General features: G+C 32.8%; 3 protein-coding genes, 2 long non-coding RNA genes and 1 pseudogene across 49 annotated transcripts; 2 read left to right on the plus strand and 4 right to left on the minus strand.

The window, feature by feature from the left end:
* Positions 1-8,934: 8,934 nt before the first annotated feature.
* Positions 8,935-13,153, minus strand: LOC126721417 (uncharacterized). The gene is made up of 7 exons (XM_050424448.1): positions 12,796-13,153; positions 11,571-12,630; positions 11,396-11,510; positions 10,269-11,285; positions 9,677-9,803; positions 9,208-9,497; positions 8,935-9,117 (listed from the first exon to the last, which is right to left on the minus strand). The coding sequence occupies exons 1-7, from the start codon at positions 13,151-13,153 to the stop codon at positions 8,935-8,937; spliced, it is 3,150 nt and encodes a 1,049-aa protein (XP_050280405.1).
* A 9,825-nt stretch (positions 13,154-22,978) lies between these two features.
* LOC126720620 (uncharacterized) lies at positions 22,979-28,950 on the plus strand. 5 transcript variants are annotated; one of them, XR_007653545.1, is made up of 8 exons: positions 22,979-23,169; positions 23,462-23,554; positions 24,789-24,881; positions 24,963-25,089; positions 25,517-25,577; positions 27,750-27,817; positions 28,019-28,096; positions 28,247-28,950. It is a non-coding gene; the product is annotated as an uncharacterized LOC126720620 (long non-coding RNA). The 5 variants fall into 5 exon arrangements; XR_007653542.1 differs by lacking the exon at positions 27,750-27,817 and having other exon boundaries at positions 22,980-23,169; XR_007653543.1 differs by lacking the exon at positions 24,963-25,089 and having other exon boundaries at positions 22,980-23,169.
* A 26,541-nt stretch (positions 28,951-55,491) lies between these two features.
* LOC126720608 (receptor-like protein Cf-9) lies at positions 55,492-107,455 on the plus strand. 40 transcript variants are annotated; one of them, XM_050423222.1, is made up of 17 exons: positions 55,500-58,426; positions 59,343-59,444; positions 59,538-59,709; positions 60,071-60,306; positions 61,676-61,761; positions 61,853-61,949; positions 62,559-62,718; positions 62,826-63,212; positions 64,632-64,719; positions 64,812-64,984; positions 66,073-66,400; positions 66,554-66,631; positions 66,847-66,905; positions 67,212-67,299; positions 68,893-68,969; positions 69,121-69,236; positions 69,957-70,357. In XM_050423222.1, exon 1 carries the CDS (start codon positions 55,561-55,563, stop codon positions 58,363-58,365), a length of 2,805 nt encoding a protein of 934 aa, XP_050279179.1. In that variant the 5' UTR covers positions 55,500-55,560; the 3' UTR covers positions 58,366-58,426; positions 59,343-59,444; positions 59,538-59,709; positions 60,071-60,306; positions 61,676-61,761; positions 61,853-61,949; positions 62,559-62,718; positions 62,826-63,212; positions 64,632-64,719; positions 64,812-64,984; positions 66,073-66,400; positions 66,554-66,631; positions 66,847-66,905; positions 67,212-67,299; positions 68,893-68,969; positions 69,121-69,236; positions 69,957-70,357. The 40 variants fall into 40 exon arrangements, with proteins under 40 accessions (XP_050279205.1, XP_050279181.1, XP_050279183.1 ...); XM_050423220.1 differs by having other exon boundaries at positions 66,073-66,631; positions 66,847-66,909; XM_050423218.1 differs by having other exon boundaries at positions 66,073-66,631.
* On the minus strand, positions 86,059-89,414 carry LOC126721418 (wall-associated receptor kinase 2-like; annotated as a pseudogene).
* LOC126720624 (uncharacterized) lies at positions 92,632-96,711 on the minus strand. Its single transcript, XR_007653551.1, has 2 exons — positions 96,379-96,711; positions 92,632-92,792 (listed from the first exon to the last, which is right to left on the minus strand). It is a non-coding gene; the product is annotated as an uncharacterized LOC126720624 (long non-coding RNA).
* A 4,680-nt stretch (positions 107,456-112,135) lies between the features above and the next one.
* On the minus strand, positions 112,136-114,492 carry LOC126720617 (embryogenesis-associated protein EMB8-like). 2 transcript variants are annotated; one of them, XM_050423306.1, is made up of 2 exons: positions 114,047-114,492; positions 112,136-112,835 (listed from the first exon to the last, which is right to left on the minus strand). In XM_050423306.1, exons 1-2 carry the CDS (start codon positions 114,242-114,244, stop codon positions 112,659-112,661), a joined length of 375 nt encoding a protein of 124 aa, XP_050279263.1. In that variant the 5' UTR covers positions 114,245-114,492; the 3' UTR covers positions 112,136-112,658. The 2 variants fall into 2 exon arrangements, with proteins under 2 accessions (XP_050279263.1, XP_050279264.1); XM_050423307.1 differs by having other exon boundaries at positions 112,136-112,824; positions 114,047-114,489.
* Between the last annotated feature and the right edge of the window lie 29,687 nt (positions 114,493-144,179).

Genomic DNA, 144,179 nt, shown 5'->3' on the forward strand with positions numbered 1-144,179 from the left:
CTTGTATGCCTAAGGCCCTCCATGTCTCTGGGGAAGAGAAGAGGTTGCTCTAAAGCCTCGGCGAGGAAGGTGGTGTGCCCCCTTTGGGACTCCCAAATCGTGGCATCCCAAGGAATGGGAGCACCCCCCAACTCTAGCCGAAGAGCCCATGTGCGCGACCCTCGGCACGCTTCAGCACCAATCTCTTCCCTCCTCTCCACAGAGGGAGACCGTTTGTCCCTAACATTCTTGGGCTGTTTCGCCCCTTTTAGAGGAATAATCTCCCCCTCCTCCCCTTCCTATGCCTTTCTTTTTCTTTTTCTTTTCTTTTTTTTTTTAAACGAGGACAAGGGAGCAGTCCCTCTGCGGTCACATGGGGAGGAAGAGAGGGAAGATTATGAGGAACTTGGGTTTTGAGGACTTCTTTTGAAGTTGACCCCTTATTCCGGTTGGCCAACAACCCTTTAAGCTGGACCTTTGCTTCAAGTCCATACCTTCTTCTTCCTCCGAGTTGGTATCAACTCGAGCAACTATCAACCCCTGAGAATGAGCAGCAGAAAACCTATCCAAATTGGCCTCAGAGTCCAAGAGCTCTACCAGCCTTTTTGGCACTTCGCCTTCCTCCTCAAGGTGAAATAGGTCGATCTTGGCCTCAAGAGATAAATGTGTGGAGGCTGTCTCCTCTCTCGGAGTGACTACCTCTTGAGGGGTGCGTTGAATGGGCAACTCAATGGGTGGGAGGTCTCTCCGAGCCAAAAACCCCGACTTAGAGACGTCTATGTGGTTCAGCCTAGAGTCACCAGCCCTTATTGCCTAGCCTGTGTCCTGGAATTGGCGAGACAGAGGCTTGTAATCTTGGATTAAATGAGAAGCTCTTAACTATCCATCTTCGCTTGTAAATATCTCAGATCTTAGCAACTTGTTGAGACCTGGTACGTTGACCAAACTAAGTCTCAGAGCGACGTGATTTTTATCTACAAAAAGTATCCGAGGAGGAAATTACGGTTAGATGAGACTATAATCCAAGAAGATGAAATGTTAAGGTAGAGTTTTAAAAAAAAATTGTTAAAAAAATTGAGAATGCTAAAATCCTCTGCCAAAGGGGCTAATCCTACGGTACCCCACCTGGCTCTCCTGCCCGAGTTAGGCAGTAAAGACCGTCGTTCCACTCCCCGGAGACAATTAGGTAGTCATCCTTCATGCCCTTGTTAGATTTAGGGAGGCACGATATTAGTCTGACGATGTTGGACCGGGACTTGAGATAGTATCTCGTGCCGACAAGCTTGTGGCACTCTTACATATGAACTACATCATGCCACGTGAGCCTCAAGCCCATCTGCTCGTTGAGAGCATCTAAGCAACCCAAGACTCTAAATAGGTTAGAGGTGCACTAATGGGGAGTCAGTCTGTGGTTAATCAGGTAATCCGGTTATCTTACCCATAGGAAGCGTCATCCCTCCCTCTATGAAAGCGATCATAGGAATGACGACTTCACCCACTTCTCTATTGGTAAGAATTTGGTCTACAGGGCTACTCCCTATGGGATATGGTATTTGGCCCTAAAACCCTCCATACAGGCCGAAGAGTCCACTAAGTGCTTGAACTTACCCATCTAAACAGACGTAGATGACACAAAGGAAGTTTTCTAAAGAAGGAAGAGGGCCAAGGAGGTTGGCCGAGGAGAAAAAGAATGTTTAAAGAGACAGATACTTATGAAAGCAAGTGAGTGTATTTAACCCTGAACCTTTAGAAAAGTCTCTTGGAAATTTTTCAAGGAAATGAATTAGGGAGACTTAGGAGTGTAGGGAGCTTTGAGAGTTGGAGTGCTTGAGATCTCTGGAGAACTTGAAGATTCATAAAGTAAAGGGAAAATGATTTCCCTCGAGGCCTTATATGGAGGGTGGAAATGAATGAAAGTAATCCCGTTCAAAATTCCTAGAAAAATATCAACCGTTGGAACTGCGCGTCACTGTTGGATGTTAGGGACAAAATGGCGCCTGGAGCAATTAATGATGCTTCGCGAGCTTCGAAACGTCAGTAACAATTATGAGGCATGTAAAACGGCACTCTCACACGTGTGAATCAAGGAATCAGTTGGTATTAACCCTTAAAAATCAAAACCCTATTTTTCTCCTCGAATGAGAGGGAAAAAATTGAGTTTTTAGGGGCTATTGTAGGGTTAAGGGCCTAAAGTATATATTGGGTCTTGGGCCTGGTCCGAGGAGAAATAAATAGCTATGGGTAATTCCAGTCTAAAGCCTCATAAGTAGGGAATGAGTGGAAGGTGGTTCAAGGAGGAACATCTCCTTGGATAAACTGGGAACAGCTCCAGTATGTATCCTGATAATTAAGGTGACCTTCCAAGAAGCTCTAGTGACAGAGACGTACATCATAAACGTACCAGGGTGATAAGAACTCAAAAATATCTAAGGGAAGGTGTTACCACCGCATTAAATGCACTACAACTACTCTTCTAGCTGTATTTATGTGGAGAGACCCCTGAACAGTGCTGCCTTAGCAATCACAACTCACAGAAAGCCAAAGAGGGTGTTTGAGGGGACAGGTACTCAAATAAAGGCTCAAATGATCAACAAGTGTAGGATCAAGATGGTCCAGAGGGAGCTATATAATGTAAGAGACCTCCTATGAGGAAAGGATAAGAAAAGTAGAGAAAGAATACTGTAGCAATCAAAATTATACTTGTACCCAACTATTATTGATTTGTATGACAATATACCTCCTTGGATAGTGAATTCATTCAGCTTTATTTTCTTTGTTCTTACTTGATCATCTTTTAAATTCATACTAGCCGTTGTCAAATTCATTAGCGCCTAGTTTTTTGATCCACTCTCTACAAATTTATTATACTGGGCTCATTGGGCCAATATTCCATACATCTTGAGCTTGGGTTGCAAATCATATCCCTACACCTCTCTTTCTAATAAAGTATAGTGTCTAACATGACTTGGTGAAAGAACAAAAGATATATTAAAAATTATAGGATGCCTTAACCAATCATATATATATATATAGAGAGAGAGAGAGAATTTAATTGTAAATTTAATATTAAATAATATCGTTATAAATAAATAATTTTGTTGAATTTTTTCTATCATTGTAAGCATACTAATTTTTTTTTAATAATAAAATATTTGAGGAAAGAGAAACAAATGACATAAAAATAAAACTGACCCAAAAACTTGATTGCTACACTCTCAATCTAGTATGAATAACAGAGGGACCTGGATAACATAATATCTACGCATTATCTTTGCAACTCCGCAATCAGTATCAAACAATTCTTATACAGTCCAAAATTCCACAACTACAACTTTCCAAAGTCTTTGCAAGGTCCAAACAATGACCAAAAACTGGAGAAGCATTAACTGGAAATCTAACCTATACCACATGTTTTCAATGGCTTTTAGTAAAATAATTGTATTTTATTTTCTCCCACAGAAATTGATGACAAATATCTTTCATTATGCCTTATAGTAAGAATAGTTGTATTTTGTTTTTTGGCATACAAATTGACAGATATCTTTCATTTAACCAGCGTGCATTTCACCTAGTCTTTGTCTAACCAGCATGAGCTCGTCTAATTCAACGTCCCCTCTCAAACGAATGGGGAAAAGGAGATTCTAAAGGCTATGTTTCTAACTATCATATTCCAGCTCAACTACAAAACGGTAATGTTTTGGTTCAATGAGGATTCATTTAAGTTGAGTGACGTTGTTTGATAAGTCTGTTAACCTTATTTTGATCTTGCTTGTCTTCCTCCCAAAGCTTCAGCTTCCAAGTACCATTTGTAATTAAATGTATTATGTTAAAATGAATTTTATTGATTATTACACAGGAAAAATGAGTACATCTAATCATAAATTATTATTTTTAATTAATTTGAGCAAAAAGAAAGGGACAACATAAAACTTATTCGGATAACATGATTGCTACATGTTTGATTGGTTGTCACATGTTTTGTCTATAACTTTGCAAGTTGCATCAAACAATTCTAATATAGTCCAAAATTTCAAAACTATAGCGATCAAAGAAAAATATTCCAAGACTTGAATTTTCAAAGTCTTTTGAAGTTCCAAAGAATGATCAAAGACTTTGTTAAAACGCTAACTGGATTTAAGTTTTCTAACGGTATTACCTAAAAAAAAAAAAAAACTTTCGATGGTGTCACACATTGTCAAAGTTGAAGGAATTTGGTGTATCAATCACTTAAAAAATGAATGATATCATTTTCTTTCAAAAAACTTTTAGGAGATAAAGCAACTAATTAAACTTTTCTTAGTTGTTACCCGTAAGCCAACTCCCCCTAATTAGTTGTTATTAATAGAAGAAGGTTGTCCATTATATAACAAACAGTAATAACTTAAGGGTATTTATGAAAGAAAATTATTTGCACTCTAACCAAAATTATCAAAAGATGGTCAAATAAATTAAAACAATACTAATTATCTCTTCATAGTATTTATCAAATAACAAGAAATATGAGTTTTACATAATGAAAATAAAAAATAAAAAACAAAAACAAAAGATTTGAGCACTGTAGAGGTCCCCTCCTTGCTTTCTTCCCCACATCAGAGATGTACAGAGTAGGCAACGAGCATATGCCTCATGGTTTGATGCATTGAACAATTTTGTTACGGTCTAAAACAAGATTATATGCTGACCAAGGGCTTTATAGTTGAATTGACATTTCTCCATGTACAATGTACTTCGCTGCATATTATAATTTTCTCTAGAGTGTGTATATATATATAAAAAGATGAAGTACTAAGTATAAAGTATAAAAGGAAACAAAACATATTTATCAATATAAATGCCATCCTATTTGAAAGTAGCTCTTGTAATTTAGCATGAAACAAAATAAAAGTGACAACAATTAAATTTTTGTCAATAGCTGATCTAGATTTGACTTACTAAAAAGGCTTTAGAAATGTTTCATTAGCCAGGGATGAGAATGCAACTGGAATACACAAGAATTTTATTGGTATATATAATTTCCTTAGTAAAATGAATGGAAAATATCTTCAAAATTGAATCTGACGTTATGTTTTTTGAATACTCTCAAAAGAATGTAAGTTTATAGCTATAATAAATCAGACGTCGATTATGAAATTTTTTTTTCATAACAAAAGGAAAGAAAGAAAAAAAAGAAAAAGAAATGTTCATCTATTATTATTCTATTTTAGTTTTTATTAATCTATGAATCTGCATCAAAGAATTCTGCCATATAGTCCACAGTATATGCTAGTTCCTTCCATCTAGTTCTTCCTTAAGTTCACTAAAATAATGTCATTTTGGAATATGAAAAAAAAAAATTAAACTAGTGGCAAGATTGGATGCTATTGGGAAGACTAAATTGAAAACATATTTAAAGTTAAAGACTGAAATGAAAGAAAGGAAAAACTTAAATGATTAATTTGAAAATAAGTTTAAGTTGGAGGATGTAATTTGGAGCTTAAACTTGAATAAATATGTGTTATATAAAAATATTTTTTTTCTTGAATTTTCTTGATCATTGCATGGGATACTAAAGATTAGATAACCAGATATGTAATTATAGTCAATTTTATTTTTATTTTTTAATTTATTTGAGGAAAAAGTAATGGATGACATAAAACTAATCATGATAACATGATTGCTACAAGTTTGATTATTGTCTTTACATCAAACAATTTTTATATAGTCCAAAATTTCAAGACTATAGCTTTCCAAGTCTTTGAAAGCTTCAACAATGACCAAAGACTTGGTGAGACGTTAACAAGATTAAAGTCTTCTAATGGTGTTACTCGTTTTCATGGTTGAAGGGATTTGGTATATTAATGACTTAAAAAAGTTGTGATTATTTTTTTCCAAACATACAAATTTTAAGAGACGATTCTCAAAAAAAAAAAAAAAAAAAAAGAGATAAAACTACTAATTAAACGTTTCTTAAATGTTAATTTGGAAGATTCCTAAATCCCACCACCCCCAGAACAAAAAACATGTATTTATAAATAATTAGAAATTAGAAGTGAGCAATGATTAGAAATTCCAAAACCCTCTGATCCTGAGTTCTTGACTGCCTTTTTTTACTTTTTCTTTTGGCATGTGCCCAAATTACAATGATTTAATTAATTAAATATAATTTTGCCAAGAGGATGTCTTTGTCTTATTTGCTGCTGGGTCCTTGAGAATGTGCTAAATGTCTAGCATTATTGTCATAAGTTAATTATTTCCATACACTGACGGTCCTAAAGAGGCAGAGACAAAACTAAAAAGTATGAGCGAATTGAAATCAATAGTTGATATAATTATAATTATTATTAATAAACAGTAGAGAGTCTTCTCAAAAAAATAAATAAATAATGAACAATAGGTAGGATTATTATGATAAACAGCAGGTAGATATAGTTATTATTTTTATAACAATTCTATAGTCCAAAAACTCCAGTGTACTGTGCGCTACTGAATAGAGTGACCCACAACCACAAGACCATAATTTTAGCCCACAATAGCTTAAAGATATAAATGTAATAGTGTGACCCACAAGACCTTTAATTTTCCAAGTCATTGGCCCAACCCATAAAATAAGCTAACACGACACGAGGGTTTAATTGTCTTGCCATCTCAATTCCTATCTCTTCCTAAAACACCTATATATATATATATATATATATATTCTCATATCTCAAAATGGAGAGAGTATTTGTAATTTTGTATTACAGCCAAGTCGGCTACTCTTACTCATTTGCTTCCTTTTTCTTTCTCTCTCTTCTTTTTCATTTAATTCATCAACGTCTTTGTGTCATTCCCACCTATAAAGTTGTTATTTATAACTATTTTGTGTTGACTTTAATTCTATGCCAAATTTTATTGTAATTTTGTTCAATCTTATGTACCCAGTATTTTATGTGGGATTTCATTGTATGGGTTGTGTGTGAGAAAGAGTGTGAAGACTCAAGACAACATTGAAGATCAAAGGAGTTTTCGCAAGTAGCTCGCAAGAAGACTTCCTACGAAGTGATGCCATGTGCACAGCACATGACTGGAATGCGTCATGACAACTGGTTTTCGTGAATATTTCATAGGTAAAGCCTTCCCCCGAGATACCCGCGAAACATTTTGTTTTGCTATTTTGGCATATCTGCTCCACTATGTCTTCACCCACACTATATATACCATCATTACCCACATATTGAAAGTAGTGCTTTTCAGAAAGAAAGCCCTAGCCATAATCCTTGAGAGTTAGAGATTGTTATACCCACAATCCTTTATACAATCTTGTGTGGTTTTCCTCAACTCCTACCTCTCCATATCCAAATCCTTGAGAGATTGATAGCCCAAACACTTATCACACTCATCTTGAGTGTAAAATGAGATTTTGGTGCTACTGGGAAGCATTGGAAGAAGCCATTTGTTTGGTGGATGCAATTGGACTGAATTATGTGATCCAAAAAGCTAGAGAAGATAAGGCTTTGTCAAGTCAGTTGGTAGCAGGAGCTTGGAGGGCTCAAGTACATGGGGTAGATTAGGCTTGGAGGGTCTTTTGTTATTTGTGTACTCCAACTTATTTTATAGTGGATCGATTTACCGCTTGGAAGGCGGCAAAGTAGTTTTTCACCAAGTTCTTTGGTTTCCTCTTCAATAACACATCGTGGTGTTATCTTGTGTTTGCATCCTTCTTCCCTACTCTTTTAGCTTTCATTTATTGTTGATATTTGATGACTATGGCTTAGAGTAGTTATATTGTTTGTTCACTCGCATTTACTCTATCCCGCACTTAGTTTAAGGTAGAGTAAAATCAACCGAGCCGTAATTTTTAATTTGGGGGTCTAAACAACTCTTGTGTTTTCACACACATTCGAGCTTTTAATTGGTATCAGAGCGAGTGCACTTGCTGTGGTTTCATTACCTAAGTGTGATCCTAGACCCTTTTTGAGATGGATCGATCTCAATCGCTTAATTCATACTTTGATGGGAGTATTATGCATTTTGGAAAGTCCATATGAGGGCATTTCTATGTTCTATTGATGATAGTGCTTGGGACGCTGTTGAGATAGGATGGACTAGGCAGGAGGCCGCCAAATCCACATGGGATAAGGCAGCCTTTGCAGCAGCTAACGCCAATAGCAAGGCTTTAAATGCTATTTTCTGTGGTGTTTCTCCTGACGAATTTCACAGGATCTCTCATGTTACAATTGCCAAAGAGGCATGGCAAATCTTGGAGACTACCTATGAAGGCATAAAAAAGGTGAAGGACACCAAGTTGCAAATGCTTACCACACACTTCGAGGATTTGAAGATGAGTGAAGATGTTAAGAACTGAATTACGAAAAGAAGGAATGGAAGAAACAGAGAAATGGGAAGAAGAAATATGGGTCACTTCGAGGGGACCACCTCCAACAGAGTAAGAAGAAGAAAGGAAAAGTAAAGAGTCAGAACAAAAAAGAATAGTATTGAGTAATTCCAAGCCCTCTTCATTATTCCCAAAATTGGCCTTGTATACAATTACAACACTAACCAACTCAATAACTACCGATTGTAACTATATTGTAACTATCTAACAGTTTCCTAACTAACTGACACTAACAACTCACTCAACTGCACATGCCTCTGTTTAGCACCACTGCACACACGCCTCATCATAACAGTAGGCATAGCTCATCACACTGTTAGGCACCTCCCACACACACCAGCTACGGAGCCAGCTATTGGCATATCAAACACACTATTAGCATAACACTACACAGCCAGCACAACACTACACAGCCAGCACACCTAATCCAACAACCCAACATCTTAACAACTCCTCCCTCCTTAAAACAACTTGCCCACAAGATTAGGGAATTGCTGTTGAAGGATAAGCAAATCCTCCCAAGTAGCATCATCTGCATTTTCTCCTTGCCACTGAATCAGGCGTTGAGTTATAAGCCTATTTATAAGCTTGTGGGACCTGGTTTATAGAACAACAACTGGTTCAGGTGCAAGAATGCCATTAGAGTTCACTAATGGAAGCAAGGCAACAGCCACATGATTGTGTCCAAGCTTAGCCTTCAAGCAAGAGACATGGAATACTGGATGTATGGCAACATTAGATGGTAAGTCCAGCCTATAAGCAACCTCTCCAATTTTCTCCAACACCTGGTAAGGACCAAAGAACCTAGGGGAGAGCTTATGAGAAGCTCTGTGAGCCACTGATTATTGCTTGTAAGGCTGTAGCCTTAAGTAAACCCAGTCACCAACATTGAAAGCTCTCTCAGATCTGTAAAGGTCACTTTGTTGCTTCATACGAGCTTGGGCATCTACCAAGTTTTGTCTGAGTAGGGTTAAGATCTGCTGCCTGGATTGAAGGAGAGAATCCACAGGTGCCACTTGAGTTGTTCCAGGAATGTAATCCATCAAACGAGGAGGGGGAAATCCATACACAGCCTCATATGGAGTTATTTTTGTAGTTGAATGATAATTGGTGTTAAACCAATACTTAGCTAAGTAAAGCCACTCCGACCACTCAGTAAGCCTATCTGCAGAAAAAGATCTCAAGTATTGCTCTAGGCATTTATTCACTACTTCTGTTTGGCTATCAGTTTGTGGATGATATGCTGAGGACATGGCAAGTTCACCCCTTGTAATTTAAATAGCTCAGTCCAAAATTTAGCAGTGAACACTGGGTCCCTATAAGAAACAATGGAGGTTGGCATACCATGCAATTTAAGGAAATTTTGAGCAAACAAGCCAGCCACCTTAGCAGCAGAAAAAGGATGAGACAATCCAATGAAATGGACATATTTAGTAAGCCTATCCACAATCACCATTATTGTATCCAACCTCTAAGAAATAGGTAAGCCACTCACAAAATCCATACTAACAGCAGTCCAAGGCTTATGAGGAATGGGAAGAGGCTGTAACAACCCAGCTGGCTTACAAGTTCATACTTCATTTGCTGACAAACCCCACACTCTCTGATATGGAGCTTCAAGTCTGATTTCATCCCCACCTAAAAAAAATTCTTGTTTTAATCTATGAAAGGATTTGAGAAAGCCAGAATGGCCACCCAAAGGACTGTCATAGACCAAGTGAATCACCTTGGACTTCAAACTGCTCTGTGGATCTAAATAAACCCTCCCTTTGTACAAAATCAACCTATTGTGCAAAGAAAAGAACTTAAGGCAGGTTGAACCAGATTGTAGCTGTTGTAGCAGCTGCTGCATCACAGGGGAGGACTGATAGGTAGCCTTCAACTCTTTAATCTAGGAAGGGCTGGGAAAAGAAATTAGACACAAACATGGAGAGACCATAGTAGAGTTAGAAACAGCTGAATCCTCACACCTCCTAGACAAGGCATCAACTACCTTGTTCTCACACCCTTGCTTATACTCCACCACAACCAAATACCCTAGCAATTTAGTTATCCATTTTTGTTGGGTAGGAGTAGCAATTCTCTGCTCTAGGATGTATTTCAAACTTTGTTGGTCAGTTTTTATAATGAAGGGCCTGCTTAAGAGATAACGTCTCCATTTATGTACTGCTGTGACTAGTGCCAAAAATTCTTTTTCATAGGTAGACAATTGTAGTGCTTTGCCCTTAAGAACTTGACTATGAAAAGCAATTGACCTATGATTTCGCATCAAAATAGCCCCTAAATCACTACCTGATGCATCACACTCAATAATGAAAGTTTGATTAAAATCAGGTAGAGCTAGGACAAGAGGTTTACTTACAGTTGCTTTGAATTGGTTAAAAGTTGTTTCAGCTTCAACAGACCAATTAAAGGCATTCTTTCTAAGCAAAGCAGTCAAGGGAGCTGCAATCTGTCTATAGTTCTTGATAAATTTCCTATAATATCCAGTCAAGCCCAAAAACCCCTTCAAAGCCTTGACAGAAGTAGGAATTGGCCAAGCCTCCATTGCTGCAATCTTCCTTGGATCTGTGCTCACGCCCTGGCCAAATATGATATGCCTAAGATATTCCACTTCTGAGCACCCAAATGCATATCTACTCTTCTTAGCATACAACTGATATTGCGGCAACAACTCCAAAACTGATCTAAGATGCTGAAGGTGAAGCTCCAAGATAGGACTGAAAACAAGAATATCATCAAAGAATACTAGCACAAACCTTCTCAAATAAGGCCTAAAAACATCATTCATAAGGGACTGAAAGGTAGATGGGGCATTAGTTAAACCAAATGACATAACCAAGAACTCATAATGCCTATCACGGGTCCTAAGGCAGTCTTCGAAATATCCTCCTCCCTCATACGAATTTGATGGTACCCTGATCTCAGATCCAACTTGGAAAAAATGGTAGCACTAGCAAGCTCATCCAATAACTCATCAATTACAGGTATGGGGAAATTATCCTTGATGGTAGCTTAATTCAAAGCCCTATAGTCAATGCATATCCTCCAAGATCCATCTACCTTCTTTACCAACAAAACTGGAGAAGAGAATGGACTGTGGCTAGGCCTAATAAAACCAGCTTCCAACAAGTCAGCAATGATCTTCTCAATTTCAGTTTTTTGAAAGTGTGGGTACCTATAAGGCCTTTGACAGATTGGAGTAGTACCATCCTTTAAAAGGATTTGGTGTTAATGCCCTCTAGAAGGAGGCAATCCAGTAGGTGTACCAGAACCCAAAGAAACTATCTGCAAAAGAATTCCCTTACTGACAGGCTTCCTAAAGAAGTGATCACCTTCTTGGAGAGTGGAATTAGTAGGATGCAACCCAAACAATGTAACAGGTCTGCCAAGATGCATGAATTGCATTGACAATGCCAAAAAATCCCACTCTATCATACCTAAAGATCTTAGCCATTGAGTCCCTAAGACCAACTCACAGTCTCCTAAGGGTAAAACATTCAAATCCAAAAAGAAGACATGACCTTGCATAACCACCTTAACATCTACACAAACACCCTTAGTCTTGATTGTTTCCCCATTAGCCACCTTAACCTCAAATGAAACAGTAGGGTCTAATTGTAGTTGTAATTTGGAAAGAATGGCAGCATCAAAAAAATCATGAGTGCTGCCAGTGTCAATCAAAATGACAACCCAATGACCATTAATTGTGCCCCTAATTCTCATGGTAACAAGTGAAGGACTACCTAGAAGGGCATATAGTGTAATCTTTGGTTCAAGCACATTATGTTCAGACTCCACAGATGCAAGATGAGGCACATCAAAATTATAAGCCAATGCACTATCACCCTCATTAAGCTCTACCAATTGTACACTAGAGCTAGGCCCTTGAAAGGGACAAAGACCTTCCAACAGAAAGAGTTTAGCAGACTTACAATGGTATCCAGGTTGAAATTTCTCATCACAATTAAAGCAGAGTCTTTTCTTCCTTCTCTCTTCCATCTGTGCTAGTGATAACTTCTGTAGAGGCAACTTGAACTTGGAATCCAGCCTAATCTCCAGTCTTAGTCCAAGAATTGAAGGCTTAGTCACTTCTTGTGAAGATGATTTTAGAAATTTCTTGCTACTCATCACATATTCCTCTTGAATCTTAGCCAAACCAAAAGCCTCATTGAGAGTTTTTGGATTAAGCATTTTTACAGGCAATCTAATTTCATCTCTAAGGCCATTGAGAAAACAGCTCAATTTGTGACTTTCAGACAAATCCCTAATTCTGTTTGAGAGGGCTTCAAATTGGCCTTTGTAATTAATCACATTACTGGTCTATCTCAACTTTGTCAAAGCCTTCATAGGATCTTCAGAGGTAGACGAACCAAACTTGATTAACAAGGCCTACACAAAACTCTCCCAAGCCATAAATACCCCTGATGCTTCATAATCTTGGAATCATACTAGAGCCTCACCATCCATATGAAAAGAAGCTATCAGAAGCCTCTCACTCAGTGGGGTGTGATAGAAATTGAAGTACTGATTAGCCTTGTATACCCAAGTTACTGGATCATCTCCTTTGAATCTTGGAAATTCAAGTCTCACACTTTTAGCCAAACTTTGTAATGGCAGAGACATAGCTTGGGATGATGGTGTACTAGGAGATGATGGTTGTTGTCTCTTATCTTCAGCCTCTGTTAACTTCTGCAATGCAACATTGATGGCATTCAACTGCTGCGTGATTTCTTGAAGAGAATGGGCATGGTGGTCTGTGATAGTACGTAAGGATGCAATGGATTCATTGATGTAGGTTGTAGATCGAGTTTCAGCCATGGTCGCAGGAAAGAGGGCTCTGATACCAATTGTTAAGAACTGAATTACAAAAAGAAGGAATGGAAGAAACAGAGAAATGGGAAGAAGAAATATGGGTCACTTCGAGGGGACCACCTCTAATAGAGTAAGAAGAAGAAAGGAAAAGTAAAGAGTCAGAACAGAAAGAATAGTATTGAGTAATTCCAAGCCCTCTTCATTATTCCCAAAATTGGCCTTATATACAATTACAACACTAACCAGCTCAGTAACTACCAATTGTAACTATATTGTAACTATCTGTAACTATCTAACAATTTCCTAACTAACACTAATAACTCACTCAACTACACATGCCTCTGTCTAGCACCACTGCACACACGCCTCATCATCACAGTAGGCACAGCTCATCACACTATTAGGAACCTCCCACATACACCAGCTACGGAGCCAGTTGTTGGCACATCAAACACACTATTAGCACAACATTGCACAGCCAGCACACCTAAGCCAACATACCCAGCATCTTAACAGAAGACAGGTCATTCAACTCATTTTATGGGAAGCTAAATGAAGTGGTGATTGGTAAATTCAACTTGGGAGAAAAGACGGAGGACTCCAAGATTGTGTGGAAGATTCTATGATCATTGTTGGAGAGCTTCTGTGCAAAGGTCACTATCATCGAAGAGAGCAAAGACCTTGACGAGATTAAAATTCAAGAACTCATCGGCTCTCTTCAAACCTACGAGCTATCTCTACCATCTTAAAGGAAGAGCAAATCTCTTGCTCTCAAGACAATCAATGAGAGATTGGAAGCTCAAGACTCCTCAGATGAGGATGAGGTTGAAAAGGATGTGGCGTACCTTGCTAAGAACTTCCGTAAGTTTTTAAAGTTCAAGAGAGATGGGAAGTCTTTTGAGAAGGGAAAATTTTCGAATTTCAAGAAGGACAAGAAAGACTTCAAGAAGAAGGATTCAAAAGATTCCTCATTATCTCAAATGGTCACGTGCTTTGAGTGCAAAGGGCAGGGGTATATGAAGAAAGAATGCCCCACCTATTTGAAAGCAAAGTGTAAAGTTTTTGCAACTACCCTTAGTGACTCAGATGGTTCCAATTCTGATTCAGAAGAAAGTTGTGATGGAGAAGGAAATTACTCCGCATTTATGGCCATTGCACCTGTGGACTCATTGGGAAGATTTGAGCCTTCTAATGGAAAAACTCGGTGAGCACACCAAAGTAGAGTTTATGGGAATTGGGGAAGAATCCGATGATGAAGATGAAGGAACCAAGGGATTGCAAGAATCCTATAATTCTCTTCTTGAGAAGACCGGAGAGTATGCTAGAGTGGCTAAGGCAGCCATCAGAAAAATGAAGAAAGCTGAACAAGACTACAAGAACATACTCGTGAGGTAAAAAGAAACAAAGTGTGAAGTTGAGGCACTAAATGAAGAACTAACCAAAGCCTACTCCAAGATCAAGTTTCTTGAGCTTGAAGTGATTCAAGCTAATGCTAAAGTGGAGTGGGTTGCCTCCAAGAAGCTTGATGAAGTGCTTGCTCATCAAAAGCCTTTTTATGACAAAAGCGACTTAGGATATACCGAAGAGAATAGTTCAAGTGCCAATGTGTCCAAGGAGATGAAGTTTATTAAGGCTAAGGAACTAATGGTAGCAACTCCAAGTATTGAGAATGTGAAGGTGGAGAAGAAGTCAAATGGAACTGCTCTAAAGGTCTTGACAAAGCATCAAAATCCACTTATGGCCAAACCTAAGGCAAAAGGAAAGTCTCTCCCAAAGTCTCAAAGAGGTCCTCAAGTTCAACATTTTTGCCACCATTGCAGAGTCTCAAAGGCTATGAGGACAACGAAATGGGAATTGGAACGCCAAGCAATCAAAAGGGCGAGAAGCTGATTCTGGTTTTGGTGATGTGATGTAGATAATAGATACCATCACTTCTTGTTTAGCAAGCTTCAACCAAAGGTTTGAGAATCACAACTCCAGTATCCAATCCTCTAGGGATATCAACCCAAACACACGTGCCGTATGGGTGAAGAAGGGTACACATACATAAGCATTTGACTATGTCCATGCATCAATTCTTCCTATATGTTGTGACTTTGGTTAGTTGTTTGCTTTTTTTTTTTTTTTCATTTTAGTATGTTTCTTTTCAAGGTTGTTTTGCGCTTGTTTTTTCTGATCTTACTTTTCATATTCTGTTTTTTAGTGTGTTTGAAAAATTCAAAAACCCATAAAAATTGAAAAATCTCCAAAAAGTTTGATCACTTGTTGTAAGGTTGAATTTATTCAATCATGTGTTGGCTTTATTCTGTGCCAAATTTGCTTGTAATTTAGCAATTAGATACCCTATATTTAGGTGGGAATTATGTAAAGGTAATGTGTGAGAGAGTATGAAAAAAACTCAAGATGTGTGCAATTCAAAGGAGTCTCGCGACTGGCTCGCAATTGGCTCGCGACTAGCAAGTCGCCAGAATGGTACACATGTGAAGCATGTAGGGGGAGCTGAAAGGTCACGCCAGTTGGAGCACTACAGGACAAAACTTCCAGTCTAGCCAGGCAATTAGCTCGCGACTCAAACTCGCGACTCGTTCCAGTCGCGAGGTTGAGTCGCCAGAATGCCCTATTTGGTTGAAACATGACTTTTCACATACCTCATACACACCGCTATAAATACCCTTATTCCCACGAAATGTAAAGAGCTTCTAGAGAGAATTTTGAGAGAGAAACCCTAGAGAAAAACAAGATTGACTTATCCATAATCTTCATCCTTTGATTCTCCAAATTCCTCTACTCTCACCTTCTCCATTGACATATCCTTGAGAGGTACATTTAGCCAAATACTTATCTCACCATACCCATATCAATGAGGAGGTATTTTGGTGTTTGGGAAGCAGTTTAGAAAGGACCAATTCATTTGGTTGATGCAATGGGCTATTGCGGGATCCGGTAAGCTAGAGAAGACAAGGTTCGGCGTAACCTAGGGCTTAGGTGCACTGGGTAGATTAGGCTTGGAGGGTCTTCTGCTATTCATGTATCCCAACTTTATTCTCTAGTGGATTATTGACCGCTTGGAAGGCGGCGGAGAGGTTTTTCGCTGAGTACTTCGGTTTCCTCTTCGATAACACATCGCTGTATTATCTTTGTGTTTGCATCTCTCTTCCCTTACTCTTTACCTTTTAATTACTGCTGTGGTTGTGATTAATTTTGGTTTGGAGTGTTTTACCAATTTGGATTTAGCTTATATTCATCTTTCCGCACATATATTGTTTGTGTATAAGCTTGTGTTGGTAATTTTTAATTTGGGGGTCTAAACGTTCATTGGTGTTTTATAGACTAATTGAACTTTCACTTGTGTTGTGTATTTCACATATGAGTTTGGCCTAGTACCTTTGTACTAATGGCGTAGTACATTTACGAGCTTAGCTTGTCTTATATGCATATCTATCTTTGTAGGAAAATTCTTGACATCTATGTGTGATTGCTGTAAATCGATCTTCAAGCTTGTCATAAATGATTAGTCAATAGTCTTGATGGTTTTGATACATGCATTGACTTGTGCTTATATATCTTCCCACACCTTTATATTTTGGCTTTATAGCTCAGCCAATGTCAAATCTCGAAAAGAGATAATGAGTTGCAAAAGTTATCACACATACTAGTATTTGACTAGGAAAAAAGGAAAGTGACTTGTATTGAAATGTAGGTGCCTGAAAGCCAAAGGCTTACTCACAAAGTTGAAATATCCAAAAATTTCAGGCATTGATCTCAAAATGAGACGTATTGTTCCTAAATGATCAAAAGTTACAAGTTGAAAAAAGCCAAAAGTAAAGCTTCCAAGATATGTGCTCTCCCAATGGAACAGATCCTCTCCATTTTATGTTCTGAAGCAAATTATTATGGGGCTTTTCAAGGACACTCATTAGCATTTACTAACTTATCAAAGGAGGAAAAGAGATTATGACCTCCTTACCACTTACCAGAGCACTTTGAAGATTTCTTATTATCTTTTCTAGAAAAATTAGGCCTTTCTTTTTCCTCTTTTCTGTGCAGGAGCTTTCTTTTTTAAAATCTTTCTTAAAATGAAAGGTTTACGAAGTAAACATCACACTTCAACCAAATAAAATAAATAAATAAATATTTAAATCCCAAGATATGAAGAAACTTTTGCAAAGATCAATACACTTATGTTTGTTATAGAAATTCACCTGTTAAAACTCTTGAAGATCAATGTTCTTTTCAAATTCAATAATATTTTGAGCATTAAATAGGTTAAGCTCATTATGAATTTGGTAAGTTGCTGTGCACTTGAGCACAAATCGCTGTAGGCAAAGACAACAAGCATGTGGGAAAAAAAAAAAAACTTTGTTACATGACCACAAACATGGAAAAATGAAGGAAAGGATAACGTGGTTTTCAAATCCACTAGTTTCATGTCTAAATTTTATTTTGAGAATGTTTAATGTCTAACTTACTAATAACAAAACACACACAAAAGATGGAAAAGGCATAAAGGATGTTTTACCAAAAATGAACAAAAGAATGATTAGTTTGATTAATCACATGAAAATTTAAAATAGGTGGATAAGGCATATCTTTCCTCTCCGTAGAGTAGTAAACTTTAGCTAAAAGAAACTAAGAGCTGGGTTTATATATGCAAATTCAAAAAGGCATTCCCAAACGTGGCATGAATCCCAACAAAACTACTACAGGTAAGATGTAACAGAGTTCTTTCTTTTAGATTGAGCTGATTTGAAATGTGGACATTTATGACAATTCAGCATCTCCTTCAACATCTCCTGATAGCCTGCAACTTAACACAATCAGAATCAAGTCACTCCATAAACCGTTATTATGAGAAATCTTCAAGACAGGTTCATTAGAAAATGAACTTCAAAGTTTGTAATGTTGACTACTAGCAAGCCATGCATCAAACTCCTGAGCCTCTAACCTTTTTTCCCTCAACTTTTGAAGCATCCTTTCGGATACACACATTGGTGCTTGCCTGGTGCTATAACCAATGTCAGCTTATTATGCCCTTCACACCTTATGTCTTGCATCACAAAATGAAAGATAGCCAGGATTATATACGAAGAAAAAAAAGACATAAGTCTAAACAAAGTAGGAGCACCAAGAATTGAACAAGCTGCTATTTGTTGAAGAAGAAGACCAGCAACAGAGGTATCAGGAAAACGACACCGTAAGAGATAACACCTGCTGTCAATAACACGTGTGATCACTTACTCAAACGGTGCGTTTATCAAACTTGAGAATTCATAATGCTGTCAAACGGTGCGTTGCATCTCCAGTAGCAAGGCAACGGTTAAATGGATTGAAAATCAGTTATGGCACGTGTAGAGAGCAGTTATGCCACGAACTTAATTAGAGCATCTGCGCGGGAATTTCTGTTGAAGCTATTAGAATCTTCTAGAGATTATTTATGTGTAAATCCTGTGTATAGGCTACCTTCGCGATTTGACCAATGAGAATTAGAGAACTATTATTAACTAGGGTTGTATGATATATTTTTCATAGTTAGGAGGACTTGGAGACTAAAACTACAACTTTGTTGGAGAGAACTAGCTTTTATTATTATTATTATTATTTTATAATCCATAGTTACACTAAGGAATGAAGAATTTGTACCCTAGACTTTTCAATCATTTGAAATATTAAGAAATGATAGTTGAGTTACAAGACATTTTTGACTTGTAAAGAACTTAATGGAGTGAAGCACATAATATATGAAGAACCAATAAGAAAAAACAATTTCATATATAAGTATATTTTTGTACTCATAGAAAAGTTTCCTTATTGTAATTATTTGTAATCAGTCTATTAATATTTGTGAAGTATTTTTTAATGAAACAATACATATAATAATCCACTAGGATTTAGGGCCAACCCAAATTATTGGGATTAAGGCTTTATTAATTGTTGTTGTACGTATAATACTCCACTAAACTCACTCAATTAACAACAACTTCCTCATAGAACTTTTTAATGAACCCAGCATCAAAGCAAGAAGAACAATTAGTCAATTGGGATCACCTTCTCTCTTTGTCTTTACTATTTTGGCTTTTTATTATTCATTTTTCAGTAAAGTACGCTAAGAATTGTTGAACTTTTATGATCTTGTAGTAAGACTCCTTTAACTTTTTTTTTTTTTTTTGCCCAATTTAGTACATAAATCTTGATACTGTAGTAAATAGATCCCTTCTCTCAAGTTCTCAACTGTCCATCTATTTCACCTCTTTCTTTTTTTTCTTTTTTTCTTTTTTTCGTCCAAGTTATTAATAAATCAAATGATGGAAGGGGTCCATTTGCTGCACATTAAGGCCCGTTTAGTACAAGATTTCTAATAACATTGTTGTTGTTTTGTGGAGATACGTGTGAATAAAAAAGTGTGTGAAAATACGTGTAATGTTGTTTAAACACTGAAAACTGTAGATTGAACAACAGTACCAAACACCTCCTAGGTGATTCAGTGCAAAAAATGTTAAAATAAATGAAAAATGGAAAGAAGGTTCCATCTATTATTCTACTACAGTCTGCAATTACACAAAAGTTTTGGAGGTCATAGTTCATTTTATCCCTTTTTTTTTTCTCCTCCTATTTGTGTGAGTGCTTGGGAGAGGTCTTAGCTCACAAACAGGGTAAGTTCGCCCCCCCCCCCCCCCCCACCCCCCTCCCCAAATATTTGAATTAGTCCAATGATACTATTAAAAAAAATAATTGGTCTAATAGTTATAAAGACATAACTTTCTTATTCTTAATTTTATTTTTTATTGTAAAATATGCTCTTATATTTGTTAAATATTTGATAAAGTTTGGCACCAAACATGTTTAAATCTATCTTTTTCAACCCATTATATGGTGATTAAAAAGTTATTGACTCATTAAAAAAATATTGTCATTAAAACTACACATGAAATGTCTTTTTAGTTATCACATAATAGGTTAGAGCAAAATAACTTCAAATATGTTTGGAGATTAACTTATTCCTCTAAGTTTTGAATTATTCATGTTTATTAAAATTTCATTAGTTCAATTGAAAGATTTTTTACTTACTTTAGCATAAAATTTGATAATTTGTATTGAAAATGAAAATTTTAAAGATTTCACTATGAAAATGGTAAAAATGAATTTATTTTATGAAAGATTACCATCAAACATAATTTTGATAGAAAATATTGAGCTCTTTTTTTTTTTTTTTTTTTTTTTTTTGTTGGGTATGAGTTCATATATAACTTATCAAATTAAAAAGTGTGTGTATATATGTGAGTGTATAATAAAAAAATGTGTGTGTGTGTGTGTGTGTGTGAGAGGTTGTCTTGATAAATATATTAATATCACAACTTAGCCCCCCACCCCCCCCCCAAAACAAAAATTTATGGCTCCACCTCTGTTGGGCCCACTATTAACATCATTTTTTTCATTTACCAATAATCACGTGTCACATTAATAGTTTGTAATTTTTTTTTTTTGTAAAAAAGTATGTATCTCTAGCATTTTCCTTGTTGAAAAGGGTTTGGTAGTTTTTGCCCACGGTTCCACCCACATGGGAAGAGGAGAAAGTTCCTAGAAGAATATGAATTAGGTTTCTTCAAATAATAGTTGGTCAATTATTTGGGATTGAAAGATTACCCATTGTTATGTATTGAGAATTTGTTGTTTTGTGGGCGTGAGAGAGTTATTGGGTGTACTCGGGCTTTAGGATTGTGAGTTTGTGTTTGTGAGAGGTTTTGTTTATGTTGGTGAGGCTTTGTGAGTATTTTCATGTGAGTTGTGAGTATTAATTAATGTCGTTCTAATTCATATCATTGGTAGTGAATATTTTAATTAGTGTTGCCCGTGAATGTAGGTATCACAATAATTGATATTAGAGATTTTGTTGTTGAACAATATGTGTGCTATTTCTTTTCTCAAAAAAAAAAAAAAAGTGTGCTATTTGAAAATTATTTAATTTATGAAAAAAAAAAATGTAATTAGTGATATTTCCTTGGAAATCAGTAGGCTGATGAGTCCCGGATGCTGATGATCTTTGGGCTTGAACCTGAAATAGGATATTGAGTCAGAGGGGACCGGCCAAAAGTCCTCCGATGATGAAGTTAGTAAACTTGAAATTCTCTGTAAAAGGAAGTGTTTTCTCAAGTAAAAAATGTCTGAATGAATCACCTTTCGGTAGAAAAAACCTTATATAGTACCTGTCAAAGGTAGTTATCTTCCCAATCGTTGTAAGGTTCGAAAGATTCACATATAACTTCCATAACTAACAAGGAAGTCATACCTTTTGGGGTTTGTCCTTGAAAACCGTTCATTGAGTGAGGAATTTGTAGCCTTGACAGGAAAACGAGTCCAAGTATGTTTAAGACGTCGTAATCTCGTCCAACCAATTTTCTGGATGGACGAGATTATTCTGGATGAATAACCTGCATGCCTTCCTTGATCTTCTTAGGACGAGCCATATGGACGAGATTGGGAGTTGCGCATTTTATAACACCATCAATTAGTATAAGATTTTTTTTTGAGAAAGTAATTAATATAAGATTTAGTTATTATAAGAAAGAATAATTGTAACTAATGTTACATACTCTTAAAATATGAGGTTTTTAAAAAAAAAAAAAAAACTCTCTTTTTATTATGATACATTCCATATCAATCATAGTGGATATTTTGGTTGGTGTTCCTCATGGATGTATGCTAGAAATCAACCAACCACATTAAATATTGTTGTCTCTTGGGAATGTTTTATTTTTCTTGTTCAAATGAATGCGCTTCCACTAACCCCAAATTACAGTATCTATATTTATATCTAAATCTAAATCAATATAATAAGAGAGGTGCTACGTCCACAACATTTTCACAACAAATCATAGGTGGTTAGTTGTTATTTGTTCTAATTTAAACCTACCACTGAAATTACTTTTCTACCCCACCAATAACAACTTGTCACATAGAATTTGTTGTGAAAATATTATGAAAATGTTGTGAACTTAACATTTCTCATACATAATAATATAAAAGCGAAATGTCATGCTTTTCGTTTACTAATTCACTTAACTATACAAATTTATCTTGTGATTACTTTTGAAAACACTGAAAACACGTGTCTTTTCATTTTGTGGATTAAGCATTTGTTTGGTTTGATGGAAGAGGAAGGAAAAAAAAAAAGGATTGACTTTCCTTTGTTTGGTTAGAAAAGAAAACAAAAAGAAGGAAGAATGGGAGGGAAAAATGCTTTTGTAGAATCCATTATTTTTTTCCCTTAAAATTATCCTTATACCCTCAAAAGGTCTTGTCAATTTTTGTGAAATGACATTTATACCTCACATCTTTCCTTTGTGTTTCTCTTCATATCCAAACACACTAGAGGAAATACTTTCTTTCCCCCACTTTTTTAATGATCATATTTTTCATGCTTGCATTATTTTTCATTTATCAAATCTATATTAGTCTTGAAATTTATCAAATCTATGTAATTTGAAATGAATTTATGCATTAAATTTTTCACAACTTATTATGTTTAGATTACCATTATTATTATTGTTATTTAATAATTAAATAACTTATAATTAATTAATTAATTAATTATCTCTTTCTATTTTTTCTCAAAAAAAGAAACCTATCTAATATTAAATACCATATCACATGATTACATTCCAAAAAAAATAAAAAAACCAAGGGATTAACTCAATTTTATTTCAACCTACTAATTTTAAAGTCCACACATTTTCACACCCAATTGATTACTCAACTTCAACCGTTCTTTTTATCAAAAACAATAAAAAAAAAAAAATTGAGACACGTTATTCTATTTACTTACTTCACAGTTACACATTTGTCACATCAGAGAAAATAGAAGAGAGAGAGAGAGAGGGAGAAGGAACGCAGCAGAGAGATAGAGAGAGGGAGAAGGCCGGTGGAGATCAAGTCAAGAGAGCTACTGTAGCCACTCCAAAAAAAATTTGGAAAAATCTGAGGGCCTATACCACCGTCAGACCAGTTTTCCTCCGAAAACATTACCGGTAATTTTTTAATTTTGTTTTATAAATTTTGCCCCTTGAATGTGATTTAGGGTTATGTTTGGGAGTGTTTTTCTTTTGAACGATCAGCATAGTCTGATGGGTTTGGAGCCTGTGGTGGGTTTTTTCAATTTCAATCAAAACTCTGTCTTCTAACTATATCCTGTGGTGGGTTTTTCTTTATTTATTTATAATGTTAAGATAGTTTTAAATTTGTGGTTGAAATTTGGTTTTTATTTATTTATTTTTATCTTGGGTCTCATACTATTTTTCTCATTGTTCAATCAAAATGCAGAATTTCAGTTTCAGGGTCATCAAAGCTGTTAGCTAATATTCTGTACTCATGGGTCTATCTATTGGGAACTTAATTGCTAGATGGGATGAAATGGTAAGTGCTTTTTTCTGAATCATCATCATTTTGGGTTGCTTTGAATTAACTTATTCTATAGGTGTTCTTTTGGTGTTGCATGACATATGCTTGATGAAATTCCTATTAAATTTGATGTGAGATCTTTTCACTCAACCTTTTTCCCCCCTTATGTTGTGATAAATCTGAGTAGCTATACTATGGTTGTAAAAAATTAATTTTTTAATGGAAATTATTAATTTGGTTATAGCAGAAAATTTTCTGATAATATTTATTTAAATCTAAAATTACATGTTCTTTTGGTGTTGCATGATATATGTTCAATGAAATTCCTTTTAAATTTGATATATGATCATAAATCTGAGTAGTTATACTATGGCTATTTAAAATCAAATTCTTATCATATGGAGATTAACCCAAATACTCAAAAGAAAGCCAATTCTAAGCAGAACAGAAGAAGAAGAAGTCTAAGCCAAAACTACTTGACTCTCCTCTATTCCCCCCTCCTTCTCCCTCCATCCAAACTTAAGAAAGAAAATCTCAACCAGAAATGAAAAACTACCTTAATAAAATAAAATAAAAGAGAGAGAGAGAGAGAGAGAGAGAGAGAGAGAGAGAGAGAGACAACAGTAATTTATGAGTTATTCTGGTTATATTCTTGCAAGCAAAAAAATGTGGTTAGGAGATGTAGTTTTGATTGATTTATTGAAATACGAAATAGAGAGCAATGCCCCCAATAATTGAAATTGTCAAATTCTGGTGATACTTGCACAATTAGTCTTCAATATGAACGAACTGATTGACATATTCTTGATGACTTAAATTAGTATATAATTTCATAATTATAGTCTATAGAGCATGATTCTTCCTTTACATAAGACATATATAAATTATTTTGTGATTGTAGACAACTTAACTACTTGTATGACTCCATGAACTGACTAGTATGTTATTTTCTTTGATATACAACAAATTTTGTGTGCGTGTATTGTTTATAGGTTTAATTTTCTTTCTTGCTTTCTTTGCACTGCCTACTCATTTTTAATTTTTTTTTCCTTGCTTGTTGTGTCTAATTTTGCTTATTGTTGACTTCTTCAAAGAGCAGTATTTACCAAGAAAATAAAGAAAAAAAGAGAAAGGGAGAATGAGGCTGTGGGTCATAAGCTTCAGCCACATCCATTAGAATTTGAAGTTGATTTATGCTTAAATGTTTTTTAGAACAAATAGCACTAAGTTATGTTTGAATTATTTTCAGGGACTTCCAATCTATCCAATTTTGGGGATGTTTGGAGCAGACAGATTTGATGCTATTCTTCTTCCAAGCTAGATGAGTGATCAATAATAATAGGTAGGCTTTTTATTTCTTTAATTTTTATTTTTTAATTTATTGTTGTGACTTGATGAGATTGTTCTGCCTTTTTGTAAATAGTTAGCCATTTGCTCTAACCTCTAAATTTGGAATGATGTCTGGGGCTATATAATGGTTGTTGGAGCATCAAAGCCAACTATAGTGGCTGGTGTAGATAGGTTTTCCAGTATGAAAAAGTAGAATATTGGTGAGTTTTAATTAATTTCAATTTATTTATAATGCATAAATTTTGTGCTACACATTCTCGAGCTTATGAAGTGTTGGGTAGTGCTTATGAACTATTAGTTAAGTGTTAGCTAATAGCTAGAAATTTGCTAAGTAACTCACACTTGGACTATATTGTTTAGTTTAGTCATTAGTGTTAAAATCAAATTCGCCATAAAACTTTGTGTTAAGGGTTCTAAATACTGTGCTAGGGTGTATTTAGCATATTTCAGTTTCAACTTAATCACTAAATCTCTCCTCAAATGATCTTAGGTGTAAATGGCTGGAGGAATTTAGTTTTGGTTTTTGGGGGGTCTCAACTAACAAGATTTGTTCATTTATAATTTTTTTTTTCCTGCTATGAATAATTACATTTTTTTTTTTTTTTTTTGCTGGTAAAATGTACATAGGTTTGACTTGCCTGCACAAACCATCACCCTAGATTTTGAGAAAGATCTGCATTTACTGAAGGTGTGGTGAACTCTATTTTTGTCCATGTAATTTGTTTATGTGGCATTGCTTTTCAATTATACTCAAATTATTCTCTATGTAACATTTTAATTGCTTCAAATTTGTTTCATTTTTGTGAATTTTCTTATTATTTCAATTTTCAAACTTATGTGGTTAGGGAATATGCCATTACGCAACTTGGGTCACAGTCATGCAGCAATGGAACTAGGGAAATATTTAAATGCCTGTCTCTTTGTAATTAAAATTATAGCTTAAAGTTTAATTAGATCTTACGCTTCTACTTAAGAGATTGTTTGGATTTAGATAATTCACAATCTAGAAAATTATAAATGAAGTAGAACGTAGGGTATTTCCTATTAATGCATTTGATATATTCAATAATGTATGTGTAGCCATCAGCCTTTGGTTGGATCCATGTTGAGCATTCGAAAATTATTTCCTGTGTATGGAATGTAAAAAGCTTTTACTTACCAAAAAATAATGTTTGTGTATAATTTGACTCTAAGTGGGTAGAATAACAAACTGAAACTGAAAGCCGGTTGATTTTCCACGAACTGGAATTGATATACAACAGTATGGCACTAGTAATTGTTTTTCCACCAATGACTTTGACTGGGTTGCTGATTCATGCCTTTCTGTAACTTTTAGGCAACATTCTTGGTGAGAGGGGTTTACCCTACACTCTAAAAATATGATTTTCCAGGGATATAAGTGATATCTTTTAGTCATATACTGCCAACTACGTTTCTTGTAAAATGGCATCGGCATGGTCAAGTGTAAAACTTGGGCTGGACTTGAAGTAATCATGATGGTAGTATCTTGGAATCTTTGATTTGTTGCTCTATCTAGGATGTTTATAGATTCAATTTCAAAAAGATGATTCAGAAACTCAACTTCACTCAAAAAGCTTTGTTTGCATTATATTACTTGAATGCACATGATTCTATTTTCTTACATGAAATTCACATCAAGAATTGATTGAACATATCTTAATTTAAGATGTGCTTTTCAATTATGATGTGCTCTTACTTTGACCAAAGTGAGCGTTATCTTATGATAACATGTTCCATATATAAGATTAGACTTTGATGGGAATCAATTAAGGTCAAGTCATCAATGACTTGAACGCATCCAAAGTACTTCAGCAGGAGAAAAGCCTAAGAATGACAGTATACATGAATAGTATCCATCCATTAATAATAAGATGTTTTGGTTGGAGGAAAATCCTCCATGGACGACCAAGTGGATGGACGACCAAATTTTACTTGGTAAATCCTACAAGAAATTCTCCAAAGGTTCCACATAATCAGACCACGACACAATGCTCCTAAAACGTGGAGGGAACTCCTCAGATTCCGCTCCACAAATCCCATTTTCTCCATTAACCGCCCACATCACCTATGATGGTGGTGGATCCAAACAAGTAGACCCACTTCTAACTCTCTATAAACGGGGCAAGTCCCATCCACCCAAGGTAAGTTCGGCAATTGAGAGTTTCCCATCCTTGTGTTCTAGAGAGAAAACTGACTTAACCATCGGAGGGTCCTTGGCCGGGTAACACCGGTCACCCTTGACATTCTTTTCTTTCTTTTTAGGTCCTAAAGCCATTACCATAGCCCAAAGCATTCTAGCCTACTGTTTTCTTTGCATTCATCAGACTTAATTCATCTTAGGATTTCTTTGGAGTTGAATAAGTTTGACTCAAACAATCTCCCATTTACTCTTGAATTATGCTAGAGCTCATTTAGATTTTTAGTCATTTTATATCTATCTAAATAATGTAAAGTTATACAATACTTTTTGAGCAATGCTCTCTCCTCTCACATGAATGACAAGACCTACCATGAATTTAATTAGTGAGACTTATTGTTATGTGAGGGGAAGAAACATGGCTCTTGTGAAGCTTATTGTGAAGCTTCATTTTGTTTTTTTGTTTTTGTTTTTTTGGGATTTGGATTTGGATTTTGAGGGTTGGGGGGGATAAGTTGTTGTGAAGCTTGGATATACATGTAGTGGTTTATGGCTTTATCAAGTTAATAGGACACTTTATTGACTCTGATGGTTCATTTGCTTGCTAGGAGTTTAGATTCTGTAACTTAATTATATTCTAAATTCTTTTAAAAGAAAGCTCCATCTTGATTTCTGAATTTCTTCTTGTGTTCATGATTACAGTTGAGAATTGCCCTTGATTTGTAGAGGCACTACAAGAAGGGAGATTCAAAATCCAAAACTTTGCCCATGTATGGGATAAGTTGTTGTGAAGCTTGGATATGCATGTAGTGGTTTATGGCTTTATAAAGTTAATAGGACACTTTTTATTGACTTTGATGGTCCATCTGCTTGCTAGGAGTTTAGATTCTGTAACTTAATTATATTCTAAATTCTTTTAGAAGAAAGTTCCATCTTGATTTCTGAATTTCTTCCTGTGTTCATGATTATAGTTGAGAAGTGCCATTGATCTGTAGAGGCACTACAAGAAGGGTGATTCAAAATCCAAAACTTTGCCCATGTATATGCAGGTAAGTCTATTTGTAATTTCTAGAATAATAGTATAGTATGTGATATCTTGGAGCTGTAAGTGGGACTCTTGCTTATTCTCCTTTGGGTGGTATACATTTTGTTATTTAGGCTTGGCTAATTCATACACCTTTTGGTCTTTTGACATTTAGACCAGGATGGTGATAGAGTCAGCATCAGACTTCTTCACAGGTAGACTAACAAAGAAGGGGAGAAAGGGAACAATTGCATCTGAGGTGTTATCTGATCCCTTCCCTTGCTGACTACAGGTGAGATATGCAACTCTATTGAAAACCATATGACCATATCATGACATGATGTGTTGAGTTCAAAGGGTGAAAGGAATGTGGTGTTGCCATTTGTAAAAATATGTTATTTTGCCTATATATAATGGTTGATTAAGATGAATTCAGCAAAGGGAGATCTAAATTCTATATGAGCTTGCTTATCTTAGTTGTAGCCTTCAAATGGACTTACAAAAAAAAAAAAAAATTCAGACAGACATAATTTGTGAAGAAAATGTGAAGCATGGTCATCATATATAACACAGTAATAAAAACTTGAGAGAGCATATAGCATTAGATTTTGTTTGGGGGGGAGGGGGGGTGGGCACCAGAAAGTTGACCTTGTTATTTTTTCTTTGTATTTCTGGAAATTATTTCCCACAGAAACTTCCATCTTCACTCACCCCCACATATTAAAAATTTGGAGTCCTCTATTGTGCAGCTTAACATTTCCATTGCTACAGTGAATGATCTGATAAACTGTGATACTCTTACCAAGTGACATGAGAAACAGAATCCTCTCAGCTGATTTATGATTCATAGCTATATTCACATGTGCTGTTTCTCTTTGATGTGTGCTCCTTCCCATAGTTTTCATTATAGAATTGATTGTGATTGTTGTGATGATAAATGCATACTCCAGGAAATAATAGTTATTGAATGAGTAAAGTAAACTTACAGACAAAAGGCTGCACGTACGAGAAGAAAATAAATTATTAAGTTTTATTGAATGAAACAGTATGCTTTGAGGTATAGAAGGGAAAAATGATAGAAGAGCTTAACGAAAGACAAAAAAGTTTAGGGGAGAAAACTTTTTGAAATGTTCTGTACCTAATGGATCTGTCTGGATGGATCCTGAGAAGCCTTTCAGACAAATTTATTAAGCCAAGAACATTCAAGTCCTGCATCAAACTGCTGAGTCACTGTACCACAGATATCAAAGTAGTAACAGAGCATAATGAAACCCATTAGATTCTATCAAGATTTTCAAAAAGAGTTGAGAAGATAAAAACATATACAAGCAAACAAACCAAATCTCCACTTCACTTGCTCTCCAAGCAGTCAAAATCGTTTAAAAAGACTAAGAAGATACACCAGGTTAGGCATAATACTGAAGAAATTAAAATACATCACAGAACGAAAAGCATATATAAACCACAAATTTGTATTAGATTTCTCTATCTGCACTATCCTTATTTTTCAAAGGAAGTAAATTACTTTCAAATGATAATGAATATTAAAATTTAGTTTCCTTGATAAAACATTATATAATTTTCTGTTGAATGGCATGGAAAAATCAGAGCAACTGACCCAATTACTAAAATGACAATCCTTCTAATGTGTCTTTCATACATAAAGGCGCATGCACCTTCTTCCAGATTATTTTATCCTATAAATCTTCCTCTATTTTAATCTCTATGTACAGTAAGAAGAAGAAAAAAATTCTATCCCAATGTGTCCCATATGGATTCATTCATCTACATATGGGGATTGCAGTTGCAGAGGAATGTTTCTTAGAGTACTGAAACAGCTACAGTTGGGTTTTAGCTGATTCTTCTTGCGTCTTCTGCTTATATTTCTTCAACTTATTCTTCTTCATCCGTGAACTTGCCTTTAATTCTATCGGTTTTGTCTATTTGGAGGTAGGAATAGAGGGAAATTGAATAACATAGACAGTGAACGTAGAAGTAGAAATTGGGAAACTAAACTGACTGGATTAACTAGGCCAATCCCAGTGGGTTGAGCGAGTCACAAGTTTTTTTCCCTTCTGTGTAATACCTTAAAATTATTTAACAACATCAAATTAATTATTTTCCATATGTAATTTGCTATCAAGTTTTTATTTTTTTTATTTTTTATTTTATAATAATAATAATAATAATATAATAATAATTATTATTATTATTATCATTATTGTTATAAAATGAATGGAATTTCAATTTATTCGGTCCACTTTATGATAATTGCTCTTATCGTTAGGTTAAAACACCAATCAATTTTTAGTATAAGCGGGTTCAAATTTCAAATATCTAATTCAACAACAAAATCATAAGTACAAAGATGGGAATTGAATCCCACTATTGAGACAAAAGTCTTGTAGCATAACTGGTACTATCTTGTGGTGTTTTTTTATAGAATTATACATGGTTCAAATTCCTCATTTTCCTTTATAACTACCAAATTATCACGAAAAAAAAAAAATCATACTCTTTAGTTATAAGATAAAAAATGAAAAGATGTGGATCTTTCCCTCAAGATAACACATAGGAGCCAATTTAACAATATTATGGGTCACAAAAATCCAAAAAGTGGGACCTATTGGGCAAATTAGCACTCCACTAGTTGAACCAAAATTTTGATTCATATGCTCTAACTGCTAATTGAACGGCACTGGAGCTCCAATTTTTTGTGTTTTGGATATAATTTTCTCTTTCTTTTTTTATTTATTTATTTATTAATTTTTGTGGGAGATAAAAATGTGATTATACTACCAATTGCACAACTTTTGAGCACTAAAAATTAGGAAAACGCATCTCTCAAGTCTCAACTTAGTATTCGAATTAAAAGTTCTCTGGATTATCATTGGTTGTAGGCTAAAAACCTCTAAAGCTTAGGTTACCAACCCTTTCACAGCGTACACAAACCACTCTATGTCTGTATTTATCATTGTTATTAAATCTGTTCCGTTCCGGCCGGAATGGCTGGAAAATTTTGTATTGGGATGAAATCTGGAACAATAATGCCACTTATTCCACCTCGGGTCCAATTCTGGACAGTTTCGAGTCATTCTGATCGTTCCGGTAAATTTCGGCCGGTATCAGTTTTTAGTGAAAAAAAAAAAAAAAAAAACCTTAAACTAACAAACCCATCAACACAGCATATTTCCACCTAGCATTGATCGCCTGAAGAAGTTCAAATCAGATCTGCTACGGAGCTACCAAATGATTTGAAAAAAAAAAAAAAGGAAGAAGAAGAGAATAGAAATTTAGAGCCATTGTGGAGGAAGCTCAAGTTTTAGCTGCATTTAAAACTTTCTTCTTCAATGCTACACTTAAACTTCTGTTCTGGCCTCTGGGCCTCTGAAACTTTCCAAGAAGTTGTAACTGATGGGAATTTGAAATGAAGAAGAATAAGAGTGGAGGAGAAAGTCATTGCACGTGGGTGATGGTGGGGTTAGGTGAAAAGGGGACTTCCTAGAAGCTTCCTTGAATATAAATATCCATCAATGTTTGTTTATTTACAAAAATACCCAAATTTGAATTTTAAAATAATCAATCTAATTAATTTATTATTATGGCAGCATTTCTTTTAAAACACTATGGCTGTGTTTGTTTCATGTAAAATATTTTCTGGAAAATACTTATTTTCCGGAAATGCTATTTTCAGGAAAGGAAAATATTTTTAAGTGTTTGGTTACATTTCAGAAAATGTTGTGAAAAATATTTTCTGGTGTTTAGTTGTATTGTTGAAAATACTATAGAAAACACATTTTCTATTTATTGCTCACATTTTCTCACATTTTCTCAGCTGCCAAACAAATATATAATTTCATTCCTCAATCCAGAAACACAAATAAAACCCAGAAAAAAAATTCATAATTCGGTCAAATTGAGAGAAGAAGGAAGAGAGAGAGGCGACTGGGTTCGATGAGAGGCGAGATCGCGCGCGGAGGCGAAGGTGAGATCGCGCGGTGTAGTGCTGCGATCGCGATCGGCGCGAAGGCGAGATCGCGATCAGGGACGATGAATCTGGGTCGAGGACGATCGGTTTTGGGGTGCGACGAGAACGATCGGTTTTGGGTGGATCGGTGTTGGGGTGCAACGATCTCACCGGTGGTTTGATCGGCGCGATGAGGGTCGACGAACGAGCTCGGTCTTGGGTTTTCTAGGTTCGTCAGAGTCGGTTTCTAGGTTCGGTCTCTTCTTCCTCTCTCTCTCTCTCTCTCTCTCTCTCTCTCTCTCTGCGCGTGGGCCTCTCACTCAACTCTCTCTCTGTTTTCCGAAAAATGACATTTGAAGGTAAAATAAAAACGGAAATCAATTTACACCCAAACACAAGTCAATTGTAAAGCATTTCCAGAAAATGCATTTTTCATGCGCAACCAAACACCTGTAAATACGGAAAAACATTTCCGGAAGTGATTTTCACCCAAAACAAATACAGTCTATATTACATTCATTAAATGATATTACATTTATAAAGTTTGGCTTAAGAATAACATTGAGTAATAACTTTTTTTTTTATTATTAATTACTAATAAATATATATATATACATATATATATAAAGTATTGATTCCGAAACAGTCTAAAACGGTACGTCGAAATAGGCCGGTATCGAAATATTTCATTCCATTCCAATAGACAAACTGGAACGGGCACCAAAACGGTATTCATAACATTGATATTTATAGGAATCATTCATAGACACCAACCTAAGTAGTTTTAGGATTTATTACATCCATCAATACCATCATTACTGCGAAGATTAATGATAATTTCCTTTTTTCTAAGAAAGTATTGGGCCTAACAACTTTTTGGAGTTTTAACTAGTGTGAGAGATTATGTTAATTTGAACAAATTAAAACTCAAGGGTTTTTTTTTTTTTTTTTTTTTTAAAGATAATGCAACAATACACAAAACATACTGTATAAGGTTTGGATTAACTTTTTTTTTTTTTTTTTTTAGGGATTAGTTTGGATTAACTTAGGTTAACTTTTTTTTTTTTTTTTGAGGGATTAGTTTGGATTAACTTAGGTTTGATTTTCTCTAAATAAATTTTAATTAAATTAAGTATATCCTTTTCTATAAATTATCTAATTTATTTATTGAATAAAACTCATTAAATATACTCTAAATTACAAATTACACTCAAATTTTGCATTGTTCTGAACTCTAAGTGATTTTTTTTTTTCACTTTTTTTGTTTTAATTTTTTTTATTGGAGACCTTTAATATTCATTCATTTTCAGTTTAGCTCTCCCATTGGATCCAGCTCATAGAATTCACTAAAACAACATTGTTTAATAAAGTGAAAAATCTAAAACTTATGGTGAGATTGGACAAAATTGACAGAATGACTAAATGATACTAGATTGCAGTTGAAAGACTAAAATGGGGGGAAATGAAATTTGATTGTCTAATTTAAAAATATATTAAAGTTATGTATTTTGTAGTTTAAACTTGAATAAATATGTATAAAAACAACTTTTATTGATTTTTCTTGATTATTGCAAAGGATCATTGCACGTAGATCTAAACTTATAAATTAGTCTCTCTTTTTGTTTTCTAATTTATTTTGAGGAAAAATAAATAGATGACATAAAATCCACCTAGACTACATGATTTCTACATATTCATTTTGTCATGGTTTAACAAAGGGACCTAGATAACATTATTGTTACATGTTTAATGACCACACGATTATTGTTACATGTTTAATGACCACACGTTTAGTTTGCAATTTTGCCATTTGCATCATAAAAATTTATATAGTCCAAAATTCTAAGACTAACTTTCCAAGTCTTCGAAGCTTTGAACAATGACAAGACTTGGTGAAATGATTGACACTTGTTGAACGAAAAATATGTTAAAAATTATAGGATGTCTTAACCGTTTTTTTGAATAAAATATATATATTTATATTTAGAGAGAGAGAGAGAGAGAAAGAGAGAGAGAGAGAGAGAGAGAGAGAGAATTTAGTTGTAAATTTAATCTTAAATAATATCGTTATAAATAAATAATTTTTGTTGAACTTTCTCGATCATTGTAAGCATACCAATTTTTTTATAATAAAATATTTGAGGAAAGAGAAACAAATGACATTAAAGTAAAACTGATCCAAAAACTTCATTGCTACACATTCAATTTAGCATGAATAATAGAGGGACCCAAATAACATTATATCTACACATTATCTCCACAACTCCGCAATCAGTATCAAACAATTTTTATACAGTCCAAAATTCCAAGACTATAACTTTCCAAAGTCTTTGCGAGTTCCAAACAATAACGAAAAACTTGTGAAGTATTAATTGGAAATCTAACCTATACCACATGTTCAATCTAGCATGAATAATAGAGGGACCCAAATAACATAATATCTATACATTATCTCCACGACTCTACAATTAGTATCAAACAATTCTTATATAGTCCAAAATTCCAAGACTATGACTTTCCAAAGTCTTTGCAAGTTCCAAACTATGACCAAAAACTTGTGAAATATTAACTGGAAATCTAACCTATACCACAGATTCAATCTAGCATGAATTAAAGAGAGACCCGAATAACATAATAACTACACGTTATGTCCGCAATTAGTATCAAACAATTCTTATACAGTCCAAAATTCCACAACTACAACTTTCCAAAGTCTTTGCGAGTTCCAAACAATGACCAAAAACTTGTGAAGCATTAACCGGAAAATCTAACCTATACCACATGTTTTCGATGGCTTTTCGTAAGAATAATTGTATTTTATTTTCTTCCACACAAATTGATGGCAAATATCTTTCATTATGCCTTATAGTAAGAATAGTTGTATATTGTTTTCTGGTAGACAAATTGCTGACAGATATCTTTCATTCAACCCGCGTGCATTTCACCAAGTCTTTGGGATCTTTGTCTATTAATCAGCATGAGCTTTCATGGTTGAATGAATTTGTGGGATATCAAAAGAGTAGTGCTATTTTTTTCTCCAATACACACATTCATGAAAGTTTGAGTCGAAAGTAACAAACAAGAAACTGAAGCTAAACAACAATATATAAAATTTAACACATTTATTTGAGATGTTGTAATAGTATTTTATTTCGTTATCTATCCAAAAGAAAAAAATAACTATAAGGCTACATAGTACATATAATATTTTTTTTTCTTGACTATATTAAGAAAGTTTTAAATATTTTCAAAAAGAAAAATTAAGTTTGAATATATATATATATATATATACTTATCAAAAAAAAAAAAAAATATATATATATATATATATATTAGTTTTGTAGCGTGACTTGTAGCTCAGAGAAGACAACCCATGACAACTTGTAGCTTATAAAATTGTTGCGCAACTCATGATTATCATATAATGGATCAAACCACTTGTAAGTTGTAACAAAGGCTGAAAGTTCAAATAGTGTAAAAACACCCTTGAACGTTTAGACTCCCAATTTACAAATTAACCAATTCAAGTTTTATGTCAAACAACAAGTGTGCGGAAAATGAACAAAAACTATAAAACAGAATTGGTAAACAATCTAAGCCAATTAAAAATCACAACCCACAGCAAATAATAAAGGTAAAGATAAAAGGGAAGGAAGATGCAAACACAAGGACAACATGCGATGTGTTATCGAAGAGGAAACCGAAGTTCTCGGCGTAAAACCTCTCCACCGCCCTCCAAGCGGTAAATAATCCACTAGAAAATATAGTTGGGATACATTGATAGCAATAGACCCTCCAAGCCTAATCTACCCAGTGTACCTAAGCCCTTCAAGTTTCTTGCTCCAACGAGGTTGCGCCGAACCTATTTCTTTTCTAGCTTCCCGGATTCCGCTACTTGACCATAGCATCAACCAATGTAAATTGGTTTCTTCCTAACTGCTTCCCAGAACACCAAACAGCCCTCTCACAGTAATGGATATGGTGAGAAAAATATTTTGGTAAAATGTCTCTCAAGGATTTGACAATGGAGAGGAAGAGAGTTGAGGAATATAAAGAGACCCTTATGTAAAGATTGTAAATGAATCAATCTTGTTTTACTCTAGGGTTTCTCTTTCAAAATTCTCTCTGGAAGCTCTCATTCTTTTATGGGTATAAGGGGTATTTATATTGGGGTGAGAAAAGAATGTGAAACGTTAGGTTTATCAAAACAGGGGTGGCTCGCGGCTTGACTGAGTCGCGAGATCCAGCCACGCGATAACAGAATGGCCAGTTGTCCTATTTTGTCCTGTAGTGCTCCAGTTAGCATGACGGTTCAACTTCTGGCATGCTTGGCACGTGTGCTGCTTCTGGCAGCTTGCAGCCGCGAGTCACCCGCGAGATCTAGCCGCGAGACTCTGTTTTCTTGTACACTCTTGAGCATTCAACACTCTATTCCACTCACTACCTTTACAACAAACCCACCTAAATACAGGGTTACTAATTATTGATATACAAGCAAATTTGGCACGGAATAAAGCCAACAAAATAATTGATTATTTTCAACCTTACAAAGGCTATGTCTCTAACAGTCATTCCAGCTCAGCAACAAAGCGGTACAATATAGTTAATGTAAACAGTAATATTTTGGTTCAATGAGGATTCATTTAAATTGAGTGACATCATTTTGATAAGTATTAGGCTAAATTACAAATTACACTCAAATTTTGCATTTTTCTTAACTCAGTGATTTTTTTTTTCACTTTTTTTTTTGTTTTAATTTTTTTTATTTGAGTCCTTTAATTTTCATTCATTTTCAATTTAGCTCTCCCATTGGATCCACCTCATAGAATTCACTAAAACAACAACGTTTTATAAAGTGAAAAATCTAAAACTTATAGTGAGATTGGACAATTTTGATAGAATGACTAAATTAACACTAGATTACAGTTGAAAGACTAAAATGGGGGGGAAATTAAATTTAAATATCTAATTTGAAAATATATTAAAGTTATGTATTTTGTAGTTTAAACTTGAATAAATATGTATAAAAAAATCTTCTATTGATTTTTCTTGATTATTGCAAAGGATCATTGCTTGTAGATTTGAACTTATAAATTAGTCTCGCCTTTTTCTAATTTATTTTGAGGAAAAATAAATAGATGACAAAAAATGGACTTTTTTTTATCTTTTTTTTTTTGAAAGGATGACATAAAGCGGACCTAGACTACATGATTTCTACATATTCATTAGGGCTTGGTTTAACAAGGGGATCTAGATAACATTATTGTTACATGTTCAAAGACCTCATGTTTAGTTTGCAATTCTGCTGTTTCCATCATAAAAATTTTATATAGTCCAAAATTCTAAGACTACAACTTTCCAAGTCTTCGGAAGTTTTGAACAATGACAAGACTTGGTGAAAATGATTGACGCTTGTTGAATGAAAGGTATGTTAAAAATTATAGGATGACTTAACCAATTAAAAATATATATATATATATATATTTATTTATTTATATTTAGAGAGAGAGAGAGAGAGAGAGAGAGAGAGAGAGAGAGAGAATTTAATTGTAAATTTAATCTTAAATAATATCATTATAAATAAATAATTTTTGTTGAACTCTCGATCATTGTAAGCATACCAATTTTTTTTAATAATAAAATATTTGAGGAAAGAGAAACAAATGAAATAAAAGTAAAACTGACCCAAAAACTTGATTGTTACACGTTCAATCAAGCATGAATAATAGAGGGACCTGGATAACATAATATCTACACATTATCTCCACAACTCCACAATCAGTATCAAATAGTTCTTATACAATCCAAAATTCCAAGACTATAACTTTCCAAAGTCTTTGCGAGTTTCAAACAATGACCAAAAACTTGTGAAGTATTAATTAGAAATCTAACCTATACCACACATTCAATCTAGCATGAATAATAGAGGGACGATAACATAATATCTACACATTATCTCCACAACTCTGCAATCAATATCAAACAATTCTTATATAGTCCAAAATTCCAAGACTATAACTTTCCAAAGTCTTTGCGAGTTCCAAACAATGACCAAAAACTTGTGAAGTATTAACTAGGAAATCTAACCTATACTACACGTTCAATATAGCCTGAATTAAAGAGGGACCCGAATAACATAATAACTACACGTTATGTCCGCTACTCCGCAATTAGTATCAAACAATTCTTATACAGTCCAAAAGTCCACGACTACAACTTTCCAAAGTCTTTGCGTGTTCCAAACAATGACCAAAAACTTGTGAAGCATTGACCGGAAATCTAACCTATACCACATGTTTTCAATGGCTTTTGGTAAGAATAATTGTATTTTATTTTCTTCCATTCAAATTGGTGGCAAATATCTTTCATTATGCCTTATAGTAAGAATAGTTGTATATTGTTTTCTAGCAGACAAATTGCTGATAGATATCTTTCATTCAACCAGCGTGCATTTCACCAAGTCTTTGGGATCTTTGTTTATTAACCAGCATGAGCTTTCATGGTTGAATGAATTTGTGGGATATCAAAAGAGTAGTGCTATTTTTTTCTCCAATACACACATTCATGAAAGATTGAGTCAAAAGCAACAAACAAGAAACTAAAGCTAAACAACAATATATAAAATTTGACACATTTTTTTGAGAAGTTGCATTAGTATTTTATTTCTTTATCTAAAAAAGAAAAGAAAAGAATAACTATAAGGCTACGTAGTACATATAAAATTTTTTCTTCTTGACTATATTAAGGGTTTGTTTGGATACCATTTATTTTGCTGAAAACTTATTGTTAAAAACACTGTAGCAAAATAATTTTTAATTTATGAATAGTGCAGTGGGACCCAGTATTTACCTAGAAATCTGCATTTAACGTGTTTGGCTGGGTTGTGAACAGTACCGTGGAACCTAGTCAAAAATGCAAAACGCAACTTCATTCCTAGGCAAATGCACGCTAAGAGAGTTTTAAATATTTTTTTTTTTTAAAGTTTGAATATATATATATATATATATATATATATGTCTTATTTAAAGGTCGGAAGAGGATTAGGATGACCTCTGAACACAAAGTAGTGTAATTGATAGAAGAATAGAAAGAGGAGATTAGAAAAAAGAGATTCTAATGGCTATGTTTCTAATGGTCATATTCCAGCTCAGCTACAAAACGGTACCGTATAGTTAATGTAAACAGTAATGTTTTGTTTCAATGAGGATTCACTTAAGTTGAGTGACTTCGTTTTGATAATTTTGTTAACTAAAGCTGGACGACACCAGTTATTTTGCTTGTCTTCCTCTCAGAGCTTCAGCTTCTTAGTACCGTTTGTAATTAAATGTATTATGTAAAAATGAATTTGCTTGATTATTACATGGAAAAATAAGTATATGTAATCATAAATCATTTTTATTAATTAATTTGAGCAAAAAGAAAGGATGACATAAAACTTATTCGGATAACATGATTGCTACATGTTTAATTACTTGCCACATGTTTTGTCTATAACTTTGCAAGTTGCATTAAAAAATTCTAATATAGTCCAAAATTCCAAGACTATAGTGATCAAAGAAAAAGAATTCCAAGACTTGAATTTTTAAATTCTTTCGAAGTTCCAAAGAAAGATCAAAGACTTGTTAAAACGCAAACAGGATTTAAGTTTTCTAATGGTATTTCCCTAAAAAAAGAAAAAAAAAAAGACTTTCGATGGTGTCACACATCTTCAAAGTTGAAGGAGTCTAGCGTATCAATGACATAAAAAATGAATGATATCATTTTCTTTCATAAAATTTTTAAGAGATAAAGCTACTAATTAAACTTTTCTTAGTTGTTACCCCTAAGTGAACTCCCCCCAATTAGTTGTTATTAAAATATTAAATATGGATGTATACATATTTAGAAAAAGGTTCTCCATTATATAACAAATAGTGATAACTTGAGGGTATTTATGAAAGAAAATTATTTGGACTTTGACTAAAGTTATCAAAAGATGATTAAAAAGATTAAAACAATACTAATTTATCTCTTCATAGTATTTATCAAATAACAAGAAATATGAGTTTTACATAATGAAGAAAACAAAAAACAAAAAACAAAAAACAAAAAACAAAAAGAAAAAGAAAAAGAAAAAAGATTTTAAGCATCATAGGGGTCCCCTCCTTGCTTTCTTCCCCACATTAGAGATGCATAGAGTAGGCAATGAGCATATGCCTCATGGTTGCATGCATCTAAGATTATATGTTAACCAAGGGTTTTATAGCTAAATTGACATCTCTTCATGTAAAATGTGTAATTATTTATATATATATATATATATATATATATGGAGTATTAAGTATATAGGGAAACAAAATTTTTTTATCAATATAAATGCCATCCTATTTGAAAGTAGGTCTTTTGATTTAGCATGAAGCAAAATAAAAGTGATAGCAATTAAATTTTTGTCAATAATTGATCTAGATTCGACTTACTAAAAAGGCTTAAGAAATGTGTCATTGATAAGGGATGAGAATGCAATTGGAATACACAAGAATTTTATTGGCATATATAAAATTTCCTTAGCAAAAGGAATGTAAAATATCTTCAAAATTGAATCTGACGTTCTGTTTTTTGGATACTCTCAAAAGAATGTAAGTTTACTGCTATAATAAATCAAATAGTTATGAAATTTTTTCCATAACAAAAAGAAAAAAAGAAAAGAAAAGAAATGTTCATCTGTTATTATTTTATTTTATCTTTTATTTAAAGTATTTTAAATTAAATCAAATTGTAAATAGTTGGTCATTAATTAAATCCCCCTACTTTTTCCCCCAAAAAGAAATCGAGTATGATGTAGACTTTACCATTATATGCATGAATTGGAATTTTACAACACAAAATTAGAGCTGAGTAATGATATCATAACACGTCACATACTCCGTAAAACAAGTGAAGAAGTGTTGTTCATTAAAACTCGATAGATAGCTCGACAGATTTATCTATCAAGGTCTCGACTGCTGCTCGACAGATACAGTATCTATTAAGATCTACGAAATCAGAATTTCCAGATTTGATTTTCGACTTATGCTTCTGTATTTGTATAGGGTTTCTTTTCTCACAACCCTAGACATATATAAAGCTTATTTTAGAGGTTGTCACACATGAGAATACAAGGAGAACACATGCAAAAAGTGACTGAGTGCTTTATTCTCTTTGAAAGAAGTTACTACGTCTTTGTGCCTTAGGGTTTTGTAACTAAGTGCTTCTTGATCTTCATTGTTGACGAAGTGAAGAACTTTGCAGCCAACAATCTTCTTTAAGTTGATAAGTTAGTCACGTATTGGGAGCCGTGCATCTTTGGTTAGTCACGTACTAGGATCTGTGCATAAGGGTGGTGTTCATGTATTGAAGAGTTCAAAGGTTCTAAAGCGATAGAAGGTTTCTACTGTAAGTTTATCTACGGTGATTGTAGAGTCTAAGAACAAATGTTTTGTACTAGATCTAAAACTTCTCTTTACTATAGTGAATTGTTTTTCGAGAAGATTTCCCCCTAGGTTTTTAACTATGAAACTAGTTTGTTTTATTGGTTTTCTAGGTCATCATATTTTGTCTTACTTACTTTTCCGCTGTGTATGATATTGACATGATATTGATGTTAGTTTATTTTAACAAGGTTTATTCATAATAAATCTAATTAACAACTTAGATTTAAAACTTGTTAATTCTATCAACCGGGGTTTAAATTTCCCAACAATATATATATATATACACACACATATATATTTTTAGGTAGTCAAATAAAAATGAGAGTTGTGCAGCCCAAACTTTTTTTTTTTTTTTTTTTGTTGTAGTGGAGGAAGAATGAGATTAGTGTTAGTTTCCTTCCTTCAAAGAAAGTATTGTGTTTGGCTCACCATAGATTTCTTATTAAAAATCTAATTCGACACTTACCAAGATAATTAAAGCGATGTCTCCTAGTTCAATCTAGCATGAATCTTTAGCGAATGGTTATATTGTCCAAGTCTAAATTGGACCATGATGCCATTACTTTCCAAGTCTAAATTGAATTTCTAAACGCTAACAAAGACTTATTCAATGTAATTAAGATCAAAGTCTTCTAACAAAACCACATGTTTTGAAGTCTTTTGGATAATTTGATAGTTATAACAAAGGAGGGAGGATTTGAATCATAGAGAAACTAGGAGGTGTCAACTAATTGAGCTTCAAAAATCTTGGCATAGGTTTTGAAGTATATTCCCCCGTAACACAGGTTTTCAAGTTTGAATGAATTTAGAGAATTAATAACTTGATAAGACTGGTTATATATCACTATACAATTATATACTTCAAAAGCCATGCTAGTCGATAGTGGGACCATGTGGCCATTACTTTCCAAGTCTAAATTTATATTATGAACACTAACCAAAGACCCATTGCAACATTATTAGGATTAGAGTCTTCTAATAGTACCACACGTTTTGAAGTTTGTTTTTTTTAATTCGATGGTTATAACAGAGGATGGAAGATTGGAATCCTTAATGTCTCCATTGATAGTTATATCTAATTAGAATACACTTTTTTTCAAATAAAGCAACTTAACAGTAAATAAATTTTAATTTAGGTTTGAATAAATTTCCTTAATCAAATTTTAATTATTAAGTATACTCTACTCTAAAAGGTGTCTAATTGACTTATTCTTTATTAATACTTATTAAACAAAGGCTAAATTACAAATTACATCTCTAACTTAAACTTGTTTTTAATTCGGTTCTTTAAGTTTTACTCTTTTTCATTTCATTCTTTTAACTTTCATTTGTTTTCATTGTATTCCTTCCATCCAATCCATATTGGACGATATTAAGCTAATGTAAAGATTGGACAATATTGACGGAATGATTAAACAAAAAACATATTTAAGTTAAAGATTGAAAAAACAAATGAAACTTGAATGAATAATTTGAAAATAAGTTAAAGTTGGAGGACCTAATTTGCAGTTTAAACTTTTATATAAATATGTTTTATATAAAAATAATTTTTTTTAATCATTACATAAGATGTTGATGAGTAGATAACTAGATATGTAATTATAGTCCATTTTTATTTTTATTTTATTTGAGGAAAAAGTAATGGATGGTGTAAAATTGACCCAAATATCGTGATTGCTACACATTTGATGATTACTATGCATTTAAGGTCCGTTTGGTTAGGTGTTTTGGGAGTTTAAAAGAACATTTTAAAAATAAAAAAACCAAAACGCTATTTTGCAACCACTACTCCTCACAGTTTTTATACAAACGCTCATTTTAAATTCAAAACACTGTTTTCTAACAGTTTATACAAACACACTCTTAGTCTGCAATTATGCAATCTGCATCAAACAATTATTATGTAATCCAAAATTTTAAGATTACGACTTTTCAAGTTTTTGAAAGTTCCAAACAATGACCAAAAGACTTTGGAAGTTTTGAACAATGACCAAAGATTTGGTGAGATGTTAACAACATTAAAGTCTTCTAATGGTGTCACTCGTTTTCATGATTAAAGGTTTCTAGCATATCTATGACATAAAAAGAGTCGCGATTATTTTCCCCCCACACAAATTTAAAGAGATAAAACTACTAAGTAAACTTTTCATACCTGTTATTTTGGAAGACTATCTTCCCCATAAGTCAACTCCCCCTATGTATCAATTGCTGCATACAGGGTTATGTGGTAGAAAAAAGAAAGTAAAAAGTGTTTAAGGGTCCACCTGAATACATATGTTAGTAAAATCCAAATGAGATTAGTCTCTTATAGTGGCAGTTTTGGATATGCCACCCAAAAAAAAGAGTTGTTGTTGAGATTAGTGTTTGTTTCCTCCCTTCAAAGAAATTATTGTGTTTGGCTCACCATATATATCTTATTAAAACACTAATTTGAAACATACCAAGATAATTAAAACAATTTCTTCTAGTTCATTCTAGCATTAATCTTTAGCAAATTGTTATATAGTCCAAAAGTCATGCAAGCTAGTAGCTAGACCATGATTCCATTACTTTCCAAGTCTAAAGAGAACTTTTGAACACTAACCAAAGATTCATTCAATGTAATTAGGATTAAAGTCTTCTAATAGAAACACATGTTTTGAAATATTTTGGATAAGTCAATAGTTATAACAAAGGAGGGAGGCTTTGAATCATGGAGACACTAAGAGGTGTCAACTAACTGAGCTACAAAAATCTTGGCATAGATTTTGAAGTATATTCTCCCATAACATGGGTTTTCAAGTTTGAATGAATTTAGAAAATTATTAACTTGAAAAGAGTAGTTGTATATCATCAAAAAATTATATAGCTCAAAAGTCACGCTAGTCGATTGTGGGACCAAGTGGCCATTACTTTCCAAGTATAAATATATTTTACGAACACTAACCAAAGACTCATTGCAACAATATTAGAATTAAAGTCTTCTCTAATGGTACCACATGTTTTGAAGTTTTTTTTGGTTTTTTGTTTTTAATTCAATAGTTATAACGAAAGAGGAAAGATTGGGATCCTTGATTTTTCCAATGATAGTTATATCTAATTAGAATACACTATCTTTTCAAATAAAGCAACCTAACAGTAAATAAATTTCAATTTATGTTTGATTAAATTTCCTTGAACAAATTTTAATTAATATATATTCTACTCTAAAAAGTCTCTAATTTACAAATTACGCCTCTAACTTTATTATTTATTTTGGTGACAAGATTAAAGACTTCTAATTAATGGTGTCACTCATTTTCATGATTAAAGGTATTTGGCATATCAATGATTTAAAAAGAGTCACGACTATTTTTAGCCACAAATTTTAGGAGATAAAGCTACTAATTAAACTTTTCTTATCTGTTATTTTGGAAGACTCTGTCTTCCCCATAAGTCCATTGCCCCCATTAGCTTTTTAAAATATTACAAAATGTATGTACACATATTTTGGAAGGCTCATGCAGTTGCTTAACCCTAGTAAAAAAGTTCAAGTAGAGATAGGCTATATGTTAGATGAGTTTTCAATGGACGTCGTTGCCTTCAGATTTATTTTTCTTTTATTTTGAGAACTCGTGAAGGCTTTAAATGTGACTAATAGTTAATTTTGGTTCTTCCATTAGCTACGGAGATGATAGGCAAATTAAATGAAATGAACATAAGGAGGAAGCTGCAAAGAAAATCTAACTAAAGAGTTCCTTTAGCTCCAAAATGTTAAGATTAAATCTAAAGAATTTTTCTTTCGCTAAAATTTTAAACCCTAAATATGTTTGTGATTTTAATTTTTGTAAAGTTTTAGCTTTTTTTTATCATATTTTTCAAAGACTTCCACGTGGCAATTTATTTGACATAAAAATAATATTTTAATATCACCATTAACTATGTCAGCATTTTTTATCCAACACTTAATGATAATCACCATTTTGACACAATACCAAAATGTTAGAGACCAAATTAACAAACAACCTAAAGGATAGAGGCCAACTATATATAGTTTAACCTTTTTTATATTAATAAATAACTTATATTTATATTTAAAAAATTAAAGTAAATTAAATGTAAATATGATTTTATCTATAATTTTTTTCTTCCTCTTATTTGCTAGATAAATAAATTAAATTACATTTGTGTGTTATTTGAACATTATTATTTATTTTAGGAAAAACATGTAATTCTTCTAACATTTAATTATTATAAGAAAGAAAAACCGTAGCCAATATTAATATACTTTTTTAAAAAATTATTCTTTTATTATGATACAATATAACAAATCTATTTTCATAAAAAAAAAAATTCAAATCTAAATTTTGACTCTATTTTGTGCTTATCTTGCCCCCTCTTTTTTGGATAATAAACCATGCCCAAGATTAAATTTAAGTGATAGTATCAATATTCCTAATTTTAGGATAAATTAGAAAACTCTATGACAAAAATAGGGGTCCCATCTCCCATGGATAAAAAATAAAGGAACGTTAGCACTTGACCAATGACTTGCTAGTGTATTTACCAAAAACAAAAAGGACATGCTAGTGTGAAACAAAAAAATAATAATAATAATTCAATAGCGTAATATTAAGAAATTCACTATGCATAATAAATAATATACATGTCTCTTTTGGTATATATTTTTTTGTTGAGACTACCATTACTTTTCTCTTTTACTCCAATGACAAATTTGGACTCTAAAGGCATGAGTTTGTATGTGTTCACAACTTGAACTTCAGCCCTCCTCTCTCTCTCTCTCTCTCTCTCTCTCATGCACATATATACACACAATTTTAGTAAAAAAAAAAATTGGTGCGTATTTGATGGAGTTGGAGCTCGAAACTAAAGTCTTTAACCAAGGTTCCGAAATGCATTTAAACTCAACAAAGAATGTGGGGAAAAAATTAGTGATATTAAGAAATTCTGCAATGAAAGAGAAAGGGATGATATGATATTATGGAATAAAGGAGACAGATGCGTGATAGCAACAAATACTTTGGAAGTTTTGAACAATGACCAAAGACTTGGTGAGACGTTAATAACATTAAAGTCTTCTAATGCTATCACCCATTTTCAAGATTAAAGGTTTCTGGCATATCTATGACATAAACAGAGCCGCGATTATTTTCTCCCACACAAACTTAAAGAGATAAAGCTACTAATTAAACTTTTCTTACCTGTTATTTTGGAAGACTATCTTCTCCATAAGTCCACTCCCCCCAATAACTTATTAAGGGAAAGGTTTTCCTCCTACTTGTATGTATCAATTGCTGCATACAGAGTTATGTGGTAGAAAAAAGAAAGTAATAAGTGTTTAAGGATCCACTTGAGTACACATGTTAGTAAAATCCAAATGAGATTAGTCTCCTATAGCGGCAGTTTTGGATACAGCGTAAAAATAAATGAAAAAACGCAGCTTAAACCTAGTTTTTTTATTTTTTAGTTTTTAATTTTTTTAGTGGAAGAACAATGACATTAGTGTTAGTTTCCTCCCTTCAAAGAAAGTATTGTCTTTGGCTCACCATATATATCTTATTAAAACACTAATTTGAAGCTTACCAAGATAATTAACACAATTTCTCCTAGTTCAATCTAGTATGAATCTTTAGCAAATAGTTATATAGTCCAAAAGTCATGCTAGCTGGTAGCTGGACCATGATGCCATTACTTTCCAAGTCTAAATCTAAACACTAACCAAAGATTCATTCAATGTAATTAGGATTAGAGTCTTCCCCCATAACATGGGTTTTCAAGTTTGAATGAATTTGGAAAATTAGTGACTTGAAAAGAGTAGTAGTATATTATTAAACAATTATATAGCTCAAAAGTCACCCTAGTCGATAGTGGGACCATGTGGCCATTACTTTCCAAGTATAAATAGATTTTATGAACACTAACCAAAGACTCATTGCAACATTATTAGGATTAAAACTTCGCTAATGGTACCACACGTTTTTTTTTTTTTCATTCGATAGTTATAATGGAAGAGAGAAGATTGGAATTCTTGATTTTTCCATTGATAGTTATATCTAATTAGAATACACTATCTTTTCAAATAAAGCAATCTAACAGTAATAAATTTTAATTTTTGTTTGATTAAATTTCCTTGAAAAAAATTTAATTAATATGTATATTCTACTCTAAAAAGTCTCTAATTGACTTTTGATTTGTTAATACTAGTTAAAAAAAATTCTAAATTACAAATTACACCTCTAAATTTGACTTGTTTTTAATTCGTTTCTTTAAGTTTCACTCTTTTTCATTTCATTGCTCTAACTTTTATTTGTTTTCATTGAATTCCTTCCATCCAATCCATATTGAACGATATTAAACTAATAGCAACATTGGACAATTATGATGGAATGACTAAGTTGATAACTATTTAAGTTAAAGATTGAAAAAAAAAATATATATCTATATATATATATATATATGAAACTTAAATGACTAATTTGAAAATAAGTTAAAGTTGGAGGATGTAATTTGGAGTTTAAACTTAAATAAATATGTTTATATAAAAAAAAAAAAAAAATTCATGATCATTACATGGGATGTGGATGAGTAGATAACTAGATATGTAATTATAGTCCATTTTATTTCTATTTTATTTGCGAAGAAGTAATGGATGACATAAAACTGACCCGGATATCATGATGGCTATAAATTTGATAATTGCCATACACTTAGGGTATGTTTGGATAGAACTTATTTTGCTGAAACTGAAAACTGAAAACTGAAAACACTGTAGCAAAATAATTTTTAAATGTGTGAATAGTACTGTGTGACTCATTTTTAATGAAAAAATTGATAAAAAATGAAATTTGTGGGTCCGTGAACAGTGCATATGTGCACTGTTCATTGCAGAATGTCAACTTTTGCGGTTACTGTTCATTGAACAGTAACCCAATACTCAAAACGCGTGAAAACAAAAAAAAAAAAAAAAAAAAGAAAAAAAAAGAAAAAAAAAAGGAGCAAAACGCAGCTTGGAAACGCAGAAGCTGAATACAAACACACACTTAGTCTGCAATTATGCAATCTGCACCAAACAATTATTATATAGTCCAAAATTTTAAGATTATAACTTTCCATGTTTTTGAAAGTTTCAAACAATGACCAACAGACTTTGGAAGTTTTGAACAATGACCAAAGACTTGGTGAGACATTAATAACATTAAAGTCTTTTAATGGTATCACTCATTTTCATGATTAAAGGTTTCTTGCATATCTATGACATAAAAAGAGCCGCAATTATTTTCTCCCACACAAGCTCAAAGAGATAAAACTACTAATTAAACTTTTCTTACTTGTTATTTTGGAGGACTATCTTCCCCATAGGTCCACTCCCCACAATAACTTATGAAGGGAAAGGTTTTCCTCCATGCTTGTATGTGTCAATTGCTGCATACAGGGTTATGTGGTAGAAAAAAGAAAGTGATAAGTGTTTAAGGATCCACTTGAGTACATATGTTAGTAAAATCCAAATAAGATTAGTCTCCTATAGCGATGGTTTTGGATACGCTGCAAAATAAATAAAAAATGCAGCTTAAACCTAGTTTTTATTTTTTTTAGTGGAAGAAGAATGAGATTAGTGTTAGTTTCCTCCCTTCAAAGAAAGTATTGTCTTTGGCTCACCATATATATCTTATTAAAACACTAATTTGAAACTTACCATGATAATTAACACGATTTCTCCTAGTTCAATCTAGTATGAATCTTTAGCAAATAGTTATATAGTCCAAAAGTCATGCTAGCTAGTAGCTAGACCATGATGCCATTACTGTCCAAGTCTAAATTGAATTTTTGAACACTAACCAAAGATTCATTCAATGTAATTAGGATGAAAATCTTCTAATAGAACCACATGTTTTGAAGTCTTTTGGATAGTCAGATAGTTATAACAAAGGAGGGAGGCATTGAACCATAGAGACAGTAGGAGGTGTCAACTAACTAAGCTACAAAATTTTGGCACAGGTTTTGAAGTATATTCCGCCGTAACACAGGTTTTCAAGTTTGAATGAATTTAGAAAATCAATGACTTGAAAAGAGTAGTTGTATATTAGCAAACAATTATATAGCTCAAAAGTCACACTAGTTGATAGTGGGACCATGTGGCCATTACTTTCCAAATATAAACATGTTTTACGAACACTAACCAAAGACTCATTGCAACATTATTAGGATTAAAGTCTTCGTTAATAGTACCACACGTCTTGAATTTTTTTTTTTTTTTTCATTCGATAGTTATAACAAAAGTGGAAAGATTAGAATCCTTGATTTTTCCATTGATAGTTATATCTAATTAGAATACACTATCTTTTCAAATAAAGCAATCTAACAATAAATAAATTTTAATTTATGTTTGATTAATTTTCCTTGAACAAATTTTAATTAATATGTATATTCTACTCTAAAAAGTCTTTAATTGACTTTTGATATATTAATAATTATTAAAAAAAGTCTAAATTACAAATTACACCTTTAACTTTGAATTGTTTTTAATTTGGTTCTTTAAGTTTCACTATTTTTCATTTCATTCCTTTAACTTTCATTTGTTTTCATTGTATTCCTTCCATCCAATCCATATTGGACAATATTAAACTAAGCAGGATTGGACAATATTGACGGAATGACTTAATTGGTAACATATTTAAGTTAAAGATTGAAAAAAAATATATATGAAACTTAAATGACTAATTTGAAAATAAGTTAAAGTTGGACGATGTAATTTGGAGTTTAAACTTAAACAAATATGTTTTATATAAATAAGTAAATAAAATTCCTGATCATTACATGGGATGTGGATGAGTAGATAACTAGATATGTAATTATAGTCTATTTTTATTTTTATTTTATTTGAGGAAAAAGTAATGGATGACGTAAAATTGACCTGGATATCATGATTGCTACACATTTGATAATTGCCATACACTTAGTCTACAATTATGCAATCTGCACTAATAAATTATTATATAGTCCAAAATTTTAAGATTATAACTTTCCAAATCTTTGAAAGTTACAAACAATGACCAAAAGACTTTGGAAGTTTTGAACAATGACCGAAGACTTGGTAAGATGTTAACAAGCTTAAAGACTTCTAATTAATGGTGTCACTCGTTCTCATGATTAAAGGTATTTGGCATATCAACGACTTAAAAGAGTCACGATTATTTTCCGCCACACAAATTTTAGGAGATAAAACTACTAATTAAACTTTTCTTATCTGTTATTTTGGAAGACTCTGTCTTCCCCATAAGTCCATTCCCCCCATTAACTTTTTAAAATATTACAAAATGTATGTACACATATTTTGGAAGGCTCATGCAGTTGCTTAACTCTAGTAAAAAAGTTCAAGTAGAGATAGGCTATATGTTAGATGAGTTTTTAATGGACGTCGTTGCATTTAGATTTATTTTTCTTTTATTTTGAGAACTCATGAAGGCTTTAGGTGTGACTAATAGTTGATTTTGGTTCTTCCATTAGCTACGGAGATGATAGGCAAATTAAATGAAATGAACATAAGGAGGAAGCTACAAAGAAAATCTAACCGAAGAGTTCCTTTAGCTCCAAAATGTTAAGATTAAATCTAAAAAAATTTTCTTTCGCTAAAATTTTAAACCCTAAATATGTTTGTGATTTTAATTTTCATAAAGTTTTAGTTTTTTTTTTTAATTATATTTTTCAAAAATTTCTACATGGCAACTTATTTGAAATAAAAATAATATTTTAATATCACCGTTAACTATGTCAGCATTTTTTATCCAACACTTAATGATAATCACCATTTTGATACAATACCAAAATGTTAAGAGACCAAATTAACAAACAACCTAAAGGATAGAGGCCAACTATATATAGTTTACCCTTTTTTATATTAATAACTAACTTATATTTATATCTAAAAAACTAAATTAAATGAAAATATGATTTTATCTATAATTTTTTTCTTCCTCTTATTTGTTACATAAATAAATTGAATTACATTTGTGTGTTATTTGAACATTATTATTTATTTTAGGAAAAACATGTAATTCTTATAACATTTAATTATTATAAGAAAGAAAAACCATAGCCAATATTAATATACTTTTTTTAAAAATTATTCTTATATTATGATACAATATACAAATCTAATTTCATAAAAAAAATTAAAAATACAAATCTATATTTTGACTCTATATATTTTGTGCTTATCTTGCCCCCTCTTTTTTGGATAATAAACCATGCCCATGATTAAATTTAAGTGATAGTATCAATATTCCTAATTTTAGGATAAATTAGAAAACTGTATGACAAAAATAGGGGTCCTGTCTCCCATGGATAAAAAATAAAGGAACGTTAGCACTTGACCAATGACTTGCTAGTGTATTTACCAAAAACAAAAAGGACATGCTAGTGTGAAACCAAAAAAAAAAAAAAGTGTGAAACAAAATAATAATAATAATAATTCAATAGCGTAATATTAAGAAATTCACTATGCGTAATAAATAATATACATGTCTCTTGTAGTAAATACTTTTGGTATATATTTTTTCGTTGAGACTACCAATACTTTTCTTTTTTACTCCAATGACAAATTTGGACTCTGAAGGCATGAGTTTGTATGTGTTCACAACTTGAGCTTCAACCCTCCTCTCTCTCCCTCTCTCTCTCTCTCTCTCTCTCTCTCTCATGCACATATATACACACAATTTTAGTAAAAAAAAAATTGGTGAGTATTTGATTGAGTTGGAGCTCGAAACTAAAGTCTTTAACCAAGGTTCTGAAATGCTTGTAAAATTAGCGCCTAAGGAGGTGGAGTTAAATGATGGTGAAAAAGATGTTGGTGATGAGGGGTTGTTGGCTTTAGACTCAACAAAGAATGTGGGGAAAAAATTAGTGATATTAAGAAATTCTGCAATGAAAGAGAAAGTGATGATATGATTTTATGGAATAAAGGAGAAAGATGCATGATAGCAACAAATACTTTGGAAGTTTTGAACAATGACCAAAGACTTGGTGAGACGTTAATAACATTAAAACCTTCTAATGGTATCACTCATTTTCATGATTAAAGGTTTTTGGCATATCTATGACATAAAAAGAGCCGCGATTATTTTCTCCTACACAAACTTAAAGAGATAAAGCTACTAATTAAACTTTTCTTACCTATTATTTTGTAAGACTATCTTCCCCATAAGTCCACTCCCCCCAATAACTTATTAAGGGAAAGGTTTTCCTCCATACTTGTATGTATCAATTGCTGTATACAGAGTTATGTGGTAGAAAAAAGAAAGAAATAAGTGTTTAAGGATCCACTTGAGTACGTATGTTATTAAAATCCAAATGAGATTAGTCTCCTATAGCGGCGGTTTTGGATACGGTGCAAAATAAATAAAAAACGCAGCCTAAACCTAGTTTTTTTTTTTTTTTTTTAGTAGAAGAAGAATGACATTAGTGTTAGTTTCCTCCCTTCAAAGAAAGTATTGTCTTTGGCTCACCATATATATCTTATTAAAACACTAATTTGAAACTTACCAAGATAACTAACACAATTTCTCCTAGTTCAATCTAGTATGAATCTTTAGCAAATAGTTATATGGTCCAAAACTCATGCTAGCTAGTAGCTGGACCATGATGCCATTACTTTCCAAGTCTAAATAGAATTGCTGAACACTAACCAAAGATTCATTCAATGTAATTAGGATTAAAGTCTTCCCCCGTAACACGGGTTTTCAAGTTTGAATGAATTTGGAAAATCAGTGACTTGGAAAGAGTAGTAGTATATTATTAAACAATTATATAGCTCAAAAGTCACGCTAGTCGATAGTGGGACCATGTGGCCATTACTTTCCAAGTATATATATATATATATATATATATATTTTACGAACACTAATCAATGACTCATTGCAACATTATTAGGATTAAGGTCTTCACTAATAGTACCACTTGTCTTGAAGGTGGTTGTTGTTGTTGTTGTTTTTTTTTTTTTTTCATTTGATAGTTATAACAGAAGTGGGAAGATTGGAATTCTTGATTTTTCCATTGATAGTTAAATCTAATTAGAATACACTATCTTTTCAAATAAAGCAATCTAACGGTAATAAATTTTAATTTATGTTTGATTAAATTTCCTTGAACAAATTTTAATTAATATGTATATTCTACTCTAAAAAGTCTCTAATTGACTTTTGATTTGTTAATACTAATTTTTTTTTTAAAAAAAGTCTAAATTACAAATTACACCTCTAAATTTGACTTGTTTTTAATTCGTTTCTTTAAGTTTCACTCTTTTTCATTTCATTCCTCTAAGTTTTATTTCTTTTCATTGAATTCCTTCCATCCAATCCATATTGGACGATATTAAACTAATAGCAAGATTGGACAATTATGATGGAATGACTCAGTTGATAACTTATTTAAGTTATAGATTGAAAAAAATATATATGAAACTTAAATGACTAATTTGAAAATAAGTTAAGAGTTGGAGAATGTAATTTGGAGTTTAAACTTAAATAAATATGTTTTATATATTAAAAAAAAAAAAACATGATCATTACATGGGATGTGGATGAGTAGATAACTAGATATGTAATTATAGTCCATTTTATTTCTATTTTATTTGACGAAAAAGTAATGGATGATGTAAAACTGACCTGGATATCATGATTGCTATACATTTGATAATTGCCATACACTTAGTCTACAATTATGCAATCTACACCAAACAATTATTATATAGTCCAAAATTTTAAGATTATAACTTTCCATATTTCTGAAAGTTTCAAACAATGACCAAAAGACTTTGGAAGTTTTGAATAATGACCAAAGACTTGGTGAGACGTTAACAAGATTAAAGTCTTCTAATGGTGTCACTCATTTTCATGAGTTAAAGGTATCTAACAAATCAATGACTTAAAAACAGCCGCAATTATTTTCTCTCTCACAAAATTTTAAGAAATAAAGTTACTAATTAAACTTTTCTTACCTGTTATTTAGGAAGACTATGTCTTCCCCATAAATCCACCCCCCCAATAACTTATTAAAATATAACAAATGTGTGTATACATATTTAGAAAAAGCTTGTCCATATTATGAAAGATCAATCCAAACAATCATGCATTATATTGCTTAAGTTGCATTGATTACATTCTTGTTACCAGTTTAATTATCAATTTTTTTGCAATACATTTTATTACTCTAGACAAAAATGCAGTACAATTTATAGTATCTTTAAAATTTTAGTAATAAGGGAATCAAAGATTTAGAAATAGAAATAACATTAGGTATATAAGAAAAAAAAAAACAATTCTACTTAATGAAAATAGGAAAGATGATTGTTGGCTATGCCATTGTATGCATGAAATACAATACCAAATTGGATCCTCTAGACCTTATCACTTTATGTTCAACTTTTACTAAGAATTTTTTTTTTTTTTTTGGCTGAGATTATTAAGAAATTTTCTGCTTTTACAATGATCTTGGATACAATATTCCTAAGGGTGTTTTTTCATAAGTGCTTCCACTCTACTAAAGTAAACTTCCCTTTAAACCAATGGCTTGAGTACTGGCTTTTTTTATTTGTGCATTTGGCATGTGCCTAGATTACATTGATTTAATTAATCTTTATGCCCAGAGGATGCCTTTGACTTATTTGCTGGGTCCTTGACAATGTGCTAAATGTGTAGCATAAATGTCATAATAAGTTAATTATTTCCATAAACTGGTGATCCTAAATAGGCAAAGACAAAACTTATAATAAAAGATAAAAAAATATATATACGTAATATATATTAATAAAAATCTATCCACTAGAGGTATCAGAATGAGTAAATTGAAATATAAAGTAGATAGGATTATTATTATACTTGATTATATATAGGGAGTTTTTTATATATACCTAACCCGGATAACCTGATTTTTGAGTTTCAAAGCTAGTTAATAGAGTGAGCCACATAATCCTTTCCTGGTTATGGTCCCTTCTGATAATCGTGGCGGCCTATAAATATAGATGCATGTATCTATGACACCTCAATTCCAAAACACCCAAAATATATTATCCTTCTTATTTCTCTCAAAGCCTGAGCAAACATGGTACTCTTCTTTCTCATTTTCTTCCTCTTCCTTTCTCTACCTAATTCATCTCTCTCTTCTTTTTCTTTTAATTCATCTACGCCTCTTTGCCTTTCCGACCAAAGCTCTGCTTTGCTCCATTTCAGAAACTCTTTTTCTATCGGTGTTTCTCGTTGTGACGATTATTATTATCCGAAGAAGAATTCGTGGAAAATGGGTACAGATTGTTGTGGGTGGGATGGGGTCACCTGTGATACGATGACTGGTCATGTTATTGGTGTCGACCTCAGTTGCAGTCGGCTTTATGGTCCCATCCATCCCAATAGCACCCTTTTCTCTCTTCGCCATCTCCAGAGGCTCAACCTTGCTTACAACGATTTCCATGGCTCCACAATTTCATCTAAATTTGGTGGCTTTGCAAACATGACGCATCTCAACCTCACTGGCTACTCCGTGGCGGGCTCCTCCGTTTCTATCCCCTACATTACTGGCTTCTCCGTTCCTGGTTCCTCCTTTGCTGGTAATGTCCCTTCCGAAATCTCCCACTTATCCAAACTGGTTTCACTTGATCTCTCTTCGAATATTGACATGAGAATAGAAACGCCTAATTTGAAAAGTCTTATTCAAAACCTAACCCATCTAACTGAACTTGTTTTATATGGGATTGATATGTCTTCTGTTTCAACTAATTGTCTCACGAATTTGTCGTCTTCTTTAACATCTCTTCGTCTTAGTCATTGCCAATTGAAAGGGAAATTTCCAGAAAATATATTCCACCTTCCAAACCTCCAGATACTCCGTGTAGGTTACAACTACAATCTCACCGGTTCCCTTCCAACATATAACTGGAGTACTCCTCTCAAGTCCTTGTCTCTATCTGAAACCGAATTCCCAATTGACTTACCTAATTTAATCAGCAATCTCAAGTCCTTAAAACAGTTGTCTGTTGGTGGATGCAATTTCATAGGTTCATCGTATCCAACATTTCTTTCAAATCTCACACAGATAACTTATTTGGGCCTTTCATATAGTAACTTTGGTGGTCAGTGTCCATGGTCCCTCCTAAACATTACAGGACTTACTTACTTGGATCTCTCATACAACAATTTCATAGGCCAACTGCCGGACTTCTCTTCAAATAATTCATCTAATAGTCAACTAGTCAACAAGATTCCTTCCAATCTAGAATCTCTTTTATTATCTGGTAACTTATTGAATGGGACAATACCATCTTGGGTGTATACAATACCATCTTTGCTTTACTTACATCTTGATCATAACCAATTCACTGGGCATATTGGTGAATTCCAGCATAAATCATTAGTTTCTCTAAATGTTTCCTTCAATAATTTTAGTGGCAATGTGGAGTCAAAAATATTCTCAAAGCTCAAAAGTCTTCAATCTCTTGATATGTCAAATAATCCTCACCTATCACTACACTCCTTCACATCCGCCACCAATATTTTGTCCAAAATTCACTCATTAAAATTGTCTTCTTCCAACATAACCGAAATTCCACAGTTTTTACGAACTGCAGAATATATAGAATACTTAGACCTTTCCAACAACCATATCAAAGGCAATATTCCATCCTGGGTAATGGAGCTGGGGAAGGATTCATTGTTTTGCTTTTCACTCTCAAGGAATAATTTAACTGGACACATCCCTTCCTTGATTTGCAATCTCAGTTCCCTCAAATTCCTTGATTTCTCTTATAATCACTTGAATAACATGATTCCTCCATGTTTGGGAAAGTTAAGTGATAATCTCAATGACTTGAATTTACAAAGGAACAATCTTAATGGCACTGTCCCAGCAACATTTGCAAAGGGATGTCAATTGAGAAGTCTGAAACTCAATGGCAACCAATTGGAAGGGGCATTGCCACAATCATTGGTCCATTGTAGAAAGTTGGAAGTTCTGGATTTTGGTAACAACAAGATTAGTGGAACCTTTCCTTGTTGGTTGGAAAGTCTTTCAGAGTTGTGCGTTCTTGTCTTGCGATCAAACAACTTTCATGGTGCCATAGGCAATCCCAAGACCAAATTCCCGTTCCCTAATTTGCGAATCATAGACCTCTCTCACAACAAGTTCCATGGTCTTTTGCCAACAAAATTTTTCATGTATTTAAAAGCCATGATGAATGTGAGTGTAGACAAAGGTGAATTGAAATATATGGGTGATTATTATTATCAAGATTCTGTGACAGTGGTGATGAAAGGGCTTTCCATTGAATTGGTAAAAATCCAAAGTCTATTCACAACCATTGATTTTTCCAACAATAATTTCAAAGGAGAAATTCCAAAGGCAATTGTAGAGCTTCGGTCACTGAAGGGGCTTAATTTTTCACACAATAATCTTTCAGGTCATGTACCTCCATCGTTGGGAAATTTAACCAATCTTGAATGGCTAGATCTCTCCTCAAACAAGCTCACAGGTGAAATTCCTATACAATTGGCAGATCTGACAATGCTAGCATTTTTAAACCTATCAGAAAATTATCTTTTTGGACATATACCCCAAGGTAAACAATTCAATACCTTTATGAATGATTCTTACTATGGGAACCTTGGGTTATGTGGATTTCCAATGACAAAAGCTTGTGGCAATGATGAGGGACAACAACCATCGCCATCATCAACCATTCAAGAAGATGATTTCGAATTTGAAAATGGGTTTCATTGGAAAGTTGTATTGTTGGGGTATGGCTGTGGATTCATGTTTGGATTGGGTTTGGGTTATCTTGTGTTCTCAAGTGGAAAACCGAAATGGCTAGTGAATATTGTTTATGGAGGAAGACATAACAAGTTACAAAGATCCTAGGAGAATGCTCGTGGACGAACTCATTGAAGAAGAATTTAGTGGATACAAATACTGATTCTAGGTATATTTTTATATACTAGTATATTTGAAAATATCTATTTCATAATTTTTTGCTTCCTTAAAACTGTGTCTTTATATTGGTAAGAAGATTCTTCATTTTAAATTTCCTTTATGCTAGTTTGGAATGGTTGTACTTGTGTTAATGTGAGGCTTATTACTAGTGTTACTAGGTGCATAAGCTTCTATGCTTCCTTTAAAAAAAAAAAAAAGCTTTTATATTTAAGGTATAGCCATACCAGAGAGTACATAGGCTACTACCATGTAACCACCACATTTTAATGCTTTATTTATGTCAGACTTCATTTAATGACCCTACTTTATGCTCTAGTGTGAGAAGAAATTTTTCTACTCCATTGCAATTCTAACTAGATCTTGTGGTCAGGGTAAATTTTTTTTTTTTTTAATGGGTAACTTCACTGCTTAGTTGCAGCTTCAAATAATCAGGTTATATTCTATTGCATATTTCAATTATTATTACATCCTTATAATATTACCTTCGTTTTACAGATTAAAAATCTTGTTGGTTGGATTTCATGAAGAGTGGTTATTTATTTATTTATTGAAGAGCGGTGTTAATTACCCTAGTGCTACCTAGGATGCTTGGAGGAGTAGACTAATTTCCTCTATATTTTCAATTAGATAAGATTCTAAAGTACATATTGATTGTGGGGAAAGCTTAGAAACTTAATGAATTGAATATATGTTCCTAGTGATTTTTGCTATTTTGGTTTCCACAAATTGATACATACACCTTTACTAGTTGTTTTCGGGAACTTTTTGGTTATGGTTATTCAGGTCTAAAATTTCAAAAAATTAAAAAAAAAAAATTGAAATACTTTTCTTATTCCAAATTTAGTTAAACTAACAATAAGAACAGCTCTTAGTAATTCTTTTTGTTGGAGTGCCCTGATGTGTAGGCTGGTGGCCCTTTCTATCTCTCTAACAGGATGGAGGGACAGCATTCATTCATAGTTTAGATCACTGGCCGACATTCCATGACCACGTGATGATAAAAAATTGTATGTTTTGATTTTTGGCGTTGTAATTTCCTTCCATTTATTTTTAGGTACTAATTTGTTGGTCTTAATTTTTTGTGTGCTTTTCTTGATCAGCGTTGTGGTGCTTCGATCCTTTTTGATGACAACAATTGTAATAAAAACCATTTCAGACCTTGAGGGTTTCAATAAAATTGATTTCATCAAGGAGGAGCTTGAAAAGGCTTGTCCAGGGGTAGTTTCATACGTTGATATTGTTTCTATTGCCACAAGAGATGGCATTATGTTGGTCTGTTCTTGATCCTTAATCTTCCTATCCTCTCTCTCTTTAAAGATATTTTTGTTAACATCTAGAGTCCTTTAGCAACACTTTAAGGTTTCGGATTTGATGATTGTTTCTGGACAATGATTCTTGAATGAAACTTTGGTAAAATGTAAGAAACAGACTTTAAAAGAGTTGGTACCTCTTTACATTTTTTTATGTCGAGAGGAGTCTATAAAGTACATATTAGTTGTGAAGAAAGTTTAGAAAGTTAATGAATTGAGAATATGTTCCTAGTGATTTTTGCTGTTTTGGTTTCCACAAATTGTTAGTCACCTTTAATTAGCCAACTACTTGTTTCAAGCATTTTTTAATTATGGTTTTTCAGGTCTAAAATTTCAAAAAATTCAAAAAAAAAAAGGAAGAAGAAGAAAGAAAGAAAAGAGAAATACTTTTCTTATTCCAAATTCTGTTAAACTGACTGTAAAGAACAACTCTTGGAAAGTTTGATGATGTGCTTGGGCCCAGATGCCACTGTTTGCCTTGGGTTTTGGGACAGTAGTTAGCTGGCCACCTCATTGTGCGTGCAGCAGCTGGATGTTTGATGTGAAACAAAGACAAAAGGTTTGTTGCATATTTGTTTTTCCTTGATTTCTCATATCTTTTTCTTCTTAGGAATTCAACTGGAACATGCTTGTAATCTATTGTATTATTTGATAGCCGCATAGTATCATTGGGTCTTAGAGGGGTTTATTTTTTTTGAATTAGTAATTGTGTGAAAAAAAGTTTCATATACTTTGGATATTATATGGGAAGACAAAGGCAACATTTTAAATTTGCATTTTACAATAATTTTTCTGTTTTGTAGCAATCAGAGAGAGTAAAACAATCAATTTGTCTCAGTATAAATGTCTTTACTTCTTTTCTTGGTTTGAAGCATGGGAAGCCAAAACTGATTGGACAGAATTAATATTATACAGATTGCAAGAAATGTTTGTTTGAAGATATGTTTTGCTTTATTGTTGTCAAGTCATGAGTGATTGCAGAATTTATCTAGAACTTTTTATTTATTATTTTTTTTTTCAGTTAAAAGCAGTAAAGCATGAATATATTAGGCTAAGCACTATTCTTTTGTTTTAAATTATTTTATATGCTGAAAAGCATGATTCTTCGGCCTCTTCTGATCTATATATATTTTCTATATATATATATATATATTTTTTTTTTTTCATGATAATGTGCTTGTTACTGTTGTTACTTCTATTCAATACCGGGCCTTGTCAGACAAATCTGCTAATGCTTTTTACAAACTCAGCAATACCAGAGCACAGATCCTATCTCTGTCTTTGATGGTATGGGTGTGTAACTGGACCTTGAAGTTGAAAGTCACCATGTTTGCCCTTATAATGAAATTTAAGAGTCAATTCCTTTTTTATTAAATAATGTCACATGGGTCTATATTTGTTAGGAAAATAAATAAATTCTAAGAAGTATGGACTTTCCTAATTTGATATTGACTTTTTGAAGTTTATGCTGAGAAGTGAGGACTTCTTTTTCTAGCTAGACATTGATTTTTTGAAGTTTATGCAAAAACAATTAAAAGGTCTATTCTTTGTGAAACAGCTATATAGGATAATCGTTTTATGTTTTAATGATCTTTATGATTTTCTTAAAGCATCATGATTAACTATGTGCATGACAAGCCTTGGAAAAGTGATTATTTTAACAATAATGTTCATGTGGAGAGGACCATGGAGGTAATGTATCTTATGTGAATATTATGAGGACAAATGGTGCATAGTGACCGGAAAAGAGAAAAAAAGTTCTTATAGTGGTTATGAAATTTGCTGTGTTGAATATCTTTGAGGTTGGGGCAAGTTTTTTGTCACTATCAATGCATATACTTGTTATGTCATAATTTCCATTGGAGACAATTTTACCTATTTGTATATCGTTTTGAGAGACTGACAGGCTTATGTCTCTATTCTTCTAGTTATTAAGTGTTCCGAAGTTGGTGTTGGATTCTATTTTTGAACAAAAGAATGAGATTGTGATAGCCGTGGAAGAGGAACTTGAAAGGTATTTCTCCGTCTGCTAATTTGGTTTAGTATTAGTCAAGTTACAAGGTAAATTTGTTTCTTTATAATATCTTTGAATTTCACATGCATAGGCCATGTCAGCTTATGGATTTGAGATTGTTCAAACGCTCATTGTGGACACTGAACATGATGAACATGTGAAGAAGGCTATAAGCGAGGTAAATGCGGGTAAGTGTTCATTTTCAATTGAACATTGTTTCTCTTCTCTCTCGTCTCATCTTTCTTTCTTGTCTCTCTCTCTCATTGGAAAAATTCCTTCCTTGATTTGTAATGACTTTCCTTAATGTCCTTGATTTGTTTCATAATCACTTGAATAACATGGCTCCTCTTTGCTTGGGAAACTTTAGTGATTCTTTCACAATCTTAATAATTTTCTTTTTATGATTTACAGTCCATTCCTCTCTCTTTCTCTCTCTCATGATATATATATATATATCTTTTGTTCCCACTTGATTCATCCCTGTCCACATTATTCCAGTTTCTTTGAAGGTGAAAAGATAAACAAACAAATTTGATGTTCTTGATTGATTCTTCAACTTCTTGCAGCCAATAAATTAGATTACACTTGGTTTAGTTGAATATTTTCTCCTTTATTGGGGGACCAAACATAGTACTTTCTATGCTTTCCAAATCCTTCACCTCAACTTCACAGCAGCCAAGCTGAGGATAGCCATTTTATGCTTCTCTCTGTTCTCTCTTTATTTATTTATTTTACAATATTTTGCTGTTCTTTTTATTGGAGTTCTTTGATGTAAACTGTTTTACTTGACATCACAGGCTTGTGGCCCCTTTCTATCCAGTGTTAACAGGCCGAGCATTCCTTCATACCTCAACAAAGCACTGCCTAAGATTCCATGACCGGATGATTATATTATACAGACACTTTACCTTTTTGGCATTAGAGGTTTTGATGAAAGAGAAATAGTCTATCTTTTAGGTACTTACTAGTTCTCTGCCTTTTCTCATTTTATGCCCTTGTTATATGGAATTGAAAAAGGTTTAAAATGTTACTTTGGTTTGCATTGGCTTCTTGATCATCTGAAGGTGCACACAAAATTGGGAAGATTGGCTGTGAGTTCATACACAAACACCTTTATGACTGCAAGGGTACAGGGCAGCCTGACCCAACCATAGCTTCTGATTTCCTCACTTACATGAGAATGAGGTGCCAAGACAGTAATAGGACCACCACTCAGCCTTCTTCTTAACCCATGTAATCATTGGAAATGAGTGAGTCTGCATGAATTCACAGCCAGTCATTAGAAAGGGGAGAAGACCCCTTTTTGCTGATCAGCAATAGCTAGCTAATGAGAAGACCACAAGACTGGTAAGGGCCTATGCTTCAGATGACAGATCAACCAACCGCAAGACTGGACTTTGCATGGGCAATGATGAAGATGCCAGTGCTTAATGTTTTGGCTGGATCTCAAGGTCAGGTCCAACGCAACTACTCCTTGCCTTTTGTCAGTTCCTAAGTGACAATCTTGACCATAATGAACTCTTGACATCGTTATGTTTTCATATAAGCTTCTCTTTATGTTCAATGTTTGATTGTAGATGCAGTGACTTTTAAACTTCTTGCCTATGCTAATTTGAGTCTATATATAAAGGCAATGGCTTAGCGTAGACATTAGACACAATGATGAAATATGTTATGGCTGTTGAGTTCTTTAGAAATATAGAATTAAAATGTTTGAAATGTTACCAAAAGTTAACTAATATTTGGGGAGATCATAATCTGTGCTGCAGCATCTAAATTAATTTAATTGGGTGTTAGTGTTTCTAACAAGTTTTGGCTGATTATTCATCATCTGAAGGAGATTTTAGTTCGTTCTTTTTGAGTTTGAACTTCAGAAATAGGAAAGTCTACAATTCTGTGTCATGAAACAAAGAAATTGATTTGCCTATAATTTTCTTTATTTCTTTAATCACCAAGTAGAATATAAAAGTGACTCATAGGCATAGCTTTCAATCAGATGCCATTATGTTTTATTGTCATCAGTTAGTATTCAATTACACTTATCATGCCCGCACATCCAAAGTCATGCTTTAGCTGGGAGCCACTCATGGAGAAGACAACAATGGTACAATCCATGTGTAAGGCATAAAAAAAATAAAATAAAATAAAAAAACCTTTTATGTTTAAGGTATAGTCATACCAGAGAGTATATAGGCTACTGCTATGTAACCACCACATTTTAATGCTTTATTTATGTCAGACTTCATTTAATGACCTTGCTTTATGCTCTAGTGTGAGAAGAAATTTCTCTACTCCATTGCAATTCTAAATACATCTTGTGGTCAGTGTTTTTTTTTTTTTTTTTTTTTTTTTTTTAAAGGGGCAACTTCACAGCTTAGTTGCAGCTTCAAATAATCGGGTTATATTCTATTACATATTTCAGTTATTATTATTATTACATCCTTGTAATATTACCTTCCTTTTACAGATTAAAGATCTTGTTGGTTGGATTGAATGAAGAGTGGTTATTTATTTATTTACTAAAGAGCGGTGTTAATTACCCTAGTGCTACCTAGAATGCTTGGAGGAGTAGACTAATTTCCTCTATATTTTCAATAAGATAAGATTCTGAAGTTACATATTGATTGTGGGGAAAGCTTAGAAACTTAATGAATTGAATATATGTTCCTAGTGATTTTTGCTGTATTGGTTTCCACAAATTGTTACATACACCTTTACTAGTTGTTTCAAGAACTTCTTTGTTATGGTTTTTTAGGTCTAAAATTTCAAAAAAAAAAAAATGAAATACTTTTCTTATTCCAAATTCTGTTAAACTAACAATAAAGAACAACTCTTAGTAATTCTTTTTGTTGGAGTGCTCTTATGTATAGGCTGGTGGCTAACGTGATGGAGGGATAGCATTCATTCATAATTTAGATCACTGGCTGACATTCCATGACTAGATGATGATAAAAAATTGTATGTTCTTATTTTTGGTGTCTAATTTCTTGCCATTTATTTTTAGGTACTAATTTGTTGGTCTTAATTTTTTGTGGGATTTTCTTGATCAGGGCTGTGGTGCTTTGGTCCTTTTTGATGACAACAATTGTAACAAAAACCATTTCAAACCTTGAGGGTTTTCAATAAGATTGATTTCATCAAGGGGGAGCTTGAAAAGGCTTGTCCAAGGGTAGTTTCATGTGCTGATATTGTTTCTATTGCCATAAGAGATGGCATTATGCTGGTCTGTTCTTGATCCTTAATCTTCCTATTCTCTCTCTCTCTTTAAAGATATTTTTATTAATATCCAGAGTCCTTTAGAAACACTTTAAGGTTTAGGATTTGATGATTGTTTGTGGACAATGATTCTTGAATGAAACGTGGGTAAAATGTAAGAAACAAACTTTAAAAGAGTTGGTACCTCTTTACATTTTTTTTGTCGAGAGGAGTCTATAAAGTACATATTAGTTGTGGGGAAAGTTTAGAAAGTTAATGAATTGAGAATATGTTCCTAGTGATTTTTGCTGTTTTGGTTTCCACAAATTGTTAGTCACCTTTAATTGGCCAACTACTTGTTTCAAGCATTTTTTAATTTATGGTTTTTCAGGTCTAAAATTTCAAAAAATTCAAAAAAAAAAAAAAAGGAAGAAGAAGAAAGAAAGAAAAGAGAAATACTTTTCTTATTCCAAATTCTGTTAAACTGATTGTAAAGAATAGCTCTTGGGAAGTCTGATGATGTGCTTAGGCCCAAATGCAGTTAGCTGGCCACCTTTCATTGCGTGTGCAGCAGCTGGATGTTTGATGTGAAACAAAGACAAAAGTTTTGTTGCATATTTGTTTTTGCCTTGATTTCTCATTTCTTTTTCTTCTTAGGAATTTAGTTAGAACATGCTTATAAACTATTGTGTTGTATGATAGCCACATAGTATCATTGGGTCCTAGAGGGATTTAATTTTTTTGAATTAGTAATAGTGTGAACAAAAGATTCATATACTTTGGAAATTATATGGGAACACAAAGGTAACATTTTAAATTTACATTTTACAATATTTTTCTATTTTGTAGCAATTAGAGAGATTAAAACATTCAATTTGTCTCAGTATAAATGTCTTTACTTCTTTTCTGGGTTTGAAGCAAGGGAACCCAAAACTGACCAACTAGTTGTTTCATGCACTTTTTAGTTCAGGTTTTTCAAATCTAAAATGTCAAAAAATTAAAAAATAAATAAATGAAATACTTTTCTTATTCTAATTTTTGTTAAACTGACAATCAAGAACAGCTCTATATTGATAACTCTTTTATTGGAGTTCTCTGATGTAAACTACCATACAGGACATCACAGGCTAGACAGCATTCTTTCATATTTCAACAGGTACCTAATCTTAGGCGTCTTGGCCTCTTTGATCATCTGAGGGTGCACAGAAAACTAGGAAGATTGGCTATGAATTCATACAGAAACATCTCTCTGACTTCAAGGGGACAGGGTAGCCAAACCCAACTATAACTCTTGATTTCCTCACTAAGAAGAGAATGAGGTGCCAAGACAGTAATAGGACCACCACTCAGCCTTCTTCTTCATCCATGGCTTCATTGGAAATTAGTGAATCTGCAATGGGGGATGTCATATTTGCAGGCTTTGTCATCTTCAATATCATCTAGGGTAGGTTTTGGCACTCACTACTATCAGAGCTTTTTAACGAGGAGAGGACTCCTTTTTGCCAATCAACAATTGATGGCTAATGAGGAGTCCTCAAGATTGGTAAGGGCTTATGCTTCAAATGCCTGATTAATCTTTCGAATGGACTTTGCTCAGGTGATGTTGAAGATGTCAGGTCTTAATGTTCTGACTAGATCTCAAGGTCTAGTCCAACAAAACTGCTCCTTGGCCTTGGTTAGTTTCTAAGTGTCAGTTTGGCCATAATGAACTCTTGAGATCTCTGTTCTTTCATATTAGTTTTTCATATGTTCTATGTTTGATTGTAGATGCTGTGACTTATAAATTTCTTATGTGTGCTAATTTTTTAGTCTATATATAAAGGCAATGGCATAGAGTGTAGAGTCTGTAGACATTAGTTGATGCTTTTGGTTGGTATGTCTATGTTTTAGTTGGTATGGCATAGAGTGTAGACATTTGTTGAAGCAGCTCAAAGATACTGCTGGGAAAGGTTGGTATGTCTTTGTCATAACGAGGAGTTTCTATTTTAACTTTTCATTATATTTTCTTATGTCTAATTGGTTGTTGAGAAAAGGAAAGAGAGGAAAGCTTTGAATTTTATAAACTTTAATGCTTTTGTTTTCAAGTTAATCACTAACTCTCTCCTCAAATAGTCTTAGGTGTAGATGGGTGGAGGAATTTAGTTTTTTTTGGGTCTCAACTAATAAGATTTGTTCTTCTTTTTTTTTTTTTCTTTTTTTTTTCTCTCTCTCTTGCTAACAATGATTACATTCTTTTTTTGGTAAAATGTAAATAGGTTTGACTTACCTGCACAAACCATCACCCCAGAGATTCAAAAAGATCTGCGTTTACTGAAGGTGTGGTGAACTCCATTTTTTTTCCATGTAATTTGTTTCCATGGCACTACTTTTCAATTATGCTCAAATGATTCTTTGTAACATTTTAATTGCTTCATTGTTTTTATCAAAAAAAAAAAAAAAAAATTGTTTCATTTTTGAGAATTTGCTTAGTGTTTCAACTTTCAACTTGTGTGCTTTAGGGAATGTGCAATTAAGCAACTTGAGTCACTGTCATGCAGAAATGGAATTAGGGAAATTATTTAAATGCCTCTTTGTAAAGTAAGGTTATAGCTTAAAGTATAATGAAATCTTACTCTTCTACTTAAGAGATTGTTTGACTTTAGATAACTAACGAACTGGAAAAATAGAAATGAAGTAGATGGTAGGGGACTTCCTATTGATGCATTTAATATATTCTATCATATATATGCAGTCATTAGCCTCTGACTGGATCCATGTTTAGCATTCGAAAATTCTTTTCTATGTATGGAATGTAAAATTTTTACTTACCAAAAAATAACGTTTGTGTAAAATTTGAGTCTAGATGGGTAATATACCAAATTGAAACTAAAAGCTAGTTGATTTTCCATGAGTTGAATTGGAATTGATAATATTTCTGCCGTGATGCTAACAAGGTTGCTGATCTTCTTCATGCCTTGTGTAATTTGTAAGCAACATCCTTAGGCTCTCTGTAACTTGTAAGCAACATCCTTAGTGAGAGGGATTTACCCTGCACCATATGAAGATGATTTTCCAGGGATATAAATGTTATCTATGAGTCATATACTGCCAGTTAGTTTTCTTGTAAAATGGCATTGATATACTCAAGTATAAAACTTTGGCTGGACTTGAAGTAATTATGATGGTAGTATCATGGAATCTTTGATTTGTTGCTTTATTTGGGATGTTTATAGTTTCAATTTCAAAATGTTGATTCAGCATCTCAGCTTCACTCAAAAAGTTTTGTTTGCATCATATTGACCTGAATGCACATGATTCTAGTTGTTTACATGAAATTCATATCAAGAAGCCATCAAAACACATCGTAATTTAAGAAATGCTTTAAATTATGATGGGCTCTTACTTTGACCAAAGTGAGCGTTCTCTTATCATAACGTGTTCCAAATATAGGACTAGAACTAATTCATCTCAAGCTTTCTTTGGAGTTGAACAAGTCTCACTCAAACAAATCTCCCATTTATTTTTGAATTGTGCTAGAACTCATTTAGACTTTGTCATTATAAATATCTAAATACTAGAAAGTTATTCAATACTCCTTTAGTAATACTCTCTCCTCTCACATGAATGATGAGGCTTACCGTGAATTTAATTCGTGGGACCTATTATGATGTGTCAAGAAAATAAATTTCTGTGTACTAAATAATTATAATTAAATAATCATATATAAGAACTTAATGTGAAGCTTCCTTTTTCTTTTCTTTTTTAATTTTTGGGGGGGGGGGGGCTGATAAGGTATTGTGAAGCTTGCATATGCATGTATTGGTTATGGGTTTATCAAGATAATAGGATACTTGCTAATCGACTTTGATGGTTCATTTGCTTGCTAGGAGTTTAGATTCTATAACTTAGGCAAGTTATTATTGATCTCTAAATTCTTTCTCGTGTTCATAATTACAGTTGAGAAGTGCCATTGATCTGAAGAGACACTACAAGAAGGGTGATTCAAAATCCAAAACATTGCCAAGTATTTCCTGGTAAGTCTATTTGTAATTTCTAGATTAATAGTATGGTATGTGATATCTTGGAGCTGTAACTAGGACTGTGTGTATATTCTCTTTTGGGTGGTATACATTTTGTTATTTAGGCTTGACTAATTCATACACCATTTGGTCTTTTGACAATTAGATCAGGACGGTGATATAGTCAGCATCAGACTTCTTCACAGGTAGACTAACAAGGAAGGAGAGAAAAAGAACAATTGCAACTGAGTTGTTATCTGATTGTACACTTGCTGATTACAGGTGAGATATGCAAATCTATCTTGTGTTTGGGTTGAAAACCATATGACCATATCACAACATGATGTGTTGAGTTTAAAGGGTAAAAAGAATGTGGTGGTGTTGTTGTCATTCGTAAAATTTTGTTCTTCTGCATATTTAGAATATACAGTTAAGATGAGTTCAGCTAATTTTTGTCTTAAATGCCATAAGAGCATGCTTATCTCAGTTGTCATTTTCAAATGGACTTAAAAAAGAACTTCAGAGTTTAGACAGACATAATTTTTTAAGAAAACAGCTATAATGTGAAGCATGGTCATCATACATAACAAAAATATCAAAACTTGAGAGAGCATATACTATTATATGGGGCAAGAGGGGGCGGGGGGCACCAAAAAGATGCCCTTGTTATTTATGATTTGTATTTCTAGAAATTATTTACAGCAGAAACTTCCATCTTGACTCACCCCTTTATAAGCAAAAGCTAATTTGGAGTCCTCTATTGTGCACCTTACACGTTTCCATTACTACATTTAACCAAATCGGAATGATTTGATTATATTTTAGGAAGTTGTTCCTTTGTCCTTGATTATGTAAAGAGCCCAATTATTTTTATGATTATCCGTGTTTGTATTTGATTTAATTCCTTTGGGATAGCCAGAATCTCTCTATGAAATGAAACTTTAATTTCAGTTTGTAATGTGTCTTGCTTCGTTTTCCTTTTCATGTGGAAACCATTTTCAGGAAGTGCAAGTTTCAAGAGATAGAAGAAAAGAATCAACCAAGGGGGAATGAGAAATGGAAGATAAAAGGTCAGCAGTTGCAGAAGCGTGCAAAGCAAAGAAGGCATTGAAATATCTTCACCATTTTTTGTCAGATATTTAGACATTTATAGAGCACATTGGAAAGAGTATAGTATCAAGATCAACCCAAAGAAATATTTGATAAACTATGATAATTTTACCTAGTGACATGAGAAACAGAATCCACTGAACTGATTTATAATTCATAGCTATATTCACATGTGCCGTTTCTCTTTGATGTTGGCTCCTTCCCATAGTTTTCATTATAGAGTTGATCATTTTTGTTGTAATGTATAAATTCATGCTTCAGGAAATATTATTTATTGATGGGAATTTTGGTTATTTATTGATCAGAACAAAGATCTTACTGGTTGATCACTTCAAGAGTGGAGTTAAAAGTTACTTTTTATTTCACATTTACTTTCAGAACAAAGTTGGTTACCCTGATGAACTTATGAATTGACTAAGTCACTGAGCGCTTATTACAAATAGCAACAGGTCAACACAAAAACTTATGGCCATCTTCACCACAAGACTACACACATGGAAGAATGAAGGATGTGCATGATTTTCAAACTCTCTTGGTTTCACGTTTAACTTATCTCTTATCAATAACAAAACATACACACACTTGCAATGTTAGAATGGAAATAAAGGTTGTTTTACTAAAAATGACCAACGCATGAATATTTTAGATTTTATATTTTATGAAGTACATATAACTATTAACAATAATAAGCCACTAACTCTAAATTTGTTCAATACAAACCTGGGAATGCGGTTTTTTTAAAACAATTTTCTCATAAGAAAATTCAATGTCAGTCTCAAAAGTCTACCCTACTAGAATGAAGGATTTCTTTAGGAAATGAGGGCCAGGGCAGAATTTGATATCACAGGTGATAGTTTTTAGACCCCTTAAAATCACAATTGGATTAACCTAGGTAATTAGTCAAGTTGTTACTTAGTCCAAATTAACAAATCTAGGTTATCACAATCATATCATGCAAAACAGAGGAAAGATAAAAAAGACAATGATATGATCACCCAGGAAACCAAACCGGTAAAAACCTGGGGAGAATTTAACCTAGCTATCTTCAAGATAAACCTGAATCCACTATGAAAGAATCGAAGTTGTTCAACAGGACTTAGACCACTAACATTCTATCGCTACCCACCAGTAGAAACTTATTGACACGACCACGTGCAAGCTCCGAAACCACAAACTCCTTTCTTGGATTCTCTAGCAAGTACAAGCACACCCGCTTGTGTTTCTTTAAATTCTTATGGCAGCAACTGAGTGATCATCAAGCTCTTGAAGCAATCTCCTTCTTGATAACCCTAAGCTTGTGTAAAGGGAAGTTCCTACAGATCTCACAAGAGATTTACACAAATAGAAATATGAGTAACTCTAAAATGTGGCTAGGGTTTGCCTTTTATACCTAGGGCAAATTAGAAAACCCTAAACATTTTAAACAAACTAGGACTGAGTTGGTATTCTGCAGAAAAACGCCTTTGAGCTGATTTTCGATTGATTGAGTCTAAGTTTCGATCGATCGAACCAGGCCGAGAAGCTTAAATAACTTCTGCAACAGTTTATTCCAACTTTACATAAATAAACCAACTTTGAGCAAGTCTAAACATGACTAACCAACTTGTTTTGATCATGATTTGCCAACAATACACATTAGAGTTCTAAATACATAAAAACCTAAGTCTTTAGAACCTAACAAACTCTTCCTTTGGCAATCCATGACAAAACACAACTAAAAACTCAAAGTTTACAAAGAAAAGCCCTTTACAAAAATAATGCTCATAAAAACAAATTCAATCCTAACTACTATCCATCAGTTGCAAGTGTAGACAACAGCTCAATTAAATCAACCTCTATATTTCCTAGAACACTAAACAAAATGCATAACCGCATATGTGAAAAATACAAGTAAACAAAATAAATTCTTGATATCAACCAACACACAATAAAGACATATATCAATGAATAACTTATAAATATAAATCAAGAAGCAGTTGAAACAAGAAACATATAAAGCAATTAAAGTATCTCCCCCTAACATGAATATCCCAACAAAAATATGGCAAGAGCTAAAAAGATAAAATACAATGTGAGGCACCTAAATACAATCTAAACTCTACACGCTCCAACCAACAAAAATGCTCTCCCCCTGAAAACAAAACTCTACAAGAGCTCAACTATGTACTCCCCCTTTTTGTGACGAAATGCCAAAGGGCAATCAAAATCCATAATCAAAAGGAGGTGGCGGTGAAAATCGTCTAAACTATGCCAACTTTGCGCACAGAGCATGGATCTCATCGAGCACATCCACCAAAATCTGTCCATGAGTCGCCTAAACGGTCAAGACATGATCCAACGTATGTCGAATATCTGAATCATCCGAAGTTGTTGGTGGAGGAACATCAGCATCAGCAGCAGCAACACCAGACGCCTCAACCGTATCAGCACCTGTAAAAGAGGGAGGAGGGGGAACAACACCAGATGATGCACCTCTAGGACGCGTAGGACCAACTCTCAAGTGAGTAGCCCTTTGCCTAAGGAAGGTGGCACCTATGGGAGCTACAACATGAACGAGCTCACTAAAAGGGAAACTATCTAGACCAAGATACAACAAAATCCTATGAATGAAAAAAGGATGAATAAGAGCATGTGCTACGGCAAAACTCCTATGAACTTCATTCAAAGAACGAAGAAACAAATGAGGAAAGCTAATAGATGCACTAGACACAAAAGCATACAAAAACACACATCGCTCAAGAGGGATGGTGTGGAGATGAGAAATAGGCCACAACGAATGACACGCCATCCTAAAGAAAAGATAGGCAGTCTCGATAAGCTCAGAAGACGTGATCTGAGGATCAGAACCCCACTAGATAGAAGACCTAGTGATGTATGACATGACATCATCTAAGGGTGGAGACTCCTCATAAGGATAGTTAGGCTCTCTGACGACCGGAACCCCAAGAGCATCAGCCACTACCCGAGGAGTAATGGTGAACTCAACACCTCGTATCCAACTCCTAACAAGGGTGTTGGAATCATATACGTGGCAAGAGAGATTTGAAAAGAACTCTCTAATCAGGGCTGTCGAGGGTGGATGATCTATCTCTAACAGGGACAACCAACCTCTAGACTCAAGGTTTGCCCTAGTGGCCGGATCAACCTCATCTAAAACCACAAAATGCTTAACCCAAATCTTACACTTACAATTCAGCTTCTCATAAACCTCTTTACTTTTGTCATTCCTAAACACCTCACTTCTAGTGGGAGACTCAGAGGAAGTGGAAGGGGTCCTATGGGCTCTAGTCTTCTTAGGCATAGTGCTAGGATAAGGACAAAGACACAAAGCAAGAAACAAAAAACCAATGGCAAACTGCAAGTTGGCACAAAAAAATATAGAACAAAAATCTATATGATGCATGAACAGATTAAATGACGTGATGCATGCCCTAATGCAGTGAAATTAAGTTCAAATTTATATCAAGATCACAAAATTTGGCTTGAGCATAGAGTTTCTAACAAAAACCCCAAAATATTTGAAAAACCACTTGATTAATTGTACAAATTGACCAATTGATCATCATACAAGATAGATTTCAGAAAATAATGACCAATTTCATCAATTCAACAAGCCAATTTCATCATTTGAAATTAATTTGAACAAAATCCCCAATTCGGGTTCAATACAAGCCCTAGAATTTTCTATTTTTCATAAATCCCCAAATTGATCAAATTAACCATTATAAATCATGAATATATCATTGTAGCAACAAAACCCATTGATCAAATTCACAAAATAAGGTTTGATTCATCAAAAATCCCAAATATGCATAGTCCGAAAATTTTACCCAAAAACCATGAAATAATGCATGAAACATGAAAAACAATGCAAAAGGAAGGGTAATATAGACATACCGTCTTATGGAGAGAGAAATTTAGCAAAACATTTGGAGGAAAACGACAAAAAATTCTTTGTGGAGCCTTGCCAAGTCGGAGAGAGAGAGAAAGTATTGAAAAAGTTTTGAAAAAGTGGTTTGAATAAGTCAAATCTGATTTTTTTAAAAACCTGATTCATGATTTTCGATTGATCGAAATAGATAGACTTCTCAAAAATTTTAAAACAATTTCAAAGACACTTTCGATTGATCGAAAAACAGATTGGATCAATCGAAATAGACAGAGACTTCCTTAAACAATTTAAAGCAATTTCGATTAATCGAAAAACAGATTGGATTAATCAAAACTGGCAGAGGCTCACAAAATTTGAGGAAAAACACAGTTTTTGAAAAAAAATTTAGGAACAACTCAAAGCATTGAAATTGATGAACAAAATGCATGAGTATGTGATGATATGATTTTCAAAAACAAGGAGTTAAGCCCAATTTTCCCAAAGTTAAAAATTCTTACATTCTCCATAAATTTTCAATCATCAAATCAGTTTTGCATAAAACTCAATGTATTTGCTAACTTAGTTGGTCAGACCAAAGACACACACAATAACATGTACAATGTTTAGCAAAGAGTAACTTGTATAGTGTGTGCAACTAGCAAAAGCTTGAGATACATGTGAGGTGATATGTGTATAGTAATTAAACACAAAGTCTACAAAATTCATCACAAGGATTTCAAAAAGACTATTACCAAAAGAGTTTTTTTTTTTATAAGTAAAAGATATATTGATAAAAAAGGGGACACCCTAGTGCACAGGGAGTGTACAAGGGAAAAGAAATCAAATACAAAAATTACAAGAGTCTAGGAAATCAATAAAAGAGGGGAAAGATTTATCTTGCAAAGCAAACAACCAATCCCTTAAAGTTCTAAACAAGAGAAGCTTGAGGTCAGGAATAGATTTCTCAGTATCTTCAAAACATCTACTATTCCTCTCCCTCCAAAGACACCACAATAAGCAATGAGGAATGATGGACCAAATATAACCATTTCGATGACGACCAAAGCTGCCTTGCCAACACCATAACAGCCCCAGAACAAAGTGCGGCATAACCCAAGAAACTCCAAAAAGGCCCAAAACCATTGACCATAGATCCGAAGCAAAAGGACAATGAAGAAATAGATGGTCAACCGATTCACCATTTCTCTTACACATGTAGCACCAATCCAGAATCCACACCTTCCTTTTACGTAAATTATCAATCGTCAAGCATTTCCCTAAAGCAGCAGTCCAAACAAAGAAAGCTACTCTAGAGGGAATCTTTTGCTTCCAAATACTTTTCCAAGGAAACCCAATGGAAGCGGTGCCAGCTAAAATTCTATAATAACCACTAACCAAGAAACCCTTAACTTTGTTAGGAATCCAACACATTTTATCCTCACCTCGCCCCCTTATATGCGAACCATAAATAGATGCCATGAAGTCAGACATAGACTCTAGATCCCGAGCATGCACACTCCTAATGAATCTCACATCCCAAAAGAGGACACCATGAGCGGACATCATAAGCTCAACCACACTGGCATCCTTATTCCTACAAAATCTAAACAAGTCTGGAAATCTAACAGCAAGAGAAGTCTCTCCACACCACCGGTCTTGCCAAAACTTCACTCTAGATCCATCACCAATATCATACAGAATATGGTGAGAGAAAGAAGGCCATCCCTGACTGATATTTTTTCATAAACCAACACCATAAGGGCCAATCACAGCTCTGGAAAACCAGCCCCCCCACATACAACCATACTTTGTCTCTATCACTTGCCTCCAAAAGGCATCTTCCTCAACCCCAAATCTCCAAGATCATAAGTTTGCAATCATGTAAGTTTCTTGATTTGCCTTATATTGTACACACAAATTTTAATTATTTAGAAACTTATTAAAAATAGCCAAGATAATGTACACACCAATTTTATTTGATAGATTTAACATTAAGTCCAATAATATACATACCAATTTTAGCATTTAAACCGAGGCTACACCCTATGATCTTTTTGTGCATGTGCTACATTTTCTCGAGCACAAAATCTTACGATATGTACTAAGGTGTTCATGATTGGCTAGTGAACAGTGGTGAGATGGTTATTTATGCCTTTCTCTAAAGGTTCAAGTTCGACAATCAAAGACATGTGACTTCAAGATCAAGACAAAGTGATCAAAACTATAAACATTTTTCCTACACAACATGCACTACAAAGCTTCAACTAGTAGAGTGCAATGACCAAGCTCATCAAAGCTAAACAAGGTACAGAAGACATGTTATGTGAAAATAAATTGACCAACCATGTTTTCAAAAACCAAGAAAATAGTGCAAAACATAATTTGGTTCCTTTTTCCTTTTTTTTTTTTTTTCGAAAAATAAACGAAAAACAACCTAGAATGAAATTCATGAATGTTATGCAATGCAAATCCTAGAAACAAAGAAAACAAAAACCAAAGAACAATGGTCACAAATAATAGGAAAGAAGCACAAGGACCATGTCAGAAGGACTCAGCTAGATTGAACCTTTTGCATCCAAAATTTTTTAGATGCACTACGAGCATTGGAGTTCTTATTCACATGGGAATGATTATTAAGTCCAGGATTAGAATAAAAGTTTAGAGCCTTTACCAATTCACCAATGAGTACCATAGGATCTTGTGCCTGAGGCATGGGTACTTTTGGTTTGTTTGCTCTCTTAGCAGCTTGCAGCTTGTAATAGTTTGGACGAATGTGTCCAGATTTTCCACAAAAATGACAGACCCATGCAAGCTTATCATATGACTTGTCCTTAGAAAGGGTAGGCTGCTTAGGTTTAGACTCTTTTAGATCAACGCTAATCTTCCTAGATGGTGAAACTTCTATGAGTTTGACAACCTCACTCACAGGGGGTTTGACAGTTTCACTTACAATGTTACTCACAGAAGGTTCAGAAGAAGATGAAGGAACAAATTTTGTGGAATGGGGAGCAGACACAAAGATGCTTTCAACAAAACCTAATCCAAATTTGTCAGAAGGAGACTTTTGAACACTCAGTATTTGATCAAGTTTAGAACTAGCAGATCTAGCAACATATAAATCAAGTTCCAAATATTTAACTTTATCAAGCAATAGCATATTCTTAGTTTTCACATTGTTCAAAAGTTCATTGGCATCAAACAGTTTTACAAGCAAATTCTTCTTATCAAGCTCAAGAGATGCAATTTTCTTTAAGCCTAATTTAACATTCATAACATCCTTTGTAGCAACTTTGCAAAGTTTATTGTAGGTTTCTTGAAGATTTGTGTCCTCAGAGAGTTCCCCATCAGAAGGGTTCTCTTTAGCAGATATGCTTTCATTGACTACAGTAGTAGCAGTGAAAGCAATGAAGTTTCCATCCTCGTCACATCCAGACTCATCATTAAAAACTTCACTATCACTAAGGGTTACAACCATAGCCTTACCCTTAGACTTCAAGTAGGTAAAACATTCAGATTTCATGTGACCATACCATTGACATTCAAAACACTGGAGACCCATAGAATTATTAGAAGATTGACCTACTTTTTCTTTAGGTTTATCAGTATTGTTAACTTTAGTAGGATCATTCTTCCTAAAGTTTCTAGGTTCAGCAGTGTTCTTATCTCTTGCCCTTCTGTTGTTGTTTCTAAGGAAATTCCTGGAGTTCTTGGCAAGGTAAGCAATCTCTGTAGCAGAAAGTTTATCATCAAATCCACCAACATCAACATCAGCAACTGACTTAAGAGCCATTGATTTGGATTTGTTAGTCTTAGGTAGGTCCAACTCATAGGATTGAAGAGGTCCTACAAACTCATCAATAGGGATGGATTCCACATCCTTGTACTTAGTGATGGCAGTCACCTTGGGTCTAAAATCTTCAATCAAAGATCTAAGAATCTTCCTAACAATTTTAGGTTGATCATAGATTTCACCCAAGTTATGTGCAGAATAACAATATCATTAAGTTTAGCATAGAATTCATCAAAAGATTCATTATCAGATATCCTAATGCTTTCAAATTTAGAAGTTAACTGCTGCAATTTGTTGATTTTGACAGCTTGTGTGCCTTCATGCACAGTCTGGAGGATATTCCAAGCAGTATGAGCAATCTCAACATTAGAGATTCTCTTAAATTCCTCCATAGAAACAGCATTAAAAATAGCATTCATAACTTTTCTATTGAACGCGGTTGCTTCTTTTTGAAAAGTTTGCCACTCGCTAACAGGAGTAGTGGGCTTCTCCCATCCGTATTCGACGGAGTTCCAAACTCACTCATCAATTGATTTCAGGAATGCTTTCATCCTTACTTTCCAATAAGCATAATTATTCCCATCAAATTGAGGAGAAATAACAAGTGAGTGTCCATGTTCCATAACAACAGGGGTCAAGGATCAGCTCAGTGATCAAAAGATCAACAACAAGAGAGCAACCTGTTCTGATACCACTTGATAGTTTTTAGACCCCTTAAAATCACAATTGGATTAACCTAGGTAATTAGCCAAGTTGTTACTTAGTCCAAATTAACAAATCTAGGTTATCACAATCAAAATAATCATATCATGCAAAACAGCAGAAAGATAAAAGAGACAAGGATATGATCACCAGGGAAACCAAACCGGTAAAAACCTGGGGAGCATTTAACCTAGCTATCCTCAAGGTAAACCTGAATCCACTATAAAAGAATCGAAGTTGTTCAACAGGACTTAGACCACTAACATCCTATCACTACCCACCAGTAGAAACTCACTGACACAACCACGTGCAAGCTCCGAAACCATAGACTCCTTCTTTCTTGGATTCTCTAGCAAGTACAAGTACACCCGTTTGTGTTTCTTTAAGTTCTTATGGTAGCAACAGAGTGAGCATCAAGCTCTTGAAGCAATCTCCTTATTGATAAACTTAAGCTTGTGTAAAGGAAAGCTTCTCATAGATCTCATAAGAGATTTACACAAACAAAAATATGAGCAACTCTAAAACATGGCTAGGGTTTACCTTTTATACCTAGAGCAAATTAGAAAACCCTAAACGTTTTAATCAAACTAGGGCTGAGTTGGAATTCTGCAGAAAAACGCCTCTAACCCGATTTTCGATTGATCGAGCCTAAGTTTTGATCGATCAAACCAGACCGAGAAGCTTAAATAACTTCTGCAACAGTTTATTCCAACTCTACATAAATGAACCAACTTTAAACAAGTCTAAACATGACTAACCAACTTGTTTTGATTATGGTTTCTCAACAATACACATTAGAGTTCTAAATACATAAAAACCTAAGTCTTTGGAACCTAACAACAGGTAAATTTGAAATGGATGGTGAAGACATATCTTTCCTCTGTAAAAGACCTTTAAGTGGAGTATAAGGTAATGTGACTAGGATAAACAAGGGTAAAAGGCCTTTAAGTGAAGTTCAAGTTTCAAAATCCATGTTTAGAAACCCTTTTAGGCCTCAAGATAGATCTAAGTGTGTGTGCCTACTTGTCACCGTTGTGGTGTTGTTGGTCATATGACTCATATTAGACAAATTGTTTTAAACTAAGGTTTTAAACTGAATTCATATGAAGTCCTTCAACTAGGAAGCAAAGTAGACCTAAATCTAATCATGCTTATTTGAATTATGGTGTTTTTGGACACACTCATTCCTATTATTTCAAATTATCTGAATGTAGACTAAACACATTTTCCACATTTTGAAGAGTATACATCATTGGCATCATAATAGCGTAAAGCTGATTTTTCCAGGGAGAAACAAATTAGAATCTGCACCTATTGCATTTAAAATTAAGCGACAAATATAGTATTGTAAAAAGCACTGCTTTGAAAGCAGTCATTATTTCTTAGATTGAATTAAATTATTATGCGAGGCTTTTTTTTTTCTTTTCTCGAAATAATTTATTATGGGCTTTTAAAGGGAAACTCATACCAGCTACTGCAAATACTCTAGTTCAATTAGGCCTTTTCTTTTTTTACCCCCTATTTCTTACGAAGGACCCTTGTTTTTTGAAATGAAATTATAAAAAGTAAACAACACATTTAAAAAATAAAATTAAATTAAAAAAAAAGAAAAGAAAAAACCACAACACAAATGAATAATTTAACCCCAAGGTATGATGAAACCATTGCAGAGAACAATACTCTCACATGTTTCCTATAGGAAGCCCCTTGTAAAAACCGTTAAACTTCAAAAATTTTATTTATTAAGTACATATAACCTAGCATGAAATAATATCTCCTCAATTATATGGGTTTTCAATGAAAATGAGTTCACTTTGAATGGAAATCAAAATAGTCAAAGGCCCCAATTGGGATCAAAACTGAAATTGAGCTCAAAGAGAAGAACAAGCTAATACACATTGAATAATGTGAGAATGGGATGACAGAAAGCATTGTTCCTGCGAGCACATCATCATCATGTGACTCTAGCCTCAACAGGGGTGCCGTTTCATTAATTGTAGACACATATGATTACTTAGGCAAACGGTGGCATTTCACTGATGCCACTTGAAGAGGAAAGTGTTAGCTCACTCAAACGGTGACATATGGGATTAGAGATGTTAATACGAATTAGTTAGAGTTCTAAAAGTCCGTTAGAGATGCGTAAAACGTGGGAATGGTTGTTAGGAGATAATTTATCTTTGGATTTCAGCTTTTAAATTGTAATTGAGATAAAATTAGTTTGTTTGGCATCAGCTATAAAATCTCACTTTTTCTCACTTAGCACACTTTCAACAAAAAATTTTTAGTAAAAGGTTAGATAAACAATATTATCACAGAATTATTCCTCACAATTCTCTTTGTTTTTCACTTCGTCTTCTCCATTATATAATGTTTTCTATCTCTTCCTCTTTCTTTGTTACTCAATTAATCTTACTTTCTAGTTTATTCATAGCAACTTAAGATTTCTTAAAGACAAGGTCCATTGAACTCAAAATTATTAGGTGCTCTTAAAGTAAAATGACATAGTGCTCCTTCATCTCATATTTATGATGGATCCCACCATAAATTTAATTAGTGGGACTCACTATGAATGTGAGAGGAGATAAAACCACATCACCAAATTTCAGGAGTATCTAATAATTAGGGTCTGTTTAGATACTGCTTATTGCTGAAAATTGAAAACATTGTAGCAAAATAATTTTTAAATGTGTGAATAGTGCCGTGGGGCCCAATTTTAAAGAAAAATTTGCTGAAATCCGTACTTGCAAATCCCGTGAACAGTGCACGGGACTCACAAAAAAAACGTAGACGCGCATTTTTTCCCTTTTCATCACAATCCAAACCCAGCCTTACTCTTGTTAAACAAGCTTTTTGGGTTTTACCAATTAGAGAACGTTTGAATTTCCTTCAAAATAATGAATTTTTTGTGCCTCATTCCACACATCAATTTAGAGCATTCGTATCAACTCATGTAAATATTCATGTCCATTTTTGCATATGAACTTATTTTTCCACTTTACATACTCACTTTTCAAAACACCTCATATCAGATTATCGATTTTACACTGCAATATTTCATTAAAGTATCAATTTTTTTAAACTATTTTTCTTTCTTCACACACAATAACCACCATCTACTCTCTTCCTCGATCCCCTATGATATGTAAAAAAAGAATAAAATAAATAAATGCAAAATGAATAGTGCTAAGTGTAAATTTACATGATTACAGTAGCAACCATATATTTTTATACAATTTTGTGTGGTCTAATGTGAGTGAATTTTTAGTTTAATTAGCTAAAATATGGTCTTTTTTTATTATACAAACATTGATGTGAGTGCTTTTATGAAAATGGATTTAGCTAATGAGCTTGTTTGGATAAGCATATGTGAAAACATGCATTTTAAAAATAACAAAATTTAGCTACAAAATTTGTTGTACCTTTAGGATACAACCTTACTCAGTAAAATAAACATTACTACATTTTCGAAAATCTAACTATTGAATTGCATGTTCTTTACGCTCTTAATACACATGTCAAATTTTGTGTCAATCGGATATTATTTACTATATAATTTATAAGATTATATTTTATGAATTATTTTAAACTACAAAAACTTGAAATTTAAACAATTTATTAATAACATAACTATTGATATTTTATTTTCTTGAAATTTTACAATCATAGAGGATATAAGAATAAGATGTAATCTAATGGTGGATTTGTCAAAATTCATTTCCAATAAAAAGATATTAAGTAAGGTTGTAGCCTAAGGCTACAAACAATTTTGTAGCTAAACTTTGTCCTTTTAAAAATATGAAAATTTATTTTTGTTTATAATGTGTTGAGGACAAATTTTTCACACCACATGGCTTCATTTCATTGGCGACCCGTACCACATCAATATTATCATAGATTTTGGGAGAATCTATTTTAAAGCCCAAAAGAGTCCTTATTCACAAAAATGATGCCGAAGCCCATGGTCCAAAACTTATGGCGATATGATCTCATCAAGGCCCATAGTTCAAGCTCATGGCACAACATCTCATTTTTGGCTCATGATCCAAGCTCATGAGTCTCATCAGGGGAATTTTGGGAGTCGTGGTTTGGAGGGCCAAGAAGTATGTTCAGTAAAACTCCAGTGGTTCAAAGTTGATAAAGGAAAGTATGTTGCTTGGCATGTCTTCCCCAATTCTCTGAACTCTGACAAGTCAGTGTGCAAAAGGTAACATTTGGATAAACCTCTCATATCACATAAGCACTTAAAATTATAAAACTCTTCATGCTCTTTACATAAAAATTAATGTCCATCATATAATATAAGTTTTAAAATATAATCATATCATTCTATATTAGTTATATTATTATTTTCATATAAATCAATTCCAAGCACATGGCTAAATATATATAAATATAAATATATATATATATATATATATATATATTAATATCTCATATCTAGCATTAAAATGCTCTCCTTACTTTCCAAGATTTGGTTAAAATACAAAAAGATCATATTTATATCTCTAAAACTTCATTAAATATCAACCAACTAGTCTAATACTTACCAAAATTATATATGGACTAAACATATAATTTTTCCAAGAGAAGAAACTTAGCCGAAAACACCAAAAACGATTCCAGCGGAACCTGCAACAACTTCTGCACAAGCTGTAACAGCTCCAGCAGAACTTGCAACAGCTTCTGCAGAAGCTGTAATAGCTCCTACAGATCTGTAGCAGCTCCAGCAGGTTGACACATGTCCTAAAATGATGTCATTCGCCCATAAATGCCCAATCCCAGTAGCTGTGGCACCAGAAACAAGAGGATACCTTCAAGATCATCTCACCATCTTTAGTTAAATCATGAATTTAATGCCAAGTATTTTTTCTCCAAGCAAAGGATGTCATCCACATGACATCATCCAGCTGTGTCAACAACATTTAAGTCTCAAAATTTCTTCTTTTGGTTAAAAAACAAAAGACCACTTACTTTGTCAAAGATTTTCCCTTATTTGCTAATTTTCCTTCAACTAAATTCTGATCTAGTTACATACCTTGGCTCTATATAAAGAGGACCAAGCTACACACTAAAGACATCATCCATCCCCCCCTCTGTCTGAACCCTCTTTCTGATCTTCAATAATTCTGAAACTCCATTCATCTTGCTGCCATATCTCTAAAAGATCTCCATGTCTTTCTTCATCCCTCTCTCATCTTCCATTTTCTGAAACTCTATTCATTTTGCTGCCATATCTCTAAAGATCTCTAAACTCTTCTATACTTCTCCATCTCCCTTACAAAAATATATCTTCCTAGACAGCACCATTACACACTATCCATCTCTTCCACACTTCAATACTCTGAAATTTCACTCATTTTTATTGCCCAAAACACATCTCCATCACATTCTTTATTTCCCATACAAAATCTCCCTTCTTAGAAAGCAACATAACCCATAACACGAATAATCTCATGTATTTACTATATTCAACCTTCATATTATCTATCTCACACTTCCATATATTTTATAAACATCTTCCTCACAAAATACCCATACATACTCATCATATATCTTTAAACTCCATGCCTCACATAGCATACAAGATCCATGTCAAACAAAGTATCTACATACAATTCCTATATATATTACAAACACCATATCTCACAATATATATATATTTCTTACCATCTCTACACATCTTAAAACGTATCAAAATATTCTTCCAAGAACACATCACAAAAGCCCTTTCTCATGGAAGACATATATTTATAATGCTAAAAGCCCTTCTTATGGAAGACAAAAACTTATAAAAATTAAAAGCCCTTCTTATGGAAGGCAATATCACTCATGCTTGACTAAAAAACTAAAAGAGCATTACATGAGGAAAATCATTTAAGTACATGATTAAGGGGACAAACTTAACCAACCGATACACACGGCTGGATATGCTCTCTCTCCCTCTAGTTGCACTCATTTTTCCCTTTTCAAATATGAAGTCACCATGAAAGGATTCACTTCACCATGCTGCTGAAATGTTAAGCCCACTGGTGTTGTACGGTTAGAGCTGCAAATTCTGAAGGTTGTTGAAATGACTAAGTCCACTGATGTTACAGTTAGAGCCCCAAATTATGAAGATAAGTCATTATATTTTACCTTCAAACTTATATTATTAAGTATATGTTATTCACTATCATTATACCACTCAACTAATGTTATTATACTGTTGGAATGTCATTAGCCTATTATTGTTACATGGCTAGGGCCACAAATCACATAAAGAACAAAGTGATGCTATACGGCTAGAGTCAGAAACACACAAGAAAAGTCAATCTTTCTCTATTTTCAAGATTACATTATTCATGTTAATTCATTATTATTTTGCCGCTGGATGCAAGTTATTTTAATATCATCTCACTAATACTTCATTAATGAACATACATATTAATAAATCGATCTACCATCATCTCACATATATTATTTGGACATGAACCATCCTTGGACACATATCTTTTTTGGACATGAACTACCATTGGACATTTATTATTTGGACATGGACCATTGCCAAACATACCTTATCATGTTGAACATGAACCATGAACCGCAACTAGACATTGACTATAGGACTCATCCCATTATTGTACATTGGACACCTAATTAAACACTTATTAATATTGGACATCACTTAACAAACATAATAATAACGTATCAACTTACCATTTAATCAAAGTTGTCATGCTAAGCATATTATTTATTTATTTCAACTATTATTATGATTCTAAGACTTTGGGTTTTATCTATTTTGTAGGCTTAAAAAATACACCAGTAGCCATTGGTCTATGTGGCCCAATGTCCAGTTCCGGGTTGACCTCCCAAAACAAATCCGGACCTAGCAAAGTCACACCTCCAAAAGGCATGTGGCATGCACAAAAAACCGCCCCCGACATAATGTAAATTTGTAAAAAAGCTAACTATTTGAAATATATATATATATATATATATATATATTGCTTCTTTAAAAACACAAATTCTTTGGAAACACACATTTAGGCTACACAAAGGCCAAACAAACGAACCCTATAAGCCAAAGCCTTCACCGCATAGATGACAGAACCAGCATCGCTGTTGGGAGGCAGCCTATAAGCCACTGTGAATGAGATGAAGGACAACGCGACTACGCAAGCATTGAGTTTCTAAATTGGAAATTTACAATAGGTTAAACTTAATACCTATTTTATATTTGTGGATGAAACAAAAAATATAAAGTATCAAAGAGTAGTACTTACTACCTATCATTAATTTTATATATATATATATATATATAAATATATATATATATATATTTATATATTTTAAAAGCATCGTTTTTCCGTATAAAAGAAAGTATTTTTTAATTAAATTTACTTTTTGATGTGAAGAAAAGGTAATATTTATAAAGGGAAATATCAACAGAGAAGTATGATATTTATTTACAACAAGGCAGAAAAAGAAAAAGAAAAAGAAAAAAAGGAAGTGGAAATCACTTACGGACATCAGATATCAATAGAAAGTACTTTTATCTAGGGACCAAAACAATATTTTAGTCTTAATTATCCTTTGCACCAGTTTTAGTTTAGGATAAAGCACTTAAAAAAGAAAAATAAAATGATAAAAAAAGAAGGAAAAATGGACATCGCATAACAAGAAAGTACATCATTACAATATGGCATCTACTAAAAATATGCTATAAAACTAAGTTCATCTCCCATCATCTAAGTCAAATATTACTTGGTCTTTCACACTATCGTACACATTAGTACTTTTATTACTAGCATTATATTTGTAAGAATCTGATGTCTCACGAAGAATTTGGTTTCTTCTGAGTTGGAATCAACATTGACCCACAAATGCATCTCCGCCATTTTTAAACCCTCCAATTTGGTTGCTACTTCCTTCATAGTAGGTCTATCTTCCCCTTTCAATCTTAAGCACCTCTTTGCAAGATTGCCACTTCCTTCATTTGCTCCGCCTTTCCTTCTTTCGCTATATGTTTCTCAAGAATTTCAAATAATCTATTATCTTTCGAAAAAGATATAAAATATATAGCTAGACTTCTTTCCTCCTCTGACCTATCAAATGAAAGAGCCATTTTTCTTGTTAATAACTCTACAAGGACCACTCCAAAGCTATAAACATCACTTTTCTCCGACAATTGACTTGTTTGCATGTATTCAGGGTCCAAGTATCCCAAAGTTTCTTGCACCATTGTAGCTAATTGTGTTTGGTCTAGTGGAACTAATCTTGAAGCTCCAAAATCTGATACCTTTGCTATGTGAGTATTATCTAGCAATATGTTTGAAGACTTAACATCTCTATGGATTATAGGTGGAAAAGCTGCAAAGTGCAAATATGATAGTGCTTTTGCAATTTTTGCAGCTATCCTAAGATGAGTCTCCCATGATATGGTGGATGCCTGGCTTTCATGATGAATGTACTCAAAAAGAGTACCATTGGGTATGAATTCGTAAACTAGTAAAGGAACCTGTGTCTCCAAACAACAATCCAATAGTTTAACTACATTCCTGTGGTTAATTTCAGAAAGTACAAGTACCTCGTTTATGAATTGCTCAATTTGGTTTTCATCGACAGTTTTGGACTTCTTGATGGCCACAATCCTATTATCTAGTAAAATTCCTTTATAAAATGTACCAAAACCTCCTCGGCCAATAATTAAAGCCTCATCGTAATTGTTGGTAGCCTTTTGCAACTCTTCTTTGTTGAAAATTTTGGCTATTGCAGTTGAATTTTCTTGTTTGGAGAGCTTTTGTTGTAAAATTAAACCCCCCCCCCCCCCCCCTTTTGTTCAAAGAACCTTTGTTTAAGCTTGATTAACCTTCTTTGCTTAACTATCAAGTACAGCCAAGAACTACAGACAAGCACATCTATGAAGCTTATGCCAACAACTACATTTGAAAGAAATAGAATATTAGCTTGCTAATCTCTATCAAGTACATCTAGGAGCTACTAAGAAGCAAAACGACGAAGCATATGCCCATAGAAATAAACATTATTAATGGAGTTTTTATACCATTCTTAGAGGGCCCAAGGGGGAGATGGATTACAATTTTGCAAAGAGTCATTTTTTATATTTTTCTTTTGGACATGATACAGGTTGCTGGTTAGATTTAAATTCATAAGAATTTTTATGGCAATTCTTTTTTCCACTCTTAAAATTTGCATGAATTTCCATTTTTGTGCTAAGCTGTTAAAACTTCTTTTTTTCTTTCAGGTAAGTATTATATTAGTTAATTTGACCTGGATCCCACAAATTAAAATTTATGGTAAGATTCATCATAAATGTGAGAGAAGAGAGCACCATATCACTGTATTCTAGCCCCTAATAGCTCCTAATAATTCTCCTATTAACTAATGCTTACAGATATTAATTAGTGCTCCAAATCAAATGAACTAATATGAAATAATCATTAAATAGTATCACTAGACATTCTATTAAATAAGATGGATAATTTTTTTTTTTTTTTTTGAGAAACCAGATTATGAGCCTGGAAATTTAAGATGGATAAAAAGTTAAGTAGACCAAAGAGTACGAAGTATAACATTTTTAATAGTTTTGAGATGAAACCAAACTAAATGTAAGCTTAAGGAGTGAAATAATACTATTTAACTCTAAAAGTTAAAAATAGGTTCCAATTAGTCTAACTAGTAAAGCTTCTTATTTAAAAACTAAATCTTAGTTTCAGCTAAATAACCTATTGTCAAATGGACTCTGAGTATACTTACCAACAAGAAGTTTAACTTGTAGCGATGGTTGATTGATAACACAAAGGACGTCTACTCCTGCACTTTGGTCCAAATGGTACCCCTCGATGTAAGAACGTGTAAATTTCCCTAGTACATTCATACACTGTTCTCCTGGGGCCTTACAGTTATCATCATTTTCACACTCGTCAATGTCTGTAGATGTAAAGCCCATTGTTAAGTGACTTAAAATAAATGTAGTAAATATAAAGCAATGACATATTCAAGACCAAGATTTAAAAACAAAATAAAAATAAACAAAAAAACCAAAACAAACAAAAAGTAAAACAATTAAACAAGGACTTTATTCTTTTTGCTGAGAGAAAAGCAGTAACATATTATTAAAATGAAATGAAAAAGTGTTGCAACATAAGAAGTTTTAAAGAGTTTCTATCTGTTAATTTTCAGTTCAATTCGTTAAATTTTATTTTGTATCTTCATTTCAGTCCTTCAATATTAATCTCTTTTCAATTTAATCTTTCTTTCTAATTCCATCCAATCATGTTATTGTTTATGAGTTTTTTTCACTTTCCAAAACCACATTCCTTTGAGGATTAAATAGTCCAATACAGAGGTGGACAAAAGAATTACATCAATTGAAATTAGGTTAAAATAGAAGAAATAATAATAATTACTAGTATTATCGAGAAATTAACATAGATACATGAATTATTACCTTGACAACCATGGCGGAGGTATGGGTTCCATTAGGAATCAATACACGTGCTATTACCTCCACATATGTAACTCGATTTGTTGGTGACATCATTACATGTCTCAGTACCGATTGCCCAATCAAGAACCATTGGCATATCACTTCTATTTCCCGTAGAGTGCGAAGGGAATCAATGGAGAAAGTGAACGTGCCTTGTTTGCTAATAAACGCATGGCCACAAGGATTGAAACTCTCTACTTTTGTGTAATTATTTATAGAATTGAGCTTGATACTAATATTCCTTAACCCATTAGGAATATCTACCTCGCAACACCCAACACCAGAGCAAGAGCTGTTGACTATGTACTTAGTGCTTTCACATTCGGAAGCGCAGCCGGTGGATATATATTCACCATTTTGCTGGTAAACATAAAGGTCACCATAAGTGTCACAGCCGACGACCACGAACTTGTTTTGGTTGCTAGAGACGGTGAAATTCAGGGGCGAGTTGTGCATTCCAGGTCTTCGACACGCCCTGTTCATAACAGTCATGGGCTATATACATACATTGGCATGTCAATCTGGCCTTGGAGGGAAATGTTTGTAATAGTGAAGTCTTCAGGTATTACTGGCTGGGTTTTGCCGAAAGAGTTTTTTTTACAATTGACATAAAAATAATGATCTATGTAACAACCTTCTCTTAGGCCGAATGGATATGGAATTTCCACATCTCCACATCTGTCCGGGCAGTTGGGCAGCGCTATTGGAAATGCTACTGCTGCGGCTGTCAATTCAAATAATACCACAGCAACCCAAGTGAATTGTATAAGAATCCCAATGAAACCCATATCTCCACAGTTTGGGAGAAAATGAGGTAATTACATATACTTCCTATAATTACATCTAGTCTAAAATGTAAATTACGCTTGTTAAATTTTGTGGTATTTTATTTTTTTTCTATAACGTTAAATTGTTTACATTAATCTATAACTAATTCAACTAATTTAAAATATTAACGAGAGGAGAATAATCCTCTCTTAAAAGTTACTACGACTTTTGAGTGAAGTTTGTGGTATGTCTTTGTGTTTAAATCTTATTCCATCATTTCTATGCGTTTGTTTCTCACATATAATAATAATAATAATGATGATGATGACGATGATGATGATAGGGAAGAGCGCAGAGTACATCATAGGCCAAGATATTTTGTATGTGGGATATTCAAGGTTTATGGGTGGATTTGAAGCATGTATCGTGGAGAGAGATAATAGCACAAAGCACCGAATAAAAGATAAGTACTCCAGCTTCAATCGATTTTTTTTTTCTTGCAAAGAGACTTGATAAATTTTTACACAAGAATCATTTATGAATTTGTTTTCAATGAAATATTATTGAATATACTTTGTTATCATGATTGCTACACGTTTGATAATTGCCATACACTTAGTCTGCAATTATGCAATTTGCATCAAACAATTATTATATAGTTCAAAATTTTAAGATTATAACTTTCCAAGTCTCTGAAAGTTTCGAACAATGACCAAAAGACTTTGGAAGTTTTGAACAATGACCAAAGACTGAGTGAGACGTTAACAAGATTAAAGACTTCTAATGGTGTCACTCGTTTTCAATGAGTTAAAAAAAAAGTCATGATTAATTTCTCCCACACAAATTTAAGGAGATAAAATTTCTCACGTTAACAAGATTAAACTTTTCTTACTTGTTATTTTGAAAGATGCTGTCTTCCCCATAAGTCTACTCCCCCCGCCCCGCCCCCCCCCCCCCCCCCCCCCCCCCCCCTTAACTTATTAAAATATTACAAAATATATGTACACATATTTTGGAAGGCCCATACAGCTGCTTAAATCTAGTAACAAAGTTTAAGTAGAGATAGACTATATGTTAGATGAGTTTTCAATAGACATTGCATTTAGATTTATTTTAAGTAGAGATAGACTATATGTTAGATGAGTTTTCAATAGACATTGCATTTAGATTTATTTTTCTTTTATTCTGAGAACTCATTAAGGCTTTAGGTGTGACTAATAGTTGATTTTGGTTCTTCCATTAGCTACGGAGATGATAGGCAAATAAAAATGAAAAGAACTTAAGGAGGAAGCTGCAAAGAAAATCTAACCGAAGAGTTACTTTAGCTCCAAAACGTTAAGATTAAATCTGAAGAATTTTTCTTTTACTAAAATTTTAAACCCTAAATATGTTTGTGATTTTAATTTTCGTAAAGTTTTAGTTTTATTGGTTATATTTTTCAAAAAATTCCATGTGGCAACTTATTTGACATAAAAATAATATTTTAATATCACCGTTAACTATATTATCATTTTTTATCCAACACTTAATGCCCATGACCATTTTAACACAATACCAAAAGGATAGAGACTAAATTAAAAAACAACCAAAAGGATAGAGACCAACTATATGTAGTTTACCCTTTTTTATACTAATAACTAACTAATATTTATATCTAAAAATCTAAATAAAATGTAAATATGATTTTATCTATAATTGTTTTCTTCCTCTTATTTGTTATATAAATAAATTGAATTACATTGGTGTGCTAAAAATAAATTAAATTACATTTGTGTGTTATTTGAACATTATTATTTATTTTAGGAAAAACATGCAATTCTTATAACATTTAATTATTATAAGAAAGAAAAACTATAGCAAATATTAATATACTTTAAAAAAAAAAATTATTCTTTTATCATGATACAAAATAAAAATCTATTTTCATAAAAAAAAAATACAAATATATATTTTGACTCTATTTTGTGCTTATCTTGCCCCCTTTTTTTTTAGATAATAAACCTTGCATATGATTAAATATTAGTGATAGTATCAATATTCCTAATTTAAGGATAAATAGGAAAACTCTATCATAAAAATAGTGATCCCATGGATAAATTATAAAGGAGCATTAGCTCTAGCATAGTTAAAACTGACCAGAAAACATGATTGCTACACGTTCAATTTAGCATAGTTAATAGAGGGACTCCAAAAAGAGCACTAGCATCAGGCATGTTATATCAAGCTATTTTACCACGTCAAAACTTACTTTTTCAATTTTAGCACATCATTTTACAATACGCTATGCATCAGATCTTCTATTTTAACATTACACCACATTAAAATAATATTATAAAAAAAAAAAAAAACCCAGCTATATTAAAAATAAAAAATAAACAAAATTGTACCATAGCGATTGTTGTTTTTTATTTATCAAATTCCATCAGGCCAAAACAGAAAATTGAGTGAAGGTAGGAGCTAGGGATCATTGTGCTTTCTCCTTCTTTATGTTCTGAATTAATTACTTGAGTGAAGGTAGGAGCTAGGGATTGTCTTGCAAGTTGCAACTAATGGTATCGTGTGTATACATGGTGTTGAACTTGGCCATAGTATTGGCAATATTCTTTTTTATGGCATGAAATGGTGTTGATTTGGGTAATTTTGCGGCATCCTCTGGTGTTATATGCAATTTAGTAACAGCTGTGAATGGTTCCCTTTAGTGGGTTTGCTTTAAAAACAGACCAAAATTTTTACTGGTCTTGGTTTTTGGGAACAGACCACTTGGACAACAATCGTACTAGCTATGGAAGTAGAGAAATTCTCCTGTATCTTATCAAGCCATGGTTCAAGCTCAATGTTATTGTTAAAGTTTACTTCCCCATTAGTTATTTTCATAATTTGGTCAGTAAACATATTGGTGCCATTGAATGGTCCAATATAGAGAATCTAATGACAACCAGTCTTACCTTCTAGATATATTATCTCAATTAAGGTTTGATATATTAGTTAATGGGATTAGCATATTGCATGTCGTGCGTAGTTTTTCACCTATATAGCTATAACACCCCATTCGGTGGTTTCCTCAACTCCAGACCATGCGCTAGAGATGATCTTTAAAGCAACCTATAACAAAATCAACAATAGAAATCAATGATCACTCCCAAGAAGTGGGATAAAAAAGGGAAGTAAAAAACTAACAGCATAGAAATTGATTTACTTACTAAAGAAATTATGATTAAATTAAAGTTTGCATTGTCCCTTTCTATCAACAGTTAAGAGTCAAACTCAACATCTACCAAAATGGATGTGTTTTGCGCCTTTAAAAAATAAGCAAGGGCCTGCCTCTTTTGCACACAGGTGGGACTTGGGAGAAGAGGTTCCATTTGAGTTAAATCTCCTTGGCTTCCAGCACAAGAGTTTAAGGAACAAATAGAACCATATCAGATCATTTTGATTCAACAGAGATCCTAGCCAATTTCGTTTTGTCCTTTTATTATTATTTTTAAAATTATGTTTACGCTCTTCCCAATGGAACAGATCCTCTCCATTTTATGTACTCAAGCAAATTATTATGGGGTTTTTCAGGGGCACTTATATTCCCCTACAGCAATTACTAACTTACTAAAAGGAGCAAAGAGATTATGACCTCCTTACTAGAGAAATCTGAAGATTTTTCATTATCCTGTCTAGAAAAATTAGGCCTTTCTATTTCCTCTTTTTCATGAAGGAGCTTTCTTTCTTAAAATGATAGGTTTACAATGTAAACAACACACTTCAACCAAAAAACAGACAAATATTTTATTCCCCAGGTATGATGAAACAATTGCAAAGATCAATACACTTATATTTCTTATAGATATTCACTTGTTAAAAATTTAAAACATCAATATTCTTTTCAATTCAACATTTATTTTGAGCATAACATAGGTTACGGTGATTATGAATTCGGTAAGTTGCTGCGTGCATAGCACAAAAAGCAGTAGGCCAAGGCAACAAGGTTGTAGCTGACTTTGCTACATGACCACAAACATGGAAAAAGGAAGGAAATCAAAACATGATTTTCAAAATCCATTGGTTTCATGTCTAACTTTTTTTTTTCTTTTTAAGAAATGTTTCATGTCTAACTTACTAATAACAAAACACACATAACAGATGGAAAAGACATTAAAATTTGAAATAGGTGGTGAAGGTATATCTTTCCTCTGCATAGAGTAGTAAACTTCAGCTAAAAGAAACTAAGAGTTGGCTTAATATATGCAAATCCAAAAAGGCATTCGCTGATGCATTATCAATCCCAACAAAACTGCTACAAGCAATCCCCAGAACAATACTGCTAAACTTCTTGAGAACTACTTCCAAGGCTAAAGAACTCCTATTTCACGACATAAGAGCAATAATGTTCAGAACCACAACTTGGATTTTCAAATTGATTACTTTTACCACAAAGTCCTCTGTAAAAAAATGGATGTGCTTCTGCAGGTAAGATGTAACAGAGTTCAACCTTTTAGATTGAGCTTTCTTTGGAATGGAGACATGCTTAGAAGATTCTAGATGTCAGGAACATCAATATGACACTAAAGAATCTCCTTCAATATCTCCTTATAGCCAGTCAAAATCAAGTATCACTCCATAAACCATTATTATGAGAAACCTTCTTTACAGATTCATTAGAAAATGAACTACCAAGTTTGTAATGTTGACCATTAGCAAGTCATGCGTCAAACTTCTGGATTATGAAGATGAGGGGTTGTGGCTGGGTTTGATGAAGGAGACGAACCATTTCTCGAGGGTGATAGGTGACTGTTGGTTTTGTCAGAAAAAAGAAGGATTTAAGAAAAACAAAAACTAGACCAAAATTGGTGCCAAACAGAAATAACAAAAAATGAATACAGGATTTGAGAAGAGAAAATGAGCACAGAAAATGAAAATTGAAAAGGAACCAAACAGCACCTAAAATTCCCTTTTTCTTTTCCTTTAATTGCCAATAATATCCAGGCAGAAAGGGCACGGTACCACAGATATCAAACTAGTAACAGAGCATTATGAAATCTGTTAGATTCTACCAAGATTTTCAAAAAGAGCTGAGAAGATAAAACCATATACCAGCAAACAAACCAACTCTACACTTCACTTGTTCACCAAGCAGTCAAAACCATTTAAAAAGACTAAGAAGAAACACCAGGTTAGGCATAATACTGAAGAAATCAAAATACATCACAGAACGAAAGGCATATATAAACCACAAATTTGTATTAGATTTCTCTATCTGCACTATCCTTATTTTTTCAAAGGAAGTAAATTACTTTCAAATGATAATGAATATTAAAATTTAGTTGCTTTGATAAAACAGTATATAATTTTCTGTTTAATGGCATGGAAAAATCAGACCAACTGATCCAATTACTAAAATGACAATTCTTCTAACATTTTCTTTCCTACATAGAGGCTCATGCACCTTCTTCCACATTACTTTATCCTATTAATCTTCCACTATTTTAATCTCTATGTACAGTAAGAAGAATAAAAAATTCTATCCCAATGTGTCCCATATAGGTTCATTTCATCTACATATGCGAAGGAATTGAAGAAAAACAGGGATTGCAGTGGCAGAGGAATGCTTCTTAGAGTACTGAAACAGCTACATACAGTTGGGTTTTAGCTGATTTTTCTCGCGTTTTCTGGTTTTATTTCTTCAACTTATTCTTCTTCATCTGTGAACTTGCCCGTAAGTAATTCTATCGATTTTTTTCCATTTGGAGGCAGGAATTGAGAGGGAACAAGAAAGACCATGAACATAGAAGTAGAAAATAGGAAACTAAACGGACTAGATTAACCAGGCCAAATCCGGTGGGTTGAACGAATCAGAAGATTTTTTGTTTTTTAATCTGTGTAACACCTTAAAATTAATTAACGAAATCAAATTATTTTTTTTTATGTAATTGCAACCTAGAGTTCCCCTTTTTTTAAAAAAATAGAATAGAATTTCAACTTATGGCATCAAGTCTTTCATAATTGTTCTTGTTATCACAGTAAGACATTAATTAATTTTTCGTATAAGTGGATTTGAATTCCACATCTATAATTCGACGATAAAAAATTTCCCAATTGAGTTACCTGTAACAAAAATAAATAATAAATAAATAAACTTAAATGGTCTATTATTTAATTCCTTTTTTTTTTTTTTTTTTTTTTTTTTTTTTTTTTTTTAACTTGGAGGATCAATAATACTTAACATTAAGGAATCCAAAAGTAGAAGTATAAAGACACGAATTGGAAACCACGACTAAGCCAAGAGTCTTGTAGCATAACTGGTATAAAGTGGTGCTTTCCTATAGAGCTATCCAAGGTTCAAATTCCTCATTTTGCATTGTAACTACCAAAATCAAATTAATTAATTATTTAACAAACATTTCTTTTAAGATTTGATAGTTGGGACTTGGGGGAGGATTTGAACCCATGATATTTTTACTAAAAACTTCCGAATGTATCAATTGAGTTTCAAGGTTGTTGGCTTTTTATTTTTTATTTTTTATAATAATTATATTGGAAAAAGCAACATTCATAATTCTAATCTCTTTTCATTTCCTCAACATTCCAAGAAACCAAACAGAGCATAAACGATTTTACATTGGCAACTTTAATGAACAACGCTATAAAACCCTAAAACCCAAATTCTAACAATTGAAGAAAGAATTCTTCGAAACTCTACCTGGCGACTGAAACTGCAGTGACTCGACGAGGCTGAGTGACGCCGATGATTCCAGACTTGGTTTAGCCTCTGCGGTGCAGAATCTGAGAGAGCTGGGTGCTCTTTCCTGAACCGGTCTCTCCGATTATCACCACCACCGGGTTCCGGTCCACCGTTTCTACGATTTGCTCCTCAAATTGGAGGATCGGAAGGTTCGCCATTGATGAACCAAACAAAGCTAACATGCAGAGTGAAGTAAAATTTAATGAATAAATTAGGGTTTTTGATAATAAAAAAATTGTTTGATTGGCTTAGCTAAACCGTTGGTTGTACTGACTTGTACAGCGACTCTTTATGATTTGTACTTTGTACTTTTGTAATGCTATTTATATATTAATTTATGTGTTACCCCTAGTCGGTTATCTTAAAATAATTGTTAATATTATTTTTAAAAAATTTTATATAATTTTTAAAGAAAATTATAAAATTGTCAATTTTTTTTTAAAAATTGTTGACTAATAAATGCTTTTAGAACATTTATTAATTTTTTTTCTTTAGCCTGTACATTAAGATAGAGGGATTGATTAAAATTCTGTGCAACCTAATGCAAAAAATAAAATAAAATAAAAAAATTGTTATCATCGTCACGTTAAGACACTAATCAGTTTTTAGAGTAAATGGATTCAAATTCTGCATCTATAATTCAATTGTAAAAAATTTTCAGTTAAGCTAACTGTAACAACAACAAAAAACCCTTAAATGGTCTATTCTATTGTTGTTGTTGTTATTATTATTATTATTATTATTATTATTATTATTATTATTATTATTTTAGTTTGGGGATCAATACTACTTAACATTAAGAGCACTAACATTCAAGGATGCACAAAAAAAAAAAAAAAAAAAAAACTTTTTTACATCCTCAAACACCACTTTGTCTATTTTATCATCTCATTTTACAACTTACTCAACATCTCAACTTCTATTTTTACATACAACTCATTAAAATAATATAAACTACCATCATCAAATAATAAAATAGATATAAAACTACCTATCTTTCTCCTCTTCCATCTCTTCTCTCTCTTCCTCTCTGTCTCTCTCTTTCTCACCCAAACTCAACTCCTCCACCGCCCACCAGCCAAACCCAAATCAAGCCAACCATTGAAATTACCAACAACCACTATACCACGACCACTCTAATCAACAAACACCACCAAAACCACAAACCCAAAACAACAAACCCATCCACCACCCACCACTCGACCATTCACCACAAACCATCGGAACAACCACATCACCACACCCAAATCGAAAACAACCACATAACCATACCCAAATATTGCATACGGATGTATACATATTTAGAAAAAGGCTGTCCATTATATAACAAATAGTAATAACTTAAGGGTATTTATGAAAGAAAATTATTTGCACTCTCCCCAAAATTATCAAAAGATGGTTAAAAAGATTAAAACAATACTAATTTATCTCTTCATATTATTTATCAAACAACAAGAAATTTGAGTTTTACATAATGAAAAAAAACAAAAGTCTTTGAGCACTGTAGAGTCCCCTCCTTGTTTTCTTCCCCACATCAAAGATGCACATAGTAGGCAATGAGCATATGCCTCATGGTTTGATGCGTTGAACAATTTTGTTACAACCTAAAAAAGATTATAAGCTAACCAAGGGCTTTGTAGTTGAATTGACATCTCCCCATGTACAAAATGCCTAGCAACATGTTGTAATTATCTATATATATATATATATATATATATATCTGTGTGTGTGTGTGTGCGTGTGTGTGTGTATAAAAGATAGAGTACTAAGTATAAAGGGAAACGCAATATTTTTATCTATATAAATGTCATCCTATTTGAAAGTAGCTCTTGTGATTTAGTATGAAGCAAAATAAAAGTGGCAACGGTTAAATTTTTGTCAATAGTTGATCTAGATTCAACTTTCTAAAAAGGATTTTGAAATGTGTCATTGGCAAGGGATGAGAATGCAACTGGAATACACAAGAATTTTATTGGCATATATATAATTTCCTTAGCAAAAAGGAATGGAAAATATCTTCAAAATTGAATCTAACGTTCTGTTTTTTGGATACTCTCAAAAGAATGTAAGTTTACAACTATAATAAATCAGACAGTTATGAACTTTTTTCCATAATAAAAGGAAAGAAAGAAAAAGAAAAGAAAAGAAATGGTCATCTATTATTATTCTATTTTATATTTTATTTTAAAGTATTTTTAATTGAATCAAATTGTAAATAGTCAGCCATTAATTAAATCCCCCTACTTTTTCTCCCAAAAAGAAACCGAGCATTATGTTGGCTCCACCACTGTATGCATGAATTGGAATTTTATAACACAAAATTAGAACCGAGGAATGATATCACAACATGTCACATACTCCGTAATACACACTCACCTTACAAATTCTACAACGTCAACTGAAATTCTACTTTTAAACAATGATTTCAGTTAAATTGTAAAATAATGATTTTAAAACACGATTTCGTAATTAAAACACGATTTATATATATAACTTTTAGGCATAAATACACTTTTGGTCCCTACATTTTGGGTTATTTTTCAATTTGGTCCTTAAACTGATTTTACTCCTAGATTTGTCTTTGATTTTTTAAAATCATTTTTAAAATGGTCCCTGCCGTCAACCTAATTACGAAAAATGTTGAAGTGGCAAACGGATTTCACTGTTTGCTGACGTGGCTAATAAAATAATAGTAAAAATATATATATTTAACATTTTTTAAATGCCATGTCAACATTTAAATTAATAAAAAAAGCTAGCTAAGAAAATTTTAAAAAATAAATTAAATTAAAAAAAAAACCTAAAATCTAATTTAAACTAAAATCATTTCTTAAAAAATAAAAATTCATAATCGTTTTAATTCTTTTTGCTTTTGTTTTTGGTTAACCTCATCAGCTTAAACCCATAAATTGAGATGAACATCAAACCCAGAAATTTACATGAAATCCAAAAAATGAAGTGTACATCGAACCCATAAATCAATGTCAAACAACAAACCTAGAAAAATTACATCAAACCCGCAAATTTACAACCCAAAAATAAACATATAGAGAGATCAAGCAACAAACCCACTGAGATGAACAACCCAGAAACCATAAGCAGCTCCTTATTTCAGTCATCAACAAACCCAGACCTTAAAATCTCTGCTTCGATCATCCACTTCGTCAATGGCCAGATCTGGAACGTCACACCGAGTCACTGAATTGCAAGGCCAACAATGATGGCTTTCATGACTCAATTTCAACGAGCTCGGTCTAGACTCACCCATTTCATGGCTTTCATCTCTTCATAAGCGCCACTTAATACCCACAACCAGCAGCACGATTAGCTGTTGTCACCGTTTCCTTCTCCACGGCCACATCGATCTCCACGACCACAGCCCACCCCCACTGAAACCCAGAAAAACCAATAATCCAAGACCCATGGATTACCGATCTCCACCCCAACCACACCGATCTCCACCCCGACCACCAATCTCCACCTCCATTACCGACCACCCCATAGAAAACTAGAAAAACCCAGAGATTAGAGAGTTGGGTTTAGAGAGAGAAAATGTTAGAGATTAAGAGAGAGAGAGAGAGAGAGAGAGAGAGGGATTGAAAGCTTGAATAAAGAAAGATACAAACACAAATACACACCAAGAGACAGAGAAAGAAAGGATCTAAAAAAAAAAAAAAGGATATAGACACAAACACTGAGAAAGAGAGGATTTGAAAAAGTTTTTTCTTTTTTTGTTTTTGATTTTGAATTTTTTCAGTTTAATTTTTTTAAAATTATTTTAATTTTTTTATTAATTAAAATGCTGACTTGTCATTAAAACGCTGACATAGATGCTGATGTGGTATTTTTAATATTATTTATTAGCCACGTCAACAAACAGTGAAATCCGTTTGCCATTTCAGCATTTTCTGTAACTAGGTTAACGATAGGTACCATTTTAAAAACAATTTAAAAAAATCAAGGACTAATCTAGGAGCAAAATCAATTTAGGAACCAAATCGAAAAACGGCCTAAAATATACGGATCAAAAGTGCATTTACGTCTAACTTTTATTAATTGGAGCACTCCCATGTTGGTCATGAGCGTACTAAATCATAGTACAATAAAAATGTGGGAAACTTGGAGGCCAAGAACATCCTTCAAGAGCTGCACCATATGTAAGCAATGATTAGGAATTTCAAAACCATAATCATTATGAATGGGAACTGAGCAATGATTAGAAATTCCCAAACCCTCTAAGATATTAAGGGGGTGTTTGGTTTGTGTTTCCAAACAACCATTTTTAATTTTTAAATAGCATTTCATGCATTTCCACACACTTTTTCATCCACAGTATTTTCATAAATGTTTTTAAACAACAATTTTCAGTTTTTAAACACATATACCAAGCCAATTGGTCTTTTTTTACTTTTGCATTTGGCATGTGCCTAAATTAAAATAATTTAATTAAACAATTATGCTAGGATGATGCCTTTTTCTTATTTTGCAGTGTCCTTGACAACAGTCACCAGTTCATTATAGCCAGAGAGACAAAACATAAATAATAATAATAATAATAATATTAATATATTCACCACAGGTATCAATATGGGCTAGTATAAATGTAAAGTAGATAGGATTATATATTATGATACTTGTTTATAAGGAGTTTTTTATAAATCTGACCCTGATATTCTAACTTTTAGAGTTAGTTTTTTAGTTTTTTTTTTTTAAAAAAAAAGTTTTTATTAATCAATGAATCTGCATCAAAGAATTCTGCTATATATAGTCCATAGTGTACGCTAGTTAACAGAATGACCCTTAAATTCTATATATATAGTCCACAGTATACGCTAGTTCCATCCAATTCATCCTTAAGTTCACTAAAATAATATCATTTAAGAATATGAAAAACATTTTTTTTTTTTTTTATACAAGATAGAATTCTACTCTAGCCGAATCTAAGAATATGAAAAACACTAAAGTAATGGCAAGATTGAACGCTGGAATTACTAACTTGAAAACATATTTGAAGTTAAAGACTAGAAAAAAAAAGAAAAAAAGAAAAAAAAAGAAACTTATATGATTGATTTGAAAATAATTTTAGGTATGACGATGTAATTTGGAGTTTAAACTTGAATTTTCTTGATCATTGCATGGCATACTAAAAAGTAGATAATTAGATATTTAATTATAGTCAATTTTAATTTTTAATTTATTTGAGGAAAAAGTAATGGATGATGTAAAACTAGTCATGATAACATAATTGCTACAAGTTTGATTATTGTCACACGTTTAGTTTGTAATTCTGTAATCTACATCAAACAATTTTTACATAGCCTAAAAATTCAAGTCTATAGCTTTCCAAGTCTTTGGAAATTTCAAACAATAACCAAAGACTTGGTGAGACGTTAACAAGATTAAAGTCTTCTAATGGTGTTACTTGTTTTCATGGTTGAAGGGATCTAGTATATCGATGACTTAAAAAAAATGTGATTATTTTCTCCAAACATACAAATTTTAAGAGATAAAGGTACTAATTAAACGTTTCTTAAATATTACTTTGGAAGATTCCTAAATCCCACCACCCCCACTCCAGCCCCCACAAAAAAAGGAAAAAAAAATGTATGTATAAATAATTAGAAATGAGCAATGATTAGAAATTCCAAAACCCTCTGATCTTGAGTTCTTGTGCCTCTTTTTTACTTGTGCTTTTGGCATGTGCCTAAATTACAATGATTTAATTAATATATAGTATCTCTAAGATGATTCATCTGTTTGAACTGGACTTTTATTTGGTTAAAAAATATTCTCATTAATGAAGGGAAACTTCTCTGAGAAATAGGATTATAAATGTCAAATAACAAATTTCATTTTAAATTAAAAAAGAGAACTCCTAAAATTTAAGATTTTTTTCCCCTCACGTTCATCTTTTTATTCCCTAAAATTTAGCCCTTTTATACCTTTTTTCTTCCAAATAAAAGTAAAGCATCCCCAAATTAAAAAATTAAAAATTAAAAACTAAGAGAACTCCTAAATTTAGCATTTTTTTCCCTTATGTTCATCTTATTTTTCTCCTACCCAAACTTTTCTCGGTATCACTATACCACTTTCAAACAAACATTCAAAAAAGAAATTATAGTTACCGCTTATTTCTATAATTTATTTTTTTATTTTTTTGAGAAATAAAAATATATGTTTCCAAATATTAATAGATGCAAATTATTAACTTTTATTCAAAAAAATAAAAGAGTCTTTGAGACGCACGTGCTTATTGTCTATTTAAATATAATTTTGTCAAAAGGATGCCTTTGTCTTATTTGCTGCTGGGTCCTTGACATTGTGCTAAATGTCTAGCGTTATTGTCATAAGCTAATTATTTCCATAAACTGATGGTCCTAATACTAAATAGGCAGAGACAAAACTTGAAAGTACGAGCGAATTGAAATCTAAAGTTGATAAAATTATTAATAATTTTTTTAATAAACAGTAGATAGTCTTATAAATAAATAAAAATAAACAATAGATAGGATTATTATTATGATAAACAGTAAATATAGCTAACCCGGATAACCTGATATTTTTTCACTTTCAGAGCTACTTTTTAAAGTGACCCACAACCGCAAGACCATAATTTTGTCCCGCAAGACCATAGATATTATTAATAATTAACGGGTTGAAGATATATAACTGTAATAGAGTGACCCACAAGACCTTTAATTTTCCAAATCATTGGCCCAACCCATAAAATAAGCTAACACGACACTATGGATTAATTGTCTTGTTACTAATAGTCGCGGCCTATAACTATAAATATATTTATCTATGCCATCTTAATTCCCATATCTTCCTTATCAAAAAAAAAAAAAAAAATTCCCATATCTTCCTAAATATATTTATATTCTCATTTCTCAAATCCAGAGCAAATATGGAGCGTGTATTCTTTGTATTACGGCCAAGTCAACTGCTCTTACTCATGTGCTTCCTCTTCTCTCTCTTCTTTTTCCTCATTTAATTCATCAACGCCTCTTTGCCATTCCGACCAAAGCTTTGCTTTGCTCCTTTTCAGAAACACTTTTTTTTTCCAACTTGAAGAGAGGTGGTAAATATTCTAGTGCTACCCAAGATGCTTTAAGCTGTAGACTAATTTCCTCTATATTTTCAATTAGATGTTTATTTCAATCATTTTTATCTTGCTTGATTTATAGCCCATGAAGTGACTTTTAATTCTGAATTCTTGTGAGTAGTGTGATTCTTAGCATACGTATCAATTTTTGTATTAAAAGATTAAATAAGACAGCAATTTGTATGTTATGATTTCTTGCCATTTATTTGTAGGTATTAATTTGTTGGTCTTAATGTTGTGTGGGATTTTCTTGATCAGGGTTGTGATGCTTCGGTCCTCTTGGTTGACAGAAATGGTGATAAAAACTTCCATCGAGAGGCAGGTCAGACCTTGAGGGGTTTTTTTTATGTTCCTAGTGAATTTTGCTGTTTTGGTTTCCACAAATTGTTATAGTCACCTTTACTTCACCAACTAATTGTTTCGAGCACTTTTTGGTTATGTTTAACTAGTCTAAAATGTCAAAAAATGAAATACTTTTCTTGTTCCAATTTCTGTTAATCTGGAAATAAAGAACAACTCTACATTGATAACTCTTTTTTATTGGTGTTCTCTAATGTAAACTATTATACTTGACATCACAGGTTGGACAGCATTCATTCATATTTCAACAGACACCTAATCTTAGGCGCCTTGGCCTCTTTGATTTCAGCATTCCACGTTTGCAGCTTCATCTTCTTCAAATGATCTTATTTCTTTCTCTTTCTCTTCTCCCAAATCAACAAAAAAAGGAAATTTACTGAAAGGTACCCAGGGGCAGTGACAACACTGGCCCAAGATTCCACGACTGGATGATAACATAATACAGACACTTCACCTTTTTGCCCATAGAGGTTTTGATGAAAGAGAAATAGTCAGTCTTCTAGCTACTTACTAGCTCTCTGCTTTTCTTTCTTTTTCCCCCTTGTCTTATGGAGTTGAAAAGGTTTAAAAAGTTATTTGGTTTGTATTGGTTTCTTGATCATCTGAAGGTGAACACAACATTGGGAAGATTGACTGTGAATTCATACAGAAACGCCTCTCTGGCTTCAAGGAGACCAGGCAGCCTGATCCAACTATATCTCCTGATTTCCTCATTGAGATGAAAAAGAGTTGCCAAGACAGTAATAGGACCACCACCCAGCCTTCTTCTATGTCTACAATTCTATGTCTTGAAACAAAGAAATTGATTTGTCTATAATTTTCTTTATTGCTTTGATCACCAAGTAGAATTTAAAAGTTTCTCATAGGAATAGCTTTTAATTAGATGCCATTGTGTTTTATTGTCATCGATTAGTATTCAATTACACTTTTCGTGGCTGCAGAAGGTTTTGGAATGCTGTTATGCACGTTTAACAATGCTATAGTTGGGATCCATTCACCTGAATCTAACCCATAATTTTCACTCAACAGGTTACACTTCTTGTATGACACTACTATGCAACAACTTGAATTTACATTTTCCTTCACCTTATTTCATTTAGTGAATCTACCATCAATCTAGCAGGTTCTCCTTAATGGCTTAGGTGGTAATGATTATAGTTATGTTTTCCTCAAATTGGTTATAGTTCATGGAATAAGCATTTTTAATTTATGCCTAGGAGGAGATATTTCTTGTTATGGATGTCTTCATTCATCTCTTCGTCTGTTACCTGAGAATCTAATTTCTTCAACTTTGAAGGTTATGAGTGCTGCTGATGCCATCAAAAGTGTCATTTCTGTTACCTTTGGTTGTCTGAGAGAGAGCTTGTTTGATGCAAACTCAAATTTCCAAAAATTTTGAGACGCATGACTGTTGGCAGCAAACCAATTTTAGAGGTTGAGACTTAGTTTTGGATATGCGGACTATGTGATTGATTTCATTTATCAGTATCTCACAGAATATTTTCGCTTTCGTGGGAACTGGTATGACTACATATCCTTGACTTTGATAGCTATTTACCAGAATTAAGTTTCCTTATCTTTCCTATGTGTCATGAAGATGGTTTGTTCCTGGAAACCTTTTCAGTTAGTATCTTTGCTTAGAGATTTTATCATTATCTTGTGTTTTAAGTAGAGATTTTAAAGTTAGTTTTCTTCTTGTGCAAACTTCAAAGTTGCTTCTTCTTCTCTTGTTTTTTTGGGTGTAGTTCTTGAGGTTTCATTCCAACTTTTGAGATTGTTGTGGGCTGGAAATCGATTGGGTACTATTTACAAATTTAATTTAATATTTTCAGATTTGTTGTAGAGAAATGGAGAGAAGATTGGGCGGTGGTGACGGCAGCGACTCTGGCGATGTGTGTGTGGCGGGTTGCTGGATTGTGTTTCCTGTGAGGAAGAGATGAGATTTTATTTTGACTTGAATGATAGAAATTAGAAAGGGAGGAGAGGGGATTTTGTTCTGTGAAATGGGGTTTGTTTGTAGCAAGTTGCGACTCTTTTCTTAATAATGGAATTTAAAAGAGTCAAGTCCTTTACTATTGAAAATGTCCCACGGGTGTGCATTTGTTAGGAAAATAAATTAATTCTGAGAAGTCTAGGCTTTTCTAACTTGATATTGACTTTTTGAAGTTTATGCTGAGAATTGTGGACTTTCTTTTCTATAGCTTGACGTTGATTTTTTGAAGTTTATGCTAAAACAATTGAAATGTCTATTCTTAGTGAAACAGCTATATAGGATAATCGTGTACGTGATATGCTTTCTTGGATATGGAAAAGTGATTATTTTAACAATAATGTTCATGTAAAGAGGACCAATAAGGTAATGTGTCTGATGTGAATATTATGAGGACAAACGGAGAGAAAAAAAATTCTTATAGTATTGTTATTAAATTTGCTGGGTAGAACATTTTTGAGGTCGGGGAAATTTTTACACACTATCAATGCATAGACTTGTTATGTCATAATTTCCATTGGAGACAATTTTACCTATTTGTATATCGTTTGGAGAAATTAAAAGGTTTATGTCACTATTCTTCTAGTTACTAGAGCAAGTGTTCCGAAATTGGAGTTGGTTTTTGTTTTTTAACAAAAGAATGAGATTGCAAAAGCTTTGGAACAGAAACTTGAAAAGGTATATTTCTTTGTCTGCTAATCTGGTTTAGTATTAGTCAAGTTACAAGGTAAATCTGATTCTTTTTAATATCTTTGAATTTTACATGCATAGGCCATGTCAGCTTATGGATTTGAGATTGTTCAAACGCTCATTGTGGACACTGAACCCGATGAATATGTGAAAAGGGCTATGAGCGAGATAAATGCCGGTAAGTGTTCATTTTGAATTGAACATTTTTTCTCCTCTATCTCTGAGTAAGTTTGGCTTCTTTTTTCCTGAATACTAATTAACTTGTCATTGACCTTTTACATGTAATGAACAGCTGAATCTAATTATTTGGCTGGGTTTGTAGTTGGGCTGAGGGACAGTGTGCTTGCTTTCTCTATGAATGTACCTGGGACTACGTCAAAGGATTTCTTGGACATGGTTCTGGTGACTCAATATTTCGTCACAATGAAAGAAATTGGCGCCTTGTCAGAGTCCAACCCTGTTTTCATCACACATGGACCAGGTACTGTCAAAGACATTGCTTCACAAATTAGAGATGGCCTCCTTCAAGTAAATACCACTCAGAATTAGTAACTTTATCCCAGCATAATGTTGCACGAGTGGCTTTTCTAATGGTATATGAAATGATTGGTGCTAGTATCTTAGATTGGTGTGGTGTGTATACATGGTGTTGAACTTGGCCATCGTATTGGAAATATTTTATAGTATGAGACGTATCTTTGGGGGCATCCTCAGTCTGGTGTGATATGCTATTTTGTATACATGGTGTTGAACTTGGCAGTTGGCAATTGGCACTTTATCCCTACTGAACCACCAACTTAGTAGAAGGAGAAATTATTAGGTCCACTGGGAGAAGCTGATGTGGTTCTTCTTAACCTCTTAACAAAAAAAATGCTGTTATTTTATGCAAATGTGATATCACCTAATAATTTTTTATTTTTTATTCTTTATGCTAATTATGAAGCTCACTCACATATTTGCATAGATGACATCGTCTCATTGGTTGGGAGGACCACATTAGTAGTCCTCTCGATGGACTTAATAATTTCTCCCTTACTAGGGCACTTTGAAGATTTTTCATTATCCTGTCTAGAAAAATTAGGCCTTTCTTTTTCCTCTTTTTATGAAGGAGCTTTTTTTTCTTCTTAAAATGAAAGGTCTACAAAGTAAACAACACAGTTCAACCAAAAAAAAAATTTAATACCAAGGTATGATGAAACTATTGCAAAGATCAATACACTTTTATTTCTTATAGAAATTCACTTGTTAAAACTCTTAAACATCAATGTTCATTTCAATACAGCATTTATTTTGAGCATAAAATAGGTAACACTGTTTGTGACTTCAGTAAGTTGATATGCGCTTTAGCACAAATTGCAGTAGGCCAAGACAATTAGGTTGTAGCTAACTTTGGTACATGACCACTAACATGGAAAAATGAAGGAAAGGATAACATGATTTTCAAAATCCGTTGGTTTCATATCTAACTTTTTTTTTTTTGGAAAAATATTTAATGTCCGAATTACTCATAACAAAACACACAAAAGATGGAAAAGACATAAAAGGATGTTTTACCAAAAATGAACAAAAGAATAATTAGTTTGATTAATCACATGAAAATTTGGAATAGGTGGTTAAGGCATATCTTTCCTCTGCATGCGGTAGTAAACTTCAGCTAAAAGAAACTAAGAGTCAGGTTAACATATGCAAATCCAAAAAGGCATTCCCAAACATCATGAATCCCAACAAAACTACCATAGGTAAGATGTAACAGTGTTTTTTCTTTTAGATTGAGCTGATTTGAAATGTGGACATACTTAGAAGGTTCCAGATGTTAGGAACATCAGTATATGACAATTCAGCATCTCCTTCGACATCTCCTGATAGCCTGCAACTTAAAACAGTCAAAATCAAGTCACTCCATAAACCATTATTATGAGAAACCTTCAAGGCATATTCATTAGAAAATGAACTTCAAGTATGAAATGTTGACCATTTGCAAGCCGTGCATTATACTCCTGATCCTCTACCCTTTGTTCCCTCAACTTTTGAAGCATCCTTTTGATGATGTCAACTGCTGATCTGATACACTAAATATGATCTCATTTCGGATACACACATTGGTGCTTGCCTGGTGCTGTAACCAATGTCAGCTTATTATTGTACTCCTTAACACGAATTTCAGAAATCAATTTACTCAAGAAACCCAATGGAACATAAGTTATAAGAGACAAATGCCCTTCAAACCTTATGTCTACTAGCATCACAAAATGAAAGATAACCAGGATTATATACAAAGAAAAAAAAGACATAAGTCGAAACAAAGTAAGAGCACCAAGAATTGAACAAGCTGTTCTACCTTTTACCTCAAAAAAGAATTAAACAAGAAAACCAGCAACAGATTATCAGGAAAACGACGCCGTAAGAGATAACACGTGCTGTCTCACTTACTCAAACGGTGCGTTTATCAAACTGAGAATTCATAATGCTGTCAAACGGTGCGTTGCATCTCCAGTAGCAAGGCAACGGTTAAATAGATTGAAAATCAGTTATGGCACGAGTCAGTTTGTTATGACTCAGAGCATCTACGCGGGAATTTCTGTTGAAGCTGTTAGAGATTATTTATGTGTATATATAGATGTATGATGTATAATTCAGTCAGTTGAGCAATTATAGCTGTTGGAATACATTTTCTGTGGTGAACGAAAAATTAATGCCAAATTGGTGGAAAAACGTTTTACACTTGTAAAAAGAGTAAAATGTTTTCCAAGAAAAGCCTTGACTTCTTTGAGGCAATCTATGTATGTTCAGCAGAAACTCTATTGAAAGCAAAAATCATATTTAATTTTGATTTTATTTTACTTAGAGATTCTTGGAAAGGGTTATGCAGCTCTATTTGGTAACTGAGAGAGATTGAATGGGACATAAGGGAGTTATAGAAAAGGAATTTCAGAGCTATTATCTGTAACCTTGCTCTGGCAGCTACAGTTTACTGAAATGTAGTTGCTGCACAGCCTGCACTCTATTTGTTTCGGGCCGCCAGCATATCAATAATTTTTAGTTCTGTTTTGCTTTCTGCTGTATGTTGTTGTGTACTGTTTTCTTAGGTGCTTTAGCAGCCTGTTTGATGCCACTTGTGTGGTTTGTTCTTGGTTAATGAAGTTATTTCTCGTTCATAAAAAATAATAAATAAATAAATAAATAAAAAGAGACCTACTATCAGCCAACACATAAAGAATGTTTGGTTAATGAAGTTTTTGCTCGTTCATCTACAAAATAAAAATGAATTAATATACTAGAAGACCAAACAACTACAACAACAACAACAAAAAAGTGAGCTTCTTAACCAGATATTCACGCCATCATTGCCTCTTACACTATTAGACGGATTGAAGATGGCATTTACTATCTTAGATCTTGGTGCATTATGAGTTTGGTGCAAAGGGTTCGGACACTTGGGCGCAATCTGAGCAGATAAAATGTAAATTCGGCTACACTTCATTCTCCCCTCTCTCTCTTTAATTTCTTCAATTTTCTTTCTCTCTCTCTCTCTTGAATCTTGCTGGGTTTCCATTTTATGTTGTGAATCTCTCTTTTCTTCGTGTTTTTTATTATTATTTTTGGTTATCAAATCTGCTAGATCTGGGTTTTTGTAAAATAAATGTTATTTGATTTCGGTCCAAAAAACCTAAGACCGAAGTAGATTGAGTGGATTGAAGTGGACCAAATGGAACAATTAGACTAAAATGGACCAAAATATACTAAATTAGACCGAATGGACTGAAATAGTCCAATTACACCCTAATGTAACTAATCCCTGTAATTCTCCAACTGTCAAGCCTTCTGCCGAGTCCACCTTAATCCAAAATTCTATAAAGACTATAACTCTCCAAGTCTTTGAATGTTTCGAACAATTACCAAAGATTTGGTGAAAACCCATGCAGATTGAATGAATGAATAATTTAGAGGATGTACTCAAATAACATGTAATTTAACTTTAAATAATATGGTCGTAATTAAATGAATTTTTGTTGGCCTTTTAGACTGATCATTGTTATTGAATTCATATTTTGAAAATTTCACCGTTAGATTACATGTTTTACAATTTTATATGTTCTTAATATACATACTAATTTTTATGTCAATTAGATATTATCTACCATTCAATCCATAAACTCAAATTTTATGCATTATTTTTTTTTATATATATAATCACTTTATGATTATTTTAAATTACAAAGACTTGAATTAAAAAAATTGATTGATGACATGATTGTTAATCTTTGATTACTTTGAAATTTCATAAACATGGAGATTATATGAAGATAATGTAATTCAACGGTGAATTTTTCAAAATTCATATCCAATTTAAAAATATTGTGTGGTGTAATCCATATATATATATATATATATATATATATTTGAAGAAAAAGAAACAAGTGATATAAAATATAAAATTGACCTAAAAACATGATTGTCAAACGTTCAGTCTAGCATGGTTAAGAGAGGGACCCGGATCGATAAGGATAGCTTGATTGCTATGCCTACGTGTCCAGATTGCAACTCTGCAATCAGCATCAAGCAGTTATTATACATATAGGCCAAAATTCCAAGACTTTAGTTTTCCAAAGTCTTTGGAAGTTCCAAAGAATCCAGACAATGACCAAAGACTTGTGAAATGTTTTCAAGGTTCATTGAATCTTTTAGTAATTAAGAATAGTTGTATTTTGTTTTCTTCCATTCAAATTGATGGTAGATATCTTTCATTCAACCACCGTTTGTTTCACCAAGTCTTTCGGTCTTTGCTTGGACCTTCCACTGGACTTGGGAAGTTATAGTCTTGTCTATTAACCAATGTGCGTTTTCAAGGTTGATGAATGATTGAGTCAAAAGCAACGAATAAGAAACTAAAAAGAGAAATAAGAGAGTTTGGGAAGAGAAGAGAAAAGGAAACTAAGAAGCAAGAGACATTTAGATAAAGAATAGAGAATCAATGAAAATTTATATACACACTTTAAAATTTACTGTAAAAGACTTAACTTCCAAACTTTTCACTTTATATACACGCTTTAAAGTTTTTATTTTTCAATAAGTAATGAAAATTTTATTAGGAAAAGGTTAATGGATGCTCTAAGGGATTTTTTTAGTGCACTATTTTAGGAAAGTTTTATGAGAAAATAAAGAAAACAATTAATTTTTTTACAATTTTTTCTATTTCCCATAAGAGTAGTATCAAAAATTTCGTGAAATGGTTTATTATTGTTATTTGATGGAGTAAATTATATTATTTAATATGTTGTATCTAAATATATAAAAATTGGGATGTGGATGGGTTGTAAAATAATATGATAAAATAGATAAAGTAGATTTTTCAAGTGTAAAATGTGTATTTTTTTAGAATGTGAATGCTATGAATCTTTTATAAATGTGCAAACCCACTCATGTCACTAATGACTACTTGATTGATATGGTCTCTGGTTGTACATGTCGTGTATACTTTGGTGACTCTTATTTCATGATTTCATAATTTGTTCGACTGTCTCTACCTTTGATCCTTGTACAGGATACTAATCAGTATATTTGAGTATATATATAACTAGTCGCTAACCTGTGCGATGCACGGGATTCTTTAAAAAAAAAAAAAAACAATATTGTAATTATCATTTGCTGCACTAAATCAGAATGTCTCAAGACTGACTAATCAAATAATAAAACTAAATGGAGAAGACCCAAGCATAACATAAAATCTTCACTAATTCAAATATTAAACATTGTCAAACCTAGTAAACAATGTGCTTGTGCCCAATAAAAAATTATAAAGACAAATAAGGGATAAAGAAATCCTGTATATCATCTCCATAAAAATACATACATGCTAAAAAGATTAATACCACTACCATAGGTCCATTGGCAATGAAGTTATTTTCATAGTTACATATATATTGTGAATAAACAAATAATCAAATTGCAATAATGATCACAATCTTATTTTCATAATAAATAAATAGAATATAGTTACCAATGTCAAATTCTTTTGCTATGACTCAAAAAGAGTAGAGAAAGAACATAATACAACAAATCTGCATTATATAGAAGAGTACATCATATATTTATTCAACATAAAACATTGAGTTTTATAAATCTTCCTTGCTTGCTCACATTCCCAACCACGTCCCTTGTGCTAAGATACCATAGATATTGCTTTTTCAAAATCATGAAAAGACTTTGCCAATAAAGCCTTCTCCATGTCAAACCCTTTTGCTTTGTCTTGAAATAGTTCCTAGAAAACAGCTGCTTTACCCAAGTTAGGGGCTTTGAGAACAAAAGAAGAATTATAGTATTTGAGAAAGTGCGATAACCACAATATATTGGTGTTATTTTCATATATAACAGATAACGAAATGTGGGAACACCATTACTAAACAAAACCTGTTCTTTAGACTCAGAAAGTATCATTAACAGGCAATTCTGTCAACTTCTTCTCTCTTTTCTTAAGGGGAAAAAAAATTGCTTTTCACCTACCATAGGCAAAAAGACCATAATCCAAAGCTCTACCCAAAATACAATTTAGGATGGTTAAGGACAACCAATATGAGAATCAACTTCAAAATAATTAAATAAGAAATAAAGACCACTATAGCTCAATTTTTAAAGTAGCTTTCCTCACAGACACATGCACAAGAAATCACTATATCAAACACAAAGAAACCCAAATGGGATTTCAAGAAAAATAAGACTACCCAGATTTAAACTAACCTCAAATGTATCAAAATCATCATTATTGATAACAGTGAAACTCAACTCTCAGGACTGGGAGTCTAAAGCAAGCAACTTCGTTCAGACAAAAAGTACATCTCTCAATAATGTGGATCCTTTTTTAGGTGAGGAACGAACTATGTGCCTTCCTTATCTTGACGTTTGTCAAGAAAACCATATTGGGTGAAATGGGTTGGTATCAGATTTGTCGGTTTTGTAAAAAAGTTCAGCTAAATTTAGCTAAGGAATTAAATCATTTTTACCTTTAACATAAGCTTCTCAGCGTGTTTTAGGTGTGTGGATATAGTTAAGTATCTTTTTGAGGAAAGAGTGAGATAAGAGAATATAAATACATGTACATTTATGAAAATTAATAAAAGGTGAAAACATTTTGTGTGTGTGCAAGTGCTGCCATTGCTATTTTGCTGAGATTCCAAGTAGTGTGCAATGGGCTTAGCTTTGATTGAAAGTTATGCTCATGCCCACCAAATCTTTCTAACCTAGGACTTTGATTTTGATGATGTTTTAAAAAAAAGTTGAAGATTGAAGATACTAAGTAGACATTAAACATAAGTTATTCCCAATTAAAAAATTAAGTATAAGCTATTATACTTAAATGGCGGCCAACACAATTTACAGCATACCACATCAATGATTATGTTTGTTCAACATTAAAACAATGCTAGAATGGAGGGGTATAAAGCATTTGAACCAAAATAGACAGAAGATTGAAAGCAATCACCAACCTTATTAGATCTTAGAATATCTATCAGTCCACCAATGAGCTTCTGATCAATGGCCATCTGATAAGGAGAGGACCTTGTAGCCTCCTCTAAGTCAAGTGGATTGTCTATGCACGTGGCAGCTGTAAGCGGTGTATTCTCTCCAGCTTCTGCCAAGTACTTCGTCAACATGTTTGCACCATATTCCCAGCCAACGGCCATCAATGTAATCCATGGACTTGCCTTATTGATGAACTATGTAGCTGTGGAGATATCATCACTGTCAGCAGCGGTAAATAATCTACAGAAAATAGAATAGTAAAGAAGCTCCTACTATCAGCACATTCAAAAGAAACCTGTATTAGACGATTCTCTTGTCCATGAACCTCCCATGCCCACACCACTGAATTTTTAAAAAAATATATATTAAAAAACTGGTCAGTCCTAATTCACCTCACACATCTGGAATGCAATCCCTCATTGCTTGATGTGGTGCAATGAAAAACCATACGAAGAAAAAGTCAGTAATAGGAACGAATCTTAGCTTCCATGGTTATACCAAAATTTAAAAAACAAACCTTACTATAACTAACAAATAAACTTTTTACATAAACAGCAAAGCCAAAGTTGCAGAAGGAGGACATTGGAAAAGAAGCTGGGGTTTGCAACCAAACAAAGAATCAAACAAAACCCCTCAAAAATCTAGATGCTGCTCTTAAAAGAAGATTCTTCTAAAATTTATTTATTTATTTTTTTTAAAAAAGCAAGGTGTACAAATGACATTTTTTTGGCATGGTGTGTGTTACTGTGTTGTATATTTGTATTGTTTTCTATGCTAATGATTTAGTAGATCTGTGTTGAAAGCAATTGTTGGATGTTAATGAATAGTAGTCGAATTCTGTGGTCCTTACCACGTTGTTAAAAGAAGCTCAAAATGGTAGAAAAGAAAAAAGTTCACAAAGTGGACTTTTAGCCACTCTATAACTCCTTTTCTTTTCTTTTCTTTTTTCTCTGGTTTTTTTTTTTTTTTTTTTGGTTCTAAATTGATGAATTAGAGAGAATATGGTATTATTTGAGTTCAATAGGTTCAATTATAGGCTTCTAAATATGTTCAAGTTATTTTGGATTTGAATTGTAACATGGAACTAATAAACTACTTCTACTACTACTTTGGGCTTGGCTTTTTCTCAAACACCTTCTATATGTAAAGCAGCAAATAGGTTTAAGTCTCTACCAAGTGAGCAAAAACAACCTTACCATGTGGCTGAGGACCATTCTAAGTAGTAGGAAGTAAACAGAAGTAAACAAACCAAAATTGATGGCCTTTTTGTAAAAGAACCAAGATGCAACTCTTATTTCATGATTTCATAATTTGTTCGACTGTCTCTATCTTTGATCCTTGTACAGGATACTAATCAGTATATTTGAGTATATATGTAATTATAAATGAGTTTCTTTTAAAAAAAAAATCTAAGTAAATAGAAAAGAAATAGAGAATCGTATAACACGATTGCTATATGATATCATGATTGCCACATGAACATGATCAATTGTTAACATGACTGTTGGGTCAATACAGGGACCCAAATAACATGATTTTTACATCTTCAGTTTGCAACTTCGCAATTTGAAACAAACCTTTTCATAGTCTAAATTTCACGCAGGATAATAGAAGGAAGGAAGACTATAACACTTAAATTTCAAAGTATTTTCTTCTATAAAACAAACAAACAAACAAACAAAAAAACATTACAAGTCTTTGGAATTCTAAACAATTATTACAAAAGATATGGTGACACATTTTTCACGGTTTATACCTCTGAACCACACGATTTCAAGATTGAAGGAATCTGACAAATCAAAGTCTCAAAAAAAAAAAAAATAGTGATATATATATATATATAAATAATCTTTTTTCTCCCATACTAGTATAATTCTTGTGCCATAAATTAAAATTTTATGTAAAAGAAAATTGAAACCATTTTAATAATTAGTGAGTCATGAGTAAATTAACTTTCTTAATAATTAGTTAGTCACATTACAAAAACTCTTTAATTTTATGTGCAATATATCTTGAGTCACTCGGCTTGAACAAGACATGTAACATGTAGTTTTGCTACATTAAAACACAAAACTATAATAGATATGAACAAAAAATAAGTATTAAATTTTATTTGTTAATTTTTTTAAATAAACTTTAAAATTTTTTTTTTAATAAATGAACTTTAGGTGTAATAGAATATTAAATTTATTAAAGCTTAGGTAATAGAATTTTACATGGAATAAACATCTTAACAATTAATAAGCAACTTAATATTTTGGTGATAGAGTTTCATTTTTTTTTTTTTTTGGAGAAACAAACACACACACACACACACAGGGGAGAGGAAAACGGGTTCTAACACAAAGGCGCACCACAACTCCACTCAAAAGCTATGGTAACTTTTAAGAGAGGTGGGACAAGTTATACCACACACAACACACTCTCTTAAGCAATGTGAAACAATTACCCATTCTTTTTTTTTAGAAACAAACACACACACACACACACATACACATAGGGGAAAGGAAAAAGAGTTCTAACACAAAAGCACATCACAACTCCACTCAAAAGCCATGGTAACTTTTAAGGGAGGGTGGACACTATGTTATTTTAAAAATTAATATATCTGCTTAGCATAAGCAAAGATATATAGTGATCAATCGGGTGAGGGTATTTGAACATTGGATGTCATAAAAATACTAGGAGGTGTCAACTAATAGAACTACAAAGCTCTTGGCATCCAATCTCCATAGTCAAACCCATTAAAACAACATCGTTTTGGAAAGTGAAAAATATAAATAAAAAATAAATAAAGTTAAAATTGGATAAAAAACTAATCAAATGACTAAATTGAAAAAAAAAAATTTTAAAATTAAAATTAAAGAAATAAAATGAAATAATATTAGAGGATATAATTCATAATATATATAATTTTTTATTTAAATTTTCTTCATGTAATTATCAATTTTTATTTTTGCTAAAAATAAAAATGATTTGAGCAAAAAGAAATAGATGACATTAAAAAGTCCTTGATAATACAATTTCTACACTTTCAATCTAGCATGGTTAATCCAGACACCCAGATAATATGATTGCTACACGTTTAATCTGCAACGACTCAGCAATTTGAACAAACAATTCTATAGTCTCCTATCAAAAAAAAAAAAAAATTGTAGTCCAAAATTCAAGGTAAGTAATAATAGATGGACCCTACAGAAAAATATGCTTCCCAAAAATCTTTGCAAGTTAAACGTAAACAAATAATGAACATCGAAATTATTTTTTAGTGATTGGTTATATAGTTTGGAAAAGTACTGTAATAAAATTTATAATATTTCTAGCATGACTTTAAAAAAAAAAAAAAAATCATTGTTAAATAAAATAACTGAAACAATACTGGTTTTGGAATACGCAAGTCTCACCAATTTCATTAGCACAATGGATGAAAAATAACATCAAAATTAAATCTGACGTTCTGTTTTTTGTATACTCTCAACACAATATAAGTTCACAGCTATACAAAACCAAGTCATGTTGCATTTTTTCCATAACAAAAGGAAAGAGGAAAAAGAAAACAATGAAATGATTTTTTTAAATTCTAGTTTATCTTTTTTTCTTTCTTTTTTAAGTGTATTTCATTGAATCATATTGAAAATAGTCAGTCATAGGTAATCCCCCTTCCCCTTTTTTTTTTCTACCAAAAATAAATTGAGTATGATGTTGGCTCTGCTATTGTATACATGAAATTGAAAATGCAACACCAAATTGGACCTTCCCCATTTTTTTTGATGAACTGAAAGACTATTAAAATTTAAAACACAACAGCAAGATTACAAGGCATTAGACAGAATTGTTAACTTGACTGTCCGACAGGATAGTATCAGAGATGGTTTTTTGATTCTCCAATGGGTGTGTTTCTCAACCAAAAAAAAAAAAAAAGATTCTCTGGGTCCCCTTGGTGACCCGAGGGGAGGACACGTGTGAGGATCTGAGAGGCTGAGAGAGGTGAGTTGGACCCACCTTGCCAGATGGCGTCAGCGACGTTGAGGCGTACGACGGCGTCAGGGGCGGCTTGATGCATTTGGGGGCCTAAGGCGAAAATTGATCATCTTATTTAGATGCAGAATTACTACTAATTAACATGAGCTACATAGATTTTTTTTTTTTTTTTTTTTTGAATTTTTAAGACAAAAAAAATTTGACAAAATTTTTCATATTTGTTGATGTGGTAGATTGATAGTGGTAAGTAAAACAGTGGTGTTAGTGGTAGATTTAAATGAAAACTAGTAAAAGTTTGCTAATTAAACTCTTATTATTATTCTTTTTTTTTTTAGAAGTGCAACATTCACAATATTTTTTACAACAAATCATAGATTTTAAACTGTTTTTTGTTTTTTATTTGAAAATATCACTATAATTATTTTTTTGCCATCAACAATAGGCTGTAATAACTTGCTACTTAGCATTAGTTGTGCAAGTGTTGTGAAAAATATTGTGGACGACGTTGCATTTTTCTCTATTTTTTTATTTTTTTTTCATCTAATAAAAAATTTTATTTTATTTATTGATTATAAATAATCATATTGGTTAAAATTTAGGGGCCTTTTTTTTACTTGGGGCCTTAGGCGGTTGCATTTTTTGCTCCACCATAGAGCCGGCCCTGGACGGCGTTTAGGGACATGGGTACGCTGATCATGTTGGCTAGTTCCATTATGGCTATCCTAGCTTGGTTCCGATTCTCTGTGCTCTCGTTCTCCATAATACTACTGTTTTAGTCTCTCTTTCTGGTCTCTGTGTCACTGTGTGTGTGAGAGAGATTGTGAAAGTAACAAAGTTCACGAGTTCAGTTTCTGGCTTTTATAAGGAAGTAGCTGGAACTAGAAGACGTGCTTCTGTTCTAAGTTGCAATAATTTTTCACAACTTCTAGTACACGTATGGATTGCGTACAGAGGAGCGTCTGCGTCTGTTTTTTTCTTTTTTTTTTTTTATTGGGGGAGAAGTAAACTTTCACGTGATTACGTACTATTTAGTGGTCCTCTACAGGGTCCACAAGTATTTTATTTAGAAAAAAAAACTTTAAAATTCAGCCTCACAATATTAATCATATATTTAAAAATTATTTTACTACAACTTTTTCAGTTTTTAATTTTCAAATTTCAGTAAAGAGTTATTCCATAAGTTAAAACACACACTCTCTCAGAAGAAAAAAAAAAAAAAAAAAAAAAACTAGACAAGTAATGGCGAAAGGTATTGGTTCAAGTCTTGATCCCTTTTTGTGGCTAAAAGGTTTTGATTGGGTTAAAGTTTAGGCATGGAAATATGGAATTGAATGAATACGATGACTTTTTAGAAGGAAGGAAGACTATAACACTTAAATTTCAAAGTATTTTCTTCTATAAAACAAACAAACAAACAAACAAAAAAAATTACAAGTCTTTTGAATTCTAAACAATTATTACAAAAGATATGGTGACACGTTTTTCACGGTTTATACCTCTGAACCACACGTTTTCAAGATTGAAGGAATCTGAAAAATCAAAGTCTCAAAAAAAAAAAATTAGTGCTATATATATATATATAAATAATCTTTTTTCTCCCATACTAATTTTAAGAGATAAAGCCAATAATTAAACTTTTCTTAGTACTTTGACAATCTTGGCCTTGTCTGATCCATTTTGTGTGTTCTATTCCATGCAAACTTTTCCCATTACATATAGGCAAATGGATGGGATAGATTTTGCTCATCCCACCATATCTTGCATAAAATGTACATATTCATTTAAATGATTTAATGTATAATATCCTATTTATTGAATATCTTGCATATTTTTTTATTATCCCCTAAATACTCTCTCTCTCTCTCTCTTTGATGGTATTATTTAATTTAAAGTATACTAGTAGAATTCTTGTGCCATAAATTAAAATTTTATATAAAAGAAAATTGAAACTGTTTTAATAATTAGTGAGTCATGAGTAAATTAACTATCTTAATAATTAGTTAGTCACATTACAAAAACTCTTTAATTTTACGTGCAATATATCTTGAGTCACTCGGCTTGAACAAGACATGTAACATGTAGTTTTGCTACATTAAAACACAACTATAATAGATATAAACAAAAAATAAGTATTAAATTTCATTTTTTAATTTTTTAAATAAACTTTTTAATTTTGTATTTAATAAATGAACTTTAGGTGTAATAGAATATTAAATTTATTAAAGCTTAGGTAATAGAAATTTACATGGAATAAACATCTTAACAATTAATAAGCAACTTAATATTTTGGTAATAGAGTTTCATTTTTTTTTTTTTTTTTTTTTTTTGAGAAACAAACACACACACACAGGGGGGGAGGAAAATGGATTCTAATACAAAGACACACCACAACTCCACTCAAAAGCCATGGTAACTTTTAAGGGAAGTGGGGCAAGTTATACTACACATAACACACTCTCTTAAGCAATGTGAAACAATTACCCATTCTTTTTTTTGAGAAACAAACACACACACACACACACATAGAGGGGAGAGGGAAAAGGGTTCTAACACAAAAGCATGTCACAACTCCACTCAAAAGGCATGATAACTTTTAAGGGAGGGTGGGCACTATGTTATTTTAAAAATTAATATATCTGCTTAGCATAAGCAAAGATATATAGTGATCAATTGGGTGAGGGGATTTGAACATTGGATGTCATAAAAATACTAGGAGGTGTCAACTAATAGAACTACAAAGCTCTTGGCATCCAATCTCCAGTGTCAAACCCATTAAAACAACATCGTTTTGGAAAGTGAAATATATAAATAAAAAATAAATAAAGTTAAAATTGGATAGAAAACTGATCAAATGACTAAATTGAAAAAAAAAATGAAAATGAAAAAAAAATAAAGAAATAAAATGAAATAATATAAGAGGATATAATTCGTAATATATATATAATTTTTTATTTAAATTTTCTTCATGTAATTATCAAAAAAAATATATTTTTTGCTAAAAATAAAAATGATTTGAGCAAAAAGAAATAGATGACATTAAAAAGTCCTTGATAATACAATTTCTACACTTTCAATCTAGCATGGTTAATCCAGACACCCAGATAATATGATTGCTACACGTTTAATGATTGCTTTTTACACGTTAAATCTGCAACGACTCAGCAATTTGAACAAACAATTCTATAGTCTCCTTTAAAAAAAAAAAAAAAATTGTAGTCCAAAATTCAAGGTAAGTAATAATAGATGGACCCTGCAAAAAAATGTGCTTCCCAAATCTTCGCAAGTTAAACGTAAACAAATAATGAACATCAAAATTATTTTTTAGTGATTGGTTATATAGTTTGTAAAAGTACTGTAATAAAATTTATAATATTTCTAGCATGACTTTAAAAAAAAAAAAAAAATCATTGTTAAATAAAATAACTGAAACAATACTGGTTTTGGAATACACAAGTCTCACCAATTTCATTAGCACAATGGATGAAAAATAACATCAAAATTGAATCTGACACTCTGTTTTTTGTATACTCTCAACACAATATAAGTTCACAGCTATACAAAACCAAGTCATTTTGCATTTTTTCCATAACAAAAGGAAAGAGGAAAAAGTAAACAATGAAATGATTTTTTAAATTCTAGTTTATCTTTTTTCTTTCTTTTTTAAGTGTATTTCATTGAATCATATTGAAAATAGTCAGTCATAGGTAATCCCCCCTCCCCCTTTTTTTTTTCAACCAAAAAGAAATTGAGTATGATGTTGGCTCTGCTATTGTATACATGAAATTGAAAATGCAACACCAAATTGGACCTTCCCCATTTTTTTTGATGAACTGAAAGACTATTAAAATTTAAAACACAACAGCAAGATTACAAGGCATTAGACAGAATTGTTAACTTGACTGTCCAACAAGATAGTATCAGAGATGGTTTTTTGATTCTCCAATGGGTGTGTTTCTCAGAAAAAAAAAAAAAAAAAAAAAAAGATTCTCCAATGGGTGTCACTACACTTGGAATTCAACTTTTATTAATTGTTGTAGGTCATGACTCATGATCAAATTCATACCTTAAACGAATTAAGGATGTTTTCCGAAGTGCTTATCTTTCAGCCAATGGATCAGCTACAGAATTGCAACCCCTGCTAGGCCAAAATAAATTTTAGTAAAATACAAATGTGGGAAACCAGGAGGTTTTGACTCTTTTCTATAGCAAATGAGAACTGAGCAATTCAACAATTATGCCAAGAGGATGCCTTATTTCTTATTTGCTAGGTGGGTGCGTGGGTCCTTTACAATGTGCTAAATGTCTAGCATAAATGTCATAGGTTTATTATTTTTATAAGCTGATGGTGATAAAAAAAAATTAAAAATATATCTAGATCTAAAGTATATGAGAATGAGATTATTATGATACTTGTTTATAAGGATTTTTTTAATTTTCAAAATCTGAGCCGGATAATCTGATTTTTTTCACTTTCAAAACTAGTCCTAAAAAAATAAAAAAATAAAAAAAAAATAAAAAAATAAAAAAAAGAAAGAAAGAAAGAAAGAAGAAGAGTAGCCCAACCAGTCAAAAAAAGAAAAGAAAAGCATTAATCCACAAGAGGTTAATTTTCCATGTCTTTGACAAGTGACAACATTTCCACTTATCACAATTCACGAGATAGTTAACAGAGTGATCCACAAGATCTTAATTTTCTCATTTTGAGGAGACATAAGACCTTAATTTTCCATCTCATTGGCCAAAGACTTTTACCGGATTTAAGTCTTTTAAGAGTAATGAGAAGGTAAATAAAATTAAACAGCCCAACATAAAATACGCAAACATTAAATATTAGAATTGTGTTGCGACTGATAATCCTAGTTATGGTCTCCTGCTGGGTTGAACCAGTTAGAAATTAATTTACTACGAGAAAAATACACACACACATATACATACACACTAGCCTTATCACACGCGCTTTGCACGTGTGATGAGGCCTTTTTTTTACTTTTTTGTCCAATGTCATAATTTTTGTTTTTTATAATAAAATTTTTTGATAAGTTTGTTTTGAAGACATAGATTAGTAAGAAAGTGTCCTTTTTTGTAAGCATTTTAAGTAGAGTTAGAGATGTATTTTTACTAGGTTATCCTCAAGTTTTTTCCTTATTAAACCTAAGGTTTAGGGGTGTTAAGTTATGATTTTTCTCATAACATTAGTGTTGGCTTATTCCATGACAAAAAGTGTTGTAATTGCATAAATTTATTTCCTTGTATTTTTATGGGATTTACTTGTAATGAGTTTAGTATTAAGTGGTGAAGATTTGATCAAGACAGCTAAAGGTTACATGAGAAGCACATGCAGGAAGGTGAACGATCAGGCTAGGTGTCCAGCTCAGTACAACCTATCCAGGAGGGTAACTCGAGACTTGGATCCACGACTTAAACTAGTCGCGAGTGACCCGGGAAGTTCCCCTGTTTTACTGAAAATTGTGACTTTTCGTATTCCCATCACTCATAATATATATACCCTCATTACCCATAGAAATGGTAGGGAGCCTATTGAGAGAAAAACCCTAAAAAAAGTTTCTACAACACACCCACCTTGTTAGAGAGAGAGCTACTCATTCTTAGAGAGAAATCTTTGTCTCCTTCCCTCTCCCATTGTTATACCCATTGAGAGGAGATTTATACCCAAACATAACCCACATCCATTTAGAGTGTTGAGAGTGTTTTTGGAGCTTGGGAAGTATTGGAAGATGCCAAGAATGGCGGATGCAATATGGAGCTTATTGTGGGATCTAGAAAGCTAGAAAAGACAAGGTTAGGCTTAACCCTATTGGAGCAAAAAGCTTGGAGGGTTTAGGTGCATCAGGTAGATTAGGTTTGGAGGGTCTATTACTATTCATATATCCCAACTAATTTTCTAGTGGATCATTTTACCGCTTAGAGGGCGGCGGAGAGGTTTTTCACCGAGTTCTTCGGTTTCCTCTTCGATAACACATGCCGGTGTTATCTTGTGTTTGCATCTTTCTTCCCTTACTCTTTAACCTTTAATTGCTGCTATGTTTGTGATTAATTATGTGTTAAAGTAGTTTGCCAAATTGGGTATTTCTTATATTTTATTTTCTGCACATCAATTGTTTGAATATAAGCTTGTATTGGTTAATTTGAAATTGGGGGTCTAAACATTCACTAGTGTTTTACACTCTAAGTGAGCTTTCAAGGGGTATTAATGAACCACATAAAATTTCAGTCCAAAGAAGAGAATCCTCTTATAGATAATATAGATATAAAGAATCAATGAACTAAAAATTGAACCAACAAAGTTCTTCCATAGCTAATATAAGGTAAGTGAGATAAGTATAACAGAAATGATGATTCCCGTATTATTTTTTATATTAATAACTAACTTACTTATAGATATACCATATATGTATATTTAGATTTCATGAAAGAAGAAATGCAAATCTTTGTAATTTCTCCCCTGACCTAACCCAGCAAAGGTCCATTAGAGATCTTAAGTAAATATTATTTCTAAGTTTTGACAATCTAAAATTATAAATAGTGGGACACTTTGTTAATAATTAAAAAAATTTATTAAGTTACCTTATTATCTATCTATTGATCTATACTATCTATAAGAAGATTCTCCTCTTTGATTTGATTTTTTTTTTCAAGTTCGGAAATAGCCTCACTAATAAATAATGAATTTTCCTACAAATCTTTTAGGATTAAGATCAATAGTGTCACATTATTTCCCAAAAAAATTCCTTTATTGAACTAGACTTTTATGTTATTCAAAAAATACCCTCATAAATAAACAGTGACTTCTCTTAGAAATAGGGACAACAATGTAAAATAACAAATTTAAAGCACTATGTCATAGTTGTCAGTGTCGTATTATATGTAAAAAGTTTCATATCGTTTCGGCATGTTGTAAGTGCTCATAAATTGTACGATATAGTATGCGTTTCGTATGAATTGTATCATATCGTACGGTATATAGACAAATGCTTTAAAAAGATATTTTTTGTTAAAATTTGTACTTTATTTAAATCTAACAAGTTGTTAGACTTGTTTTTAACACAAAACTATTAGTTTACTTAATTTAGCTTACTAAAATAACATATTCATAAGTTTTTTATCTCTTCTCTCCTACAATTGGACTACATAGTATACACTTACCTTTCATTTTAATATTTAAAAATTTATTTTATTTTTATCGTTATTCTTATAAGTCCAAGAAACTAGAACACCAAAAAAAATTATAAAAGATTATTAAAATAAAAAAGAATAAGAAGAGATAGTAAATGTTAATGACTGAAAGCTCGGATTTGTGTATAAACACAAGAGCTTGTTTGGACCCCCAATAAAAATTACAACTCGATTGGTTTTACTCCTAACTTAAACTAAGTGCGCAATAAGAGTAAATGCATGCAAACAACCAATAAAACTACTCTAAGCCTTATTCATCCAATATCAACAATAAAAGAAAAGCTTAAAGAGTAGGGAAGAAGGATGCAAACACAAGATAACACCGAGTCGTATTATCGAAAAGGAAACCAAAGAACTCAGCGAAAAACCTCTCCGCCGCCCTCCAAGCGATAAATCAATCTACTAGAAAATAATTTGGAGTATACGAATAACAAAAGATCCTCCAAACCTAGTATACCCAATGTACTTGAGCCTTCCATGCTCCTGCTACCAACTAGCTTCTCAGAACCTTGTCTTCTCTAACTTTCCCAGATCCCGCAATTCAGTTTGATTGCATCTGCCAACGATTGGCTTCTTTCAATACTTCCTAGCAGCACCAAAACCTCACTTTACACTCAGATTGGGTGTGGTAAGTGTTTGCGCTATCAACCCCTCAAGGATTTAGAGATAAAGAGATAGGACTAGAGGAAAATCACAAGGAAATGTGTAGATAATTGTGGGTATAACAATTTCTAACTCTCAAGTGTGTATGCTAGGATTTCTTTCTGAAAAGCACTCCTTACAATATGTGAGTAATGAGGGTATATATAGTGTGGGTAAAGACTTGGTAAAAACAAACATGACAAATTAGCCAAACAGAATGTTTCGCGAGTATTTCGCGGGAATGCCTTACCTGTGAGACACTCGTGAAAACTCCAGGCTGTCATGACTCTTCGCATTCCAGTCATGTGCTCTACACATGGCTACTTCACGAGTTAGCTTCTCACGAGCTTCTCGCGAAATCCACTTGTATTTCGTTTTAAGCTTGAGTCTTCACATTCTCTCACACTCAACCCTTACAATTAAAAACCCCACATAAATACAGGGAAAAATGATTGAATAAAATTACAGTCAAATTTGGCACAGAATTAAAGCCAACACAAAATAGTTGTAAATCACAACTTTACAATCTTCCCCTTTGGCTATTCTGTAACAAAACCCCTAAACAGACTCTAGACTTAAACGTGAGTTTGGGAACATAGGCAAAACTCACTTACACCTAATTCTAGAAGCTGTGAAGCACTTGCATCGTATACACCTGTATCCTAAAACACTCACACATAAACACAACTTTCATTGAGCTCATGACAACTAGAACACAAAGTGAGTATAGCAGCAAGTAAAATGCGATCAAGGTAATAAGCAAGATATAATCTATGAAGCGTAACTTGACCAAACATGAATAGTCATTAAGGAATGACTACAATGAATATTTATCTAGTAAATGATCATCTGAACATGCAATGCAATTAAGAGCAATGCTAAAATTAATTACATGTCCAACAAGCATAATGCATTAGAGAAACTAAAGCTAAAAGCGATAGAAATCAATAAGCATCAAAGAGGTTATAGAAACCAAGATACACATATAGTACTAAAGATAAACTGAAATTTAAATTAAAGTACTTTAAAGCTTTAAAAGAAAGCAATGTAAATATCCATAAGTTATAAAACCTTTAAAAGGTAAACTGAAAATAAACTACTAAACCACCAAAATGAACCAATGCTTTATGATATGCTACTCTATGCTCCCCCTCAAGCTATGCTACTCCCCCTCAAACTACTCCCCATTTTTAATCAGAATGGCCAAAGAGGCTAGAACTGCTAGGATTCCGAATCTGAATCCTGCTGCTGCTATTGGACCTTCATCATGTCATTGATTTGAGACGAGAGTGCAGTGATCTGGCCTTGGATGTTGGTGAATTGAGTCGAGGAGTGTTGCATGTGTGATTCTAGCATACTATACATTTGCTCAACCCTTGCAATGAGAGGATCAAGATAATCGGGTGCCCGTGCACGCGCTTGAGAAGAGGGTTGTGTAGTGTCCTCCGGAGCTGATGTGAACCTCTCTATCTCTTCTTCCGTGTCCCCACCTTCTTCCTCATCATTGTCCCTTGGGATTTGAGAAATACCAATAGATGGTCAAGGGATATCGGCTTTGCTTCGGTTGAGCACTGATTGGATAATCCCTTGGCATCATAAGAAGACCACTAGGAATCTTCACCCTTGCCCTTGCGATAAGAGCCATGACGAGAATTGGAAATGGTAAGATTAGCCTCAAATTTCTCTTTGTGATGCACTTGGTGAAGAGGTAGTAGATGTGACTGCAAATGTTGATCTCCTTGTGTGTGAAGAGATCAAGTAGAAAAATGGCCCATGGTGCTGACAAGTTAGTCAAATTCTTCACTGGGTAGAGGTTGAAGATCATGATATAGGCCAATGTTCTCATCTCCGGGGTGAATGAAATGGTATGCAATGCCTTCTTGTTAATTTCACCTCTGAGGATGTCCACAATAGGTCCAAGCTTTTCCCTTCTCTCATCATACTGGAGGGATGTGTATGGAGTCGTTGGACAAATCTCCAAAATCTCCCGAATTGAGTCCTTTGTGACATAGAACTCCCTCCCTCTCAGCCGACAACCTATACGATCCCCTTCCGTAACAGCATTGGAGAAGAATTCCCTAATGATTTCAGCATGGACATTCCCCATTGGGTTCAGTAACTTTGTCAACATCCTTTCCTTGAACACTTCAGGGATGAAAGTGTGTTCTAGTGACTCTAACTCCACAGTCCTTTCCAAGATGATCGAGACCCTTTTGTAGTAATCATTATAGGCCATGTTTGCATCATTACTTCGGAATGCATCTAAGGAAGTGCATTGATGCTTAGAGGACTTCTTTTTGGCTGCACTCTTATGAGGAGACATCTACAAAAACAGTTACAAGCATAAAGAAACAAGGACAAAATCAAAAACAAGGAAACAAACTTGATTATGTACAAGTTAGTCCATAAACCAAACAACTAGTCCAAAAAAGAACAAAACAAATATAAACCTCATATCACAAGACAATGATTTAAGTGCTAAACATGTAATAAAACTTATCTAGCATGAGTGAAATGCAAAACATGTCAAGTGATCAAGTGTGTGCATCAAAACATGTCAAGTGATCAAGTGTGTGCATGTGATGTGCATATGTGATGCATGATCAAGACATGATAAAGCATGCATGGGTCAAAGTGTGTAAAACACACAACCAAAGATCAAAACATGATAAACATGCATAATCATGGTAAACCCCAAAGATTGGTACTCATCGGAGTCCAAAACAACAACAAAATGACATTAGGGCATTTCATCAAACACCTAGTATGCATATACACTACTAACATGTAAAACAATGCATGAATATGTGAAAAACTTGTCTAAATATATGTTAAAAATGCCACTTGGGGCCAACACAAACACAATCAAACAAAATGGGACATAGCCCAATCAAGAAAATAAAGAAAATTTTGCAAGAAAAATAAGTTTTCCCCAACCCTAGAAATCGTAGAATCTAAGGTTTAATCTAAGGAATCAAAAGTAAAAAGATGTTGAAACATACATCAGTGAAGTTTTAGAAGTGATTGATCTTGAGATTTTGGTGGGTTTTTGAGAGAAAACGTGTTTTGGGTTAAAAGAGGCTCGGAGGAGGCAAAACACAAATTTTTGAAAAATTATCACTGTTTGCCTTTGAAAACTGAAAACACGCGCTTTTCACAGGTAAGCTTCTCTCGAAGTTACTCGTGAAAATGCCATTAAAGCATATAAACTGTTTTGCGGATAGTTGTTTCTTACGAGACAATTGTGAAAGTCTTTGTATGAATTTAAGTGTTTTCTAATTTCTGCCATCCTTTTGCGGGAAGAGCTAACTTGTGAGCTTCTCATGAAAATGCCTCTGAAATAGATGTTAATAAAAACAAGAAATAGGCAATATGTACAAAAAATCTAAACACACAAAAGTATAAAAGCACATTAAAAAACATATAAAATACTCAAAATCTTTTTGGATGTGATCGACAAGCATTTGAGTATATACATTACATTTGAACACGTACAATCACACAAATGGAATAAGCATTCATTGAATATTAGACTTGTGTGTTGTGTGTGTGGATCAAGTATGAACTAGTCTATAGTCTAGTATAAAGCCTCAATAATCAATTCAATCAAGTTATACACGACTAGTACAAAGTCAAGTGACCTATCTCACTTGTAGAAATGAACATATATGACCCTTCACTAATGTGATTACAATTGATTGAAAGCTTTTTGTTGTGCTTCCATTTTACAAACTTTAGATAAAAAAAGAACTCAATTTTTTTAGAAGCAATGCCATAAACATTTTGAGATAACTTTGACAAATGAGCCTTTGGCTTTGGCACCATACATTTTAATACAAATTATTTTCCTTTTTTCCTAGTCAAATACTAGTATGTGCGATAGCTTTTTCAGCTCAATATCTCTTTTTGAGATAGACATTTATAGAGCTCTTGAAAAAGGAAAAAAAAAGTGTGAGGAGATATATAGGCACAAGTCTACTCATGTATCAAGATCAAGCAAGACTATTGACCAATCATTCATGACAAGCTTGAAGATCTATTTACAACAATCAAAATTTAGATTTCTACATGTCGCTCACACTTAGAAAATGTGCATACATAACAAGCTAAGCTCGTAAATGCACTACGCCATTAGTATAGAGGTACTAGGCCAAACTCACATGTGATATACACAACACAAGCGATCAAACTTTTTGAGATTTTTCACTTTTTATGGGTTTTTGAATTTTTCAACACACTTAAAAACAAAAACAAGTAAAGTAAGATCAACAAAAACAATAAGTACAAAAACAACTTGAAAAAGAAACATAATCATGCAAGTGAGACCTATATAGCAAGGATGCACCAATGAACAACATAAGGTCACACAAGAGATATGAGTCAAGGGATGAAACCGACACTAATGGTCTTACGGAGGGATTCAAACCATGGACCCTCAACAGGTTTAGTAAAGATGTCTGTCTTCTAATTGTCAATGTTGATAAACTCCAGCCACACAATTTTCTCCTCCACCAAGTCTCAAATGGAATGATATCGAATTTCAATATGTTTAAACTTTGAATGTTGAACCGGGTTTTTGGATAGATTGATGGCACCAGTGTTGTCACAAAAGACACATATGCTGTCTTGAGAGATTTCATAATCATGAAGTAGTTTCTCCATCCACAATAGTTAAGCACAACAACTCCCAGCTGCAATGTATTCTGCTTCAGCCGTTGATAGAGACACTGAATTTTTTTTCTTGCTCATCCAAGACACCAAATTATTTCCAAGATAGAAGTAACCTCTCGAGGTGCTCTTCCTATCATCGACACCCCCGGCCCAATCAGCATCTGAGTATCCGGCTAGGCAGTCATTTGAATCTCTTGAGTACCAAATCTCAGAGTTGGATGTACCATTGACCTAATGGATGATTCTTTTGATCGCTGTCAGATGGGACTCTTTAGGAGCTGCCTGAAAATGTGCACAAACCCCGACACTAAAGGCTATGTCTGGCCTACTCACAGTGAGGTAAAGGAGACTGCGAATCATGCTCCTATAGAGTGTTGGATCTACTTCCACACCAGCTAGATTAAAGCTCAGTTTTACCGAGGAACTCATTGGAGTAGATGCATGCTTCTTAAAGTCTAAACCGAATCTCTTTACAAGATTTTTGGCATACTTCTCTTGGGAAATGAATATCCCATCTTTCCGTTGTTTCACTTGAAGACCTAAGAAGTAGTTTAGCTCCCCTGCCATGCTCATCTCAAACTCCTTCTTCATTTCTTCCAAAAATTCTTAAGTAAGATGATCAATTGTTGAGTTGAATACAATGTCATCCACATATACTTGAGCAACAAGGAGAGATTTCTCATCTCGTTTGACAAAGAGTGTTTGATCGTCTTGACCTCTCTTGAAACCATGATCTAAAAGATATGAGGTGAGACGATCATACCAAGCTCTTGGTGTTTGCTTTAGCCCATATAATGCTTTCTTCAATCTTAATACATGGTCCGGAAAATGTGGATCTTGGAACCCCTTTGGTTGCTCAACAAATACTTCTTCATTCAAAAGTCTGTTCAAGAAGGCACTCTTCACATCCATTTGGTATAGCTTGAAATTCATAATACATGCTATGGAGAGAAGAATTCGGATTGACTCTAGTCTTGCTACCAGAGCAAATGACTCATCAAAGTCTACGCCTTCAACTTGAGTATATCCTTGAGCCACCAATCTAGACTTGTTTCAAAGAACTTCACCATCTTCATCGGTCTTGTTCTTAAAGATCCACTTGTTGCCGATTACATGTGTGTCCTTGGGCCTTGGTACCAACTCCAATACATCATTTCTAACAAATTGATGTAACTCTTGGTGCATGTATTCTACCCAATTTTCATCTTCTTCCACTTTCTTGGGTTCAAATTGAGCGAGGTAGCAATTATATGTCACATGATTCACACTATAGCTTGGTCCTCTTCTCTAACGGAGTCCTTCATCCAAATCACCAATTATGTTGCTTTTGGGATGATTGAAAGTAACTCTTGACGAAGGTTTCTTGAAAGTGGAGGGTTATCATTAGGAGAGATTAGGAGTTGAACTTCTGGAGGTGTTAGTGGACTTAAAGATCCTTGAGTCGATCTAGTCTCCCTTCTTGATGTAGTAGGAGTAGACTCCTTTTCCAGTGATTGTCTCTCACCATCATCCCTTTGAGACATGTTATCATCACGCTCATTTTTCTTAAGGCTTGGAACTTCGCCATCCTCACCAACATCCTTTTCCGGAATGGCGTCATCGATGACTACATTTATCGATTCCATCACCGTCTTTGTCCACTTGTTGTACACCCTATATGCCTGGCTATTTACGGAGTATCCTAAAAAGATCCCTTCATCACTCTTGGCATCAAATTTCCCAAGATTCTCCCTATCATTGACAATATAGCATTTACTTCCAAATACTCTGAAATATTTCATCTTAGGTTTCTTTTCCTTCCAAATCTCATATGACGTTTTCTTTGTTCCCGCTCGAATTAAAATCCTATTCCTAATGTGGCATGATGTCTTCACTGCTTCAGCCCAAAACTTCTGTGGGATATTTTGTTAAGTAGCATCACTCTCGCCATCTCTTGGATTACCTGGTTCTTCCTTTCAACAATCCCATTCTGTTATGGAGTCTTCGGGGCTGAGAATTCCTTCTTAATACCATGCTCATTGCAAAATGCTTCAAATTTGGCATTCTTAAACTCCTTCCCATGATCACTCTTGATTTTGACTATGGGAACTCCTTTTTCAGTTTGGAGTTTCTTGCATAATCTTTCCATCTTCTCACATGCCTTCGACTTTTCTCTAAAGAATTCCACCCAAAAGTACCTTAAGAAATCATCAACCACAACCATGATGTATCTTTTTCCACCCATGCTTTCCATTCTTGTTGGACCCATTAGATCCACATGAAGCAACTCCAAAGGGGCGAGATGTAGCAACTACATTACTTTGGGATGGGTTGATTTAGTTTGTTTTCCTAATTGACATGGGCCATAAACATTTTCTCAATCTTTTCAAACTTTGGCAAACCAATCACAGCTTCAAGCTTTGAAACTTTTGCCACTTGCTTGTAATTTGCATGCCCAAAACATTGATGCCATAACTCCAAGAGATTTACTCGTGCCTTACGGCATGATACATTTGTCTTGGGAACCACGCCATAGGAATTGTTGGTGGTCCTAAGCCCCTTCAAGACTTGCACACCTTCTTTGCTGAGAATTAGACACCCTTTCTTTGAAAATTGAACTAGAAAGTCTTCATCACATATTTGGGTGATACTCAACAAGTTTACTTTCAACCCTTTGATATACAACACATCGGTCAATAGAGGAAGTCCCGGAATATCAATAGATCCCTTTCTTAGGACTAGTGAGTGGCTACCATCTCCAAACGTCACATAACCGTCATCCTTCTCCTTGAGACTTTTGAAGAGCAATTTATCTTCGGTCATGTGTCTTGAACACCCACTGTCAAGATACCATAAACAAGAATTAAACACTTTTAATGTGGTATGAACAAAGAGACAAGCATGAGACAAACATTCTAAACCATTAAAGCAAGACTCATCTTCCTTTACATCATTTATGGATGAGTGAAGCTTTTTTTTCAAACCATCAATTTTATCACATAAATGTCTATTCCTTCTCTTATATTTTGCAATCAAGGAATTAGACTCACAGAAGCTATTTTGAATCTCATGATTCCAATGTTCTAAACATTTCAGCATGTGTACAAAAATTCTAGCATGTTTCTTAGACTTGAATAACTCTAGAAGCTCATTGTTAGGACAATCTCCAAAGATGCTCATAGAGTCATTATCACAAACACATGAACTATACTTCATGTTGGCTTTTGCCATAGCACTATCCATAGCAAGCCAAGGGGTCTAGGATCACACTAGAATAATGAAATCCGATAAAGTGTACCTGCTCTGATACCAATTGAAAGCTCGGATTTGTGTATAAACACAAGAGCTTGTTTAGACCCCCAATGAAAATCATGGCTCGGTTGGTTTTACTCCTAACTTAAACTAAGTGCGCAATAAGAGTAAATGCATGCAAACAACCGATAAAATTACTCTAAGCCATATTCATCCAATATCAACAATAAAAGAAAAGCTTAAAGAGTAGGGAAGAAGGTTGCAAATATAAGATAACACCGAGAAGTGTTATCAAAGAGAAAACTAAAAAACTCAGCGAAAAACCTTTCTGCTGCCTTCCAAGCGATAAATCGATGCACTAGAGAATAAGTTGAAGTACACGAATAACAAAAGACCTTCCAAGCCTAGTATACCCCATGTACTTGAGCCCTCCAAGCTCTTGCTACCAATTGGCTTCTCGAAACCTTGTCTTCTCTAGTTTTCCCGGATTCGGTAATTCAACACGATTGCATCTGCCAATGATTGGCTTCTTCCAATGCTTCCCAGCAGCACCAAAATCTCACTTTACACTCAAATTGGGTGTGGTAAGTGTTTGGGCTATCAATCTCTCAAGGATTTAGAGATGGAGAGGTAGGAGTAGAGGAAAACCATAAGGAAATGTGTAGATGATTGTGGGTATAACAATTTCTAACTCTCAAGTGTGTATGCTAGGGTTTTCTCTCTGAAAAGCATTCCTTACAATATGTGGGTAACGAGGATATATATAGTGTGGGTAAAGACTTGGTAAAACAAACATGACAAATTAGCCAAACTGAATGTTTCACGGGAAGGCCTTACCTGCGAGACACTCACGAAAAATTCAAGTTGTCATGACTCTTCATATTCCAATCATGTGCTCTACACGTGGCTACTTCGTGGGTTAGCTTCTCGCGAGCTTGTCGCGAAATCCACTTGTACTTTGTTTTAAGCTTGAGTCTTCACACTCTCTCATACTCAACCCTTACAATTAGAAACCCCACATAAATATGGGGAAAAATGATTGAATAAAATTACAATCAAATTTGGCACAGAATTAAAGCCAACATAAAATAATTGTAAATCACAACTTTACAATGACGAAAGATGATGAAGAAATTTTTAATGAAGAAATAAATTTGCAAAATTATAAACATGATGATAGTGTTGACTTAGATGGGGTTGATTAGGCAATTTGATGAATTTGATGAAAATAAATTATTATTTTTGGGTCATTTTTAATATATTATCATTTGTAATAAATTTATGAACACATGCTAGTTTGATTTATTTAGTTAGCTTGTTAAATATTATTACATAAGTAATGAATAAATTAGTCATTTGTTGAATATATTCAAAATTTTATAATGAATATATCCTTTATATTTGCATTTTTATAAATTTTTATAAATTTTATTAAGTATTTGTGTATCTTATGATATACGATACGGAAAAATTAAAAATCAATTTATAATACGATTCACGTTTTGACAACTATGCACTTTGTTTTGAATTAAAAAAGGACTCCTTAAATTTAGGTTTTTCTTTTTCCTTCACATTCATCTTTTTTTTCCCCCCTAAAATTTAGCCATTTTTTTATACCACTTTCATCCAAATGTTTTTTTTTTTTTTTTTTTTTATTTTTATTTTTTTTTTATTTTTTTATAAATGGAGAACTCCTAAAATTTAGGCTTCTTTCCCTTATGTTCAGGATTTTTATTATTTATTTTTTATAAACTCAGGTTCATCTTATTTTTCCCAAAAATTAGTCTTCATTTTATTCCTTTTTATCCAAATAAAACACCTCCACTTAAAAAACAAAACACACCCATTACTTATTTATTTTTCCTTCAAGTTGATCATTTCATCCAAATTAAAAAAAAAAAAAAAAAAATGGAGTACTCCAAAAATTTAGGCTTCTTTTCCTCACGTTCAGGGTTTTTTTTTTTTTTTTTTTTTTTTTTGATAAACTTAGGTTCATCTTATTTTTCCAAAAAATTAGCATTTATTTTATTCATTTTTCATCAAAATAAAACACCTCCACTTAAAAAACAAAAAAAAATACCCGTTGCCTATTTATATTTCCTTCACTTTGATCATTTTTGCCCCTAAAATTTAGGCCTTTGTTTTCCTTTTTCATCTGACAAAAACACTTCCAGTGTTTTCTTTTTTTAAGACACCTCTTAGCTACATACAATTACTAATAATTTAACAAAGAATTATTTATCCTTATTTTAATCTTTTCTCTATATCACTTTGATTATTATTGTAGAGGCCCCACTACACCACATTCAAATACATGTTCAAAAAATAAATTACAATTGCTACATAATTCTATTTCATTCACAAAAACATAAATTTCATCACACTCCTAGGAATTTTGACGATTGGATAATACAAGAACCCTGAATTAGTATATATGAAAATTTTTATTCTTTAGAAGGAAAAAAAAAAAATAGAAAAAACACTGCCTATAACATGATTCTCCTCTTTAAATTGGACTTTTACGTGATTCAAAAATACCTCAAAACTCTATGTTTAACAAGGAGAAAACTTGCTTTCAAAAAAAAAAAAAAAACAAGGACAAAACTTGGGGAAAACTTGGTAAAAATATATATCAAACTCCATCTAAAACACTAACTACAAAATAAGACACTCTCTTACTAACTCATGCCTTCAAAACAAACTTATCCAAAAATAAAATAAAATAAATTCTCAATCCACTTTGTATATTTTCTCCAAGACCACATTCCACCTTTTTTTTTTCATTCTTTTTTTTACTTTATCAAGACTTACCAGTTTCTTTTATTTAATTTTTTTGAACTTTCGGTTTCCTTAATTCCTAATCTCACTTTTTTGTATTTTTTTTTAATATCAAATTTTCTTAATCAATCTCACGTTTATTTTTCTCTTCTAAAACCTCCTTTTCTTTATTTTGAATTTGAAAAAAAAAAAAAAAAAACACTCCTACTATAAAACCATTACTATAACTTCTCATCCATATCCCTTAAATTTAGGCACTACCATGTATTCTCATTTAAACAACCCACATTTCAATAATTTAGAACTTCACCAATATATAATTATATCTCTCTCTACTTCATCTCTTTTAATACCATTCAATTTTGAAAAGAATTCCGCCTGCACCCAACAAATTGGTGCTCTCCCACAGAGAAGTTAAGGGTTACATGGTTGGTTCATAATGATTTTTGGTAGGTCCATTTTTTTGTTACTTTCTCTTTATCTTTTGCTTTTTTAATTCGTATATTAATTTTTGTTGAATCTGTGATTTTGTTAAAACACCATTCCAGGCCAAGAGGGCCAAGAATTTCAAACTTCTTGCTCATTTTGTACTAAGAACAAGAATGAAAAAATAAATTGAGATGACATCGTTAAATGACAACTCTAAGGCTAATTTTTTTATGTACAAAGCGTGTGTGATGAGGCTAGTTTTATGATACTACATATACTTGTCATTATCATTATGCCCAAATAATATTTACTTCCAAACTCACATTGAGCGATTTTAGTTCATAAAGTTTAAATTGGTCACTTTTAACCTTTAATAAATTCAAAACTATAACTTTTAGTCTCTAAAAAACTTATTTCTTTTAGTCCCTAACAAACTTAAAGTGATCCCTTTTAGTTCATATGGAGCGATGACTTATTGGTCATCTATTAAACATTAGGGACCATCACTTGGTTTATAGCCAAATCATTAGTAAAAAACTTGATAAATATGATAGGATTTGAAATCTATGATGTCTACTTGAAGTTGATTACTCTTTATTATCATGCTTAGACACTAATATAGTTTTTATTTATTTTTTTCCCCTAAAATGTAGGTAGATTGAAACCTAAGTAATTTTTTTGTGATAATTCGATAGTTACAATATTGGGGGAGGAGAGATTTGATAAGAAACTTTACTAATGAAGTTAACTAAAACATACGAAATAGATAGAATATTAGGATTATGGGGTTGAATGTATAAGGTAAAAGCATGAGATTAGCGTGGACGCCTAATTTTGTCCTCAGGTTTAGTCTCACATTGGGTCCTTGGCTATGTGATTCTTCTGTGCTTGTGTTTCTAGGTGGTGTGTGTGTATGTGAGCCCCTTTTTCTTATTTTTATTTTAGGAGTCGCCACCAATCGTTGGTTTTGTATTAGGTGTAATTGGTCACCTAGATGTCTAATTCATTTTCAGTTACCTAATTAACTAAACCAAATTTTAAAGGATTTGTTAATTAAGGTAAACCAAGAGTCTTTAAACCAAAGATCATGGACTCGAAAGTTTGGTTATGTGTGGGGAAAGTGTTAGGCACCCCACAACGCCTATCCAAAGATAGTACCTCATTTTAATTTATTTCAAACGTTAACTTTTTATGAAAAAATAGAATACTTGGGTTTTTTATTTATTTATTTTTTTTGAAAAGGTTTTTGCAAACAATATACCTATATGTATATGTGAGTAAATACTTACGTATAGCTAACATGTGAATATTAACTCCAAAGAATATATACAGCCAAGGCATGTGAGGTGTATACATAAGTAACATGCGAGAGAACATACAAGTATACTATACAATAGCATATGTGTATTTATTTACTATATAGCTAACATGTGAATACTATACAAAAATAAATTACAACGTAAAAATAAAAAGAGGGAGTTAGAAGAGTAGCACCTTGTTGTCATCCACAATTTTCTCTTTTTTTTTTTTATCATGCAAAAAAGATGACAAAGGAAACTACTAATCAATTTTCTCATTTTTTATCATTCATTTTTTTTTTCTATTGCTAACGATTAAGCTTAAATGAGTTTGTCCAACCTACACATTTGACACCTACTTCTTTAACAATTGAAAGTTCAGCACAACTGCTTCCATGCCCAAAAACGTTGAGAATATGCTCTTGTGCAGGGTTAGGGATGAATTGATTAGGAGAGAGAAAGAAAGTTGAAAAGAAAATAATATAATATTCTCTCAAATTAATTAGGTTAGCTAGTATGGAAAGCAATTAATTTTAAAGATGACATTGATTATAGTGATTTTCTAACCATTAGATTTCTTAGAAATCTACGGTTTAAAAAATATGTAACTTTTGTAAAGTTAAACCGGGTGTAACATGAACCCATCTCTCTCTCTCTCTCTCTCTCTCTCTCTCTCTCTCTCTCTCTCTCTCTCTCTCTCTCTCTCTCTCTCTCTCTCTCTCTCTCTCCAGTCTAATTCAATTTTACGTATACAAGTAGAATTCTTGTGCCATAAATTAAAATTTTATGTAAAAGAAAGAAAAACATTTTACTAATACTATCAAAACCGTTTAATAATTAGTGGGTCATGAATAAATTAACTATCTTAATAATTAGTTAGGCACATGACAAAAACTCTTTAATTTTACGAGCAATATATCTTCAGTCATAGCTAGAGCACGACATGTAACATGCAATTTACTACATTAAAACACAAAACTATAATAGATGATCAAAAACTAAGTATTAAATTTTATTTTTAAAATTTTTAATATATGAATTTTAGGTGTAATAGAATATTAAATTTATTAAAGCTTTGGTAATAGACTTTACATGGAATAAACATCTTAACAATTATTAAGCAACTTAATATTTTGGTAATAATTAATAGATCTACTTAGCATAAGCAAAAGATAGTCACTCCGGCGAGGAGATTTGAACTTTGGATGTTTTAAAAATATTAGGAAGTGTCAACCAATTGAACTACAAGGCTCTTCGCATCCAATCTCCATTTGTCAAGTCCATTAAAACAACATCCTTTTGAAAAGTGAAAAAAATAAAATAAAATAAAATAAATAAATAAAAAGTTAAAATTGGACATTGAACTGATGAAATGACTAAATTGTAAAAAAAAAAAAAAATGAAAATGAAATAAAAAAATATTAAAATTACAGCAACAAAATAACATAAAATTAGTGGATATAATTTGTAATATATATAATTTTTTTAATAAAATTTTCTTCATGTAATTATCAATTTTGTTTTTGTTAAAAATAAAAATGATTTGAGCAAAAAGAAATATATGACATTAAACAGTCCCAACTAATACCATTTCTAGCATGGTTAATTCAGACACCCAAACAATATTGCTAGGCGTTTAATGATTGCTTGCTACATGTTCAATTTGCAACGACTCAGTGGTCTGAACAAACAATTCTCTAGTCCAAAATTTAGAGTAGGTAATAATAGATGGATCCCACAGAAAAACATGACTTCCCAAGTCTTTTCACGTTAAACGTCAACACATTACAATCCAAAATTCAGGCTGGTTAAATTCTTGTAATGGTGAAATACGTTTCCAACGGATGAAGGAATCTCGTAGCAGAGTAATGACTTTAAAAAGAGGACTTTGGGTAGAAACATAGACAGGTCTTTTGACTCTTTTCTGTAGCAAATGAGAACTGAGGAATTCAACAATTATTTTTATAAGCTGATGGTAATAAAAAATTAAAAATATATAAGAAATAGTAATAAGGGTATCTAGGATATATGTAAGAAATAGAAATAACTTGGAATTCAACTTTTATTAATTGGACATGTCTTTTTGCCTCTTTTCTATAGCAAATGAGAACTGAGCAATTCAACAATTATGCCAAGAGGATGCCTTATTTCTTATTTGCTGGGTGCTCGGGTCCTTTACAATGTGCTAAATGTCTAGCATAAATATCAGAGGTTTATTATTTTTATAAGCTGATGGTAATTAAAAAAATTAAAAATATGTCCACTAAAGGTATCAATATGAGTGAATCTAGATCTAAAGTATATGAGATTAGTTTAAAATTTTTAAAATCTGACGCGGATAATCTGATTTTCTTTTTCTTTTTTCTTTTTTTTTTTTCAGTTTCAAGACTAGTTCTTATAAATAAACAAAATAGAGTAACCCATCCAGTAAAAAAAAAAAATTAATAAATAATAGAGTAATCCTAAAGAGATTAATTTTCCATGTCTTTAACAAGTGACAACATTTCCACTGATCAATTCACGCTATAGTTAACAGAGTGAACCCACAAGACCTTAATTTTTCTCATTTTGAGGAGACACAAGACCTTAATTTTCCATCTCATTGGCCAAAGACTTTTACAGAATTAAAGACTTTTAAGAAAATGAGAAGATAAAGAAAATTAAAGCACCCAACCCATTAAATACGCTAACACTAGGGACTAGAATTCTTACTTGTGACTGATAATCGTGGTTATGGTCTACCACTAGGTTGAGCTGGTTAGAAACTAATTTATTACGAAAAACACATACATACATATATATATATATATATATATATATATAGACATATAATGAATCAATGAACTAAAACTTGAACCCATGGGCCAGTTAGCTTGAAACTCTCCAATAAAAAAAATAAAAAAAACTAAAACTTGAATCCAAAAGGTTCATCTAACGCTTGTATAGGGTAAGTGAGTTAAGTATAATAGAAATGATAATTCCCATTTTAATTTTTACATTAATTACTATCTTACTTATTTTCATATCTAAAAAAAAAACTAAATTAAATGTAAATATGATTTAATCTACAATTTTGTCCTTCTTCCCTCTTATTTGTTATATAAATAAATTGAATTACATTTGTGTTTATTTAAACATTACTATTTACTTTGAGTAAAAAGAAAAGAAATAGAGATCCGTATAACATGATTGCTATATGATAACATGGTTGCCACATGAACATGATAAATTGATAACATGATTGTTGGGTCAATACCGGACCCAGATAACATGATTCCTACATCTTCAATTTGCAACTTTGCAATTTGAAATAAACTATTTTATAGTCCAAACTTCACGCTGGTTAATAGAAGGAAGACTATAACACATAACTTTTTATGTCTTTACTTCTAGAAAAAAGAAATAAAAAACACCAAAAAACCTTTCCACGTCTTCAGAATTCCAAAAAATCATTACAAAAGACATGGTGAAACGTTCTTCACAATTTTATACCTCTATCCCACACGTATACCTCTGTCCCAAACGTTTTCAAGATTGAATGTATGTGGTAGATCAAGGACTCAAAAAAACAACAATGATATATATATATATATATATATATTTCTTCTCATACTAATTTTAAGAGATAAAGCCAATAATTAAACTTTTCTTAGTTGTTACATTGATAGTCTCGGCGTTGTTTGATCCATTTTGTGTGTTCTATTCTATGCAAATTTTTCCCATTAAAATAGGCGAATGGATGGGAGAGATTTAGCTCGTCCCACCATATCTTGCATAAAATGTACATATTCATTTAAATTATTTAATGTATAATATCTTATTTATTGATTATCTTGAACATTTGTTTTATTATCCCCTAAATACTCTCTCTCTCTTTCTCTCTCTCTCTCTCATAGTGTTATTTAATTTTATGTATTCTAGTAGGATTCTTCTGCCACAAATTAAAATTTAATGAAAAGAAAGAAAACATTTTACTATTACTATCAAATCCATTTTAACAATGACTGAGTCATGAGTAAATTAACTATCTTAATAATTAGTTAGTCACATGACAAAAACTCTTTAATTTTATGTGCAATATATCTTGAGTCACTCGGCTTGAGCACGACATGTAATATGTAGTTTACTACATTAAAACACAAAACTATAATAGATGATCAAAAACTAAGTATTAAATTTTATTTTTAAAATTTTTAATATATGAATTTTAGGTGTAATAGAATATTAAATTTATTAAAGCTTAGGTAATAGACTTTACTTGGAATAAACATCTTAACAATTATTAAGCAACTTAATATTTTGGTAATAATTAATATATCTACTTAGCATAAGCAAAAGATAGTCACTCCAGTGAGGAGATTTGAACTTTGGATGTTTTAAAAATATTAGAAGGTGTCAATCAATTGAACTACACGGCTCTTGGCATCCAATCTCCATTTGTCAATTCCATTAAAACAACATCCTTTTGAAAAGTGAAAAATATAAAATAAAATAAAATAAACAAAAAAAAAGTTAAAATTGGACACTAAACTGATGAAATGACTAAATTGTAAAAAAAAAAATGAAAATGAAATAAAAAATATTAAAATTAAAGAAACAAAATGACATAAAATTAGAGGATATAATTTGTAATATATAAAATTTTTTTCATGTAATTATCAATTTTGTTTTTGTTAAAAATAAAAATGATTTGAGCAAAAAGAAATATATGACATTAAACAGTTACTACTAATACCATATCTAGCATGGTTAATTCAGACACCCAAACAATATTGCTAGGCGTTTAATGATTGCTTGCTACATGTTCAATTTGCAACGACTCAGTGGTCTGAACAAACAATTCTATAGTCCAAAATTTAGGGTAGGTAATAATAGATGGATCCCACAGAAAAACATGACTTCCCTAGTCTTTTCACGTTAAACATCAACACATTATAATCCAAAATTCTGGCTCGTTAAATTCTTGTAATGGTGAAATACGTTTCCAAAGGATGTAGGAATCTCGCAGAAGATTAATGACTTTAAAAAGAGGACTTTGGGTAGAAACATAGACAGGTCTTTTGACTCTTTTCTGTAGCAAATAAGAACTGAGGAATTCAACCATTATGTTTATAAGCTGATGGTAATAAAGAATTAAAAATATATAAGAAATAGTAATAAGGGTATCTAGGATATATGTAAGAAATAGAAATAACTTGGAATTCAACTTTTATTAATTGGACATGTCTTTTTGCCTCTTTTCTATAGCAAATGAGAACTGAGCAATTCAACAATTATGCCAAGAGGATGCCTTATTTCATATTTGCTGGGTGCTCGGGTCCTTTACAATGTGCTAAATGTCTAGCATAAATGTCATAGGTTTATTATTTTTATAAGCTGATGGTAATTAAAAAAATTAAAAATATGTCCACTAAAGGTATTGTAGTTGCATGATTTTCCTGGTCCAAATCCTACTGATCAGGCCTTGACCCAAGGCGCAACACACAATAAATCTTTGTAGAGGATGGGTCAAAGAACTTAGCCTCAGTGAACTGAGTCGGTCTGATGCATGGACAATGTTATTGCAGAAACAAAAACACAAGAATGGATATCCAGCAGAAGATTCTATTTCCTGGGTACAGATAATACATTTTTTCGTCCCCCTCTTTGAGGGACTCCACTACATTATATAGGTCTTTCATTCTTATCTGAACCTTACACTTGTTGATCATTTATGCCCCCACTTGAGCACCTGTCCTATCAGACACCCTCATCACTCCCTTGTGAGTTGCAGTGGCCAAGATAGCACTGTTCAGGGGTCTTTTCCTCATTAATGCGGCCAAGAGAGTGGTTGTGACACATTTAATGTGGTGGTGGCAGCTTTCCATGAGAT

Source organism: Quercus robur, chromosome 4 (assembly GCF_932294415.1).
Source record: "Quercus robur chromosome 4, dhQueRobu3.1, whole genome shotgun sequence".
Lineage (NCBI taxonomy): Eukaryota > Viridiplantae > Streptophyta > Magnoliopsida > Fagales > Fagaceae > Quercus > Quercus robur.

Bases quoted from the DNA above. Each gene is read 5' to 3' on its own strand.
- LOC126721417 (XM_050424448.1), bottom strand. From the start codon at position 13,153: ATGGCTGAAACTCGATCTACAACCTACATCAATGAATCCATTGCATCC. The intron at 12,631-12,795 runs GTGAGGCTCTAG...TTAATTACAAAG, and splicing joins AGCTTCTTTTCATATGGATG to GCCAATTTGAAGCCCTCTCA. The intron at 9,498-9,676 runs GTATGCCAACCT...CTTTTTCTGCAG, and splicing joins AAATTTCCTTAAATTGCATG to ATAGGCTTACTGAGTGGTCG.
- LOC126720608 (XM_050423224.1), top strand. From the start codon at position 55,561: ATGGTACTCTTCTTTCTCATTTTCTTCCTCTTCCTTTCTCTACCTAAT.
- LOC126720617 (XM_050423306.1), bottom strand. From the start codon at position 114,244: ATGGCCGTTGGCTGGGAATATGGTGCAAACATGTTGACGAAGTACTTG. The intron at 112,836-114,046 runs GTTGGTGATTGC...TGGGTAAAGCAG, and splicing joins ATATTCTAAGATCTAATAAG to CTGTTTTCTAGGAACTATTT.